General features: G+C 58.4%; 10 protein-coding genes across 16 annotated transcripts in view; 5 read left to right on the forward strand and 5 right to left on the reverse strand.

Annotated features, from left to right (window-relative positions):
• The first annotated feature begins 5,236 nt into the window (after nt 1-5,236).
• On the forward strand, nt 5,237-10,593 carry LOC122152543 (mRNA decay activator protein ZFP36L2-like). The gene has a single exon (XM_042785066.1). The coding sequence runs from the start codon at nt 5,237-5,239 to the stop codon at nt 6,197-6,199; it is 963 nt and encodes a 320-aa protein (XP_042641000.1). The 3' UTR covers nt 6,200-10,593.
• Nucleotides 10,594-11,844: 1,251 nt separating this feature from the next.
• Nucleotides 11,845-18,054, reverse strand: LOC104359201 (ras-related protein Rab-11A). Of its 2 annotated transcripts, none has more exons than XM_032988193.2 (5): nt 17,949-18,054; nt 14,062-14,257; nt 13,793-13,986; nt 13,624-13,704; nt 11,845-13,396 (listed from the first exon to the last, which is right to left on the reverse strand). In XM_032988193.2, exons 1-5 carry the CDS (start codon nt 17,986-17,988, stop codon nt 13,257-13,259), a joined length of 651 nt encoding a protein of 216 aa, XP_032844084.1. In that variant the 5' UTR covers nt 17,989-18,054; the 3' UTR covers nt 11,845-13,256. The 2 variants fall into 2 exon arrangements, with proteins under 2 accessions (XP_032844084.1, XP_032844085.1); XM_032988194.2 differs by having other exon boundaries at nt 14,062-14,192; nt 17,949-18,046.
• Nucleotides 18,055-18,692: 638 nt separating this feature from the next.
• RAB25 (RAB25, member RAS oncogene family) lies at nt 18,693-22,435 on the reverse strand. The gene is made up of 5 exons (XM_032988196.2): nt 22,067-22,435; nt 20,928-21,123; nt 20,598-20,791; nt 20,355-20,435; nt 18,693-19,553 (listed from the first exon to the last, which is right to left on the reverse strand). The coding sequence occupies exons 1-5, from the start codon at nt 22,104-22,106 to the stop codon at nt 19,423-19,425; spliced, it is 642 nt and encodes a 213-aa protein (XP_032844087.1). The 5' UTR covers nt 22,107-22,435; the 3' UTR covers nt 18,693-19,422.
• Nucleotides 22,436-22,828: 393 nt separating this feature from the next.
• LAMTOR2 (late endosomal/lysosomal adaptor, MAPK and MTOR activator 2) lies at nt 22,829-26,892 on the reverse strand. The gene is made up of 4 exons (XM_042785081.1): nt 26,735-26,892; nt 23,563-23,725; nt 23,339-23,428; nt 22,829-23,073 (listed from the first exon to the last, which is right to left on the reverse strand). Exons 1-4 carry the CDS (start codon nt 26,800-26,802, stop codon nt 23,017-23,019), a joined length of 378 nt encoding a protein of 125 aa, XP_042641015.1. The 5' UTR covers nt 26,803-26,892; the 3' UTR covers nt 22,829-23,016.
• Nucleotides 26,893-27,814: 922 nt separating this feature from the next.
• On the forward strand, nt 27,815-40,060 carry UBQLN4 (ubiquilin 4). 2 transcript variants are annotated; one of them, XM_042785001.1, is made up of 11 exons: nt 27,815-27,998; nt 30,001-30,152; nt 32,653-32,858; nt 33,196-33,458; nt 34,724-34,882; nt 35,590-35,815; nt 36,188-36,327; nt 36,777-36,860; nt 37,469-37,584; nt 38,189-38,366; nt 38,828-40,060. In XM_042785001.1, the coding sequence occupies exons 1-11, from the start codon at nt 27,849-27,851 to the stop codon at nt 38,978-38,980; spliced, it is 1,827 nt and encodes a 608-aa protein (XP_042640935.1). In that variant the 5' UTR covers nt 27,815-27,848; the 3' UTR covers nt 38,981-40,060. The 2 variants fall into 2 exon arrangements, with proteins under 2 accessions (XP_042640935.1, XP_042640936.1); XM_042785002.1 differs by lacking the exon at nt 36,777-36,860.
• A 5,620-nt stretch (nt 40,061-45,680) lies between these two features.
• GPATCH4 (G-patch domain containing 4) lies at nt 45,681-48,200 on the forward strand. Its single transcript, XM_042785065.1, has 8 exons — nt 45,681-45,791; nt 46,091-46,164; nt 46,279-46,371; nt 46,569-46,676; nt 46,870-46,970; nt 47,100-47,150; nt 47,251-47,590; nt 47,675-48,200. Exons 1-8 carry the CDS (start codon nt 45,725-45,727, stop codon nt 47,867-47,869), a joined length of 1,029 nt encoding a protein of 342 aa, XP_042640999.1. The 5' UTR covers nt 45,681-45,724; the 3' UTR covers nt 47,870-48,200.
• NAXE (NAD(P)HX epimerase) lies at nt 48,162-50,094 on the reverse strand. Of its 2 annotated transcripts, XM_042785071.1 has the most exons (6): nt 49,881-50,092; nt 49,473-49,581; nt 49,260-49,370; nt 48,982-49,095; nt 48,751-48,898; nt 48,162-48,668 (listed from the first exon to the last, which is right to left on the reverse strand). In XM_042785071.1, exons 1-6 carry the CDS (start codon nt 50,051-50,053, stop codon nt 48,466-48,468), a joined length of 858 nt encoding a protein of 285 aa, XP_042641005.1. In that variant the 5' UTR covers nt 50,054-50,092; the 3' UTR covers nt 48,162-48,465. The 2 variants fall into 2 exon arrangements, with proteins under 2 accessions (XP_042641005.1, XP_042641006.1); XM_042785072.1 differs by lacking the exon at nt 49,260-49,370 and having other exon boundaries at nt 49,881-50,094.
• Nucleotides 50,095-51,429: 1,335 nt separating this feature from the next.
• On the reverse strand, nt 51,430-53,549 carry TTC24 (tetratricopeptide repeat domain 24). The gene is made up of 7 exons (XM_042784901.1): nt 52,802-53,549; nt 52,510-52,722; nt 52,305-52,433; nt 52,015-52,136; nt 51,774-51,893; nt 51,558-51,629; nt 51,430-51,462 (listed from the first exon to the last, which is right to left on the reverse strand). The coding sequence occupies exons 1-7, from the start codon at nt 53,547-53,549 to the stop codon at nt 51,430-51,432; spliced, it is 1,437 nt and encodes a 478-aa protein (XP_042640835.1).
• A 1,905-nt stretch (nt 53,550-55,454) lies between these two features.
• Nucleotides 55,455-69,256, forward strand: IQGAP3 (IQ motif containing GTPase activating protein 3). Its single transcript, XM_042784943.1, has 38 exons — nt 55,455-55,513; nt 56,038-56,125; nt 56,516-56,672; nt 56,974-57,051; nt 57,261-57,337; nt 57,517-57,584; nt 57,843-57,956; nt 58,279-58,457; nt 58,779-58,866; nt 59,216-59,379; nt 59,561-59,648; nt 59,810-59,973; nt 60,083-60,243; nt 60,458-60,582; nt 60,772-60,935; nt 61,101-61,191; nt 61,294-61,461; nt 61,582-61,724; nt 61,811-61,981; nt 62,258-62,341; nt 62,617-62,688; nt 63,237-63,306; nt 63,661-63,869; nt 64,118-64,270; nt 64,384-64,547; nt 64,711-64,935; nt 65,022-65,162; nt 65,671-65,755; nt 66,050-66,282; nt 66,374-66,506; nt 66,803-66,905; nt 67,063-67,207; nt 67,367-67,454; nt 67,724-67,936; nt 68,080-68,246; nt 68,402-68,503; nt 68,804-68,912; nt 69,143-69,256. The coding sequence occupies exons 1-38, from the start codon at nt 55,489-55,491 to the stop codon at nt 69,254-69,256; spliced, it is 4,923 nt and encodes a 1,640-aa protein (XP_042640877.1). The 5' UTR covers nt 55,455-55,488.
• Nucleotides 69,257-91,701: 22,445 nt separating this feature from the next.
• The window catches only part of MEF2D (myocyte enhancer factor 2D), a 76,165-nt gene continuing 34,540 nt past the window's right edge, over nt 91,702-133,326 (forward strand). For all 4 annotated transcript variants that reach the window (XM_042785003.1, XM_042785004.1, XM_042785005.1 and 1 more), the window contains exons 1-2: nt 91,702-91,820; nt 117,698-117,767. The gene's annotated coding sequence lies outside the window, so the exon portion shown is untranslated. The remainder of the gene's footprint in view (nt 91,821-117,697; nt 117,768-133,326) is intronic.

Raw genomic sequence — 133,326 nt, forward strand, 5'->3', positions numbered from 1 at the left:
GCAATGAGCCCATACAAAACCAACATGCATCCCAACAGAAAGCAAAAAAAACCCCGAGTTTATATATATAATTTTGTTGTCGTCGTTTTTAAACTGGACCAAAACTTTTGTTACCCAAAACCAAGTGGGGGAAAAAAAAGAAGAAAAAGTATTTCTTTATGGACCAAAACCTCTTCAGCTGTCCTTTACCTGGATCTTCCTGAGGTTGGCCACTTTTATATATTATATTTTTTTCAGAACAAAACAAAAAAAAATTGCCTTGTTGAACATCCTTTAATCATTTCAAGACTCCTGGTTTTGTTAAATCAGATACTTTTTAAACCATTGGGAAGTGGGAGAGGATGGGCTTCGAATCTGGCTTCTGTGCCAATGCACACAAGATGCAAGCCAGCATCTTAACATCATCAGGTTTGTTCAACCAGTCTCTGGATGCCAAAATGCTGTGATGGTAAAGATGTGTGTTGGATTAACCTATCAAGTACCAGTATACCTATCTATAAATATATATGTATATATATATATAGGCACTTAACTCATCAAGCACCTATATATATATATATGTGTATATAAAATGATATATATATATAATTTTTCTCCCACCACCACCGCTTCCCCGTTTCCTTACCCCTCAACTTCTGCTCACAGATCCTGGACCCTGATTTAGAACTGAACCAACAAGTTTCACAACTTGGCAGAGACAGTTCTACAGCAGAAAAAAAACAAAAAAAAAAAAACACAAAAAAAAAAAAAACAAAAAACAAAAACACAAAAAAAATAAAAATCGCCTGAGATTTTTTTTTCCCTTCAGTTACAGGAGACTTTATTTTCATCGTAATAATGTTCCTGGGAACATCCCCTCTTCTGCTCAGTTTGCTGCCGCTTGCTCCCGGTTGCTGCCTCCACCCCGGTATGGTCTGCTCGAGCCATCCTTGGTCACCGGAGGAGAGGCTGAGCTTGCCACTCTCGGGGCAGGCTGCTCTGGTGCTCTGCGTCGATAAAGATCCACTTTCGATCTTCAGATATCGGGTGGAGGGGCGTGAAATGATGTGCCTCCACCATTTTGCATCAACGGTAAAATATTACGTAGGGGCAAGAGGTAGATGGAGGGGTGGACGACGTTCCTAGGCTCTGCTGATGTTTTGGAAGAAGGAAAAAAAAAAGAAAAAGAAAAAAAAAAAAAAAAAAAAAAAAAAAGAAAAATTGCTGTGCTAAAGGGACACTGTCAGGTTGAATTTGTACTCACCTCCTCCCCAAAGCTTTAAGAAATCTCCGGCCGTTTGGTTCTCCCGGCCCTGTGGTGTGCACGGCCGTTTGCACCGGGCGCGGGTCGGGATGCGAGCGCTTCCCCGGGGGACGGTGCCGCGTTTTGGACCCGCCGGTGTGGGAGCCGGGGGGCGATGGGGGGCCGGGGGTGCTGGCCAGCCCTGCTCCGGCCAGACTCCCAGAGCCTCCACGGCCCGGTGCTGTCCCAGGGCACAGATATAAAAGCCATCCCCCACCCCGCGCCGTGGAAGCGTGGCCTCAGCAAAGGCTTCAGAGCCCCGGCCAGCTCTGGCCACGTCCTTTTTAAAACTGGCCCAGTTCTCGTTCAAAATCTGGCTTCGGTTTGGTCCCAGTAAAAAGAAGGGGAGGGAGAGGGGGAACATCTCTGTTCTCCGGGCAGTAAGCTCTCGCCTCCCCACGCGCACCACCTCGTCATGTCCCGTCCCCCCCACCCCAGGGTTGTATTTTAACCGTTCTTTGTGCAAAATTCTCCCGCTGATGTCGAGAGAGTGGCTGGGGCAAGAGCTGGGGGGGTGGGGGCGGGTGGGCGGGGGGAGGGGGGGGGGCATCCAACCACCCTTCAAAGGGGCGTTCGGAAATGTTCGTGTTGGTAACGGAGGGGATTTAGCTGGAAACTGCAACGGCAAATGCTTCCCTGGCCGAGTCCCCCGGGGCCGATATGTTAGTTGAGTGACTAGTCGTTCTTGGCTGAGTGAAGTCTGTTCGTGGTAATGTGAGCAAGTTTTTGATCAATGTCTTTATTTGATGCCAGGTTGTGAAGAGGTGGGTGGGAGCGGGGAGGGGGGAAGGAGACACCCGTGTCGGGGACCTGGGGTGGGGGGGACCTATTCTAGCACTGACCCTAGGGAGTGGGGAGGGGGGAAGGTAAGGGGGGCTCTTGTCTGCTCCTTTTATCTCCTCCCTTACCTTAACAAGCGAAAACGATGTAAAAGCCTCCTGCATGCTGAAAAATGTTAGAGAAAAAAAAAAAACCTTTCTTTTTAAAAAAAAAAAAAAAAGGAAAAAAAAAAAAAAAAAAAAGGAATAATGACCCAAACAAACGTCCATGCTTGCTGATCGGAACCGGAGAGGGGCTGTCCGTCTGTCCAGGCAGCAGCGCGTCTGCCCCTCTCTGCAGACGAGGTTCCTACTCAAGTCTCCAAGTTGGCCTTTAATAAAATCTTCAGTTCCAATAACCTTTATATATATATATATATACATATATATATACATATACATATATATTAAAAGAAAGCTTGATGTAGCAGTTCTAGTTTAAAATGAATAGAAGTATTTCGGCCCCTGTTTTATTTTGATTTCTCCTTTTCCCCTGCTTTCCCCCATACCCCCATCAACTCCATATTTTGATGTAGCAACTTTGGAAGAAAGAAAAACAGGCGCTGTAAACGCACCGAGAGCTACCTCTGGCCCGAGGGGGGGGCTGCATGGGGGGCTCGGGCAGTGCAGGAGAGCTGCGGCCCCCGCTGCTCCCCAGCCCTGGGGGGCACCCGGAGAGGGGCAGTCCCGGGCCCTGCCTGTTAGCATCCTAGGGGAGCCCGGTTGCGGGGCTTAAACAACAAATTTGCATAACTTTTTTTTTTTTTTCTCTCTTTTTAAATATATGTATATATATAAAAATCTTAAAAAAAAAAAAAAATAAAATAAAAACAAAAAACAAGAAAAATGCCCATGACCTTAACTATTTGCTCTGACTTGTATCTTCCTTGATAGGTGACTAAAAATGGCTTGTTGGTCTAATTCACCAGCAATAACGTTAACTAAAGACAGACCCCTCCTCCCTGCACCCTGCCCCTCTCTGCAGCAAGGTCCGAGCGGGGTTCCCTGCGCACGGGTGGGCTTTCCCCCGTCCCTCCCGCCCCGCGGGGACGCCTTTTGGTGACCCACCTTGCGATAGGAGCAGCAGCAGTGGAAACCAGCTAAGCTAAACCTCCTTGCTAGTTCAGCCACCCCAAACATCCCCCCCCCCAAGGGCTGTGTGAGATAACCCGTTTCGGGGTGCTAAATGGATGTGGGGCACCCTACTTGCACCCGGGGGAGGAGGGAGGCACGTGGTGATGGGACCCGGCACATGAAGCCGGGTCTCGCCGAGCTGCGCCGCTCTCCCTCCCTCTGGTTTAGGAGCAGCAAAACCTTTGCAGGGAGCCTGGTCTTCAAGACCTCCCCTCCGCCCAGCCCCATCCTTCAAATCACACCGAAGCAGGGGATGGGGGGCGGTGGGGGGCCTTAATTTTGCAGCTGGGGAGCAGCCCAACAAAATCGGGTGGGCTCCCGGCAGCGCTGAGCACGGCACGTGCATCCGTGCTGGCAGGATGGGACCGCTGCGAACGGGCGCTGCTGGTTTCCCCGCCGGGCCGGGCAGGGGAGCGGGTTGTCCCCGAGTGTTTCGGTCTGGTGGAGCCGGGGTGGGGACCCAGCTGTGACTTGCCATGCCCGGGGAGGGGTGCCGGCGGTGGGGTTCCCTCCTGCTGCGGGGGGCTGAGCTGCGTCGGGGTGCTTTTGCGAGGCCGGCGGCGCAGCCTCCGAGGGCGCGAGCGGTGGGACGGAGGGCAGGTCCCCAAAAAACCCAGGCGGGGCTCGGAGTGTAGCTGTGTTGGAAGGTGCTGAGCCGTTAGCAGGAGGCTTCCAGGCCCAGGCAGGATCAGACCCGTGGCGTTGGGGGGGACACACACACACACACAGAGCGGACCTGGCGAATGGGACTGACTTGGTTGGCAGACGCGGCGGTTGAGCGCGCCGCTGGGATTTACGCACGTGCTTCGCCAAACCGCAGACGACTCGGGCGCTTGCTGGATCCGAGGAGAGCGGGGGCTCCGGTGCTTCTTTGCTCAGTTTGGGACTCATCCTGCAACCTTGCCTGGTGGACGTGACCTCCCGGGCAGAGCCGAGGGGGTGCGAGGGCTGTGGGAGCGGGGGGCTCCCCGGTCCTGGCACAGCGGGGAGATGTGACCAGGGAGAGGACGAGTGGCAGCGGGGTGCTCGGCGGGGGGAGTTTCGGGGTGGTGCCTGCACTGTGTCCCCCGAAACCTGCTGCGTCTTTGGGTGGTGTTTGCAAAGCTGCCGCGGCGGGGACAGGGGCTCCTGGAGAAGGGATTGTGTGGGGGAGAGGGTGACAAAACGTAACAAAGGGAAACGGCGGGATAAAGTAATGTCATGCTGTGATGTCATCCTCATCGACATAAATTATATAGAGAATAGTATGTATTATAATACATAACAAAAGAAAAAAAAAGAACCAAAATTGGATTTATATTTAATGAGGAGATACTATAAAAATATCTTGTCCTAGCTCCCATTTGCAAAAGTATTTTTCAGCTGGAGGGATATCTATTATTTTTTTCTCTTTTCTTTCTTTCTTAAAAAAAAAATAATCTCCATACATACAAAGGCTCAGACTGTTAATATTGTGAACCTCTTAAATCAAAATGATCCAACCTGTTTATTTGGTATTTGAAGGGTTTATTTTGATGCATTTACTGGTGTTTTTTAAAGAGAGAGAGAGGAGGGAAAAAAAGACTAAGATTTTAAAATTAGAACATTTCTTTATAATTTAATATTCTATTTTAATAAATGCATTTATTACATGTAAATGTAGCAAGGAACTGGGCTAATAAAAATACTTTTTATTAGGTAATTTATTATAAGAAAAAAGGATATTTTATTTTATGATAAAGTGATCCTTAAAAGTTTAGAAGGTTTAGAATATATGTAGGTTAAAAAATACATTTGTATCCAGAGTATTGCTTAAAAAGTGTTTTTAATATATGTTTCCTTTTTTGTGTGTGCGTGTGTGTATGTAAAAGGTGATAGTTATGGTGCAGATAGCCCTTTCCAGAAATAAGAAATTAACACAGTTGGATGTATTTAAAAAAAAAAAAAAAAAAAAAAAAAAAAAAAAAAAAAGAAGAAGAAAAAAGGTAATTAAAAACCAGAGACATAGAAGAGAAAAACCACTATGAATCAAAGCCCGTGCGGTCGTGTCGAAGCCCCCGTCCTGTGGTTGCTCTGTTTAGCAAATCCCTCTGCAAGGGGTCGAGGTCTGAGCGGGCTGAAGCATCTGTGCAGGATCAGGCCCTGGCTGCGCAACCCCCCACCCCGGGCTGGCGGCGGGGGGGGGGGGGCCCAGGGCAGGCGCTGGGCGATGCGGGTTTGCTCCCGCCCTGGTTTCTTGCGGGAAGGGCAGCTTTGGGAAGCAAACCCGGCGTTCCTTCACCCCGTCGCCCTCCTCCTGCTCTGCAGCCCTACAGCGAGCCCCCCGGCCTGGCCCCGGGGGGAACGGGCGCAGAGTTTTGCCGTCGTCGAGTCGGCGGGCGGTGGGGTGTCCCAGAGCCCTGTGTACCGCTGCTCCTTGTCCCAGGCGAGAGGGTTTACGGTCCTTCCCGCGGCCCTGACGGGAAGGACAGACAGCCAGTTCCAGCCCGGACCTCCCCGGGGCTGCTCTGCGAGCAGGGTAGGGGGGGTTCTTGCCGTCCGTTGCCTCTCTCAAGGCTTTGGCTCCCTTTCATTCCCGAGCGGGCTGCAAGGCCACGAGTGTTTTGTCCCAGCGTTCAGGCCAGGCCTGACCTCGCCAACATCCCCCCCCACACCCCCCCACACCCCCCCACACCCTCCACGTCGTCCTTTTTGGACCCAAGGGCTGGTGCAGGAGCGGTGCCCCCTCCGACAGCGGCTTTGGGCTCGTACCCGGTGCTCCGAGCAGCCGGGGGGATGCGCCAGCTCGTGCAGAGCCCCCGGCCAGCTTCGACCCATCCAACATCGGGCAATGGTACCCTTTCTGCTCCCCCCACACCCCACACCCCCCCTTTCCCCCCGAGCCAGCGTGGGCATGTCTCGTGCACCCCGCGAGGACAGCCTGGAGCGAGTGGCGTGCCCCCTTTTTAGCCAGGGAGGCACTGAGCTTGCAAAGCACGTGCTTTAATCCAGGAAAGCACTTAAGCATGCGCTTAGCTTCAGCCACATCCCTGAGTGTTTTGCTGGATCTCAGCCCAAGGAGCTGCTTTGCAGATGGGCTGAGCAGCCTCAACCTCCCCGTGGGCTGGGGAGCACGGGGGGGATGGGGGGTCCCCGTACCCCCACCGCGAAGCCAACCCTTGTCCCGCTCCCCTTCCCAAAGCAGCGGGAAGGTGGGGGATGCTTCTGCTCTGTTGCCTTTCAAAGAAGCATTTTAAAATAAGATTTTTTTTTGTTGTTGTTGTTGTTTGTTTGTTTGTTTTTAACCAAAAAGGAGAAGAAAAAAAAAAAAAAAAAAAAAAAAAAGAAAAGTTTGAGTTGATGGGTATTAAGAAAAAGTTAATAATAATAAACATTCAAATTTATTTCATATAATCCTAGAGTAAAGATTAAAATAAAATTAACTAGTTCAAATAGTAGATGCTATCCATATTGTTTAATCTATAGTAGATCCAAGTGATCCCAGACAGAGCAGAATGTAAAATAAACTTGTAAACAAGATCAGCTATCATTTTTAACTTCCCCAGAAATTCCATCTTTTTTTGGTACTATTTTTCTGAAGCAAACAAATAAACGAACGAAAGCCTAACAAAATAACAGACCACCGACTGGTACCTTCTGTCAATCAAAGTCCTGAAGTTATTTTTATAGAGGGGAAAAAAAAAAAAAATGGGATCTAATAATATGTATTTTTTTAAAAAGATGCGTTTGGGTTTTTATGTTGCTTTTTTAATAAAACTATAAAAGATTTGGCTAGTCACTGAACAAAATAAGAAAGTTTTAGGCCATTATTTTTGCCTTATTCTGACCTCCAGCCTTGGGCTTGGCGCATGAAATTTCAGAAAAAGAAACGTTAAAAGTTACTTTTCTTGTGCTGTTCTTGCTTTTTGAACTCCTCCAAGCACCGAAGGTGTTGGAAGGTCCCGGTGGTGGGCGGGTGGGACCGTTCCTGGGTGGGAAGGCGAAGGAAAGAAAAATTGGATGAACTCCCCTCTGTAACGTGACGGACAGAGCTCGAAGGCAGCGAGGTGCTGGTGCGAAGGCACGGGGCTCTCCTGGCGTGGCCGCTGCGGGGCCGTGAATTAGGCTTTCTGCCCTCGGAGCCGGGCAGTAGACACAAGACATTAGGGTTGGTTTGTTCCCCCCCTTTTTTTTTTTTCTTTTTTTTCCTCTTTTTTTTTTTTTTTTTTGTTTTATCTTTTGTTGGTTATATCTCGACCCAGTGAGGAAGCATTGCACCAGGGAGACGATGTGCGCCTTTGGGATGAGCTCGCTTGTTCAGCAGCTGGCATCTTTCGGGATGCCAGATTTGGCTTGTTGGGTGTTTTGGTTTTTTTTTTTTTTCCTGTGCCAGATGCTCCCTTAAGGGAGCTGTTGCTCAGCCTCAAATCATCGGGTTCGAGCGCTGGAGCTGCGGGTGAAACGTTTGCAGAAAGCGCTTTGCTTCCCGACAGCCGGCCCCGCGCCGTCCTGCTCTCGGGAGGGTGACAGCCTTGGCGACCGCCTGGTTTTCGGCTCCGAAAGCGAAGGGAGGAGGCTGGAGGTTGCTCTGCGTCGGGCTCTGTGACAAGACGCCCGAGTCCTGGCCGCGCCCGGAGCCGGGAGCGAACGGCTCCCCGGACCGGCGTGCGGGTGGAAAGGCTGGACGGCGGGTCCGTTCGCGCGGCGGGGAGCTTTTCTGCCGACGGCAGATGCGCTTGGGACGGTTCGGGGCAGGATTCGCCCCACGCACCCGGCCAGCTGGTTAAACCCTGGTCCTTAACGTTTCAAGAGCCAGGCCAGCGCTTTTCTCCAGAGCGTCGGCGACTGCTTTTCGCTGCACCAAAATCACCGTTTACGCGATAGAACTCGAAAACAAATGACCTAGCGTCAACTCCGTTATTATTAGAGAAGCAGAGTGTTGCAAAGAAAACACTCTTGAAAGGTGGTTACCTCTGGGTTTAGCTTTTGCTCCTATCCTCTGTGTCGTGGCTCGGCCGTCGCAAACCCAGGGGGGTCCTGCAGTTCAGGAGCATCCACAAGGATCCCAAAGCCTTCGAGAAACGCAGCGGCTGCCCCTCGTCGCTCCCTCGCCCGCGGACGGCACGCCTGCTTCTGGGGTGGGACGAGGCAGCCGCTTACCAGCATTCATTCAGCAAAGCCATGCAATAGGTTAGGACAGGAAGCGAAGACAGTTCTCATTCGGTTTCTGCGTATAGCACTGTGAATCAGAGATCACTCCACGGGACTCTCCCCGGCACGCCCCGGGGGGGTGGTTTCGGAAAGCAGGGCACGACGGCTCCCGCGCTTTCGGAGGGGTTCGTGCTTGGTGGAATCAAGCGCCTGGTCCTTCTCTGCAGGGGCGGCAAGGCGGCCTGTTTGCTCTTTCATTTTTGTTTTACCTCATTTTTTGGTTTTGATACTTGAAGAAGAGTCAGTGATTGACGTTGTACAGTGATGCCCTGGACTGGAGAGTGGATGCACTTTATAGTAACTTGTATACTGATAGTGGGGTCCCATCCTGCCTCTGCCGAGCCCGCAGTGAGGTTTCCTTGGTGTCAGCACCGGCAGGAGCAGAGCCAGGATGGGCTGGTTCTTCCGAAAACCTTTCTAGGATGTTAGGGAGCAATCTCTGTATTTTACTGTGGGTTCTCACATACTGTAGAAATTCGAAGTCACGTTCTGCTGTCAGTTGACCCGGTGGAAAATTCAGCCATAACTGCGCTGGGCTGACTTCAGTTTTGCCTGTGCCGTGATGGCTGGAGGTGGTGCAGGTTGGGCAGCTCCTGCTTTTACTCCCGTGTAACTCCCCCGTTTCAACGGGGTTACTCTACTGGAATCTGAAGTCGCTTCAGCCCTGGCAGGATGTGGTGTTACCGCTGGATCCACTCCAGCGTCGCTTCGGGGCTGCTAACAGAGCAAATTGAAAGTCACCCCCAGTAAAGTGACACTAATGTAAAATCTGGAGTTGTTCCACTGGTGTTTGTGCAGGAATAAAAAAAAAATGAAGTCACCCTCCAACGGTGGCACCAGTGTACCAGGCAGCTGATGGCAGAATGTGTTTTCTGGTCTTGCGATGATGCTTTTGAAACAACTTGCAGAGAAACAGAGCGGCAAGACAGAGCAGCGCTTCGTGGCCGCGGAGATCTTCTCTCAGCTCCCAGGAGCTGGGATGGAGACACGGTCGCAGGCTGCTTTGCTTGTCTGTGAAACCATCAAACCATCAGCACTTTTTTTTTTTTTTTCCCCTTATGGATTCTGTTCAAGATAATCTTTGAAAAAGGGGATAAAAAAAAAAAAAAAAAAAAAAAAAAAAGATCAGGGACCAGATCCTGTTTTGCAATTGAGGATTTGCTCCCGGGTTAAACGCAGTGTTAAGCAAACACGAAAGGCGGTGGGCGTGAGTGCTGATGAAGCCCAAACTAGCAGGTCTGTTTGAGCCACAGCCGCTGCGGAGCCCACTCACGCTGCCGTGCCGTGGAGCCCAGGCTGATCCCAGCCCCAGGCGAGCCAGGGAAATCCCCAGGGATGCCCAGAGCAGCCCCTGGGCACCATCGGGAGCCTTTGGGGCTGCAGAGTGTTTTCTCTGGCTCTGCCCCGGTATCAAAGAGATCCAGGCTCCGAGTTGCTGCCGTTGGGACTCTAGCAAAGCAGCTCTGGTGGGATTTCCCATGTAAGACACGAGCTAAAACAAAACCCAAGCCTCTGGGGACCATCAGCAGCCGATCTCGGTGATACCCACGCAGCAGCCGTGGCTTCCAGGGGAGCGCAGCCCTCCGCCAGCCCTTCATGGCTTTTGCTTGACCAGTACCATGTTAGCTTTCTCTCATCCTCGCTCAGAAACGCTGTACAAGTTTGTGTGTATCCGCTTTCCCCCGGATCCGGGTGCTATCACACAGTCCTACTCCACGGTACTACCAACCTCGCGCTGAGCCAGCCAGCCACAGAGTTGCCCGGTGTTAGCCTGGCCGTCCTGACTGTGTGGCCCTTCCATTTAAAGTCCATTCCCTATTATGTTGTGTTTGATTTTTTTTTTTTTTTTTTTCTCTTTTCTTTTAACGTCATAGGAAACCTGTAGTCGGGATTGTTACTATTGGAAACCGATCACATGTTCCATCCAGGTATTTTCATCTCTCTGGCATTACGCAAAAATAAAGGCCTGAGAGAGAGATATAAACGAACATAGAAGTAGAGTTAGGCTCGTTGTCTGAGTTTTGAGGCATATAGTATAAGGGGAGAAGGAAAAAAATTAAAATAAAATAAAAAATTAAAATAATGATGTTGCACAACTTGTAGAAAACAAAGAAGGGAAAGGGTTAATGTATTAAATGTGCTAAATTACATTAAGAACTTAATTTTATTAAAGTATTATTACTTAAGAAACCTGGTGTCTGCTCTTGGTTTCTGTCTGTTCACGCTTTAGGAAGGGGTCTGGGAGTTGTTGGGAATGGGGCCCCTGGCTGGGCTGAGCTCCAGGGGCAGCGGGGCCTTAACCTCCTTTGAACACCCCTCACAGGTCTCTCACGCCTTTATCAACGCTTCTCGGGGTTAATTAGAGCAAAGGAGTTTCATTTGCGAGACCATCAGCTCCCCTGCACCAGCTGCTGTCCCCAGTCCCGGTGGCAGCGAGGTCCCACGTCCACGAGCTCTGTGTGCAAACCCCTGTCTTGTTTCACCCTCCCCGCTCCTTTCATCCCAGCAGAAATCATACAAAAACCGGAAAACCTGGAGCAAAACGGAGCTGCCGAGCCCGACAGTGTCTCCATGAGCTCATCATTCCGTGTGTCCGTGCTAGGGCCCGGCTGGATGGCAGGTCTGACGGCGGCGAGCCCCGAGGGATGCTTGGTTCAAGCCCTGTCCCTTTGCGGAGCCGGGGGGGCAGCAGCCTTCCCCCCCCCCCCCCTTCCCCGTACAGTCCCGGCGCCGGGGCTGACATCACCTCTTGGCACCTCGTTTCGGTGCGGGCAGATGGTGGTGCGGGAGGGGGGTGGCACTTGGCAGCTCTCCGGCTGGTTTGCATCACGCCGTGCCTCTCCCGGGCGGTGTGGGCACGGGGCAGAGTCCGGCCGGGGTGGGGTGGGGGGGGTGGGAATGACTGTCACTCACCTGGGGACAGCGTCTGGCCATGGTCAGGCACAAGAGGTGGCCCAGGGATGGGTCTGGCCAGCTCAGGGGTGAGGTTGCCTTTTGGGTAAGAGCGGTGCCGGAACGCGGGGACACGCTGCACCGGGATGGCTGGAGCCAAGGCTGAGCTGCTGCCAGGGCCGGGAGCGGCTGCGCTGGCGGTTGGGGAACAAAAAGGGGCAACCTCAACCCAATTGGGGCTGGCACCCCCACGGCACAGCCATCCCCGTGCCCGGTTCACGCACCCCCACCCTCCCGCTGTGTTGCAGCTGCAGGATCCAACCTGCCCCTCCGAGCCTGAATTTCAAGCTCTCCCCTCCAGCCTCCCAGCGAGACACCCCCTTGCCCGGGTCCCACCTTCCTCCCTGCCCTTCCTCCTCTTCGCCTCTCCTCACCCCCTTCATCGCATGGGGATGCTGCCCGGCCGCGCCATGCCCACGCGGGCAGAGGCGTGGGGCCGGAGCTGGCAGAGCTCCCGGCCTCAAGGAAGGACCCTGGCAGAGAGAGAAAGAGCCTCCAGCAGCAACTTTATTTGGGGATTTTGCCCAAATTCCCGTTTCATCTGGTAAATCGCTTCCCAGGGCGAGACGCTGGCACAGCTCCTGCCAGCGCAGCCGAGTGAGATGGGGTGACCGGGGGCACCACGGAGAGACAGAAACACCCCACCCCACCCCACAAAAAAAAAAAAAAAAAAAAAAAAACACAAAACAAAACCCAAACCCATGCTGTGGTGTGGGGAAACGCTCCCAGCACTGGGGTTAATGGGGACAGGCTCTCCCGGGAAGGCCACCGCAGTGCCTGCGCCCCTCTTGATTGACACCTGTCAATCACCCTCTGACAGCGGCACTGGGCTCAGCCCAGCCTGTCCCAGCAGGTTGGGCGCTGTCCCCCAGGGCAGGGGAACGGGGCCACTGTCACCCTGTAAGCGCAGCAGACGCTCCATCTAGTGGCAGCCGCGCCCCCACGCCGCGGCCACGCTGTCACCAGCCACGGGTGGCGAAACACACGAGTGGCTCCTCGCATCCCAGAGCCCAGGGGACCCCCGTGCTGGCACCGGCCGCCACAGAAGGAGGTGGGCGCAGAGACTGGGTGCCCACCCTCAGCACCCCATCCCTGCCCTCACACTCACCCCACCAAAGCCCCAGGACCCCTTTGTCCCCTCCTCGGGGGTCCCCCAAAGGACACGTGTGTCGTCCCCCCCCCCAGTCCCCCTGAGCTGGGGCACCAGTGCGAGAGGTGCAGCTTTTCCCTTTGCTGGGTCTGTGCCGTGGGGACGCCTCAAGGGGCTCACGGCGTGAAAAACGGGGTCCTTCCAGGCATGAGCAGGGAGTCACACACCCCCCCCCGCACACCACAGCGGGGTGTCCCCAGCAGCACCCCGAGGCACACCCAGCCCTTGGTGCCGACGGGGCAAGGCTGGGTGCAACCGGCTGCGTTCCTGCTCGCTTCGCCAGGCAAGAGAAGGGTGCACCCCCCGTCCCCTTCCCCACCCCTGCCCTGAAGGGCTGCACCCAAGGGTGCTGCAGAAACGGTGCTAAACAAGGGAGTCACAATGTCTGGGCTTGTTCAGTGCCACCCTGAGTCACCCCACGACTCTGCCTTCAGGGCTAGAGGAAGCAGGGACACAAGGGGATGGCATGTCCCAAACCCTGGGGAGACAGGGGAGAGACCCTGATGCTTTTTTTCCTCCACACCCACCCCCCAATATTTGTTTAGGTCCTACACAAACGCAGGGAGCGCGGCACGCAGGCAGCGTGATGGTTCACACAGGAGCAGCCGTGCAGAAGCAGCCACCAGCCCACCCTGTTCCAGGGGGGCTGCAGCGGGCAGCAGTAGAGGGTGAGAAACATGGTGCCACCCTGTGCTGGGGTGGTGTTGGGGCAGGGGGTGGGGGGGTCAGGGTGGGGGGCACCCCAGGGGGCTCAGATGTTCTGGCAGCAGGGCGCCTGCCTGCCCTCCTGCTGCGTGGGCAGCACCCGGATGGGCTCGATGGTCGTGCTGGGGCCGAACTCTGACTCCGGCTGCCCCGTGATCTGCCTCTGCGACACGATGCGGTAGATCTCTGCCAGCAGAGAGAGAAGGAAAAAAAAAAAAAACAACAACAACTTTAAGTATATATTTCAGCGGGGGACTGGCCCCTTCCCCAAAACACACAGCTCAAATGCCCACATCTTCCCATCCAGGGGAGCAGGATCCCACCCCAGAAGGTACAGCCAGAGTCCCCAGCAGGGACACGATGTCTGAACCCATCCCCGTGTCCCCTCCCCAATTTTCCTGGTTGCCCCTTACCCGAGAGGATGTTGTGGAAAGCCGTCTCCACGTTGGTGGAGTCCAGAGCAGAAGTCTCAAGGAAGGACAGCCCGTTCTTCTCTGCAAGGACAGGGCGAGCTCAAGGAGGGTGCCGTGAGCTGCAGCTGCCCCGGGAGGGGGACAGGACGGGGCAGGGTGGGGGAGATACCTGCAAAGCTCCTGGCTTCATCAGTGGGCACGGCCCGCAGGTGCCGCAGGTCGCTCTTGTTGCCCACCAGCATGATGACGATGTTGGCATCGGCGTGGTCCTGCAGCTCCTTGAGCCAGCGCTCGGCGTTTTCGTACGTCAGGTACTTGGCAATGTCGTAGACGAGCAGAGCTCCCACCGCCCCCCGGTAGTACCTGGGGGACAGAGCGGGGACAGGGTCACGGCAGGGCTCCGGGCGAGGGACACGGGTGGGGAATAAGGAAACTCACGCTGAGGTGATGGCCCGGTACCGCTCCTGCCCGGCCGTGTCCCAGATCTGAGCCTTCACGGTCTTGTTGTCCACCTGGATGCTCCTCGTGGCAAACTCCACCCCGATGGTGCTCTTGCTCTCCAGGTTGAACTCATTGCGGGTAAAGCGTGAGAGCAGGTTGCTCTTCCCCACCCCAGAGTCCCCGATGAGCACAACTGGGGGGGGCAGGGGTACAAGCACAGCATCAGCTCCCATCCCGGACACCCAGCAAAGGCATTTGCATCCTGCAGTGCCGACCAGCCCAGTAAACCCCACAGCCCAGTCCGGCAGGGATGGGGGATCTCCCCATTGCCCCCACCTCCGTTTCATCCAGGGAGAAGCTGCTGGGTAAGGGGGCTGCGACTGCGAAGCTGCGCTCGGGGAGCAGGACCAGCAGCCTCCCTTCCTCCCAGAAGCATCGCAGCCACCAGTAATTACCCCTCAAGAACATTCCTGCCATCGCCTGGAAGTTGCCAGGGGTTTCCCTCCCAGCACCAGGAAGGTGCCACGTGCACCTACGTACACAAAACGGGCGGAAAACCAGAGAAAGGACCTGTGCCTAGGCAGCCAGGCCAGAGAGGCCAAGCAGAGCTGCATCTCTTATTCCCAGCTCAAGCTCCAACCCTGAGGGCACACAGGAGGACTTAAAGACATGGTCTGAAAGGAAACATCCTCATCATCCTCCTCCTCCTCCTCCTCTGCTGCTACTGCTCCAGCCCTTGAGCCAGGAAGTCCCTGGGTGTGGGTTAGTTAAGTGCATTTTCTCCCTGTCCCAGATCTGGCTGGTTCCTGTAAAACCTGGTGCAACAGGCTCTGGGGAGGCTTTATCACACAGCTCCCCTATCAAGTTTGTTGAGTTTATGACGCAACAGGTTTTGATTTTCTCTTTTTTTTTTTTTTCCTTTTCTTTTTTAAATTCCCCTGCTGTGGATTCTGTTCGTTCTCCGGGTGCGCTCAAACACAGCTCGCTTCACTTCGCCCACCCTCAGGGGACCAAGCCTGGGGGACACTTCTCCTTGCCAAGATCAGACGACATCAGGGCTGAGATCCCAACAATCCAGTGACCACCCCGGGGAGAACGCTGGAGCAGCAACACCGGCAAGGAACCGCCGGGCACGTCAGATCGCTGCAAAGCGCGCCGGAGGATTCGCCTGGGTTTTGCAGCAAGACCCGTCCACACTCAGCAGCCACCTCCCTCCAAGGATGTTGCTCCGTGCCCTGGATAACCCGCTCCCCATCAGCTCCAGCTCACGGGGACTCGGCTGCTTTGCGTGGGTTGGGCTGCAAAGCCTCCAACAACGTAGCCACCCCCTTGCCAAAACCCTCGTTGCAGGGCAGCCAGCAACCAGCATTGCTCCACGAAGCCCAAGGGCGTGCGGAGCAGCTCGCTGCGATCACCGGAGCCTCGCTGGCCATCGCCGCGCCAGGGCGGCCGGCAGCGGAGGGTGGGGTGTCTCCTCCGCGCAGCGTTGAAGCTGCTGCCTGCTACGTGGGTGCCTGGGATGGCCATGACAGCCTGGGCTACCCTGGACAAACCGGTAGAAAAATGCAGGCCAGGTTCGTTAACGCTCACCGAGCCTTGCTGCTTTGATCTGGGCTTGGTTTTTAAATCAACGGGAAGTTGCTACTTCCCCCGGCTCAACCGCTGCATCCCCTATCCCGGCCGTGCTGTGCTCCTGCTGCCTCCAGCCCCACGCACCTCCGTGGCTCGGGGACAGGAGGGCAGCACACCCGATGTCTGCAAGAGCCCTGGCTGCCAGGAGACGGCACTAAGCACAGCCAGGGGAAACTGAGGCACGAGCATGCCAGGCTGCATCACCCCTGCAGCTAGCAAGAAAAAAAAAAATTATTGGTATGGCAAAGCCTTAGGAAACCAGGCTGGGGGAGGGAGGAAGGAGCAGAGGCAGCCCGTGCTGGGCATGTGCTGAGCTTGCAGAGCCCCCCACGGCCGTGGCATGCTTCTCGCACGCCCGTGGGCTTTGCACTGCACCAGGGAGGGGGTTGGATGGGGCAGGGATCCAGCAGCCTCCGTGGCACCTTGCTGCAGAGGGGTTACGTGCTCAGCCCCATCCCCCTGAGCTGGAAGGGCAAGAGGGACTCGAGCAGCATCCTCCACCCCACGCACAACAGCATTTGACACACTCAGCTCTTGATGCCTCTGAACATGCAGCATGAGCTGTTGAGAGCATCCTGTGAGCACTGGTGAAACATCCTTGACACATCACGTCCCAGCCCAGAGGTGGGGATGGAAACAGCCTGGAGCTCTCCACAGGGTCCCTGATGAAGGGTCCAAGGAGCAGCCATGCCCAGGGCCATTTCTCCTCTATCCCGAGCCCCTCCAGCAGCATCAAGGGCCTTCCTGCGAGCACAGCTGGAATTTGCATCGTGCTTTGCAACAGGAGAAGGCGGCTGGTGCTCCCATCTCGGTGGAAATCAGGATGACGTTGCCTCGAGCAGTGACCATCTCCCATTTCTCAGGGGGAGAAAAAACTGGTCTCAGCAGAGCCATCTAACCCCAGAGAATGCTGGCCCAGCTCTGTGCCCCTAAACACTGCGTCTCCCTTGGGCTTTGCTCCTGCTTCAGGAGGGGTGAGCAGACCTTGCGTTCAAAACTGAGTTCTCTTATTTTTTTAAGGACTCCAGAGACTGAGGAGGGGAATGCAGAGCCCAGTGCCGAGCTGTTCTCAGCACCGGCTCCTGTAGGATCACAGGGAAGGGACGGGCACCACAGGAGGACATCGTGCCGGGGCCATCTCAGAGCTGTGCTGCTGGCACGACACTGGGCAAGAAGCAAAACACACACCAGGCAGAGGAGCTCTTGCCCAGGCACCTCGCTCTGAGGCATCACCCAGCTCCGGCTGTATCAGAGTTTCCCCCTCTCCTGGTCCCAGAATAACTCCAGGGAGGAGGATTTTCCTGGGCAGGGGCCAGGGGAGGTGCGCAAGGAGCTGGGGGCTACGGTCATGTCGGTGGCTGGAATTACTCGGGGCCTTTCAGGCAGGGCTGCACGGGGAGGCTGACTCACGGCCAGCCGTCGGGTGATCTCACTCCCCGGCTTTTATTGCTCGGGAGGTTGTGACGTTGCCAAGCTGTCCCCTCGCTTCCCCCATCACCCGCCCCAGCCACGGCACGGCGGCCGGCGCAAGGTGGAGAGCTGCTAAGGGCGGGGAGACGGCGGCTCGGATGGGGATGCTCCACGGGGGTGCTGGGTTCCGACGGCCAGGAAAACCAACGTTGCACCTCCAAGGGCCCAACCCTGTCCCCCCTTGCACACCAGAGAGGTCACGCCGTGACGGACAACCCCGGAGCTCTGGATCCTTCCCCTTAACAAGCAGCGCAGCTTTTCCGCTGCGGATTGCTCGCTGCTCCTCCCACCCCCGACGTGCAGAGGGGAGCACCCAAACCCCCTTGGAGGGGGTCAGGGGCCAGCACGGGCCCCACGGTGCCACACAGAGCAGCTTTCCTCACCACCCCTGCCTCCTCAGCCTGCCCCCACGGGCAGGGCCACCCCTCCCCTGGCTGCTACACCCAGGTGGGGGCTCCCAGCTCTTCCCACAGCAGTAACGAGCGGCTTTAATTAGCACTAGGGCCTCAACCAGCCACCTGCACCCAGCAACCACAGACCACGGCAACATTTCAGCCTCTACCCTGAGGACCCAGCAGCACCCACACCCCCCTGCCACCCCTCTGCCCAGCACAGGAGAGCCCCCCCAGCACCTTCCCAGCACCGGGAGCTGCGTGTTGTACCCCAGTACAACCCCAAGCCCCGGCTCCCAGCTCCATCCCGAGGGTGCTGCACCACCCACGGCAGGCTGAGACTGAGCACAGCTCATCGCAGGCATGGCCAGAGCAGCACAGCAGACCCACCTTTGAAGAGATAATCATACTCATCATCCTTGCCCCGCATCTCGTCCAGCACCACAGCCCCACTCCTGCTGAGCCAACGGGGATTTCCGGGTCTTATCCAGCCCTGGCAGAGGCTGTCCCCTGCACACCCATTGGCGGTCACAGCCCTTCCTCCTCCACACCCATTGGCGGCCAGGGCTGTCCGTCACCGCCCAGGTGTGCTTACCTGGGCCAGGTAAAGGGGGGGGGGGGGGGGGGGGCAGGTATGTGGGTGTTCCCATGGGAGAGGGCTCTGCACCCTGCTCAGCCCCGCCGTGTTCCCCCGAGGGCTCTGGGGCGCCCTGATTCGGGGTGTCCTCACGCAAAGCGCCGTGTGGCAGCGGGGCGAGGGCCGCCGTGCACGTGTGCCACCGGTGGTGACAGCCCTGCCCACGCAGAACCCGCGGACACCAAGTGGGAGGCTGGGCCGGCACGTCTTTGCACGGGCGGGTGCCCAGAGCTGGAGCAAGACACGGAGAATCCAGCGGCAATTCTCCCATTTCCGAGGGGTTTCAGAGAACAGGCTGAGGCCACGGATAAACTGCCAGCCACCCTCTATAAACCATGGGGGGGTGTGGGGATGGGAACGGCTGTGTGGGGAGGGGGTGCAGGGGGACCGTGGCATCGGGCCGGGCTGCTTGGGTGGCCACGCTCTCCGGCATGTCATGGGGAGTGGGCACCAGGGGATGGGACCACGAACACGCAGGAATTCCAGCTCAGCAAGCCTGCGTTTTGCAAGTCCTTTAATGATTGTGTCACCGTTGCACTGGACACGGAGCTGCTCCCGGGGCCCCTTGGCACCGGGATCTGCACCAAACCCCGTCCCACCGTGCAGACAGGAGGGACCTTTGCTTGTCCCACGCCTGGGATGGGGTCGGAGGTGTGCCAAGGGCCGAGCGCTGCCACTTTGTTCCTTAGGGCTTGGGACAACCCCAGAGCTGGCCCCAGTGGGGACAGAGGCCTGCGGGGACAGCCCCAGCCCCAATGCGTGGCACAGGGTGGTCCCACGGGAGCAACCCCAGGGCCAGATTCCAACGGAGAGGGTCCTGTTGTCAGCACGGTCCCGGCCAGAACCTCCTGGCTCCTTCCCCAGCCGTGCCTCGGGGGTATCTCCGTCCTCTGCACCGCGGGGCTGGAGGGGCTGGGAGGTCCTTGCGTGAAGGCGGTGATGCTAATCAGGGCCCGGCATAAATGAAGCAGATAGAGAAGAGCTCCCAGCGCCGGTGCTTCTCACCGTTTATGGCAGAATTTGGCCACTGTCCGGGCTGCTGGTCCCCACTGCGCCAGGACGGGGGGTGGCACCGCAGACTGGGTGACATTGCAGACTGGGTGACACCAGCCTGCGCCGGTGGCCAGATGAGTCTGCATGGTGGCAGACCCAGCTCTGTGCCACTGGCGAGTCCTGGGACTGTGGGGGGGGGGGTCCCTGGGGGGCTTCCCAGGGTGCCTGGCCAGCTCAGAGGGCCACGCAGCATGGGCGCTTCTCCGTCTGCGCCGGGGCCGTGCTCTCCGGGCTCTCGCTGGCAAGCGACACCGTGTTGCTTTGGCTGCTCTTCTGCTTCTGTTTCTGCACTTTGTGGAAGATCTCTGCAAAACAAGAGGCGCCGGCGGGGTCTGTGTGTCAGCCAAGGGCCCCCCGGAGAAGCAGGGACAGTTTTGAGCCTGCAAGCCCCCATTGCTGGCCCTCTGGCCCACTGCTTGCCACGCCGGTGGCTCTCCTTCCCCTCCACGCAGCAAAGGGGACGAGGTGAGGGGTGACAGGGGAGCAGCTCCCCCCAAGTCGCATCCCTGCGGTGCCTGGGGAACACCCTGCGCTTAGGCAATTTCCTCTTGCCCAACCTGGGATTAGTGCTTCACCCCGTGCCGGGGCTGGCAGCTCGCCGGGCCAGGCTGGCTCGGCACGGCGCGGCACAACGCGGCACAACAACGCGGCACAACGCGGCACACCTCGCTTTGTGCTCCTGCCCCGATGCTGCTGGCTGCCACTCCTGGAGAGGTGCTCCTGCCCGAGCATCACCCCTCTCCAGGAGGTCCCCCCAGGTCCTGGCACCCGGTTTGGCAGGGTGCTGGAGACGTTGAGTCAGGAGCCCAGGACAACAGGAAGGGGGACTGGGGATTACAGGGGGAGAAGGAGCCCCCGGGGTTTTGGGGATGCCCAGGGCTGTGAGAACAAAGCCATGGGGTGCGGAGAACGAAACGCCCAGCACAAAAGGCCGGAAACCAAACCATCCAGAAAGACAACACCGAAACCAGCCCCAAAGAGCTCACGTGGAGTAGGGCAGAGGAAAGACACGCTGCAACTCTGCCCAGCCCTGCATCCCCCAGCAAAGGACCCCGCGATGCCCCGGACCCCGGGACCCCGCTGCACCCCGGCGATGGTGCATGTACCCTTCAGGATGGTCTCAAACGCCTGCTCGACGTTGGTGGAATCCAGTGCTGAGGTCTCGACAAACAGCAGCCCGTTGTTGTCTGCAATGAGAGGAGTCCCCCAAGACGATGCAGACCCCGGCAAGGGTACGGGCTCCGTTTTGGAGCCCCTTCAGAGATGTTCAGGTGCCCGCACTGGTGCGGGTGCCTGCTATCAGGGAGGTTCCCAAGCCCCCAGCCCCATGGCAGGGTGCCAGCCTGTACCTGCAAACATTTTCGCCTCCTCCATGGGCACCTCCCGAGCCTGCGCGAGGTCGGTTTTGTTCCCCACCAGCATGACGACGATGCTGGCCTCGGCGTGGTCATACAGCTCCTTCAGCCAGCGGTCCACCACATCGTACGTCTGGTGCTTGGTGATGTCAAAGACGACCAGGGCACCCACAGCCCCCCGGTAATACCTATGGGAGAACCCCACCATCACCCCACACTCTGGACAGCCCCCCCCCCCAGCATCCTCACCCGTGGGGCTCAACTACAAAGGCATCACCAGCCAGGTCCCAGGGGCCGCCCTGATTTTGGGCATCCCGTCCTTACGCAGAGGTGATGGCGCGGTAGCGCTCCAGCCCAGCCGTGTCCCAGATCTGAGCCTTCACCACGGCGTCTCCCACCAGGATGGTGCGGGTGGAGAACTCCACGCCGATGGTGGTGCGACTGTCGTGGTTGAACTCGTTGCGGGTGAAGCGGGACAGCAGGTTGGTTTTGCCCACCCCGGACTCCCCGATCAGGACGACTGTGGAAAGAAGGGAGAAAGCCCACTGGAGCTGTCGCGGAGGGGAGAGGGCTGCTCCAAGGTGCTTCACAGTAATTCAAATAACCCTTGCTGACCTGAGCCAGACCTGTGGGCACGGGGTGCCCAGGCATCCCCCCCTCTGCCTGATGACCCCAGACCTGGGCACAGAGGCCGGGCAGGCGTGTGGGTGTAGCACCCAGCGCTGTCACTCCTTTGGCAAACGGGGGTCCCGTCCCCGCGTCACGAGCTCTCAGCCCCTCGAGTGCGGCTGAGCCACTTCTGCTGAGCCCACCCGTGTTCCCTGTCTGCTGGCGTGGCCCCAGCGCTGTTTTATGGTGGGGGGGGGAACACATGGCTACCAGGCTCTGGGCAGCAGGAGCAGGGTGAGGACGCTGGCAAGCCCCAGGTCGCCCAAAACTGGTGGCACCCTGGAGCCTGTCCATCTCCCATGGGGAGCACCAGGGTCCAAGGGGGCTCCGGCTGGTAGCACCCGGCCGAGACGCAGCACACCGGAGCCTCGTGCCTGCGGAACTCAAGCCGGGGGGCACGACGCCGTGTCCCTGTCTCTCTCCAGCCCAGGTTTGACCCCTGCGTCCTTCTGTGTGTGCCACCGCGCAGGTCACCGCAGCAGAAGGACTTTTAAACGGCATTTTAATCTCACACGCTCAGCCCCAGCCGTCTCAGCCCCCACCGCGCGGCAGCAACTCGCCCCGCGTCCCACACGAGCAGCTTTGGGGTGGTTGTGGGTCTCCCCAACCCCCTGACCCCTCGCAGCTCCCGCCACACTTCAGAGCTGCCGGGACGATCAGCAACATCCCATTTTGGGACATGGCAGCTCGGGGCGGGGAGGGAAGGCACCTCAATTCCCTCCCTGCAGCTCCCGTCCTCCCGCTCCATCCCTTTTGGGGAGGGGGGGGGGGTTCGCATCGAGCCCAGGACTCACCCTTGAAGACGAAGTTATAATCTTCCTCGGCGCTGCCCATGTCGCCCCGGCTGCTGCCGCTCGGTTTCCTCCTTCCCGCTGCAAAGCCTCGAGCAGAGGGTGCAGGGCGGGCCGGGCTCCGAGAGGCGCCGAGGGAGGAGATGGAGGGGGCAAAGTTTCCTCTGTCAGGGAGCGCGGGGGGGGTCTGGGGGAGCCAGCGGGGTCTGGGGGATCGAGGGGGGGGGTTTGGGGGAGCGACGGCAAGGCCAGCCGGGGTTGGCGGTGCAGCACGGCCGGTTGACTCAAGGGGTGGGACTGGGTGTCGCAGCGCAGGTTGGGCAGGTAGTGTCACCCCTGGGACCGTGACGGGGCGGCCAGAGGAGGAGCCGGGGCCTGATCCTGGCTGCTGGGGCCGGCTGGCAGCGCGGGGAGGGCTGGGGCAGCGGGGCCAGATCCGGAGCCCCCCCAGCTCAGCTCCCGGTGTGAACGCGTTGCCTCGCCTCTGCTGCCATCGTGTGAAAGCCGGGGAAACCGGGGAAGGGAAGGATCCTCCCCCCGCTGAGCCCTGCTACCCCAGTGCAGCCGGGCAGGGGTGCAAGGTTGGGGCTCAGCGCTGTTGCACCCACCCCCTCTTGACACAAGCCCCTGTTCTGTTTTTCCCCCATCGCTACAGGCACCCCCAAAGCACTGCCCGGGGCACCCCCAGCCCAGCCGGGTGTGCGTTACCACCCCCCCCCCCCCAGCTCCTCCTTTTATTCACAAGAAACTCAAAAGGACACAACCATCAGACACACTTTTATTCCCCACCACCACTTTTTTGCTCCCCCCATCCTATTTTTAAAGGCCACACCAAAGCAGAACCAAGCTCCGGGAGGCCCATGGGGGCTGCTCACCCCCCACCCATGCCGGTGACAGTGTCGAAGCAAACAGCTTTTGCACGGTGGCACCTCTGAGCTCCTCCGCTACGGTGGTCAGGATGCGGCCACTTGCGTGAGTGGCTCCTCCAGGTACTGGACCAGCGCCTGCGCCTGCGAGCAGAGAGCGGCGTGAGAGATGCCGAGGCGGATTTTGCAACCTGCGTGTGCTTATTTTAATTTTTATTTCATTTTAGAGCCTTAAAAAGGTGCGGGGCGTGGCGCCTGGGCTGGCACGGGGGACAGAGGAGCCTCTGCAAGGAGGAAAGAGGCGTCCCAGGCATGGCAGCTCCCATCCTCATCCTCCTCAACAGCTCTTTCCCACCCCACTGTGGGGACGCAGCCCCGCAGGCCCCCCCCCCCCCCCCATCTGCATTACCTTGGCCTTCAGCATCCCAAATCCGACCGTTTCCTTCGCATACATGCAGAGCAGCAGGTTTGCCACCCGTGTGATGGCCACTCGCCCCTCCTGCCCAGAAAGAAACAGCACCCATCGCACCCTCAGCTTGGCAGGGACCGCTGGCAGGGTGCTGGGGGACCCCCAGGGCCACGGTGGGTGCCCGGGAGCCCAGGGAGGGGAGGGCAGCCCCCAGTGCCACATACCATGCAGTCCATGAGGATGAATTTGAGGTTGTCCTCATTGAATGCTTGGTGCCCGTTCTTGTCGTAGGCCACCCAGATGTTGCTGGCGATGGCCGCGGTGACCCTGGCATCGGTGTCCCCGTAGCCCGAGTAGGCGAGCAAAGACCCCTCATTGTTCAGGAGCCTGGAAATAAGACGGGGGAGCAAATTGGTGCCTCTAAACGCAGGGGGGGGACCAGACCCCATTGCAGTGCTGGGGGGCAGAGCAACCCCCCCAGCCCAGCACTTCTCCCAGGACACCTCAGGTTTGCAGGGGGATTTTGGCAGGGGGTGGGGGGCTCCAAAGCCAGGAAGCTCTGGGGTGGCCCCAGTCCTGAGCAGGAAAGTAGTGGGTCTGCGGTGGCTGTGCCTGGTGGGCAAGCACCATGCATGTTGTCCCTGGCACCGTGCACTGTGCGTGGCCTCAGCACCATGCACCATGTAGTGTGCACAGAGCATGTCCACGGCATCGTGCATGGTCCTGGCACTGTGCACCATGTAGTGTGCACCATTCATGTCTGTGGCACCATGCATGGAGCATGGCCCCAGCACCGTGCACGTCCCTGGCACCGTGCACAGTGCATGGTCCTGGCACCATGCACCATTTAGTGTGCACGCTGCATGGCCCCAGCACCATACATGTCTCTGGTACCATGTATGAGCCTGGCACCATGCACAGTGCATAATCCTGGCACTGTGCACCATGGCCCCAGCACTGGGCATGTCCCTGGCACTGTGCACAGTGCATGGCCACAGCACCATGCACCATGTAGTGTGCACAGAGCATGTCCACGGCATCGTGCATGGTCCTGGCACCATGTACAGTGCATGGTCTTGGCACCGTGCACGTCCCCGGCACTGTGCACCATTTAGCGTGCACAGTGCATGGCCTGGATATTGTGTATGTCCCCAGCACTGTGCACCATTTAGTGTGCACTGTGCATGGCCCCAGAACCATGCATGTCCCCGGCAGTGGGCACAGTGAATAATCCTGGCACCGTGCACCATACAGTGTGCACAAGGCATGGCCCTGATACTGTGCACCCTGCATGGCCTTGGCACTTTTCACCATTTAGTGTGCACAGAGCATGGCCCCAGCACCATGCATGAACCTGGCACCGTGCACAGTGCATAATCCTGGCACCATGCACCATGCACAGCACATGGGCCCAGCACTGTCCATGGCCCCAGCACCGTGCACTGCTCCCATTCCCAGCTCCATGCATCGCCCAGCACCTTGCACAGCCCCAACACGGTGCTTAGTGCATAATCCTGGCAACCTGCACCATGTAGCGTGCACAAAGCATGTCCACGGCACTGTGCATGGCTCTGGCACCATGTAGAGTCCATGGTCCTGGAACTGTGCACCATGCAGTGTGCACAGTACATGGTCCTGGCACCATGCACTTCTGTGGCACTGTGCACCATGTAGTGTGCATAGTCCATGACCCTGATACTGTGTATGTCCCCAGCACTGTGCACTATTTAGTGTGCACTGTGTGTGGCCCCAGCACCGTGAATGTCCCTGGCACCGTGCACCATTTAGTGTGCACAGAGCATGGCCTCAGCACCGTGCATGGCCCCGGCAGCATGCACAGTGCATAATCCTGGCACCCTGCACCATGTAGTGTGCACAAAGCACGTCCACGGCACTGTGCATGGCTCTGGCACCATGTAGAGTGCATGGTCCTGGAACTGTGCACCATGCAGTGTGCACAGTACGTGGTCCTGGCACCATGCACGTCCGTGGCACTGTGCACCATGTAGTGTAGATAGTGCATGACCCTGATACTGTGTACGTCCCCAGCACCGTGCACCGTTTAGTGTGCACAGAGCATGGCCTCAGCACCGTGCACGTCCCCGGCAGCATGCACAGCGCATAATCCTGGCACCGTGCACTGTGCATGGTCCCAGCACCGTGCACCATGTAGTGTGCACAAGGCATGGCCCTGGCACGGCGCACCCTGCATGGCCTTGGCACCGTGCACCATTTAGTGCGCACAGAGCATGGCCTCAGCACCGTGCATGTCCCCAGCAGCATGCACAGTGCATAATCCTGGCACCATGCACTGTGCATGGCCCCAGCACCGTGCACCATGTAGTGTGCACAAGGCATGGCCCTGGCACGGTGCACCCTGCATGGCCTTGGCACCGTGCACCATTTAGTGCGCACAGAGCATGGCCTCAGCACCATGCATGTCCCCAGCAGCATGCACAGCGCATAATCCTGGCACCGTGCACTGTGCATGGCCCCAGCACCGTGCACCATGTAGTGTGCACAAGGCATGGCCCTGGCACGGCGCACCCTGCATGGCCTTGGCACCGTACACCATTTAGTGCGCACAGAGCATGGCCTCAGCACCGTGCATGTCCCCAGCAGCATGCACAGCGCATAATCCTGGCACCGTGCACTGTGCATGGCCCCAGCACCGTGCACCATGTAGTGTGCACAAGGCATGGCCCTGGCACGGCGCACCCTGCACGGCCTTGGCACCGTGCACCATTTAGTGCGCACAGAGCATGGCCCCAGCACCGTGCATGGCCCTGGCACCGTGCACAGTGCATGAACCTGGCGCTGTGCACCATGTAGCGTGCACAGCGCGTGGGCACCGTGCATGGCCCTGGCACCGTGCACAGTGCATGAACCTGGCGCTGTGCACCATGTAGCGTGCACAGCGCGTGGCCCCAGCACCGTGCACCATGTAGTGTGCACAAGGCATGGCCCTGGCACGGCGCACCCTGCATGGCCTTGGCACCGTGCACCATTTAGTGCGCACAGAGCATGGCCCCAGCACCGTGCATGACCCTGGCACCGTGCACAGTGCATGAACCTGGCGCTGTGCACCATGTAGCGTGCACAGCGCGTGGCCCCAGCACCGCGCACGGCCCCGGCGCTGTGCACTGCACCCAGTCCTGGCTCCATGCGTCACCCAGCACCGTGCACGGCCCCAGCACCCTGCCTGCCCCTTGCAGGGCCCCGCACGCCCCCACCCCCCGGGGGGGGACATTTCCGGGGCAGGACAAAAAAAGCATTTCCTCGCAGGAATATCGCCCTGCGTGGAGTGGGAGGGTGCCAGCTGGCCCGGCAGCCCCCAGCACACGGGTGGGCGAAGCCGCCCCCTCGCCCCCGGCCCCCCCCCCGACCCCTACTCACAGGGTGCTCTGGACCCCGCCGGTGTTGGCCTGGCTCAGCACCTGCGTCAGGGCTTTGGGGCGCAGCATGGCCGCGGCCGCCCCGCTCCGGGCCCTGCGATGGCGGGGAAGGATGGAGCAGGCCTCCTCCGTCAGCGGGGGCCATGCTCAGCCCGGAGCAGGCTGGGACTTGTAGTCCCCGTCCCAGGGACGCCATGTGTCCTTCCTGAGGGTGGCGTGTCCCCCCCCCCCCCCCCCCAGGGCCACCCATGGGTGCTGCCCCAGCACCCAGCTCAGGGTGCCGCAGGGTTCACTCACCCGAGGGGTGCAAGGGGAAGGAAAACCCGCCCGGGGTGGGGGGGGAGTGCTGGGGTCAGCCGGGCACCCCCCAAACACTGCCCTTGGCACCCGGCTCTGGATCGGGCCCAGCAAAAAAGGCCGCGGCAGGGCAGCAGGAGGCTTGTTGCCCACGTGGAGCCCCAAATAAAGGCGGGGAGGGGGGGGGTCTGCTCCCCACCGGGGTGCCCAGCAAAAAAAAAAAAAAAAAGAAAAAAGTAAAAAAAAAGAGTGGCTTTTGCAAAGGGAGGGGGTACGCATGGTGGAGCTGGGTAAGGGGATGGGTGCAGGATGGATCCAGCTAACCAAGGGGGGCCAGGCTGCAGCTGGCTAATTAGGGTGCAGCATGGATCTGGGTGATGAGGGGGGGGCTGCAGGCTGGATCTGGCTAATGAGGGTGGGGGGTGTGTGTGTGTGTGCAGCTAACCAGGGGGGTGCAGGCTGCAGCAGGCTAATAAGAGGGGGTGCAGACTGAACCCAGCTAAGGAAGGGGTGCAAGATGGACATGGCTAACGAGGGGGAGTTGCAGGCCTAATACGGCTAATGAGGGGCTCTCGCTAGACCCCTGGGGATGCTGGGCGGACGGGCAGCACTGCGGACAGCCCCCCGCAACTTCACCGCCCCCCCCCCGCCCTTATAACGCTCCTGCCCCTTTAAGGCCCCCGCGGCGCCGCATCGCCCCGCCGAGCCGCTAGGGGGCGGTAGGGGCCGCGCCGGGGCCCGCGGCGCCGCTCTCTGCGCGGCGGCGCGCGGCGCCTTTCTCTGGTGGCGGCCTCGGGCTGGCGGGGCGGGCGGCGAAGATGGCGGAGCCGAGCGGCGGCGGGCCCGGCCCCGGCGGGGAGGGCGAGGCGGGGCTGGGCGGCCCCGGCGGAGCTCTCATCCGCGTCACGGTGAAGACCCCCAAGGACAAGGAGGAGATCGTCATCGCGGACGGCGCCTCCGTGCGCGAGGTGGGGGCGGGGGCGGGCCTGGGGGGTGTGGAGGGACGAGGGGGGCCGGGGGGAGCTGAGTTGGGGGTGAGGGGCTGAGGGGAGCAGGGGGGGCCCGGCTCTGGGGGAGTGACGGGCTGGGAAGCCGAGTGCGGGGGCTTTTTTGGGGAGGGACCCGGCTTTGGGGAAGGGGGGAGGACTTTTGAGGGGGAGTGAGGGAGCCGGGGGGCCCTGAGAAGTGGGGGGGAACGTGGGTTTGGGTTGGAGGTGAGGGCGAGAGGGACTTGGAGGACTTTGGGAGACCTAGCTCCGTGGAGGGGGAGCTTGGAGGGGCACCCCTGGCCTTTGGGGCCTTGTGGGAGCCAGGCTTGGAGGGAGCTGGGGGAACTGGGCGAGGGCGGGGGTTGAGTGGGGACTTGACACTAGGGATGGTGACAGTCACGGAGATGGTTCGGGGGGGGGGGGGCACGGTAATTGATGTGGGAAGGGTTGTGGGTGTCGAAAACAGGACGTTTTGGGGGGCGTGTGAGGGGCTCAGAGCGGCTTTGTGGGGAAGGGAGCTTTGGGGCGGATGGTGGCTGTGGGGAGAGGGGTGTGAAGGCGCGGGGTGGGGGTCTGGGGCCTCAGGCTGTGCGGGGAGTGGGAGGGAAAGGTGTTCCTGGAGCGGTTGGTATGGGCAGGGTGATGCGATGGGGAGAAGCGGCTTTGGGGGCAGAGCGGGATGAGCGTGTATGGGGAGGCAGGTGGGTGTTGTGGGGTGGGTCTGGACACGGGGAGGCAAATCCCTCGGGCGAGAGGAGTGGGGCTGGGCAAACCTTTGGGGAGAAGACTGGATGAAGCGGAGGAAAGGGAACGTCAGCCCGTGTGTGGGCTGGGCGGGTTTGCTCCTGCGAGGGAGCTTCTCAGGGTACGGTGGCACGGGGCGAGCGGGAGGGGGCTGGAATTTGCAAGGACTGGCTCAGGCACTGTCAAAATGGCTGTGCCCGCTGGAACAAGGTGTCATCGGCACAGCTTTTGGCTTCTTGGCTCGCTGCGAGCTTTGAACTGGGGTGAAGGATCTGGCGGAGATCTCTGGGGAGCAGAGTGGTAGGGTGGGCAGGGACTGTGGGAAGTGTGGCCCTCTTGCTGCTTCCCAATCACCTCCTGAGAGCCTGTTGGTATTAAGCGGGATGTTAAGTAACAGCTTTGTGCAGAGGAGGGCATGAAGCTTTGCAGCCAGGATGACCCGGGGCTCTGGGCTGTGCTCTCCTGGGCATTGTTTTTGAGGGTTCTGGTGCAAAGGCTGCAAGCTCTTCTGAGACAGGTGTGTGCTTCTCTTTTCCTTCTGGCTTTTCCCTCTGAATTTCCTATAGTTTGTGGCTTCCAAATGCAAGGATTTTTTTTCCTCACAAATCAACTTGGGAATGCCCTGGCTGGGCTAGCAGTGACAGTCTTATTGGCAGGTGTTAATCCCACCCCATCCCACAGTAAAGAAGAGGTGTCTGTGTTGTGTGGCGTGGCATGCTCCTAGGGAATTCAGTTGCAGAAATAGGAGTTGGAGAAGACCTAGTTTATTTCCATTGGCTGATAAAGGATTGTTCCCTTTTCCATAGAGCTCTGTCCTGTATTAAATCAGAGTTGGGCTTTCCTTAGGAAAAAAAAAATCAAATGAGCAGAGACAAAAACAGTTCAGTCATTCAGAGGATAAATGGTGTATTTGGATTAGACCTAAGAGACACACTTGATTTTGCTTTGGAAGCCGTCAGCTCTTCTTGAGGTAATTGCTCTATTCTTTCTGAAATTTACTCCACATTTTGTAAGAGTAGAGCTTGTCTTTGGTTTTGTTTTTTTTTTTTTCTTAACACCTCAGACATCCTCAGCAACTGATGACTGAATTGGTACCTGCATGGGCTCCTTTTGGCTGAGGTACTGAAGGATTATCGGTTCCTTATGCTGTTTCCATAGTGGATATGATATCTGGAGTATTAGCTTTAAATTTCTGGTCTTGATCCTTTGCCTGAAATACATTTTGTTTGTTTTTCAGTTCAAAGAAGAGATTTCCAGGCGGTTTAAAGCCAAACAGGATCAGCTGGTTCTGATCTTTGCTGGGAAGATCCTGAAGGATGGAGATACGTTGAATCAACATGGGATCAAAGATGGGCTGACTGTGCATTTGGTCATTAAGACTCCGCAGAAGTAAGAAACTGTTTTGTCTTGGGGGACTGAGGGGTAAATGGATGATGCGAATAAACAGTGGTGGAGCATTTCTGCCCTGTCGGGGACCGAAGCAGAGTACTTGTGTGAGGCCTGAGCGCTGCTGTTGGGGTGTGTGTGGGTCTGGCAGCCGTGATCTGGCGGGAGAACTCTCCCAGGATCTCTCCCTGCCATGCCTTTGCCATGCAGCTGTGGGCTTTATCACTCAGCCTGTCTTTTCCCTAGGTTACACAGCTGTGTAAGTTTGTGACAAGTACCTGAGGGGGTTGACTCTTCTTTATCACAACTCGTGTATGTGGCTTTATGTATTTTTGGGCTCTTGTAGTTTAGTAATCTTGAAAGAACCCATTGGAACTTGATACTAGTACTAACAAAGATAAGTTGCTGTTAACAGAAATTACTTTCCCAATGAGTTTGTGTTGAAGTTGGAAGCAATATCCAGTTTTTCTTTCGCTTCCTATCACATATTCTACTCTTAGCCTTTGCTGACACTCTCAGGTGCCACGGGAGGCACGCCGCGCATGCAGAGCACTGTCTGTAGGACAGAACAGTGTTTCTGTGCGGTACCTATAGGCATGTCTGCTTGGACAGGAGCAGACAGGGGGGGTCCTCAGTCACGGTGGGAATGTGCAGAGCCTCGGGCTGTATGACCACACGGTGTGGTTGTTTGCTCGAGCACAGTACTGTGGGTACACCCTGTGGTAGCTCCCAGTTGGGACACGGCTCACTTGTGTCCGTCTGCACTGTGTAGCTTGGGCTGAGAAAGGGACGCAGGATTGACCACAGGGTCCTGTGGGATTTGGCTTTTCCCAGTGCTGTCCAGCGGGGTGGTGGGCACGGAAGGCTCTGGGGAACAGTTGCTGTTCTTCAGGTGCAGCCACATCTTGTTGATCTTCGCAATCATTTCCTGGACTCCCTGCTGCAGTCTGATGGGGCTCCTGGTGAACTAACGGGGCTGCGTCTCTTTGTGCAGTTCTGCTGTCCCCCGGGAGAGCTGCCTTACTGGCTTAGTCAAGATTAGCGCGCTTTTTATTTTCCCCCTCTTTTCTTACAAAGACAAGCGTGTGTATTGTCAGCTTCTGCAGGAGGCCTCCCTCTGGATTCTGCATCTCCAGGTAGTCTGATAGTCTGATGCTGTTTACCACTGTCTCCACAGCAAACTGCAGTACTTGTGAACAGTTTCAAAGGGTAAACAAGAGAGCTGTCCTGGGTTGCTCATTTTTTGTCCTGCTAATAATCATAAATAAGTGCTTGCTGAAGACATTACAGCCTCTTCCTGTGTTGAGAGAAACCAAGTGACCTTTCTCCAGCTTCCTCCTTCCTTTTTTGTTCAGCTTCCTATTTGCATTGTTTCCCCGCTCTCTGCCTCCCTCTTAGTGGCTGCTGGTTTTCAGCAGCTGTCAGGTGAGTCTGTAAAGTGGACGGGGACCTTCAGGTTTGATTTTTAAAGTCCTAGAATAAGAGTGAAAAAGGAAAGGCAGAGAAAGGAATCATTCTTGGTTTGGAAAAAATAAATTAATAAATCATTGTTCTTATTTACTTGTCTGTGGCATAATAGCATTATTTGAGGCAAGTAAAGTGAATTTTGTGGTTTAATTTCATGTGAAAGCTCTTCAGCACTAGTCCAGGACTCACTGTCATGACTGCAGATGCTTCAGAGAATCTTTAAATGTTCCCTTTCATATACCTGTAAAAATCCTGAGGAGAAACTGTGATTACAAGGTACTAGCTTGTGTTGGTTTAATCAATAAAGCTGATGTCCAGCATCTGCTACACTGTGGCTTATGGCACACCATGTGCACGTGTGTATTAAGAGAAACTCTAGTCAACTTTTGTTTGGATGGAGAAGCCTTGCATGCAAGGTGCAGCCAGTGGCAGAGATGTGATTGTAGCCAAGCTGGCCAGAAACATTCTGCAGCTTCATGGGACAGATGCTAGCTGCCTTGTGCCTCAGTTTCCTTATCTGTAGATTAATGCTGATTCTTACTTTTGCCCTCAGGAGCACTGATAGGAATATTCAGTGCATGGGAAGATTTGCAGAAAAGCAGATTCTTGCTTACCCCATGCACTAGCCCTGCTGTAACCTCCTGTGGTTTCTGTGGGAGCAGCAGGAGGATTTTCCTGTTTGGAGCAAACTCATTGCTCAAGGATATAGCTGAGGTAAATAGTTCAGTGTGATTCAAAGAAGATGCAACTCGGGGTAAGACCAGTCAAGCCACTTCGTGTGGGCCAGGATAAAATGTCAGGGGCTGTTATGCATCAGGATGGGAGGCTGATTCCAGCAGATGGACGGCATCTGGGAGCACGGCTGTGCACCCGGGCAGGCGGGAATGGAAGCAGCCAGGGCTGGTGGCTGTGAGGACAACAGGCGCGAAGGGAGGCTCGGTTGGCGTGGGGTGCACTGACCTGTGTCCCCCGCAGAGGACTCTGCTCAGTGTTCCTGAATCTCGGGAGTTTAATGCTGCCTTTTGTTTCTTTGCAGGGTCCAAGATTCAACATCTGCCGCTTCTGCCCCCACTGCTGCTTCTGCCCCCACTGCAACCCCTTCTTCTCCCTCTGCCCCGTCTCAGCCTTCCACATCCAGCAGCGCCGCTCCTGACGCCGGGAGCGGCAGCAGACGGAGCAGTGGGTCAGGGACCATGGGAGGTCCTGGAGACGGAGGCCCTAATAGTGCTACATCCATCCTGTGTAAGTGATGGCTGTGAGAAGGTGTGACACAAAAGAATTTCCTAGGATTAGACCATGGAGTTGGGGTTCTTGACTCCCAAAGTTCTGTCTGCTTGCTGTAGGCTTTGCATGAGTCGCTTCCACCGGTGTACCTCAGTTTCCCTGCTCAGGATAATGCCAAAGCCCTTAGTGAAGCTTGTGCAGGGGGTGTCGTCCCTCAGAGCTGGTCGCCGTAGGGGGATGTAGGATACCCCTAGATTAGTGTGGGTGCAGTTCAGCTGATGCGCTTGTCCTCTTTTTGCAGCTGCCGACAGTTACTGACTCACACCTCTCTCCCCATGTGTTGTTCCCTCTCCAGCTGGCTTTGGCGGCATCACTGGGCTGGGCAACCTTGGGATGGGCTCTGCCAACTTCATGGAGCTCCAGCAGCAGATGCAGCGGCAGCTGATGTCCAACCCAGAGATGCTTTCTCAGATCATGGAGAATCCCTTGGTGCAGAACATGATGTCTAACCCTGACCTCATGAGACAGATGATCATGGCCAATCCCCAGATGCAGCAGCTCATGGAGCGAAATCCAGAGATAAGCCACATGCTGAATAACCCGGAGCTCATGAGGCAGGTGAGTCAGCACGCCAGGGCCTGTTTAAAGCATGTTCAAGAGCATCTTTGTGGACCAGCTTCCGTGTCTGCTCTCCAAAGGGAGTGTGTGAATGCCAGATCAGTGATTTTAGAGATCTCTTCCTTCCTGCTGTAAGCTCCCTACAAACAGATGGTGGTCTTGAGTTATGTGAATACTGATTACTCAGCCCACATACTTGCAACTCTTATCTCCCTTTCAGGGCTATTAAATCCATCCTGTGTGGGGCAAAAAAGGATGCTGGGTTCATCCTAATGTGCTGCATAAAAGGCTACTGTGTTCTGATTCAGGAATGGGAGTAAAAGCAGTCATGGGGAAGTGAAGCTGCTGCAAAAGCTTTTTGTTTCTCTCTGTTTCTCTTGATAGATTAAGTATAGACTTATCTACAGCAGAGCTGTACAGTCAGTATTTTACTACCTGTATCAGCGGAGAGCACTAGTGGTAGGCCGGGATCCTAGAGGTCTCGATTTCTGTACAATCCCAGAACAGAGAGGACCCATGCCCTAGAGGACTGGTTATCTGGAAGACCAAACGTTTGTCGGAAGGGAAGCATAAGGGATGAGTGAGAGCCTGAGTGTTAGACAGCTCTTGACAGGACTCTGCTGTTCCCCCAGGAAGACTTGTCAGGAGGTCTTTTTGGGTAGTTGCTGGATGAGCCTAGTTTCCATCTGCTTCTCAGTTATCTGTCTTTCAACTGCGTCGGTCACACATGAAATTCCAGAGCTGCAGAACTAAATTGTGAACGATCCGTACTTAAGCAGCTACTCAAATGAGATCTGAGTGTTCCTTGCGCAGGGGAGACCCATCGGAAGTTTGGAGAGTGTGAATTTCCTGGTTTTCTTGAAATGGGAAGGATCCAGTCTCTTCCACCTTCTCAGTTTTTGAATGCAGTCCATCTACTTTGAGTGGGAACATATGGGTGTTAAATGTTTGGATGTCCTGATCCTGCTTAGAAACAAAACAATCTCATCCAGCTGAATTGAGGTTGAGAAGGAAGAGAGCTGAGCAAGGATGGGAGGAGCCAGGATCCCTGGGCTCTCTTTGCTTGGATAAATGATCTCTCTGCTCTCTGGCTGTGAAACGGGTTTAATTATACTCTTTCTTCTGGGAGCCGAGACTTAACTCTTTCAGTGCTTGGCTGGTAGATCATCAGAATATCCCTGGGCTGCTAACCAGTCTCTTGATCCACTCCTCTCTTCCGTGGTGCACATGGGCCTGAGCTTTCCACATTTTCCTCCTTCTCCCAGACAATGGAGTTGGCTCGTAACCCTGCCATGATGCAGGAGATGATGCGGAACCAGGACCGAGCTTTGAGTAACCTCGAGAGCATTCCAGGAGGATACAACGCCCTGCGCCGGATGTACACGGACATCCAGGAGCCCATGTTTAGTGCAGCCAGGGAGCAGGTATTGGCTGCATTCCTGTAAGTGGGGTGTAATGTGCTTGAGCATGGGAAAGGGGTCTTTCCCTGACCCCTGTGCTAACGGGGCAGCCTTCCCAAAGCCTGGCTCTTCATCCCCTCCCACTCTAGGTGATGAATGCAGCCACTAGCAAGGAGAACGTTGTGCAGTGCCTGTCACCTGCTTCTGTTGCAGGGTTTGGTGTATCTGAGCAGGGACCTGCCCTCGCTCCTTTGGTCTCCGAGCAGGCTGGATGCCAGCCATCGCTGATGTGAAGGCCCCATAGCTTCGTTAGCACAGCCCTTTGCTCTCAGCCCGGCTTACTGTATTAGCTCAAGCCTGACGCCTTTGGATTGGAGCTGGCTGAGATCCAGCTGGCTTGAAGCACAGGAGGAGTGAGCGCAGGTCTGTCTGCAAAAGGCTGTGCAGACATACTCCAGTCTAGCATTACCTACTGGTATGTCCGGGTGCTGATTTTACATGGATGTTTTGAAGCCCTGCATTTGGGAGCCAAATCTAGGGCTGTGGCCACTTCTTGAGCCTGATCTTTTTCTGAGCAAGGTGTGTTTGTGGATTTCACATTTCTCAGGAGGCAAATTATGGCATGTATTTAGGAAATTCTGTTCCCTAGCTCGTACAGTGGTGGGGTTAGTCCAACGTTCTCTGCTAGGGCTAACTGATTACAGCTATTTATTTTTTTTCTTTTTCCCTAGTTTGGCAACAATCCTTTCTCTTCCTTGACGGGGAATTCTGATAGCTCAAGCTCTCAGCCTTTGCGGACGGAGAACAGGGAGCCGTTACCGAACCCCTGGAGCCCCACACCCCCTGCTTCCCAGAGCCAGGCACCCAGCAGTGAAGGGAGCACTGGCTCGGCAACCACCCAAAGCACACCGACTGTATCCAACCCCTTTGGGCTGAATGCTGCCAGCATTGGGGCTGGTACGTAAGCGTGAGAGGAACCAGAGGGTGCTACTGACAGAACAGGTCACCCAGGCTTCCTCGGAGGGTGGTTCCCTCTGGCATTTGAGTGCCTGTCCGTGGCTGCTCTTCAGATGAATGATTCTAGCCCAGCTGCAAGCACAAATGGGTTATTTCTGGTGTGCCCATCAGAGGGTTTCTTTGGGAACTGATGTCCCTGCACCCCTCAAGAGCACAGGAGAGTGGCAAGCGAAGAATTACCGCAGCCATATTCACCGTTGGCCAGGGGATGAAGTAAAGGCATTGCTGTTCTATGTCATGTCGTATTTCAGGCATTGCCGCGGTGCTCAGGCTTGTAAGGGATTTTCCTTTGTCTTCTCTTCCCTTTCCCAGGCATGTTTAACAGCCCAGAGATGCAAGGACTCCTGCAGCAGATTTCTGAAAATCCTCAGCTGATGCAGAACATGATCTCTGCCCCTTACATGAGGAGCATGATGCAAACTCTTGCCCAGAACCCGGACTTTGCAGCACAGGTAAAAGTGTTGCAGTTGTCTTTTATTGTCAGACAGGCCATGAGCACAATGCTTGTGAGACCAGCCTGCTTCTGTAGTCGGAGCAGCTCCTCTTGCAGAAACCGGAGAGCTGAGTGAATATAGGCAGTGTTGTTGTATTTCTCGATAGCTTGAAGGCAGCCACAGTACTGAACCCTGTGTCTTAGCAGAGCCCCTAACAAAATAGGTGGCTTTCAGAGGGACCTGGGCATGGCCCTTCTCTTTGCCTGTGACCAAGTGGCCCCTGTTCAACACTGCTGCCAGGGATTGAGCTGACCTGTTTCAGTCCCCATTAGCAGGGGAACATGTTGAAAGCCCAGGGAGGGAGTCAGGGGCACGAATGACTTGTTCATCATGGCTTAGTTGCGTAGGGTTTAACAGCCAGTGGCAGCAACCCTCTGACCCTACCTACGTGTGCTGTCTCTTGCTAGATCATGGTAAATGTCCCCCTCTTTGCTGGGAATCCACAGCTTCAAGAACAGCTCCGCCTTCAGCTCCCTGTCTTCCTGCAGCAGGTAAAGGCCCCTGTCTGGCCCTGTGCTGCTCTCAGCCCCTCGGCTCCAGAGCTTTTCCATCCTCTGTAGGAAAGGGAGGATCTCGGCTGCTTAGTCAAGTGGACTAGGAAGCATGTGGGCTTGGGTGGTTTGGGCTGTGAAAGAAAGGGGTTTGTACAGGGGCAAAAGAAAGGAAGAGCTTGTTTAGACAAGGCAATCTAAATTACCTAAAGGTGGACTTATTAGAGTAGTTAAACTACATAAAACCCCTCTGTAACAGTCTCACTGTAATGAGTTTACAAAAATTAAAACAGCTAATTGTGCTAGAGCAGCTGGTTCGCTCAGGTAAATCAAATAAAATCACTTTCATTCCAAAGGCATGTGCCCCCAGTTCTAATCTGATTCACCTAGTTCATTTAGGAAATTTGATCTAAACTCTGTGAGTATCTCTGGATGAGCCCTGCAGTCTGGAGACTTGAAGGAGGAACCAGACTCACAGGTTTGCTCTGGCTGCAGGGCGAGAGGCGCAGCTCTGTGCTGATTGTTGTTCAGATTTAAAGCTGGTGGATCTCTGGCTGCCAAAGCTCTCGCTGTTTGGTACCGCTGTGTCTTTTTGCCTTTGTTCCCAGATGCAGAACCCAGACTCCCTCTCCATTCTCACCAACCCCCGCGCCATGCAGGCGCTCCTCCAGATCCAGCAGGGACTCCAGACGCTGCAAACGGAGGCCCCAGGACTAGTGCCAAGGTAATAAGCGCTTTAGAGCGGGCTTCTGCAGGCAGAGCTGACATGCTTGGTACCAGCAGGCAGACTAGTTGTTGATTCATTGAGATCTGCTTAGGGCACTCTGTCACAGGGACTTTGTGTGTGTGTGTGCCTGCAGGCCTCTGTGAGCTCCAGCTAATTAGCACTTTCTGCTTGTGTGTACTTCTCACGGGGAAGTCCTTGACCCTTTCTTTTTGGAGAAAAGGTTTGGAAACCGTTTGTTCCCTCCTCCATCTTTTGTTTGCCATAGTCAGTACTGGCTGAACTGAAGATTATCTCTGGGGAGCAGCACGAGATGCACAGCCACGGGGTTGGGTGGGTACGCTGGGACAGACTGGTCTGCTGGCAGCCCCGTTCTCTCTGGCAGCGTGGGTCACGTTCAGTCTCTGCTGTTCCCTTCAGGCCCGCGCCTCTGTTAGGAGCGCTTACTCCCAGCATCATGTGTGACCGGGATACAAAAGCAGCTGCTTTAATTTACATAGCTGTCCTGTAGCATGGGCCTGGCAGAGCCTGCTGGTTACCGTGCTGCTGGGGGACACCCAGAAGTGCCACCCTGCCTCTGAGCACACCCTGCCTTCCTCCGCAGCCTCGGCTCCTTCGGCATGCCTCGAATGCCCCCGTCCTCTACAGGAGGAAGCACAATCCCGGAGAACCCCGTTCCCTCCGCTTCGACGCCGGCCAGTGCCTCTCCAGCTGGGGGTGGTAACCCCCAACAGCAGCTCATGCAGCAGATGATCCAGCTGCTGGCCGGAGGAACCTCTCAAGTATGTAACACCCAGCTGCATGCCGATACGTTTCTGGGGAGGGACGTCTCCAGGGTGAGCTAGCGGTTGTCCCAGTCCCGCCCCGCTCTAGGGATGTGGTTCCCAACAGGTTTCTCTCGGCTGTGGTGCTTTATGCCAAGTTTGGTGTCTCAGGCTGGTTAGTTGTTTGGGGTGTAGTAACCCTTTGCAGAGGTTTGGAGCTAAGAGTGCCCGGGATCCTCCTCGCAGCGCTGCTGTTGCCGTAGGCGCGGAACTTGGACTAACTGTGTGCGGTGTGGCTGCTGTGCCACAGCCCGTGGCAATGTGGGGAGGTGGGTAACACCGAGGAACGAGCCCGGAGTATTTTGCTACGCCTAAAGCTGAGCTCAGGGTCCTTGCTCAGCCGTCGTCGCTGGCCCAGCCCATATTGGATGTTGATCTCTGCTGTCTGACTCTGAGGTCTTTGTCCTTTCCCTCTGCAGGCGCAGAGTCCTGAAGTGCGATTCCAACAGCAGCTGGAGCAGCTGAACGCCATGGGCTTCATTAATCGTGAGGCCAACCTCCAGGCGCTTATTGCCACTGGTGGAGACATCAATGCAGCTATTGAGAGACTGCTGGGCTCCCAGCCTTCCTAAACTCTTGTCATGCTGCCCCACAGACGTCAGCACATGCATCCATACACATGCACAGGGGGATCTTTCAGGAACGCCCACCATCATTTTCATATCTGACAGCTGTCCATGTATTTAAAACAAAAAGATACAGCTTAACCCCTGACCTTCCTACTAAGTTAAGATTTCATGTTGAAATGCTCTTTAACTGGCTTGTATGTGGATTCCAGTTCTCATCGTGGCCACAGAGACTTCAGATGTGTATTTTTTCCTAAATATGCCCTCTGTCTCAGACACTCTTCTCTCTCTCTCTAGATGGTAGAGGCGATACTTCTAGTTACTTACCTGAATGATTGTGTTTTGAGTAGCTTGATTTTAACTGTACATGATTCCCTCCCCTAGCCCTCCTTTCAGGCAAATATTTAAAACTTGAGCCAATTTGGGTTTTGGTTATTTCTCCCAGCATCTTATTGAGAATGGATCAAAAAAAAAAAAAAAAAAAATTTGAAATGACCTGGAAATTTCTAATGTCATTTGTCTTAATGTACCATTGGATGAACTGAGCCTGTGTCCCTTGCACACAGGTGCCTCTGATCTCCTGGTAGAGGGTTAATGTGCATGAAAACTACATTTGAAGTGTGGCCTCTTTACACTCTTGGGATGGTGTAAAGGAGCCTAGATGCCTTCAGGGATCAGGCTTGCTGTTCTTGAACTTGAGTTGAAAGTGCCGTGCAGAAGAACGTGTTTGAAAGGTGTGTTTCTGCCCAAGCAATTTAGTTCTCGCGCAGTGGTGTCAGGGGTTTGTTGACTCTTGTGCTCAGTAGGCTCATTTCTGAAAATGTAAAAACAAGGAAATTGAAAAATAAGTTAACGATCTTTTTGCTTCACTGGAAAATGTTGAAGTTCACGTTCTTTCCAGTTTAGATCCATCCTCCATTCCCTCCTCTACCCCCCCATTTTGGTGTGTTTGAATGTTACAACTCTCCAAGAAACTCCCCAAGGACCAGCAGGGTGATACTTTCCCAAGAGCCTCCATGGCTGTGTAATTTGCATACCATTTTTATCAAAGAAAAATAAATGCGCACAACCATCTGTCTCCCTGCACTCCATGTATCTTCCTTGACTGCCACACCTAAGCCGCTTGAGTTCCCCTAGTTCCTTGGGGTTCATCTGTCTCGTCCCCCGTGCTTACCTCTTGCAGATGGTGTGGGGTGTCGTGCAACCACCCCACCTGGCCGGGCTGCCTTCTCTCTTGTGGCAGGAAACCTTTTTGATGCTTAACTGCTGCCGAAGGCTTGCCCAAACTCTGGCCCTAAACGTGCCGGTTTGGACGCTTCCTTTGAATTAGGACAAGCTAACAGCTACTTGGTAGTTCGGCCGTATTTGGATAACCCGATCCACGGGATGCAAGAAGCCAGTGGGTCCTTCTGCTGAGCCCAGAGGTGTCCCCGGGGGGGAGCCCTGGGCAGTTCTGTGCACCGTGGATTTTACCCCTGCTTTTCTGTAGGAAGCACAAAGCTTGCTGTTAGCTGGGTGTTAGTTTTGGGGGCGTTTTTTAAGTTTCTTTTGATAGAGGAGGATTGAGCAGTGAGAGGGAATGGGAAACGGCTGCTTTCTTGTATACCTGTAAAACCTGCTGCACCCAGCTCGCTTTAGAGTTGGAGATGGGATCTATCAGTATCGTGTGTTGCTGGATAGTGTAGGTGGAGCAGGGGTTGCTTGAGAAAACATGGGAGTGCATGCAGGATGGAAATGCTCCTGCCTTTGTGTATGTGCATCACAACGAGCCTGGAGTTTTTTAGATGAGGATTGAGAAAGCCTAGCTTTAATCTCTTGGAGGCTGTGCACATACATGTGGATTTCTTTTTGCAACCTCTCCTCAAATATAAAAGGAGGTTGCAGAGATGTGTAAGGATGGGTATTGAGGTACCTGACTGGGCTGGCAGGGCTGAGCTCTTTCCTAATGTTGCTAATTGGCCCCTTTGCAGCTAAAAATAGGCTTCTAAAAAGGCCTGTACGGTCCTTTGTGATCTCTTAGATTCGGCGGCTTGTCCTTTGCCTGCGCTAAGGTCTGTTTATCTGCAGAGGCTCTGTCCCCATGCAAGCCAGCTCTTGCAAAGAATGCATTTGTGGGAGGATGGGGTAACCGGGCAAGTAAGAGGGAGCAGAGGAGGTGACTGGAAGGGGAGGTGGTGCTGCTGGGTGGAGGCGAGCGGAGATGGACCCCCCCCCCTCTTCGCGAGAAGGCAGCGCTCTGCGTTTGAACCTCTTTGAAAAGCAAAACTAGTCCCCAACCCTGTTGTTTCTGGCTGGGCAGAAACAGTCCTTCCAGCTCCCTCCTCGGCGTTAGGGAGATGTGCTGATGTGGTGTAAATCACAGCGACGCGAGGGATCTGTGTGTGCGAGGGGAGCTGGTGTGCTGCTTGCTGGCAGGACAGGAGCTTCTGGCTTGTCCCTCTGCTTTTGACAGGGACTTGGAGGGGCGGGGGGTGGATCCAGTGAGCCCAAAGCAGTGAGCCTGTGGACAGGGGGGCTCCTGCCAGGCCGTGGCTGCCATCGCTGTCTCGGCTGGGACTGGCGAGGTGAAGCAGAGTTGGTGATGCTTCAGCCTCGCTGAGCTGCACGGAGGCTGGCAGTACCTGTGTGGTGGAGGGATCCTGCTGGCAGCGTAGGCAGACTGCTCTGAATTATTGAGGAGAATTAACGTGCTGCTCGTAGAAGTTCTTGCTAGGATAATTTTTCCTAAGCTGGGGTCCTGCTTTTCCAGAGAGGGCTCTGGACCATGGTGAGTGCGTGGAAGCCGTTCTCCAAGGCTTCCCGTAGAAGAGGGGGGATAACGATTGTCTTCTGTCTGGGGGAGAAGCGAGGAAGGTGAAATGTTGAGTCTTCACAGGCCACTCAGTCCTTGGTGTCTCTCTGCTCTTTTAATCAGGAAAACATATTTCTCCTGTCTCTCCACACCGCAGCATCCGCTCTTATGTCAGTTTGAGATCATTCCTCACCTGCTGCCAGCCCACCAGCCAAGGTGCTAAAATAAAGATAACAGGGCAGCCTGCTATCTCGGCTTGCAGCCCCTGTTTGCATCTGATGTTCATCTACCAGCTCTCCAGCTTCCCCCAGGCAATTTGGCAAAGCTGCCACCCTCCCGCTCTCCTCCTTGCTGCTCCAGAGGGGCTTTGTCGTGCTGGTGGGGAGCAGCCGGATGGATTTGTGGCTCTGGCTTTGGGGCCGAAGCCGTGCGGAGGGGAGCAGCCTCGGGGAAATGCTCTGTGCTGGTGCAGCTTTCACCAACCCCTCATCCCTTACAGGAATTATTTTCCCCCGAGGTTGCATCTCTCCAATGGGCTTTGCAAGCCCTTCCCTGTAGCTGCTGTAACTGGTGCTCTGGTTCTCCTTATTCCTCGGGGAGCGGAAAAGCAGCATGATCTGCCCGTGCCCACGCGCTGGGATGGAGTGCTGAGCTCAGAGCTCTGTCCTGCACCTGCCTGGGGAGTCTCTGGCCTCAGCCCAGTGGGAGCAGCAGCGTTTCCCCCCTTCTCAAAATTGGAGGGGGGGTCTGTAAAGGTTGGGAGGGCAGGGCCTGGGGAGGAAGGGGCCACGGCACGGGAGCCCGGAGGTGTGATGGATGTGGCTGCTCCAGCCCTGGGTTATCCGCCGGGGATTCGGGTCTCACCTTTGGTCGGCCCAGGCTTGGGAGGAGACGGCGGCTTTGAAGGCTGGTGAGAAGGGAGCTTTTTAGTGAAACCTTAATCCCCTCCGGAGAGCTTTCCCTAATCCTCAGTAATGTGCTGTTCAAAAGGCCTCTTTCAAAGGAACAATTGCACTTTTGCTGTTGTATCTCTCCTTCCCCGAGGAATTGCCCAAAGGTGTTCCTTGCTGACTGTTTCCTCTCATTTTTCTCTGATAAATAGAATTAATTCCCTTAAAATATAATGGAAGGAGCAATTTCCTCAGCGGGTAGTGCCGAATCTGGCTGATTGATTTGGAGAGATTTCTGCTGTCAAGGATGTATTTTCACTTTATTCTTCCCCCCTCCCTGGAGGAGAACCGCAGCCTTTTCCCCTAATAACCAAATGTAACACTTCCAACGCTGAAATCAAACCTCTTAAGTGTGGAGGAGGGAGATATTGCAGGAAATGAGCATCAAAATTTCTTTCAAGAAACAATTTTTTTATTACTAAGGTCCCTAGCCATGACATGGGCTGTTTCCTGTGGCCACGGCCCTGATTTTGGGGGTGCAAGTTCAAACCAACTCTGTTAATAACTTCTGAATGTGCTGCAAGAGGGGGTCAGCAGGGAAGTCTCTCAGGATTAGGTCATGGGGTGGGATAGTTTGGAAAAAATGTGTATGTCTATATTTATATATACACCCACATATACATACTTCTCTGTATATTGAACTACTGCAGCACCTTTGCTCAGCCACGGGAGCCCTAAGGAAGGGCTAGAATGCTCCTCGGCCTCTCTGCTCAATTCTGCAGCATTTCAGGGCAGAAAACCATGATTTAGAGAGTGGTTGGGACACTGCCAGCTCGCTCGGCTGCCTGCCAGCAGGACGTGAACCTGGCACATTCAGGTCCATATTCACATCGCTCTGACTTAGTTTATTTTTAATTTCTCCAGCAAGTTGATACCTTGCTCCCTGCCGGTCCGGTGCTGGCCACGTTCCACCGGGGTTTGCATTCCCAGCTCGCAGGGTCGGCTGTGCTGGTGCCCACTGGCGTGGAGTCTGTGCCCACGGCAGGCTGGAGACTGGGATTTGTTGTTTGCTCCCCTTGCCACTGGAAACAAGAAAATGACCAGTCTTCCAGCCTGCCCCAGGGCTGAAGGGTGTGCGGTGGTGTTGGTGACATAAAGGACAGTGGTTGTGCCTGATGTGTGTGTCCCCCAGTGCCAGTGATGGGTTTGAGCCCCAGTTCGGCCCTGATCTCCTGGTGGGGAGCCTGGACTGACAGAGAAGCTTCTCCCACTGCTCTGGGAAGGGCGTCTGCTTTTGGGAGATTTTGTGGCGCTGGGATGCTCAGCCCTGCCCTGCTCGGGTTTTCCTGAGTGTCCTGGTGGGAATATCCCCGTCCTCGCTGCCTCAGTTTCCCTGAGACACATCTGGGGTGCGGCTGTTGTGAGAGTGCTCCTCTACGAAGGTTATTGCTGCTTTTTTTTAATCCTCACAGAGAGAGTGGTGAAATATGGAGCAATCAAGGCTGCTGCCCTACAGACTCCAAGCTGCTGCGGTCTCTTGGCTTGGCAGGACCGCGGAGAAACACCCCCCCCGCTACCCCTGTGCACCCCAGTGCCCTTCTCAAGGGGAGCGGGAGGAAAAGGCGGCAGGCGCTGGGACGCTGGGGCTGGGTGGGAAAAGCAAAGTGCAAGGAGGTGCGGTGGCAATGCTTAGGGGGCTGGAGCAGGGGAGGGGGACATCCCTCTAACCCCCCCCCCCCCAAACCACACCAGCAAAATGCTGCTGCTGTGTGCAACCGCTGGAGTGCAAAGCTGGTGCCTGCGACGTCTGCAGGCACAGGCCGGTGCGCGGCACATGGACGCCACGTGCACCCCGGTGCGCGGCACCCGTGCCCCTCGCACGCCGCCCACCCAATGCAACGGCCTCCCATGCACGTACCCTGCACCCCCCCAATCACCTGGGGGCTGGGTGCCCGTCCTCCCCACCCACTCTCTCCTTAGGCGGCGTGAGCGGAGCAAGGGTGCGCAGGGGTTTTGGGGGCCGGTCCTGCGCGGTGCGAGGAGTCGAAGCATTTGCACGGGGAGCCTTCCCCCCCCTCCCCGGGGTCACCTCCTGCTTTGGGAAGCGTGGCTGGAGCAGAGGGGGACACGGGGGGTGTGACCCAAGGGAAGGTCTCCAGCCGTGCGGCATCGCTCGGGGCAGACCCCCACACGCAGCGGGGTGGAGTGGGGTGTCCCCAGCTCTGCTGGAGCACCCAAGCCCAGGGTGCTGGTGGCTGCCAGCACCTGCAGTTGGCAGCTTTGGCGAAGGGATGGAGCCAGGAGGGACAAGGCCGCGGCGTGGCCCCGCTGCCGGGGTTCGGGGGACCCCCAGGGCCCGGCTGGTGGGGGGCAACGGGGCCACAGCACCGGCTCAGGATGTGGCCCCTTCCCTTGTGCCCGGCCCTGGTGGAAAGCGAACAGCCCCCCCCGCCGGCTGCTGGGGCTGAGTGCTGGCACCGTGCTGTCTGCTGGGGCTTCCCAGCCGGCCACGCGTGTCTGCATGTGCACACGTGGGTGAGCACACACCCCCTCAGCATGCGTGTAGCACGTATGCGTACATGTGTAAAACGCCGGGTGTGTACGTAACGCACGGTAAGCCGCGTGTCAGCGCGTTCTCGTGGCACACCCACGGCGGGGGTGTGTGCGTGTGTGTACATGCAACGTTCAGCCCGTGGGTGCGCGCACGCGTGAGCCCGGCCGCGCGTGGAGGTACGAGTGTCAGCGTGTGGACCCGCATGTTTTTGGGTGGCTGGAGGTTGGGGGGGAAGTGGGGTGGGGTGTGTGGGTGGGTGCGTCCCCGCGCGCGTGCGCGTGTCGACGTGCCGCCGTGTCCGCCTGTCCGTGCACGGCCCCACGCGAGGGCGCGTTCTCGCCCACCCCGCCTGCGCATGCGCGGAGTGTCGTGTTCCCCCCCGGTCACCCTCCGACTGCGCCTGCGCATATCATTCTCTTCCTTCCCCTGGCGCATGCGCAGTCGGCACTGCCTGCCGGGCAGCGGCGGCGTGGAGCGGGGGGGGGGGGGGCGGTGGCTGACGGGACCCCCCCGCCATGAGCGCCCCGGACCCCGGGATGCGGTTTGCGGAGAGTCAGCTGCAGCGGCACGGCTGGCGGCGAGGTGGGGCCCGCCCTGGGCTTCCCCACCCCCCCACCCCCGGTGGTCCCCGGCCCACCCCCCCCCCGGTCCCTGTCCCACTCTCCCCCGCTCTCCCGGTGCGATCCCCCGCCGCCCCCCCCCCCCAGCTTCCCGGAGGAGCAGGGCTCGGCCTCGCAGCCTTCCCCCCCTCTCCCCGACACTTGGGATTCTCCCGGTGGGAACCCCCCGTGGCCTCCCCCGGGTGGGGGGGGGGGGGGGGGGGGGGGAAGTGTGTGCGTGTGTGTGTCGCTGCGGCGGGTGACCGGTGGCCTTGTCCCTAGGGCGGGGGCTGGGGAAGCGGGAGGACGGCATCGCCGAGGCCATCCGGGTGAAGGTCAAGTGTGACACGGCGGGGGTGAGTGCAGCCCCCACACCCGGTGTGTGTGGGGGGGTCCCGTCCCGTCACCCACCCCCCCCCCACCACCACCACCACCTGCGGCCGTTTCAGTGGCTCCTCTGCACCCCCCAGGTGGGACACGACGCGGCGGAGCCCTTCTCCTTCCACTGGTGGGACCACGTCTTCAACAAGGCGGCTGCCAACATCGCTGTGGAGGCTGGGCAGGTGGGAGGGCTGGGGGGGTGACACACACCCTGGTGGGGCTGGGATGGGGTGGAAGACGATGGGGGGGGGGCTTTGCAGTCCTCTGTACCCCTCCAGCACCTCGCAGCGGGGACCATGGTGGCAGAGAGGTGCTGCTGGAAGGGATGAAGCCCCTCGGACCAAACGCTCCCGAGCCTTTTGCATCCCTCTCCCTCCAGGATGGCGTCTCCATGAAGACCCTGTCCGAGCAGGGCGTCAGGATCAGCAATAAGAAGCCCCGCGCGGCCGGCGGCACCGGCAGCATGCTCTACGGCCGCTTCGTGAAGGTAACCGACCCTGGGGGAGCAGCCGGCATCTCTGCAAAGGCTGCTGTGAACTCGGCACCCCGCCACACACCTCCCTTTGCAGCACAGCCTCTCCAGCCCATCGCTGCTATATCCCCCAGCACTCCCCCCGCCACCCCCCTCCTCTTTTTCTTGTCCCCTTTTCTCCCGGCCCCTCTGCCTCTCCCCGCTGCAGGCAGCCACGCTCACGGCACGCGGGGAGGAGTCCACAAAGCTGCCCGCCGGCTCGGAGAGCAGCGAGGAGGAGGAGAAGCTGGACCTCTCTTCAGCCAGGAGGCAAGGCTGGGGCAGCGGTGCACGTCCTGTCCCCACGACGCAGCAGTGGGGAGGGACGAGGGCTGCAAGGACCGTGCTCCCCCCTCATGTTGATGCTGGGGGGTGACACGTCCTGTCTCCGTCCCGCAGGCTGACGGACGAGGAGCTGATGCGAGTGTGCGGGGGCCGCACGGCACACAAGTAAGTGGCTGGGCTTCCCCCCTCCTGGCAGGGGCTTCCGAGCAGGCTGGGCTGGGGGGCACGTTCCCTGCCAGACCCCGGCTGCCCGCAATCGTTGCAGGGGTGCCCGTCACGGCCTGACCATGAGCGCCAAGCTGGCACGCCTGGAGGAGCAGGAGCGAGCCTTCCTGGCCACGTACCGACACAAGGACCGGCAGCGTGAGCCCCCGGAGAGCAGCCCCCCAGCAGAGAGGCAGGAAAAAAAGAAGAAAAAAAGGAAACAGTCCAGAGACAGAGTTGATCCCAAGATGCTGCAGAGTCAGGAGCCAAGCGGAGAAGGGGAGGTCTTGAAGAAGAAGCGGGAGCCAAGTGGAGAAGAGGAGGTGGCAGGAGAGGAGGAGAAGGCTGCAAAGAGGAGGAAGAAGAAGAAGAAGGAGGAGGACAAAGAAGAGCCAGTTGAGATGGAGAAGAAGAAGGAGGAGGACAAAGAAGAGCCAGTTGAGATGGAGAAGAAGAGGAAGAAGGACAAAGAAGAGCCAGTTGAGACGGAGAAGAGGAAGAAGAATAACGAGGACAAAGAAGAGCCAGTCGAGATGGAGAAGAAGAAGAAGAAGAAGAAAAAGGACAAAGAAGAGCTAACTGAGACAGAGGTACCTCTACAAGACACAGATGGGCCAGACCAGGCTGGGCACAGCCCCAGGAAGAAGAAGAAGAAGAAGAGGAGGAGGGAACCATCATGAGCAAGGGCCAAGGCTGCCATGCTGCGCAGCTGCCCCTACCAGCTGGCTGTGAGGGTCCTGATGCTGCCTGCTGGCACTGATGGGTGCCCGAGGGTGCTCTGGGCTCTCCCCAGGTGGAGCCCGGCACTGTGGCCCGGCTGCGTGTCCACTGCGGGAGGCTGCTGGGCTGGGACTGGTTGGTCTGGAGCTGGATGGAGCTTTATTTCACTCCTCCTGTCAGGGGTGACCCCAGTTTCCACCAGGCCCTGGGGCAGGGACACAAAGGGACAGACCCCCACAGAGCATTGAAATATTTTTTCAAGGGCACAAATAAATCTTTATTGCAATGAAACTATCCTGAAGTGCAAGACATGCGGCAGACCCCGGGATCCCAGATCGTGTCTGTACTTCCCTCGAAGCACTCAGACCAGGTCCCAAGTTCCTGCGGGCTTTGGTCTGCACTGAACTTCGATCCTGCTGGCAGAGCTGGGTAGGATGGAGCCCAGCGAGGTGCTGACCATCCTCCTCGCAGAGGGCTGTGGCTTTGGCAGAATTAGGCCCTGATCTCCTATGCTGAATCCTAGCCCAGCGCCCCAAACCCCTGCTGAGCCCCAGCCCTAGTTCAGCTGCAGGACGCAGTCTGTCTCGGGGTATGGTGGCAGGTTTAAAGTGTATTTCTTTTGGAGCGCGGCCGGCACAAACCTGCCCCCGAGGAAGTGGTAGCGGCCAGTGAAATGCGCTGCTGCCTTCTTGGGTGCCGTGAGCGAGATGAGCATGTCGGGCTGGAGACCATCCGCCTTCCCTTTCTCCACGTCCCAGCCTGAAACAAGTCCCGAGGCCGGGCTGGAGCCGGGAGGACCCCGGCCGAGCACCGTCCTCCCGTGAGTCCGGCCTTTACTCACCCGAGGGGATGTCGATGCTGGCGATGGGCACCGTGATGCGCTCCAGGGTGCTGAGGATGCTGCCGAAGGGCTCCCGCACCGCTCCCTGGAAGCTGAACCCGAAAATGGCATCCACCACCAGGCCGTAGAGCTCGTCGATGAGCGCAGCCTGCGGCGGGGAAGGTGGCGGGTGAAAAAAACAGCCCCGAGGAAGGAGGACGGCTGCTCCCTGGCTGAGGGGCTGCTCCTCACCTCTCCCGGGAATTCAGGGAGGAAGGGGATATCCATCTTCTGGCACTGGGTGGTCAAACCTTCAAACAGGGGCTTGTTGGGGCGCTTGGGGTAATACACGGTTGGTTCGTAGCCCTGCAAAAGCGGGAGGGACCTGGACAGTGCTGTGGCGCCAGGAGCAGCCAGAGGAGTGGGAACCCCAACGCCTGCGGGTATGGGGGGTGCATGGGGGGCAGGCAACACCCCACCACCACCCTTGCGGGGGGTGGAGTGTGTGGCCGCTCGCACAAGAGACTCACAAACATTTTCAGGTGCCGGGCGCAGACCAAGCCGTCGCCACCGTTGTTGCCCGGCCCACACACGACCAGCACGGCGGGCTGGCTAGTGGTGAAGGAGCTGGGGGGGTAAGCCTGGTGTGGGACAGGAGGTGTAGGGTTACGCCGGGGAAGTGGGGCCACGCCGTGGGGCCCGGATTCCACACCCCCCCCCCTACACCACCACCTTGTGCCCACCTTGGCGATGGCGGTGGCGCAGCTCAGCCCCGCCAGCTCCATCAGCTGGTCCACGCTGAATTTATACTCTGTGAAGAGCTCCTGGTCGATGGCCTGTGCCTCCTCCTGCCTGGGGGGGGGGGAGGGCACCCCCGGGGGTCATGAAACTCGGCCGGCCCGTCGGGGCCAGCTGTGACCCCTTCAGCTGTGGAGTGAGGGGTGGGGGGACAGGATCCAGCTCCCCACGCTGAAACACCCCCCCCCGTGCACCTCTGCACCCCCATGCATCCTGCCCGACACCTCAGCGCCTTGTTACCCCCTACCCCCACCCCCCCTTCCCTGCACCCCCCAAATATCCCCCGTTCCCTCCACCGCTCTCCGGACACCCGTGCAATTTTTGACACCCCCCCTTCCCCTCCGCAGCCATACCCGAGGAAGCGGAGCCCCCCCGCGCTGGGCCGGTGCATGGCGCGGCGGGGGCGGCACCGGTCCCGCTCCCAGCTCCGGTCCCAGCTCCAGCCCCGGTTCCAGCAGCGCCCGCCCACGCGTGTCCCCGCCGCCACCAGTAACCCCAGTCCCAGCAGCGCCCTCGGCCCCGGCATTGGGTGGGTCACGGAGCTCGGCACGGAGCAGGCGCGGGGGCCGCCCCGGGGCGGGGCGCCCATCCCCGTGGTTGCGGGGCGGCGCCGGGCTCGGAGCCCGCGGTCCCTCGGTACCCACCCACCACCCCACCCGCGCCCTTCCCCCGGCCCCAGCACGGAAAGGAGAACGGCAAAGCAGCGGTTTCAAAACCGTGTTGGCTCAAGCACCGTGAACGCGGACACGCGGGATGCGATAGCGGCACCCCCCCCCCCCCCCCCCGACACACACACATCCCCCACGCTGCGTGGGAAGCGGCCATCTTCCCCGTGTCCTTCACCGTCACACGAGGCTGCAGATGAGGGACAGCACCCTGGTCCCCGTGCGTGGGTCGCGGCTCCAGCAGCCGGTGGCGTCAGCGGCGGGGCTGGGGGGGGGGCAGCGAGGCCACCGAGGTGTTACGGGGTGCGGGGGGCACCCGGTGGGGTGCAGAATAGAGGGGGGGTATGAGGGGGGGGGGTGGGATTTCATAGATGCTTGAACCCACCCTCAGATCCGCCGCCCCACCTATAGCAGGTTGGTTACAAGGTGCCAAAACCCCAAACCCCTCTAATTTGGGGCTTGGGGACATGGTCATTGGGGTGACCCAAGCCCTGCTGGGGGCAGGGGGGGGGTCTCCATCCCTGAACCCTCCCCTCAGAGGACACCTTGCTCGCTTCTCCAGTGTGTCACCTACCGCTCCGGGGACCTCAGCCGGAGGGGCTGGCGGTCACGACGCCCTGCGAAACGCAGCGTGAGAACCGGCAGCCCTCGGCTCGCCGGGGAAGCGAAGCTCCGGTGCTGTTTGGTACTTACACGGCGCGGTGGTGGTCGGGTTACTGGGAGCAAAGCAGAGACGGCTCGTGGAGGTGAGGGAAATCATCTGTGTGACAAACTCCCCTATCGCATCGTCACCGAACCCTCCCCGGTATCTTTTAAAATTCGTGGATTTTCACCTTTAACCACAAGAAGTCCCCACGGCAATGCCGCTCGCTACGTTACATTTGCTGCTGCTTCAAGGGTATTTGGGTGCAAGGAGCTGTATTGGGGTGCCTCCCCCTCGCCCACCCACCTGTTAACGTGGGGACGACTGCGACACCCTGGAGCTGCGCTGGGACCATCCTCATCCTCCCCAGACGTGTCCAGGCGGCCACGTGGGTCACGGCGCTCCGGTGCGGGGCCATCAGTCAGGGCTGCTCCTCTGCCTCCGGGGAGGAAGGGCAAATAGGCAGGATTCCGGTACCAGACCCTGCCGAAGCCTTGGCTCGGGCAGAAATCAGCTGTGTGGCTCAATCAAGGTGTCTGGATTTTAATTTGCACCCTCTTACCTGAATGCCCAGGACGTGCTCCTGGCACAGGCTCATTCCCACGCTGGGCTTTCCCCGCAAAGGAACTGGGGTCAAAGGGAGGAAGATTTACCTCATGGGTGATACTGGGAACTCACCCACGGAAGAAGGAGCGACATGATGGCAGGTTCCCTACTCACACCTTGCTCCCCCGGAGCCGTGCCCCGCTGGCGTGGGGCAGCGTGGAGCAAAACCACAGCTGGCCAGCGTCCTGCTGGGAAGGAGGGACGGTCCGGGGTTTACACACGCGTGTCCCTCTGCCCAGCAAACCCTGGTGCCTCTCCCCACCAACCCCCACTTGGGGTGTCAGCCCCCAGCACCCTGATCTGCCCCCCCACGTCCCTGGGGTGATGCTCACAGGGGCTGGGGCGGGCACCCGGCCCCCGCCGCGGGCGAGGCGGCCGTGGAGGCAGAGCTGGTGCTGGATGGCGTCGGTGAGCTTGTGCACAACCCTCTCGCGGGCAGCTCTGGGGGTGTCCTGTGGAGGAGAGAACCCGCGTGGGCTGGGCCGAGTGGGTCTGGGAGTGGGTCTGCCCTAGGCACCCTCCCCATGATGCACGGGAGGGTCCGGCCTCGGGGATTTCCCCGGTGTGCCTTACCTGGCAGTGGGAAAGCAAAGTCAGGGCCTCCTTGTAGTGCCCGATGGCTTTCCGGGGGTGTCCCAGGTGGAAGCAGGCTGCTCCCAGCCCCTCGCACGCTTGCCACTGCCCCTGCACGTCCCCTGCGAGGCGAAGGGCAGCATCAGCGCTGGCCCAGCGCATCGCAGCCGAGGTCCCAGGGAGGGAGCATCACTGACTCCCTTTGGATCCCACGTGCACCCCGGCTCGACTCTGCTCAGCATCCAGAGAACCCCCAGCGCCGGGAGGATTTATCTGGGCCCCCCCCTTACCCGAGTCCCGGAAGGCTTGCAGGGCATGCAGGTAGTTTTCTGCGGCACCCTCGTGGTTCCCGAGCCGGCTGCAGGCGTACGCCAGGTTCCCAAAGCACTGCCCCTGCGCCCTCCGGTTCCCTAGAGCGCCTGGAATTTGGAAACACGGGGCTGCATCCCCAGCTAGCACACCCGGCAAAGAGCGAGAGACACCGGTGCGACCTACCGTGCAGCGCCGCCGCTCGCCGGTGCCAGCCCAGGGCCGTGCCGAAGCTGCGCAGGGCGTTGTGGGCAGCACCCAGGTTCTGCAGCAGCGCAGCCTCCCCGCGCCCGGCCGGCTCGCCGCTGCGGAGAGCGAGAGCCCGCTCGAAGTTCTCAGCAGCCAGGGAGAAGATGCGGAGCTGGGAGTAGCCGAGGCCGATGTCATTGTAGAGTTTCCCTGCGGGGCCGAGAGGAAAAGCCGGGTGCGGGCGCCGCTCCCGAGGGCACCGGGAGGCCGGGGTGCGGCGCGGCGTTACCTCGCAGGGCTGGGTCGGGGATGCTCTCGCAGAGCGAGCGGCACCGGGCGAGGACCCCCGCGATCTCCGCCGCCCTGAACTGTCGGCTCTGCAGCATGGAGCCGCTCGCCCGGCTCAGGGCCACCGCGGCAGCCTCGGGGCTCGCCGCCGCCGTGTAGGTCCGTGCCGCGTCCAAGAAGCACCGCGCGGCTCGCGCCGGCTCCCGCATCCCCAGGTAGCAGCAGCCCATCTGCACGCGGGTCCCCGCTCGGCTGCCAGCCTGCGCCGCGCCGTCGTGGCCGACGGCTTTGCCAAAATACTCCAAAGCCTTCGGAAAATCCCGGAGCCCTTCGTGAACCGCCCCAATGCTGAAATAAAGATCATCCGCGTGCTCCTCGCTCTCCCCCTCTGAGGGATGGGAGCGAAGGAGGAACTCGAGGCCCTTTTTGGGCTTCCCAGTCTCCACGTAGGCAGCCCCCAGGTTGAAGGCACAAGCCCTGCGGAGCTGGGGGCTCGCTGTGCCCCCGGAGAGGAAAAAAGCCTTCCTGAAGGACCCCACCGCCTCTCGCACGTCCCCCAGCGCCAGCGCCCGGTGTCCGGCTCGCGTGAGCCCCTCGATCTCAGCCTCCCGCCCCCCTGCCTTGTCCCCTCGCTCCTGAGCATCTTCTTTGGGCTTTTCCTTCCCTTTCTTGCGGCTCTTCTTCCTGGCCGGGGGGGCTGCGGGGACCGCGGGCTGTGCTCCCGGATTAGCAGCCTCCTCTGAAGCCATGAGCAGGGGGAGCGATCTGCCTGCAAGAGAGAAAGATGCAGCGGGCAGCCTGAGCCAGCACAGTCCTGGGATTTCTTAAAACGAGCAGCATGATTTTATATTATTTAAAAAAAAAAAAAAAAAAATTAGAAAAGTCTTGTAGCTGGTTTGGTGCTAAAATTTCAGGGAGGAAAAAAGCCTTTCCATGGAGGACCCCAGCCCAGCTTCTGCACTGGGTGCCTGTCCCCCGCAAAGCTTTGTGGCTGCCAGGCAGGAGAGGGGGGGGTCACTGGGGGGGGAGTGGGGGGAAGCTGCAGCAGGGGGTGGGTGTTCCCGGGGTGTCTTGGGAGGCAGAATAACCAGTTGCATGCACTTACTGTTTGCTCTTGAGGTGCAAACGGTGTCGAGGGCGTGGAGGGGAGGGACAGGGCATCACCACCGCTTGCAGCCGCTTCGCTGCTGCGACCCACCGCTCTCCGGACGGGGACAGAGGGTGACCAAAGGGCCTCCGAGTCCCACCGGGGCTGGGCTGCCTGGAAAGCCACCCGAAGCCGGTCACAGCCCCCCCCGGGTGACGGACGCCGGTGCCCGGGACCTGGCGCTGGAGCACAGATGGATTCTGAGCGCCAGGAAAGCGTCGGGGTCGTGCGTGACACGCACAAACCGGGACAAAGCCAGGTCCCCTCCTGGGGAGGGCACGTTCCGCAATGGCCCCGGGGGGCTCCGGTTTCATCTCCGTCACCGGCGCGGTGTACAGTGCCATGGCAACTCGGTTCAGGCGCGCCGGTGTGAACCGCGGGATGGACGGCACAACCGGTCCCGGCTTGTTTAATGGGGGGGCACGCTCGTGGTTTGGAGCGGTTTGATGTATGGGCACGGTGCAGCGAGGGTGAAGGGCACCCCGGGGCCGCCCCCCACATCCTGGGGTCCCCCAGCAGCCCCCGCCCATCCCAACCCGGGTGGGCAGAGCGCGGTGTGGGCCGGGGGTGCCCTGCTGACAGCCGGGTGGGTGCTCCCGGTGTGTGTAGATCCTGATCCCCCCCTGCACCCCCGGTGTGTGTCACCCCCTGCACCCCCAGTTTGCCCCCATACCCTGGTGTGTGCCACCCCCTGCACCCCTGATCCCCCTTTTCACCCCAGTGTGTGCCCACCCCCTGCAACCCCTGCACCCCGGTGTGTGCCACCTCTGCACCCCTGATCCCCCCCCTGCACCCCTGATCTCTCCCACACACCCTGGTGCCTGCCACCCCCTGCACCCCCGATCACCCCCTGCACCCCAGTGCATACCCACCCTCTGCAACCCCTGCACCCCAATGTGTGCCACCCCCTGCACCCCTGATCACCCCCCCCCCGCACTCTAGTGTGTGCCACCCCCTGCACCCCAGTGCATATACACTCCCTGCATCCCATAATGTGCCCACACCCTGCACGCCCGATCTCCCCCCGCACCCTGGTGTGAACCACCCCGGCACCCCCATTTCCCTCCGCACCCCGGTGCATACCCACCCCTTTCACCCCTAATCCCCCCACGCACCCCAGTGCGTGCCACCCCCCTGCACCCCCAAACTCCTCCCACATCCCGGTGTGTGCCACCCCCTGCACCCCTGATCCTCCCCCGCACCCCGGCGCACACCCACCCCCTGCACCCCCCCGCACCCCGGTATGTGCCACCCCCCGCACCCCCTCGAACACCCCCGCACCCCAGTGTGTGCCACCCCTGTACCCACCGCGCCCCGCTGTGTGCCACCACTGCACCCCAAAACTCCCCCCGCACCCCGGTGCATACCCACTCCCCGAACCCCGGTGTGTGCCAGGCCACCCCACTGGTCCCGGGGCTCCCCCACCCCGCGCACAGCGCCCCCCCCCCCGGTACCGGACTACATCTCCCAGCGGCCCTTGCGCGGCGTCACGTGGGCGGCGGGAGATTCAAATCGCGGGTGGGGCCGCCGCGGCCGCAGCCATGGAGGGAGCGGGGTCGGTGCGATGTGAGTGGCCGGGGCGGGGGGGGAACAGGCGGGTCTGGGGGTGCGAGGGGTGCGGCGGGGGTTGGAGTTCAGGTGGGGAGGGGGACAGCGGTCGGACACCGGGAGCCTGGGTACGGGCTGGAGGGGATGTGTTTTGGGGGGGTGCTGGTGGGTGCCCCCCAGCAGTCGTGGGTGTTCCCAGCACCAGCGGTATGAGAGCACCCCGAAACTGCACCTGTGCCCCCCTCCCCGCCCCGGGGGCACCCTTTTTTCTTTGGGGGAAAAAAAGGAGATGGAAACGTTCCTCCAACCGCCAGACGAGCCTGGGGGGGGGGGTGTGGGGGTGTGTGTGTCACGATCGCTGCCAGGTCTCAGCGCGGTGCCACCCACGCGAGGGCTGGGGGAGGCGCGGGTTGGCTGCTGTGCTGAAAACCTGCCTCTCCTTTGCCAAAGCTTAATTTGGGTGGCGATGGGTGCTTAAAACACCCCCCACGCCCCCCCCCCGGGGTAGCGGGGTTTGACGGCGGGTCCCTGTCACCACCCAGGCGAGCGCCTCACCGCAGACGAGATGGACGAGCGGAGGAGGCAGAACGTCGCCTACCAGTACCTGTGTCACTTGGAGGAAGCCAAACGGTGGGGCTGGACCTGGGGGGGGGCGCACTCGAGCTCAAATTTGGGGGGCAAAAGGAGTGTGGGGGGGTGGGGGTGGAGCTGCAAGGCATAATGCTGCAAAATCCTGCCTGCTCCTGGGGCTTTCTGGCTTTCAAAGGTGGACTTTGGGGTTGTTTTTTTTTTTTTTTTTTGGGGGGGGGGGGGCACTCAGCCACGCTGCTGCACCCAAACTGAAACCCACCACCTGTCTGCTAAAGCCTGCAGTAAAGGGGTGGGGGCCGACCTCTCCCTGCCACGGGGTGGGGGGGTTTATGGGGATGAAGCGGGGGGGTGTCTCCTTTGGGTGCTGCTTTTCCTGTCTGGGTGGGGGGTACTGGGGGTCTGCGATGCGCCCCGTTTCTGCCCTGCCAGCTGGATGGAGGCCTGCCTGAGCGAGGAGCTGCCCCCCCCCACGGAGCTGGAAGAGAGCCTGCGCAACGGGGTCATACTGGCCAAGCTGGGCCACTGCTTTGCCCCCGCCGTGGTCCCTCTGAAGAAGATTTATGACCGTGAGCAGATGCGGTACAAGGTAGGACTGTGGGGCATGAACCTTGGGGTGTACCCCAAAATTTGCAGGAGCCTTTCCTTTGCTGGTGAATACAAAGTGAGGGGGGGCACACACACATACTGATTGCAGTCGTTAAGGGACAACTTAATAGACCTCAGCTGCAAACGGGGTCTCTGAGCTGTGCTGTCCCCGTGGGGGGGTGTGTGTGTGTCACAGGCTTTGCTTCCGTCTCTAACCTTATGGCTGAGTGGGTTTGAGGGAGAGGGGGACCCCAGGGATGGGAGAAAGTGGAGTTCAGCCTGATTCTGGCTTCTTCTTCCAGGCAGCCGGGCTTCACTTTCGGCACACGGATAACATCAACTACTGGCGCGATGCCATGAGCCACGTGGGGCTTCCCTCGGTAACGTGTGCCCGTGTCCCCCTCCCCGAGCCAAGGGACACGCTGGCCTTTGCCATTGTGGCATCACGCCACCGGCTCGGCTCGTTGAGGGGAGGGCTGGTGTTGTAGGGGACAGAGATGAAACCTCCCCCCCTGCCCTTGGACACCTCCTCCCCATGGTCCCCTCTCAGTGCCATCTCCTCCTGAGCTCTTTCTCATCTGGTTGGCAGATCTTCCACCCGGAGACCACCGACATCTATGACAAGAAGAACATGCCCCGGGTGGTCTACTGCATCCACGCGCTCAGGTGGGTGTCCCTGGCCTGGCCCAGGGGCCAGAGCTGTTGTCATGGGTCGTGTCTGCGCTCGCGAGCCCTTTGGTGGCATCACCCCCAGGGCTGGGGTGACAGCCTCGGGTGTTGCAGAAGCGTTGAGAGGGAGAAACAAGGGACTTGCATGGTCACCGTGCGTCTGCTTCGTCTTTCAGCTTGTACCTCTTCAAGCTGGGGCTGGCTCCTCAGATCCAGGACTTGTATGGGAAAGTGGATTTCACGGGTACGGCACCGCACGGGGGAACCTGGGCCAGGGATGAGGGTTTGCCAACGATGCTCTTGCATCTCTGTGGTGGGGAGGGGATGTGGGGAATGAAGACCTTGGCCAAGCTTTCCCAAAGCTGCCTCGGTGATGCTTACCCCAGTGTGAGTGTTTCCTGCACCCCTCTGGTTTGGCTGGGGGGCTCCACTGGCTGCCCCCGCTCCTGTGCTGGACCACAGCACTGGCGCTGAGCGGTGATGCCTCTGTGCTCTGCTCCAGAGGAGGAGATCAACAACATGAAGAAGGAGCTGGAGAAGTACGGCCTGCAGCTGCCTGCCTTCAGCAAGATCGGGGGCATTTTGGCCAACGAGCTCTCTGGGGACGAAGCAGCAGGTAAGGGGTGCCTGTGGGGGGAGCAGTGCTGTGTATCAGCCCGTAGCAGGATCTCTGCTCAGCCCCTAAATGTTAAATCTGGGGCCAGCAAACTGAAAGATGCTCCCCTTCCGACCCGGACATGGGTGGAAGGGCTGGCACAGCACCCGAGGTTTTGCATTAGCTGGGCTTGTTGGAGAGATACTGAGACTTCCCGGGCCCCTGGAGAAGTTGGGGTTCCCGCAATCGTGCGTGGGGTGGCTTGTCCCGCGGGATGTAGCGGGGGGTCGGGGGTGTCCCTCCGTGCCCTGTCTCACCTGCCTGCTTCCCACTTCGCCTCCAGTCCATGCCGCGGTGCTGGCCATCAACGAAGCGGTGGATCGGGGGGTGGTGGCCCAGACGATGGGGGCTCTCCGCAACCCCAGCGCGATGCTCCTCGACCTGCGTGAGGGGCTGGCGGGCGCCTACCAGGAGATGCTCCACCGGGCGAAGCTGGAGAAGGGGAGCAATGCCAGGAACAGGGTGAGGACAGCACGGTGGGGGGGGGGTCCAGGGGGGTTGGGAGAGGAGCAGCTCCATCACTGATGTGCTGGTGAGGGCTTCCAGCTGGAGGGGTCCCTCTCAGTCAGATGCTGTCCCCATGCTTGGTGGGTAAAACGCAGCCTGGGAGCTCTTGTTGCTGATCAGAAAATGGGAGGGGGAAATGATTTCTCTTTGGGGGCTGGTTGACCCAGGGTTTGGGGTTGGGAAATGAGCCCAGGCATCTGCGGAGGATCCCCCCCCACCCCTGCATTGTTGGGGTGCGCTTGGGTGGAAAGCTAAGAGTGGAGAGTCCTTCTCCAGTACCTGCAGGTGATCCCTGAGGGAGAGGACATCTACGACTGGTGCCTGACCCAGGCTGAAATCCAAGGAAACATCAACAAAGTGAATGGTGAGCAGAGTTTTGGCCTCTGTCTTGGGGGAGAGGGTCTTCAGAGCTTGCTGGTGGGACTGTGGTACCCCAGGCTGGGGGGAGAGGCTGCTCAGGGTGGGGGGGCAGAGTAGGAAGGAGCTGTTTGCTCAGGCCAGCTTCAGACCCAGCAGGGAGCAGGGCTGGGGGGGCAGATTAGGAAGGAGCTGTTTGCTCAGGCCAGCTTCAGACCCAGCAGGGAGCAGGGCTGGGTGTGCATTTCCAAGGAGAAATTAAAATTACTGCTGTGCAGGCTTTGACTGTAGCTCCCTTTGCTCCCTGGAGCTGCTGGATGATTTACCTGCTTTCCTCCGGGTATAAACTCTCCTAGTGCACGGAGCTCTGGAGGAGGTGGACGATGCCCTGGAGAGACAGGACGTGCCGGCGCTGCACCGTGCGCTGCAGGACCCTGTCCTGGCCCTGCGCCGCTTCCAGCGGGACAACCTTGACCTCTACTTGGAGCAGCTCAGCACGGACAGGGAGCAGAAGGCGCTGGTAGGAGCCTGTGGGCGTGGGGGGCCTGTGCTGGGGTGGCACCCAGGGCTGCAGTGGTCCCCAGGAGGAGAGGGGTTACCCCCTGGGTCAGGAGCTTTTTGCAAGGGGGCTGAGCGGGGCTGCTCTGTCAGCACAAGCAGGATCTGGTATGAGGCCAGAAACCTCTTTCTGCCCGCTGCAGGAGCTGGGCTACGTGGACCTGCTGGAGCAGGAGGAGGTGGAGGCAGGGATCCTCGCGGCCAACAAGAAGGGCGAGGAGGAGCGAGCCAGTGAGTGACTGAAGTGGCTGTTTGCAGCAGGTTTTGCTGCTCGCTCCATCCCCTGGAGCTGGTGGCCCTGCCGCCAGCCTGGCCAAATTCCCCCAGGGGAGACGGGGCACAGCCACCTCCGGTAACCCACCCGGGCCAGCTCACCCCGGTCTCTCCCTCAGTGCTGCAGGCTGTCGGCCGGATCAACGCGGCCATCCGCCGAGGGATGCCGGCCGAAACATTGGAAGTGCTGCTGGACCCTGCGGCGCAGCTGCCTGACGTGTACCCCCTCGCTGCCCCCCTGTACCAGTGCCAGCTGGCCCTGCTGCAGCGCCAGCACCCAGGGGTGAGCTCCCCCGGGAGGTCCCGTAGGCTGTGGGGTGCTTCCCTTGTGCCTGGGGGGGCTGGAGGATGGGGTATGGGGGGGGATCAGTGTCTCTGCCTGCCCCATGCAGGGCGAGCTGGTGCAGGAGGAGCTATTTGTGGCTGTGGAGATGCTTTCGGCCGTGGCGCTGGTTAACCAAGCCTTGGATGCCGGAGACCCCGACGGGCTCTGGAGCAGCCTGGTCAGCCCTGCCCTGGGCCTCTCGGGTGTCGAGGACGCAAATGCGCAGCGGTGAGGAGATGGTCTCTGTGTTTGGGGGTGGTGGTGTGGAGCAATCCCTTGGGAGGGGACGGTCAGGGGGCCTGGGGTTTGCATGGGCTTATTTCAGCAGCCTCCCTGCCCTATGTTTTATCTTTTCCCCTTCGAAAAGCCAGGTAGCTGGCTCTGGCAGGCACTGTTCCTGCTTTAAAACGCACTGAGCTGTTGCCCTGTATCTCTCCTGCAGGTATTTTGAGAATTTACTGCGGCTGAAGGGCCAATCTAGGGAAGCAGGAGCTGAGTTCCTGAGCTGGAATGACATTCAGGACAGCGTGAACGGCACCAATTCATCAGTGCAAGATGAAAACGACCGTGAGTCCTGCCCACGTGGGGTTGGGTCGTGCAGGAGGATCTGCAAACCTCCCAGGAGAGGGGGTTGCACTGGGACCCTAACCCTAAGGAGACACTGGAGAACCTTGTGCTACCCTGGGCTGTGACTCCGTTGGGCACCTGGAGGGTTGGAGGAGCTGAGCTGTGTGTTTTGTTTCCCCCCCTTTGCAGGCGTCCTCGCTGTCCGGCTGATCAACGAGGCGCTGGTGCAGGCGGACCCCGAGAAGACGCTGGCGACGTTGCTGCTGCCGGCAGCCGCCCTGCCCGACGTCGCCCTCCCCACCGCTCGGCGCTACCACGATGTCCTGGCACGGGCACGAAGGCTGAAAGCCCAGGTTGGGTGGCATCTCCACCCCCCCCCCCCCCCCACTGCAGCAGCACAGCACCCCGCAAAGCAGAAAGGCGCTCAAGGGTCTTGGTGTAATGCAAGACCAGCATGGCTGAAGCTCTCAAGGGCGGGCTCCCCACCTCGCTAGACCCCATCTCCCCCCATCTTGCAGGCCACGGAGGATGATGGAGCTGTGCTTTGGTGGGAAGAGATCCAGGAAGGGGTCTGCAGGGCCAACCAGGACACGGTGGCAGCCAGGAGGAGTGAGTGCTCTCCCCAGCGTGGGTGCCTGCTGGCCAAGGGGGCTGCTGCAAGGGGGAGGTGAGAAAGGGAGGGGCTCACATGAACCCCCTCCGCTCCCACAGTGGCTCTGGGCACCGCCGCCATCAACCAGGCCATCAAGGAGGGGAAGGTGACCCAGACCCTGCGGGTGCTGCACAACCCCGACGTGGCCCTGCGCGGCGTGGTCGGCGCCTGCGCCGCGGCTTACCAGGAGCAGCTCGCGGCTCTGATGGCCACCAAGAGACAAGCAGGTAAAAGCTTTGGGGGCTGCAAAAACTTCCCCCCCGCCCCCGTAGGAGCTTGGGGTGGGGGTGTGCACCCCTGCCCCAGCCATTCGGAGAGGGGCAGCACCTCTCCGTCTCGGTGTACAGGGAGCGGGAAGCCGTGCTGGATTCGGCACAGGCTGCCGGATGGTGCCGAGTTCTACCTGAGCTTGCAGACCTTCGAGGGCAGCTGGCAGCCCCCACGCGACGGCGGTTTCAACACCACGCACCTGAGCCGGGAGGAGATCCAGGTACGGGGAGGAGGGGGTTTGGTGGGCGCTGGGGGCGTCGCTGGGGCTGAGCTGGTGCTTTGTGTCCGTCCCCCCCCCTCCCACAGTCGGTCGTCACCCGAGTGACCGCGGCGCATGACCGGGAGCGCCTGTGGGCGTCCAACGTCGCCTTCGTGGTGAGGCTGCAGGCTCGGCTGCGGGGCTTCCTCGCCCGTCGGGAGCTGGCGGCACGGCGGCACGTCCTGCGGGAGCAGCGGCCGGCTGCCATCAGGATCCAGGTGAAGTAGCCAGAATTCCATCCCAACTCTGCACGAGGAGGGGGGGATGCAAACCACAAGTGGCTGCTCGCAGCATCCTCCAGCAGCGCCGGGTGCTTGCTGCTCGGCACGTTTAATAGCCAGGACTCGCCCAAGGTACCGCAGAGGGTGGTACGGGGCTGTTCTCGCAGCTTTGGGAGCTGCTTCCTCTCCTCTCCCGTGTTGTGTTATCCTCTCTTGGACCTCGCAGAAGCCTTGCATGCATCTCGGTAGCTGGTTGTCTTTTCTCATGCTCAGGCTTGTTGGAGAGGGTACAAGCAGCGCAGAGCTTACCTGGAGAGGCTGCGCTACCTTCAAGCCAATGCAGATGCTGCTGTAAAGGTTTGGAAGACTCTTCCTTCACCCTCTGTTCCCGCACCGGGTATCACCGCCCTCTTGTTTAGCAACGAACGTGGTGTCTCCCCCCTGCCCAGTAAAGAGGCAGCCGGGGGAGTGGAATATGGCAACTGGACCAGGGCAGGGCTGGGAGGCATGAGGGGAGTTCAGGTCGGGGGGAGAATGTCTCGCATAAATCCCCAACGTTTTCCCCTTTTCCACCCACTCGCTCGGGTCGAGTGAGTCCTTCCAGTATCCAACTGCTGGAACATCTCTCCCAGATCCAGGCAGGCGTGAGGATGTGGCAGGCTCGGAGAAAGTACCAGGAGAGGCTGCGCTACTTCAGGCAGAATGTGAGTGATGGGATGGGGAGTAAAACGGCTCCTGGGAGCGTGTCACTGTCTGGGGGGGGACAATCCTGAGCATGGGATTGGACCCCTGCCCACAAGTGCTTGTGGCACAGCTGGAGGAAGAAATTGGTGCATCCTTGCACAGGCACAGGTGGGAAGGAAAAGGTGTCTGGTGGGTCTGGAAGCCAAACTATCAGGCTCTGTAAAGTGTAAGGGGAGAAAAAGCACTCTGGTTCTTTCAAAAAACCAACAAGGACTTGAAGATGCTCATTAAAGGGGAAGGAAATTTTGGGGAAAAGAGCGTGTTGGCTGTGGGAAGCAAAGCTGTACCTCCGGAGTTGCTGCAGCATGTGAGATACAGCAAGTGGAGGGGCAATGACCACTAAGGAAAAAGAAATCCTGAAATCCCTCCGGGATCCTCATCCTGGGCATTGGCAGATTCCCAGCGGTGGGAGCAGGCAGCCGGATGCCCGGCCAGCTCTCCTCCACTCCCCACGTGTTTCAGGGATGCTGTGGGGAAACATCCTCCACCCCGTTGTTTGTCTTGGCAGATTAAAGCTGTAATTAAAATCCAGGCTTTTGTGCGAGCTAACAAGGCCCGTGGGGATTACAGGATGCTGGGTAAGTGCCTGCTCGTCTCTGCTCTGAAGTGGTTATAATTAATTGGGAAGGGGACTCTGCCTCCTCCCTCGTTGGCCCCGTGCGGTGGGGAGGCAGGGGCGGGCTGGCCACCAGTGTCCCTGGGGCAAGCATGAGAGTGGCAGAGGTTTGGTGGCCCCTCGGCATCGGCTAGCTTGCCCTCTGCTCCCAAAGGCTTCCCAGGGAGGTGCCGTCTTGTCCTCTGTCCTGGTGTTGCAAGAGGATGCTTTTTTTGAGGAGGAGGATGGGGTTTCTTGGCGAGATTCTGAGGGTCCACACTGGGGGTGGCTGCTCAGTCCTCCCTGTGAGTTTTCATGGTGGTGCCGTGCCTTGCAGTCCACGCCAGGAACCCACCGCTGAGCATCGTCCGGCGCTTCATCCACTTGCTGGAGCAGAGCCAGCATGACTTCTGGGAGGAGTCGGAGGTGCTGCGGCTGCAGGAGGAGGTGGTGAAGAGGATCCGTGCCAATCGGCAGCTGGAGAGCGACCTGGACCTCATGGACATCAAGATTGGGCTGCTGGTCAAGAACAGGATCACGCTGCAGGTGAGGAGCACGGTGGTGGGGGAGGACCTCGGCCACCTCGTGTCTCTGCCACAGGACTCAAGCCAGTTCAGAGCTTGTCCTTCCCTTCTTGGCTTCGCAGCTTGAACTCTCTGCTTTGCTTTTAACGTGGTTGAAGGGGTTGGGGAGCATTGAGGTGCCTCTGGCTCCCTTTCCCCAGAAACTGGGCTGAACGCCGGAGCTTGCCGGCAGTTCCCAACGCTTCTCTCTCCTCACCTGTGCGGCTCCAGGAGGTGGTCTCCCACTGCAAGAAGCTGACCAAGAAGAACAAGGAGCAGCTCTCGGAGATGATGTCCATAGACAAGCAGAAAGGGCTCAAGTCACTCAGCAAGGAGAAGCGGCAGAAGCTGGAGGCCTACCAGCACCTCTTCTACCTGCTGCAGGTGGGGCTGGTGGGGCTTTGTGTCCACCACAGCTGGAGGAGCAGCGTGGGGACCCTGGCCCCCTGCCACCCCCCAGTACTTGGAGGTTAGCTTGGTGTTCTTCATCCCTGCAGACACAGCCTGTGTACTTGGCCAGGCTGATCTTCCAGATGCCCCAGAACAAGTCCACCAAGTTCATGGAGTCGGTGATCTTTACCCTTTACAACTACGCCTCCAACCCACGGGAGGCTTACCTGCTGCTCCAGCTCTTCAAAGCAGCGCTGCAGGAGGAGATCAGGTGGGTGGCTGCGGGCGCCCTGGTTTGGGGACAGGTCTGGGAAAAGTCTGGACTTAAGGGTATGGCTTTGGCTGCAGTTATCTCCTGGCTGCTGCCTCCTGTGTTGGGGAACACGCATGCTGGTCCATTCCCTTCATCCCATCCGTCCTGTCTGTCTCCCCAGGTCCAAGGTGGACCACGTCCACGATATCCTGACGGGGAACGCCACGGTGATCCGGCTGGTGGTCAGCTTCTACCGTAACGCCCATGGGCAGAACGCCCTGCGGCAGATCCTGGGTGGCCCCGTGCAGGAGGTCCTGCAGGACAAGACCCTCAGCATCCGCACCAACCCCGTGGACATCTACAAGGCGTGGATCAACCAGACCGAGTCGCAGAGCGGGCAGAAAAGGTCAGGCCCCCGGGCAAGAAGTCTTAGCCTGGCTGCAGGGTGATGGATGTTGGGATGGTGATGGGGACCTTGTCTTCCATCCACAGCAAGCTCCCGTACGAGGTCAGCCCTGAGCAGGCTCTCAGCCACCCCGAGGTCCAAAGGCGGCTGGATATTTCTATCCGCAACCTCCTCGCGATGACGGACAAGTTCGTCTCTGCCATCACCTCTTCTGTAGACAAGATCCCGTATGTATCTCGAGGGTTTGTGTGCACATCCCCACAGCACTGTCGGCTTGAAGGTAGCTTCAGCAAGGCCTTAGAAAGGGAGGTGGGGTGATGAGGGGCTTCCTGCCCCGCTACCCACTGCAGGACTCAGTTATTGCACCGTCAACAAGGAAAAATCCAAATATCAATGGGTACTACTGCTTCTGCTCCTCTAGCAATGCCCCAGTGGGCTGGCTCATCTTGCCACTCCAGTTCTGAGCACTTTACTACTACTGGTGTTAAGGTGTCTGCAAAGAAGAAATTGAGCTTTTGTGGTAATCTCAGAGGATGAAGGTTTCCTCCAGGGGTGTCTGGGCTGGAAGCAGGGTAGGAGAGGGAGCTGAGGGATGCTGCAGCCAACCAGCCTCTCCTATGGGCTTCTCCATCACCCCGAGCCTGAGGCTTGTTGCTGTTTGGATGATGGGTAGTTGGGAATGAGCAGGGTGGCTGAGCCTGGTGCTGCCCTGCCTGCTGACGGACCTCTCTTCAGCTATGGGATGCGCTACGTGGCCAAAATCCTGAGGACCTCGTTGGCTGAGAAATTCCCCACGGCATTGGCAGAGGAGATCGACAAGGTACCCCGGGGCTGGGGGGGGTGTCTGCGTGGCTTGGCGGGGTTCAGCTGTGTGTGCATGTGGAGGGCCAGTATCCTTCCACAGAAGATCAAGTCTTCTTAACTTAAAAAACCCTTCAAGTCAATAATTTCCTCGAGCCACTAAGGGAATGCCAGCGGTGGGCAGTTCTCCGAGCTGCCGTTCCCTCCGGGAGGGTCCCACCAGGCAGTGAAGAGCCTTCCCTTCTGAGCTACCACCCCTTGGGGGGCCACCGACTCGCGTGCTCCCCAACACCCAGCCTGTCTCGTGCCCTAGATTGTGGGGAACCTGCTCTACTACCGCTTCATGAACCCAGCGGTGGTGGCCCCCGACGGCTTCGACATCGTGGACATCTCGGCCGGGGTGACCCTGCATCCCGACCACCGCCGCAACCTGGGCTCCGTTGCCAAAGTGCTGCAGCACGCGGCCGCCCGCAAGGCCTTCGACGGCGAGAACGCGCACCTCTGCGGGGTGAACCAGTACCTGGAGGAGACCCACAGCAAGTTCAGGTGGGGGCACCAGGGTGGCGCCGGGCTGGGAGGGCGGTTACGAGCTGGTGGCAGGGTTTTTGGGGCTGACCAAAAAGGTCCTTCTCTGCAGGAGGTTCATCGCGGCTGCCTGCTGCGTCCCCGAGCCAGAAGAGAGGTTTAACGTAGACGAGTACTCTGAGATGGTGGCGGTGGCCAAGCCGGTCATCTACATCACCGTGGGGGAGCTCATCAACACCCACAAGGTGAAGGCACAAAAATCATCCACAAACAAGCAGTATCCTTTTCTGCTCCCCAACCCCTGGGTTTTCTGCTGTCTCATCCCGCTTCGCTGTATCCCGCCACTAGCACATCTCCTCCTGGCCTTTTTTTTTTTTTGCCCCTTTTTAGGCAAGGATTCTGCAGGTTCTCTGCTGCTTGACCTTCCCTGAACCTCATAACTTTGCAGTCCTCTCTCAAGTGCTTCGTTCCTGACCAGCCTTCACTCCCTGTTTCTTTGCATCCCCTTTTGCCACTGACTCTCCTCCCTTGCACCATCCAGCTCCTGCTCGAGCACCAGGACTCCATCGCGCCGCACCACGGAGACCCCCTGCACGAGCTCCTGGAAGATCTGGACGAGATTCCTACAGTCCAGTCCCTTGTTGGTAGGTAGAACTCTGGGGCCCAGCACCCATCCTGGCAGGGGGAGGATGGGCACGGGTGATGCTTTTCTTGCATGAAGCTCTAGCTGGATTGCTTTGGGCACGGGGAAGCCAGCCCTCCTGAGCCCAGTGTGGCTACCTGGGCTCTCTGCCCTTGCAGGGGAGAATGTTCCCAGCCCAGCAGACAGCAGTGCTGAGCAGGCGCTCTCCCAGCTCAGCAAAATGGAGATCTCCCTCACCCTCACCGGCAAGCTGGTGCTGGAAGCCAGCAGCGAGGAGAGCGATGCGAGGAGCTTGCTGCTGAGGTGAGGATGGGCTCTGCGGGCTTCGGGGGAGCTTGCCGGGGGCTGGGATGCTCAAGGAGGGCAAGAAAACCTTAGGAGCCAACTAAATAATGTCCTGTTCTGGTGGAGGGAGGGTGATGGACTGGAGCTGGATGCCTGACCTCTCCCTCTGGTCTCTAGCACCAAGCAGATGCTGGTGGACGTGATCCAGTCCCAGCCAGGAGATTCCCTCCCGGAGATCCTGTGGACGCTGGCCTCTGAGAGCGAGGTGGGATGCATGAGGCTGCTGCTGGGGATGAGCTAAAAAATTTCCTGGGGTAACGGCAAACAAGCCATTGGCAAAAATCTGCCCTGCTCCTCTCAAAGGCTTGGCTCTTACCACTCCCAACAGTGGCTGGGCTCCGTTTTTCAGAGAAAGCATGTGTTTTGGGCCAGGAGAGGCTTGTAACAAAGTGTGTGCCTGTGAGAGGGGTTTGATTGCTCTATCTCATGTCCTGTCCCAGCCATGGGCCAGGCTCATTCCTTTCTCATCCCTAGGAAGCCTCCCACGACCATCTCCTGCACAGACGAGCGCTGCGGGATGCCCAGACCCCTGCCAAGCTGAAACGCAACCGCTCCCTGGCTGCAAACAGCCAGCTCTCCATGGAGGAGAAGAAGCGCAAGATCATCCGCAACCTGCGGCGTTTGGAGAGCCTGGAGCTCGTGGACTCTGCCCATCAGTACCAGGAGCTCATCACCGAGCTGGCCAAGGTGTGCTTGGGGGAGCTTGAGCCAGGAGGTCACCTCTAAACCCACCTGAGGTTCTGCTCCGGTGCCTCAAAGCTCAAAATGAGTTAAAATTGTTGTTTGTTTGTTTGTTTGTTTTTTTTTTTGTATGGCTTCATTTCCCCCAGGACATCTGCAACCAGAGGCGTTACCGGCAGCACCGCAAAGGGGAGCTCCTGAAGCTGAGACAAACCCTGCAGGCCCTCAACGCCAAGACCTTGTTTTACGAGGAGCAAATTGATTATTACAATCAGTACATCAAGACCTGCCTTGACAACCTGGCGGTCAGCAACAAGTATGTCCCCTTACCAAAAAAAAAAAACCCCAATAATTATCAACTTAGAAAAAAAAAAAAAAATATATTTATCTGGATGGTGTGAGTGTTGGGGGGGTCCAGGAGTTGCATGTGGCTGGAGACCAGCTCTGAGTGCGTGGTCCCTTCTCTTCAAGGGTCAGTGGGAAGAACAAGAAGCTGCAGCCGCTGCGCTATACGGCGGCCCGGCTGTTCGAGAAGGGGGTGCTGCTGGAGATCGAGGACTTGCCGCTCAGCCAGTACGTACCCCCTGGTCTGTGTGGGATGAGCTACTGCAGCACAAAGCTGGGGCAGGTAGAGGAAAATAGCCCGGGAGGAGGGTGCAGGTAGGCCCACCCCTGTGTCCCCCTCCCCCAAGGATGGGGTGAGTTGTTTTGGGTATTACCAGGAGAACATGGGATGGTTGGTATTTGGAAGAGGGTGGGGGGGGTTTTGGGGCTGTGGGTCTGGCCTCGGGTGTGCTGGGGGGGGGTTGTGCTGGGGGGGTGGACCCAGCTGTGAAGCCCCTTTTTTAGTAGTGAGCACCTCCCTCCCTTCAGGTTCAGGAATGTCATTTTTGACATCATCCCCTGCGAGGAGGCGGGTGGGTTCCAGGTGAAAGCCAAATTCATGGGGATCGACATGGAGCGGTTCCAGCTGCACTACCAGGTGGGGAGCCCATCCTGGGGGGGTGGGTGGGTGGTGTCCCCATGCCTGGCTGATTTGGGGGGAGACTGGGAGCCCTGCCCTGAGCTGGGGACAGCCTCGCCGTGCATCTCCCCGCCGCGTGTCCTGTTGCAAACCCAGCTCCGTGCTGGCTCCCCTCTCCCCTGGGGGGCTGCGGGGGGGGGGGGACAGCCCCCTCCCTGGGCTGGCAGTGACGGTCACCTCTCCCACAGGACCTGCTGCAGCTGCAATACGAGGGCGTCGCGGTCTTGAAGATGTTTGATAAGGCCAAGGTCAATGTCAACCTGCTCATTTTCCTCCTCAACAAGAAGTTCTTTAAGAAGTAACGGGGAGGGGGGGGTGGGGGAGGGCTACGGGGGGTGGGGGTGGGGGCTGAGGGTGATGCAAACCTGCCAAAGAAAAACCTTGGGAGCGATGGTCCTGGGGCAGCACATCCCCGTGGCGGGGGAAAGCTGCTGCTTGCAAAAGGAAGCACCCGGCTGGGGAGAGCCCTGGCCCTGGGCAACCCCAAATCAGTGTTGGGAGCCCCCGGCTCTGCGGCTTGTAGCGGCGTGAGCCCAGACCCGGCCCTCCCCACAGGAAGGATGCGGCTGCCCCAGCTTTTGTAGCGTGCATAGCTTTTAAAAGTCTAGTTTTTGTGGGTGTTTTGGCTGTTTAGTTCCTGTGTTGCTAACAGCTGGCTGCTCAAGGACACTATGGATTTCTGGACACTACATGTGTTTTTAGTGATGAAATAAAGGTATTTTAATATATATATTTTTTTTTTTTTTTTCCCCTCCCACTGAATATGGGGAAATGTCAGATTTAGGCTTTATAGGGGGGTAGGGAGAGAGGGAGGATATAGAGGCAATAGCTGCTTGTCAAAACAGCCATGGGCTGTTTTTTAGTAAATCAAGGTGCAATAGGAGAATATTGTTTTTTCACTGCCCGCTCTTTAGCCAGGCTGGGGGTAGAAATAGGGGAGGATGGTGACCCAGAGCTACTGCTGTCTTTGGGCTGTTTTGGGGGACCGGAGCAGGGACCTCTCCCCTCCTCTGGACCACACTGATGTTGAGCAACCCCCAGCCCACGTCTCAGCCAGGATCGTGGCTGCTCTGCCCCCTGTTGATTTGCTCCGGTGCTTAATTAGTTTTAAAGGGTGGCATAATGACCAAGTATGGCCATGGCTGCTTTTAAAGCACTTTCTCCTCTCTAAGCTCTTTCCCTGGCCTTTTCTACATGATGGGAAAGGAGCTGATAACAATCCCAAACCTCCGGTACTGCAAAAGAGGTTTTTAGGGGGACGTGAATTAGAATCTCCATCGCTGCATCAGTAACTGCCTGAGCACCTTTGGGTGGCTCAATGGTACCCTGATCTATCAGCATCCAGGGCGTCTGTCTTGTCTTTGGAAAGTGATGTTTGTTTGTGAGGTTTTTATGTATTTTTTTTTTTCTTTCCCTTCTGTCACATAAAAGCTGCAACCAGTGCTTACCCCTACAGCGTGTGTGTATTGCATCCCAACTGTGCTGCCTTTGCTCATTTACTCTAAATAAATATGTATAAGAAAATACTGAATTGCTCTGGGTGATTATTTTTCCTGAAACCAGCTTTGTGCTCCTCACTTGCTTCTCCTTTCACTTAGGGGGTGTTTCCTACAGCTCCCTGTCCCCACAGCAAGGCGCTGGGAGTCATTGCCCTGTTAGCAGGCACCGGCTCCCTTGAAGCCGCGCTGAGTCAGACGCTGAGGCACCGACTCAGCTCTTGCACGGGGAATTTAGGCCACTTTCAGACACACTTAGTTCTTAAATAAATACTATGATTACATCTCATAAAGACTATGATTATATCTCTAAAGGAATGAATTGGGATCGAGCTGCAGCACTCTTCCTGTTTTAAAATAGGACCAGGCTGTGGTTAACCTGTTGGGTGCTGCACCATCAGCAGGGACACGATCCCTGGCAGTTGCTGGTGCGTAGTTACACATTATCACATTTTTTTTTTTTTCTTCTGGTTACCTTTTTTTTTTTTTCTTCTTCCTTGCTTTCAGGGGAAGAGGAAGGTGGTGTTTCTCTGGCTGTGCCGGTGCGCTTTGTTTGCCACCAGCCACCACCTACAGCAGCTGTTGGCTTTGCAGGAACAGCATTTGACCCCCTGAAACCATTTATTGGTGATGTTTTGGGCGTGGAGGGGGAGCCTGATGGAAAAGGCTCTGCTTAATGAGAGTAATCCTCAGCTCTTCATTAAGCACATGCCTTACATCAGCCTCAAGCAGGCTGGAGGAGACCCGGCGCTGCTGTGGAAAAAGTGATTTTTTTTTTTTTTTTTGGCTCCTGGAAAGCTGTGCAGTGGCCAGCCACGACTCAGAAACGGAGCGCTGGCTCTTGCCTCCCACCCACGCCTTTTGAAGGGGAGGTTGGGGGGGAAAAATCAGCCCTGGAAGTGCCGAAGGAGGCCCGTTGGCTCGCTTGGGCTGAGCGATTTCCCAAGGCAGCTCCACTAGATGTCATTGCAAGCCGGGGGAAAGCGCTGTGGCCGGTGGGAGCCCAGGCACCGGCTGTGGGTGCTGTGCCGTGTCGCACACACTGGGTGCCCTGAGCACCCCGTAGCAGGGTGGGTACCAGCCGCCTCCCGCTGCCGGGGTCCTGGATGTGACCACCCATCAAACGCGGTGTGGTGGGGCCCGGGATGGAGAGGGGGATTGCTCACACCGACCCCAAGGCGTGCAGTCCAGGGGAGACTGAGGCACGCAGGGGAAGGGGATTTGGCTTTGGCCTCTCCTCTGCCCTCTGGGCTTTTCCCCAGGGCACTGAGCTTGCTGGGGGCTACGTGACGCTTGCCCAGGCTGGGACAGTCAACACGGAAAGGAGACAGGGTGGAAAGTCAGGTCCTGCCCCAACCTGTTGCTAAAACCATCTTGAAAGGGATTATTTGGGGATGGGGAGAAAGGGAGAGGTTGGGGCTTCCCCTGAGGCTCATATTTCCCCATATCCAGCTCCAGCAGCCCCCCTGGGCCTGGGGCCACATGCATCGTGCCTGCAGCGGGACCCCAGGCCTGTCCCCTCGCACCCGGCTGCGATCCGGCATCGCTGGCTCTGCGGAGGAGCTGGCGGCTGTGCCGGGGGGTGCTGGCAAAGGCACCACGTCCCCAGCTGCCACGCAGCCCCTTTAGCAACACCGGTCCCGCTTCCTCCAGCCCCGCTCCCTCTCCCTCGTTACTTATTGCCATAACTGCTTCCAGGAGCATAAACGAGCTGCCAGATGGGTGATTTTTGATAAAAAAGAGGAAAAAAGGGCACGAGAGAGGGTTAACATAAGTATGCATATAAGTATATGCATGTGTATATAGGTGTGTGTAAGAAAGAGAGTAAAATGGTGTGGGGTATGGGGTATGTGTTAAGTATTTCACATCTTATCAGACTGGCTCTCAGGGCATCAGATACAACCCCTGCCACCTGTGGCACTCAGCATTTGCAGGAGTTAAGGAGATTGGAGGCAGCTGCCAAGTGTAATCAGTGGGGATCGGTGCCACCAGACCCACCCTGGAGCTGCTTCCCTGATTTGGGGTGGGAAAGGGGCTGCTGGGTCTGGGATTTCCCAGATTTTGGTGAGGGTGAGGTGAGAGAGGATGGAGGGGTGCAGGAGGATTCATGGCTGAGCTCGCTGGCTTGGGAGCATCCCCTGTCTACTCCAGTATGCCCACAGGCACCCCCCAAACCGTTGAAAAGTTAAATTGGGCTCAGAAAGCTGCTTCTGAGAGTCCTGATCCCTCCAGCTCGGGGGCTGCTGGGCCTGGCAGAGCGGGTTTGGTGCTGGGTGGGCTGGTTTGAAGGCAGCTCTCCCGGAGAGCCGCTCTCCCCCGGCGTCACGTGCCGCGGCGAGCGCTGCTAATCCCGGTTTGAAAGCCCGCGCCCCACGCTGCGCCCGCTAATCCCCTTCGCTAACGCGGCGGCGGGGCTCGGGCTGCGGCGCTGCCTCGGCGAGCCCTGGGGTGTCCGTGCGCCCTCCACGGGGGCCGTGTCTGCATCTTCTGCCTCCTCCTGGGGCAGCCTTAAGGATGCTCGGGTGCTCCCTGCCCTGTGCAAGAGGGTGCTGAGCCCCAGACCTCACACACACCCCCCCCCCCCCCCCCCCCCCCCAAAACACACTTGGATAGAGGCTGATGTAAAAGTCAGCAGGACTGGGCCATACTGGGTGCATCCCAGCCCCGAGGTCAAGCCATCCCAACGCCCCGGCAAAGCACCGCGGCTGCCCAGGAGGAGGGATTCACCTTATTTAGCCAACCTGGCTTCGGCACAGCCCCCGTTACTCAGCACCCGAAGACCTCGCCTGCAGCACCGAGGAGGTAGGTGAGCGCTCGAGCCTGCCCGTGTCCGACTCGGGGTTCAAGCGTGGGTTTGCTGGGCTCCTCCCCAGAAGCAGCCGCCTTCCCAGCAGCGCCGGGGGCTTTGCAAAGCGGCTCCTGCTGGGATGGCGCAGGCTTCGGGCGCTTAAGAATAATATTGTTGTTCCCTTCCGATGGTAGCAGCTTCCTCGTGGGAGAGGGGAAAAAGCACAAACCGAACTGGGGAGAAAATAAGAGGGGAATGTTTGCCGACTGTCTGCTGTGTGTTGTTGCTGTTTGTTGTGTTTCTGCCGTTGCTTTGGCAACCCTGAGAAGACATGCCAGGCTGTAGCATCGCGGGTACCAAGCGCTCTGCAGCGAGGAGCCGGGGCTCAGCTCGGCAGGGCCAAGCTGCTGGCCCGGTAGCAGCCATGAGTTGGGGGCTTTGGGGAAGGGGGATTTCTGGGATGACATTTGCATCCAGCTCAGCTGTTTCCCCCCTGGGTGAGCCTGGGACGGGCGCTTGCTTTGCACCCCTGGGCCGTGGCATCTTCCGAGAGGGACACGAGATGTGCAGAGAAACGTGGCTTAAAGGTCTGATGCTTTATACTCACCCACGAGGGAAAGCAGCCAGCATGGCTGTTCACTGGGATGCCTGGGGAATATCTGGGCTTATCCCCTTCCTTCTTGTCTGGAAAAAAAGGGGAAAAGAGGAGTGTTGTGGCGGGGTGGCTGCTGCTGTGCAGCACGGTGCACAGCTCGCCTGAGGGGCTGTGAGAGCACGGGGTGATGCTGCCTGTGGGTCCAGGCCGGGCATCATTCCTCTTCTATCAGCGCACCAAACCGTGGCCTAATGCAGGCAGGGGTAATCTGCTTTTCCAGCTCCTGTAGCTTCGTCTCCCCCTTGCAGGCTGGGCAGCCCCGGGGTGGAGGTGGCTGCTGCCTGGGTGGGCAGCGAGGGATGGAGCCAGGCTCCCGAGGGGTGGGTTGGGGTTGGGGTGCCCAAGGCAGAGGATCATGGCCGAGGAGGGGAGAGGGGCCAAGAGCAGGCTCGGGGAGGATGGCAATGCTCCCGGGAGCCCCTCGCTCCCTCCCGCAGCCCCCGGAGCTGCGAGAGCTGACATCCATCAGAGCCCGAGCAGTGTGTGCCCTGCGGCATCCCCAGGGCAGAGCAATCAGGGGGTGGGTGAAGACTTTACCCCTGGGGACCAGGAACCACTTCGTGCAGCCAAAGGAACACCAGAGATGTGTGTTAACTCTTTGGGGGCTGCAGCAGGAGAACCGAGCTCCTTGAGAATGTGGGCACGGACCTCCCGGAGCCTGCAGACCCCAGTGCTTTGGTAGTTATCCCTGCAAGCCAAAGGTTTGGGGGCTCTGTTTCTTTCCATCCCACTCTGCACAAGAAGTGTCAGCACAGAAAGGTTGCAGCCTGTCGCTGGTTAAAAGTGCCAATTTAATTAAATGATTTAATTGCCGCATCTCCAAATGGCACTTGTTTTAACTGAGAGGAGAGGCCTGATGAGGAATCCTGCCCTGAACTGGAAGCTGACTCATTCTCCTCCCAGTCCCCGGGTCAGCGCTGGATTGCAAATAAACACACCAAATTCCCACTGCTCGGTTCTGGGAATGTGCTCCTGGCCCGGGCAGAGGGCAGGGACCCGGGAAGGGGCTGGGTATCCGCCTGCCTCCCGCTGCATCCTCCCACCCGAGGAGCTGGGGGGGCTTTGGTGGCACCTGGAACCATCTCCATGGGGTGGAATAAAAACCCGGGGGACTGTGGCAGGGGGGAAACACCACTTTGCCCTGATGAGGGTCTCGAAATTCCCAAAGTGCAGAGATTCCCTGCCCTGTTGCCTTTTCCAAATGGAGAGAGCAAGGCTCAGGCCCCAGCCCTCTTGCATCCCCGCTGGAGCTACCAGGGGAGACCCAATCCCTGTTTCCTTTGCTTCCAGCCCTGTGTATCCCCATCCCCTCCTCGGTGCGTGTTTTCCATCACAGCATCTGTGGGCGCAGCTTCAGCCCAAGCCCAGGACTCAGGAGCAAGGAAAAGTGAAACAAAAAACGGACGGAGCTGGGACTTGAAGCCACATCCGAATCCCCGGGTGGGGGGCAGTGCTTTCCGCCCCACAAAACTCCCTGCGTGGGGCTGAGCAGAAACGGGAGCCAGCCGTGAGTCACCCTGCGAGGCAGGAGAGACCTTGTGCCGCTGAGCCAGCGTGGGCTGGGGGCTGCGGCCCTGCCAGCCACGGGAAGGGGAAGCTTTTGCTCAGCACGGATGCTCCAGGGGAAAGAATGAGCTCTGGGGTGGCTGGAGGGGACTGGAGCAACAGGCACGAGGTCAGGGAAGGTGCAGGGTCTGCCCCGTCTCTGAGGAGAGAGTGCGAGGGCGCGCTGGAGCAGGGAGCCAGGATTTGGGCACTCCTGGCCCCTCCACCCGACCCCCCTGGGCCGCCTGTCCTGGGGCTCGTTCTCCTTCTGTGAACTCCAGGGGCACAAAAAGAAATAAAAATCTGCCCCTCTACTCTGTTCCTGCCACCCTGTCCCCAGCCTTGGGATCCTTCCAGGCTGACGCTCGTGAATGTTTTCCCCTGTCAACTTCTTTCGCTTGAATCAGCGGACGTGACTCACCAGGAGGAAAGAAAGAGCTCGGGCGAGCTGCGGGGAGGCGACACTGGGTCCCCTTGGGTACAAGGGCCGAGGCAGCCGAACACCACGGGGGTGAGGAGGCAAATTCTGGGCCGCCATTCACCTCTGTCCCATCACTGTCCCCTCCCTGTGCCCAGCCCAGTGGGTGCAGCAGAGTGGGAACTGGTTGAGCCGGTGCACCCCGTCCTGGCGGAGAGGGGAGATTCCTCTGGCGGGGTGGGGGGGGGGTGTGATCCTTGGGGGGCTGCAAGACACGCCTGCGCCTTCACCACTGGGGTGGCCCGTCGCACCCCGAGGGGACCAGGTCCTGGGGATGTGTGTCACCCTCCCCAGGGGACCGTCAGGCGGGAGGAGCAGGCAGAAACCCAACCACGGCAGGTTTGTGCTTTGCTGGGAGGGGGAAGATGGAGAAAATCCCTCCGTGGTGGGTTTGCTCCTCCTGGCACTGGGTTAGGGGAGCAGCCGAGCAAGGGTGCCAAATCTTGGCTGGATTAGTTAAAGAGATCAAGCAGCCAAGGGATTAGGGAGTCAAGAGAGCCGAACACCTGCGGGGGGGAAAAAAAAACCTATGGAGGAGGATCTGCCGAAGCTCTGGAGAGAGGTGTGCAAGGCCTGAGCTTTGGAGTGATTAGATAAGTGAATCAGGGCCTCGGAGCGATTAGAGAAAGAAATCAGGTTTTACACCAATTAGGTAAAGTCCCCAAGTGATTAGATACAGTGGTGGCTGCAAAGAAAGGTCTCCCAGCGGTCCTTGGTACAGATAGGGCTGAGAATTGATTAAAGGAGCATCAGAGTCTGAGAGCAATTTGATAAGAAAACAAAACAGTGGATCAATTAGCCTGGGAAAGAGGACGAGGCTGGGCGATAACGAAAATAGGGAAGCGGAGCTGGAAAAACCAACCCCTCCAGCCCCTACCATGGGGCTGGAGGAGCCGCAGGGAAGGGATGGGAGGGGAGGAAAACGGTCCCAGATGGATCCTCCAAGGGCTCTGAGGACCTGAGGCACTGGGCTGAGTTTAATGGGCTATTTCAGCTTGACATTAGCACAGGTAAATTCACAGCCTGGCCTAAAAATTAGTTTACTGTTGGCTGTGGCTGGTGTGAGCCCTGCGCAACTTATCGTGGGACGTGGGGAAGCATCTCCGGGCTGCTGCTGCTCCTCTGACCAAGGAGGTCTTGCTTCTCCGAGCAAGAGAAGCAGCAAGTTTTTCATTTCAGAGAATTTATTTTTTTAAAGCAGGTTTTGCTCTGGGCTCACACCGTCACACACCTGGAGCAAGTTTATTCACTGGAAACACAGTTATACCGGGGTAACTCAGACCCGAGTCCCGTCCCAGATGCTCTGGGAGCTTTCAGATACGGGTGCCAGACGAGCAAGCAATTAAGTAACTCAACGGAGCCTTGAAATAATTAGACTAAGGAACACAGCTCCGGCAGATGAGTTTAGTGAAGAAATGGGAGTGTTGGAGAGACAGAGATGAGAAGGGTGATCAGGTCTCGGCACAATTATCTAGAGAAAGTCTGCTCCAGACTGATTAGTGGAAGGGAAAAGAGCTTTCCAGGCAATTAGGTGAGGGAAATCAACTCTGGGCAGGAAGAAAATAGACTATGGAAGAGATTGGGGTGGGAGATAGTGAGTTATCTCGGCTCCCGAGTTAGACAAGGGAGCTCGATAAGGGCTTTCTGATGCGGAGGCAGAAATGGGGATTAGGGGGGATTAGGGAGCAGAGGTGGGTGTGCAGCGGGCGCCCGGCGCTGGCAGGGAGAGGCTGGGGAGGGAGGTGGCGGGTTCCCCCCGGGCTTGAACAGGGGAAACCAAGCCCTGAACCTGGGGAGCGGGGGGAGCAAAATCCTGGGATTAAGGCTAATGCAAAAAAATGGGGGTCCTGGCCGCAGTGAGGGAGCAGTCGGGATAGCCATGGGTTGGAGAGGGGGGAGGGAGTCGGGCGCTATTTCCAACCCATCCCGTGGCAAAACGCTCCCTTCATCTGCGCAATGGGATTAGCCCCGCGCGCCCAGAGATGTTAAGAGCCTGCAGGTACTTTCTGCACGAGTGTTTTTGACTTTAGGGCAGGGGGAGAGCATGGGGCGAGCTGCCCCAGGGGGTGCACCCCATGGCGCCCAGCGGTCCCCCGGCCGAGCCAACGGGAGCACACGGACGGTCGTGCGGAACGGGGTACCCCCGGCAGCAAGCTTTACCCCGGGTTTTGGGGCGCTGAGCCACCGTGAGAGAGGTAACAACGGTCGGCCGCAGCCCAAGGTCGCGTCGCAGGTCAGCGGCAGCTGCAGCTCAAAAGGGCCGAATCCTTTGGGAAAGGATGCATTTGCTATTTGATTAGCCTTGACTGCTGCTGGAGCAGATTTTGCTGGTCTTTTCCTCTCTGAAGCTGGCCCTGGCTTGAATTTGCAGGGTTCCATGAGGCCAGGCTCCTGGTGCTTTTTTTTTTTTTTTTTTTTTTTTTTTTTCCCCTTCATTGCTTTTTTTTTTTTTTTTATATTCTTGCACACAAAAAAGGAAAGCGGAGGGAGGGAGCACAGCATCACCCAAGGCACATGATGCTGACTCTGGTGCTGCTGGAAGGGGAAGCTGTGGTTTGGCTGCTGGGTCATATTTTGGCCTCTGGAAATGACCCTCTTGGAAAGATAAGCACTGTCTTGCCAGGCTGGGTCAGGGGGCTTGCGGAGCCCCCCCCCCGGGAGAGGCGGCAGCGTCGGTGGCTGGCGGGGGGGAGCGAGGGAACCGTGAGCAGTGATCCAGGGCGATGCTCAGCATCCTCGCAGCGATGGGGCTCAGCCCCAGCTGCTCAGTTTGCACCGGCCCGCAGGGAAACCGGCTTTTCCCCGCCACAAACCATCCAGCCCCGATGGCAATGGGCTGGAAAACAAACCCCGAGTTAACCCAAGAACCCTTACAGGTCAGGGAGATATTTAAAATTTTAAAATTAATTCTTTAAATTTTAATTTACTTTTTTTTTTTTTTTTTTTTCCCCCTCCTGATTTGCACTTGTGAGGTTTTGCTGCAGCTCCCGGCAGCAGATTGCGAGTGATGGAGAGCAGAGCCAGGGCCAGTCGGGGAAGGTCTCCTGGACACTCGTCCCTCCTGGGCGACACAGTCCTGATTTTAACAGCAGGAGGGAGGCTCTGACATATCTCTGTCACCCTTTGGCCTCTCTGCTGAGCTCGCCAGGATGAGCCTGGTTTCTGTGGGGTGACAGAATTATCTGGGACACAAGTAGAGCCAGGCTCCACTCTGGTCCCTGTTTTTTTGCTGGCGGTGGATATCCTCAGGAGATAATGAGGCAAATTGTCCCCCTGGGACTCCACGTACTTCACCTCCCATCAATGGGATGGAAACGGGGCTTTATGGTATGTTAGAACCCTGCAAAGCCCTGAGAGAGGCGTGCGGATCCCTCCCTCGGGGGCCAGAGGGTGCATCCTCCTCCCAATTATGAGATGCTGCTTTTGTTCAAACCCTAATGTGAATTTCACTGTTTTCATTATTTTTTTTTTTATTTCCCAACCCCCCTCCCCCCCCCCCCCCCCCTTTTCCAATTCAGATGAAAAAGGTATTTGGGGAAAATAGAAATATTTAGACAGTTCCCTGACAGGCAGTAGAGCTGGAAGGGTTCTGAAAGATCTTCTGCGGTGTGGCATCGTGCACGTGCGTGCTTATGAAACCTCAACACAAAGAGTTGGGCTCGGGGACGCGTGTGCCCTCAGCAGCCGTGCCCCGACCCCCATCACGAGCCCCAAAGGGTGGGATGTTGGTGCTCACCCCGATGGGTCTTTCCTCCTTCCAGCAGCTGAGCAGAAAGTTGCCTTCAAAAACTAGATAAGAAAATGGGTTTGAGCTGGTTTTGGGGAGGGTTTTGGAATATGTATGTATATATATGTGTATAAAAAAGCCTACAAATGTCGTATATATATATGTAATATGTAAAAACCACATTTGTCACATATATAAAAATATATATTTCACTTTACATTGTGCATCTGTCAGGGCTGGCAAGGGAGTTGGTGTTTGTGGTTCATACCAGCCACCCATTTTCCCATGTGCAGGGCTCGGCTGGACGTCTGGGTGAAAACAGAGGTTGGGCCATTTGTACCTTGAAAGGGCCAGGGAAAAAGCCCATCTGCAGCCCTGTGATGCTGCAGGGACCTTGGGGACATCAGTGAGGGCTGCTGGGGACAGAGCTACACTCCTCTGTGCCGACAGCCCCGGGATGGGCCCAGACCTCCTTTCCCAGGAGGCAGAGAAATCCCCAGCCCTGAAACTTGCCTTCCCCACCCCATTTTTCTCCCGCTCACACCCTCTGGTTTTGGTCTCGGGGAGATGTCAGCTGCAGAGAAAAGCTGGCCGTGTTGCCCCGAGCGGAGAGCGGCCACCGCACCCTGCGCTGGGGAGGGGACGGGTCCCATCCTGCACCCCACTCCCCTCGTCCCAGCCGCTCAGGCTTCACCCCATCGCTTTGCCTAATTCCGGAGCCTCCCTCCGCACCCCGGCGGGGGCTTCACCTTCCCTGGGAGCCAGCCCTTGATCCTGCGGGCTGGGTCCCCTCTGCGTCAGCTCCCCGGACACGGATGCCACATGCATGGTGGCTCTGTGCAGGACCACTCACATGGGGCTGCTGAGCGGCAGCCTGGGGAGCGAGAGGGGCTGGAGACCCTTTTGCTTGGGCTTAGAAAGAGAAGTTCAAAGCCCACGTGCCTGGAGACCGTGCAAAGGCATTTTCCTGCTCCGAATTTCAGTGAGGTTTTTTGCAGACGTGCTCAGTTGCCCCCTCCCTCCCCACCCTTTTCTAGCGCGTTGCTGGGGCGGGGGAAATAAATGTATTTAAAGAGTTTTATGGCTGCAGAAATCTCTGCTGCTCTGCATTACATGCGGCCTCCAAACTACCGGGGTGGGGAGATGCCGGGGCAGGGCTGTGGCAGTGGGATGGGACATCCCAGTCCCCGGCCCCAGCCCCTGGCTGGTGGGAAGAGCGAGGCAGGGCAAGGTGTTCCCAAACCACCTGCAAACCACCCCGTTGTCCTCCTGTCCCTTCGGGAGGGGACCCAAAGGTGGGGTTTTGCCCCATGGGCACGTCTGCTCTGCCTTGGCCACGCTTGGTCTGGGTGGACCCCCTGCTGCGGGGTGGGGGGGGGCTGGAGACCCGGACAGACCCCCGGGGAGCCAGGAAGGATGGAAAGGGGAGGCAGTGCGACCGTGGGATGGGGGGCTGTGAGTCGGCCAACTTCCCTGTTAACGGTTTCGGGCTCACGCAGAGCACGTGTGTCCTTGGGCAGCGCAGACGTCGGGGGTGTCGAGGCAGTTTTGCTCCCCAGGGTCAGGGCGGCAGCGACAGGGAAGGGATGCACTGGTGGTTTTCCCAGCTGCCAGCGCTGGTTTTTTTTTGGGGGGGGGGTTTGGAGAGCGGCGCGGGGGCAGCGGGCTGGTGGGAGCACTGGGGCTCGCTGCCCCTTCCCGCAGCCCCCACATGCATCCCGGCTCCATCGTTAGCCTGACCCCTGATTACACTCCGCAGGCTCTGCATCGCTGCCGTTGCCCGGGCAACGTGTCGTCGCCACAGCAACCGTGACAACCTTATGTTCATTAATTTAAAAAGGTTCACAGTGTAACAAATGAAATAGTTATAAGCTTGTCAGGGTGTTAAGGAGCAGGGGCTGACAACTCGCCCCCCCCCCCCCACTGCCTGCGCCTGTCGGAGCAGCCCAGCCCAGCTCCAGCCCCTGGAGCAGCTCTGCCTTGGGATGCCATCCCAGGCCCTCCAGCCTGGCTTCATCACACCTCCCTTAATTGCAGCAATTAGTTTGGGCCACTTTTCGGAGCACCCTGGCAGTGCGGCATCCCTTGGTGACCTCCCTGGGGAGAGGCAGACCTGGTGCACGACCAGGAGCTGGATGCAGGCAGGGGGTGTGTGTGCGTGTGTCTATGGCAGAGGGGGGTGGTTTTGTGGGGTTTGGACCAAAGGTTCTCCTTGTGTTGGGGTGTCCAAACTGCGGCGTGGCCAGTGCTTGATACAGAGTTGGGGTTACCCCACTGTCCTTCCCCGGAGCGAGCGTGGGGTCTCTTGCAGAGGATAATTATTTTCATGCAACCTGTAGCACCTTAGTATTTGCACCATTAAAATTAATATCTTTATCTTTGTAGCCAATATGGTTGAGAGAGGGAGGATGAACAGGCCAAATACATGACTGTATATATATATATCTTGTTTCCTTAGGAAACGTGGACAGCATCATAGATACCCTGAGCAGGCCATATCCTCAGATGGTGGAAGTTAATCCCGGCTGGCTGAGCCCAGCAGCTGGGGTAAATCAATGTTTTCCTTTAAGTTCCTGGGCCAGGTTGCTGACAGGTACAAATAGGTGTTGCAAAAATGAAGATAAAAAAGCCATGGCAGTCGATGCCAGTTGAGTCTCTGGCTCTTACTTCATTATGTATTATTTTGCTGAAATCTCAGCAGACTTCAAGTTGACCATAACCCTTTAATCTCAAATAAAGGCCATCCTCTGTTTGGCTTTTTGTAAGTGGAAACATGAAAGGAACCGGTTTAAAAAAAAAATCTCCTGCCATTGCGATTCCACTCGGCGAGCTGAGAATAAGGTCACTTTTCAGCGAGAAAAGTGGCCGTTTTAGTTAAAAATAAAAATGGTGAATTCTGGGCCACATCCATTCCTGGTGGAAGCTGGCGCCACGTTTGCACTGGTTTTTGTTAGCTGGGACCCAGCGTTTCCTGACTCCAACATGGTCTCTTGTGCTGGCAAAGTGTCACCCCGAGGACCAGATTTTGCCCCAGTTTCAGCCCCTGCGCCGCTTTCCTCGCGCGCGGGAGGCGGTTATCGCTGCAGTGATGGCAGAGGGGGATGCTCACCCACTGGTTTCAAAGCCCAAACCCGCTCCCCCACGACCATCCCCGCAGGCAAATGGAGCACAGGCAGGAGCTGGTGTCGGAGGATTTGTGAGGAGAAGGGGGATGGCAGCCCCTACATCCCTGCTCTCTGCCCGGCACTCCAGGGCTGAGCAGCCTCCGCCGGCAGCAGCGGGAAGAGAAACCTGGTGAGCACCCGCGGGTGCTCGTCTCCTTGCCTTCAAGAGATCCTTCAAAATCTTTCTCAATAATTAAACAAGCAAGGCCTAAAAATAGCACCGAGATCTACTATATGTGGCAGGATAATTTAAGGGGAGAGCAGGGAACAAAATGTCCTCTGTGTCCCAATCTCCCCCCGCCCTGACGACTCGGTGGGCGCCGGTTAGGCACGGGGAGGCTGCCGGGTTTTCGGGAGCAAGGGGCTGGTGGTGGGTGGTTGGGGTGGCCTCCAAAGCAGCCGGATTTAGGGAAATTTTGCTCCCTGGAAGAGGCTCTTTGGCAGCTTTTGATGTCATGATGGGTTTTGGAAGGGCACCGCAGCCTCAGCTGGGGGGTCCCAGTCTGCAGCGAGGAAGGGACCCATTTGGGCACCCTTCTTCTCCACTGTGGGCATTGGCAGAAGGCACCTCAGATCTACCCCAAAATAAGCTGGTGGCACAGCCGACCACCCAGCCCGTGGTTCAGATGCTGTCGTGAACGACAGCCCAGGAATAGCATCCCCAGATGAGGCAGTATGAGCCTTAAATACCCTCTCTCCCGAGTCCTTGCTTATCTTCAAAGCTCTCCAGCACAAAAGCAGGTCTGCGGTGGAGCAGATAAGCCCATCGCTGGGAAGGTGAAGGTGCTGCTTGAGCTTCTGCTCGTGGGAAAGAGCTGCAAGGGGGGCCCTGGGCTGGGGAGGGCTCTGCCCTTGGGGTGCAGGGGCTCAGGATCGGGCCCGTGCCATGCTGTCTGTTTGAGGGGGGGGCGGTTTTGTGCTTCTCTGTCCCGTGGAGAGAAGCAAAACGGGACTCGGTGTCAGCAGTCCCGGGGCACAGGGATGTGAAACTGGGCTGCAAGTGCCGCTCAGAGTGTCAGTAATTATTCCGGCTGTGAGATGGCAGGGTTAGCCGGGATGGCGCGCCGCGAGCTTGTGGCAAGCTCTTCGTGCAGCGTGAAGGAGCCCACGGGGAAAGGGAGCAGGGCTGGACCCCGTGGGAGCACTGGGATGTCTGGAAAGAGCAGAAGGGGAAGGGATTAGGAACGGATAGCAGCCCCGGGGGCGGGGGGGAGAGAGGCAGCCAGCGTTGCTGCCTCTCGGTCCCTGTTTGGGGCACCCCAGGACCTGCCCCCCTCCCCAGATGGGGTTCCCGGCCTGGCCTCCTAAAACTCCCTCGCAGCGAAAGGCAAACAGCTCAGCCGCGCGTTGCATAACCGGGAAAAAAGGCGTCCTCCAGAGCCGAGTGGCTGCCGGCCAACGTTTGGCATTAAAGTGGAGCAGAGGATACCGGGAGGGGAGCGCGGATTAGGTGGGGAGGAGACGGGATCAAGTGAGCAGCAGCCAGGGCAGCCTGGCCGCTGCCTTGCGGGGGGTCAAGCTCCTGAAGGTCCACGGCTGGGGAGTTGCTCGTGATGCAAAGCACTGTGGCACGCAGCCGAATCCGAACACCCCCCCCACCACCACCACCCTGCACCTCCTGGCCGCCCCGAGGCTCGGCGGTGCTGAGATGGGTCCAACCCACGGCTGGGAGGCTGCTTTGACTCACGGGTGATAAGGACCTCACCCAGGAGAGGTTTTTTTTTTTTTTGTGTGTGTGTGTGTATGTGCACTGGGCTCAGTTTGTGCAGGTTTAACTGGCTGGGCCATGGGGAAGGCGCTGGGCCCTTTCATTAGGGCCAGGCGTGCGTGCGGGATTTGCAGCTAAGCGTCTCAAGGAGGGTTGCAGGAGGGGAATGGAGATTGTCATGTAGAGCAAAGAGGTCCTGGCTGCAGAAACCCAGATCTTCGCTTTCTCCAGGCTGTGGAGCATGGAGCTGCTCTGGATCTCGCGCTCTGATTCAGCAAGACGTTTAGGCTTGTAACTTTTGGGAGTTCCTTGAAATTGGGCTGCTCCCAATCAGCAGCTACTCCTACACATGGAGGATATGCACTTGCTTGGGGAGCCTGCTGAAGCTCTACCCTGCCGGCTGCTGCAGCCGCTGTGTGCACCAGAAAAGGGAGAAGAAAAAGATCTAGTTAATTTGAAATTGCAAGATGCTCCGCAGTGTTTTTCCTCTGAGCTAGACGTTTTCACAGCCTTGGTTAGCTGATAAACTGCATGCTGGGCTTAACCCTCAGGGGTGCTAAAAGACACCTCCCTTGCTGATAAAACCCCCTGCAGCGGGAGCTGGGGGATGCTCTGCTGTGCCTGCTCTGCCCCGCGTACTGCTGCTGTCCTGGTTGGGAACCTCCAAAGCCAAGTTGCCACCAGCTTGGGCTGAGCTAAACCCAGGATGGGTTTGCTGCCTGGAGAAGCTTTCGGATGTTTCCCATCAGAGTTTGGCCCCGGCGGTTACCCCAAGGAGCAGCAGCCGTGGTGTGCAGAGCCCACGCGGTGCCATACTGCTGGGGTGGCAGGGGGGGGCTGGCAAATGATCCTGACCAGTGGCCGAGCCTGAGGCGATCTCCAGGCTGGTCCAAACCTCCAGCCAGGCCAGGTAGCCCGGCTCAGGGTGGGGGTCACCCTCCCCTTGCCTTGGTTCCCCAATCAGAGATGATGAGAACGAGCTGTTCCCGTGGCCGGCCCGGTGCTGGCCTCGGGGACACCCACACAGGGCTGCCGCTGCCTGGCCCCCGCGGAGGGGTGGCCCTGACTCAGTTCCTCTCTCGGCCGCAGACGGTCTGTGGGACTTTGGGCAGGACGCTGAGGGTGGCTGCTTTCTGCAACTTGCTGCTTTCTTTTTTTTTTTTCTTTTTATTTTTTTAATTTTTTTTTTTATTTCCCTCCCCCCCGCCTCCCCCCTTCTCTCGTAGTGGCTCCTGTTCGAGGGCTTGCCGCAATGGTTCCCACTCACCCATCTGCCTGCCTTTGAAAGCAGAGCATTTCACAGGGCTGGCTGCGAGCAGGGACCAGGGGGTTCTCGGGGGGTGGGGAGAAGGTTCGGGGCTGCGAGTTTGTGCCCTGGGAAAGTGCCTGGGGAGCTGAAGGGCAGCATCTTTGTATCAAAATCAGGATGAGAGCCAGGAATCGCTGTCCCCCCAAGAGCTTTGCGGTGCCAGCGCCGGTGGCACGCTGCCCGGGCTTCCCAGCCTTGGGTCGAGGATCAGGGCGAATCCCGTTTTAAGGCAAAAGGTTATGGGCGGGAAGGAAACAATCATAAAGCAAACACCACGGCGTTCTCCAACCGCACATGGTTTTGGCACAATAAATAGAAGGGAAGGGACAAAAATAACCCCCAGGGTTGCAGTGTGGACACAGAGAGGAAGCAGGGCTGTTTTGGGGCCGGGGGGGGGGGGGGGGGTTGCTCTCCCAACCCACCCTGTATCGCTGAGTCACGGGTAAGTTGGTGTCCTGCAGTGCTGCAGCTGTAAGACAATATCCAGGAGCAGAAATGATGAATGAGCATCAGGGAAGGCACCTGAGCCCTTGCAAAACTCGCTGCACCCCACACCCTTGCAGAGGGCTGGCGCTTTCCCAGAGTGCAAACCCTGTTCTCAGCCCTTAGGACCCAGCCAGGCTGCACCTTCCTTTGGGCACAGGCAAAACCCAGATGTAAAGGCACAAGGACTGGCCCGGGGCCTGGCAGCCGGGAAAAACCACCAGGAATCTGGCTTTAGGTTTTGGAGCCGGGTCTGCGAGCTTGCACGTCTAATGCGAGCTGCCTTCCCTGGCCGCCAGCGCTTCTGGTCCACATTTGGGGTGGGTTTGGAGAGCGGCGGGGAGGAAGGGAGGATGCAGGCACGGACCTGGAAGCGAAATGTTTTCACGCTCCCATGCAAGCCTTGCTACGGGAGAGGGAAAAAAAAAAACAAAAAAAACAAACAAAAAACCAAACCAAACCTCGTCTCACCCCAACCTGCACTGCTTCCCCCCCCCGCTCCAGCATCATCATGGGAAACACCTCCCAGCTGCACCAGGACCTCGGTGCAATTTGGGCGGGAGGGGTTAGATGGGGTGGGGGGGCAGCATCCCCCCGCAGGGTTCCGGACCCCCCCTGCCCCGCGCGGCCCCGGTGCTGGGGCGCGCAGCTGGAGCCCTCGCAGGGCCCTGCCGCTTTAAACCTGCCTCTCCCACGTGCTGTCTGGTTGTGCTGGAGACGGTGACGCAGGCAGGACGTCAATGGACGCTGTGGGAGAATTTAGACTTGGAGAGGAAAGGAGGGGGGGGGGGCAGGGAGGAAGGGCCCGTTTGCAGGGAGCAGGGGGCCGCGGGGCCGGTGGGGGGTGCACAGCCGGGGCAGGAGGGACCCAGCACCCAGCTTTGCGGGGTTCCCCCCGGGAGCATCGCCAGAGGCTTCGCTCCCTGAAACGATTCCCCTACCACCACACGTCATGTGTCCCCCCCCCCCCCCCCAAATGCTGGGGCCTCTGCCAGCTGCGAGGGCAAATAATCCGCCTCCAGCGTGCCCGTGCTGGGGTGGGGGGTGGTGGTGGGGCCACGTGAAGGCGATGCTTCCTCCTCGCCTGCATGGCTACCCCCCCCTCTCCCCCCCCCCCCCGACTTGTCACCCCGCACGTGTGCCACCCCCGTCCTCCCCACGGGTTGGGTGCGCAGCGAGTGTGCCAGCCTCTGCGCTGCACCGTGCCCTGGGCACGGCACCTCGTGGGTGCCACGGGGACGGCAGGGACCCGGGTTTGGGGGGGGGGGGGGTCACCAGGGCTGGCCCCCCCGCTCGGGGCCGCAGAGCCTGGCTTGACCCCGCGTGCGCATCTCGCTGCACAGCTCCAGCTCCTCTCCCCTGGCGGTGTTTGCTCCCCCCAGCCCCAAAAGCAGGCTGTGCCACAGCCCAGAGCACCCATGGGGTCAGGGTCCAGCTAATTTGGGGCTGGCAGGAGACCCACATCCATCCCCCCGCCCCGCTTTAAGCTCTGCAGCATCCCAAGAGCGCCGGCATTGCCGGGTGATGAGCTGGCGGCGGCACTTCCACACCAGCCAGCGACGAGACAAACCACAGACTTTGATTCCTCACCACATCGGACTCCTATCTTTTTAAAAGCCAAACCAGTCTCCCCAAAACCAGTGTGGGAGCTTTGCTCCTGCCCGGCGCGGAGGGAGGAACGGTGGCAGAGAGAAACCAAAATCGCGGCGAGGAGGGTAGAGATGCTGCTCCACGGCATGGGACGCTGCTCTTGGCCTCTTGGCTTTGAAACCAGCCCTCAACCGGCTCCTCGCCCGTCCTCCCTAAGCTCCACGCAGGAAAGGAGCAAATATTTTTCCCACTTTAGGTTTTTGGGTGTCTTGTTTTTTTTTTTAATAGCCTGAGGGTGTAGGTGGCTGCATATCTTGGAAGACCCAGGAGTCCTGCCTCCTACCCATTGGCATAGGGCAAGGGAAAGCAATTTCCACTGTCAAGAGGCTGCGTACCAGCTGTACGAAGCCATCAGCCTGGTGTGGGAAGGGAGTTACTCAGCATTTGGTTCCCAAGAGAAAAAAAAAAAAAAAAAATACAGCTCAAACTGACTTTCCAAAATACTTTGAGGTTCATAGTAATGTTCTCGTCTTCGTCTCATAAATATCCTGGGTTGGATCCTTCCCTTGTTTCCACCCCATAGCTCACAGAGAGGCACTGGAGCTCGGCTGCTGCACATTATTATGACTATTTTTATTTTTTATTTCTTTGGATACATGATCTCAGTTGATTGGAAAACAAACGCCAGAGAATCCTTGAGGAGAGACTGCAAACAGCTCTTGGTGAGATGACTAATCCCATCTCTATCTAAACCAACAGGGTGCTAAAAATAGCCCCTATTTCTAACAATAAATATAATAAAATAACTTAACTGACAACAAACAGCCCCAAAAAGCCAAACACACTGAAAAGTCCACTAGAAATATGTATCATGATGGGGGAAAGAGCCAGGAAGAAACTGTGTCACTGAGTCAGAGGGGTGACGGCGGCGGAGGTGCCTGTGCCACTGGTGATGCTCGGGTTGGATCCGGCCTCTCCGTTGAATGCATCTTACCTCTTGCCCTAACAATTTGTGTTTTGTCTTAATTTATCCCAGATTAATGCGGGGAGAGGTGCAAGGGCCGCACTCCAGCGTGGGGTCCACGCACCAGCCCCCAAGCAAGCCCATCCCGGGGTGGCCGGCTGCGGCAGTGCCACCATCCCACCCCCGAGCATCCGCTGACGCCCCCCCGAGCCCCAAATCACGAAATCACGACCCCCCCTTTCCCCAGCTCCGGGCTGCAGGTCCGCTTGCCCCCCCCCCCCCCCCCCCCCCGCCCCTGGGCTTTCCCTGCAGCGTTTGCTCCCTGCCCGCCAGCCTTCCCGAGCCGTGCGCTCGCCACACACCTCGGATAATTTGCCGCCTACTTTCCACGCACCGGGAGCCTCCTCCCACACCCAGCGCGTTGCAAAACGTCCCCCTCGGCTGAGTCACCGGCATCGGGGAACCTCTTCCTGCCCTCCCGGCCCGGGACGGGGCTCAAGGAAGAGCTGGACATGATGAACAGCCCCAACGGGAGCACACCCCAGCCCCAGCCTCCCAGGCCTTTGGGGAGAGAATTGGTTTTTTTGGGTTTGTGCAGCACCTCGTGCCGTGGCGGAGGCCAGAGCAGGGGGACCGCGTGCCGCTGAGAGATGGGTGATGGTTAATGGTTACAGGCATGGTCTTGGTAAAGACGCAATGCCTGGCTCTGCTCCCTCACCCCCAGCAGCTCCCCTGCGGCTGTTTTTGTGCTCCAGGGACGCTGGGAGCACCTGTATTCTCAGTGCTCCAGCTGGATGCGACCCAACGGGGCTGGGATGTCCTTGTCACCGGTCCTCAGCCCTCCTGTACTGGGACAGCGGCCTTGTCCATGACGCAGCCATCACTCAGCATCCCTGTCCTCTGGGGCATCAGAGTCCCGCCGGACTCGTGCCGCACGTGTGGGGAGGTGGGCTGCATGTCCCCTGGTCGTGGACACCCATGGAACATCTCCCGTGGAAGCTCCAACCCCTGGCACGAGCGTGCTTCCACCGGGCGCAGTCCCACGCCAGCTGGATTTTTATTTTCACTGCTTTCTGTGGCACGTGGGAGCCACATGGCACTTCTCCGGCCAGCGCATGGCGGCGAGAGAACTCATCCAGTGGGAGAACCAGCACGGCCATGCCCCTCGGTGCAGACCCTTCCAACCACCGGCCCCCTCTGCATCCCCAGCCCCGAGGCTGCTGGCGGGTGGGGGCAAGACGGCGACAGCACGAGGTCCCCAACCCCCCCTAAAAAAAATCGAGAGTCCTGCCCCAACCAACCCTGGCGTGGAACGAGCGCCGCAGTGGGAGCCACGGTTCGACAGGTTGGATTTCTTGAGGGTAACCACAGAGCAATTTCTCCAGGTTGAAGCTCCAGGAGGAGCTGGAGGAGAGGGAACATAATGCCCCGGCTTGAAGCTGGGCCCGGGCGTTGCAGCCCTGCAGCCGAGGAGCGCAGGAAACCGCCGGGGGCTTGGCCGCGTGTTCCCAGCCCCGAGGATTTGGTGTTGAACTGGGACCTTTTGGCGCCTCTGAGCACCAGATCCAGCATCCCCGCTGTGGAACGGGCCCTTTCACCGGGGGAAGGGGTCAGTAACGTGCCCCAGTGGGGCTTTTAGGGACACGTGCCAAGGCTGACCCCCGGGGTTTGAGGCTGGGACGGTGACACTCGCACCCCACCAGCCTCACTCCCCTGGGTCTTGTCCCAACCCCCCCCCCCCAAAACAGCAGCTTTCCCTGCCATCACCCCAGGGGGTGGCTGCTCCGGCCATGGGTGCGGGCTGCACACGGGGGTTTGAGGGACCCCTCCCCACACACCTCCCCATCGCTGGGAAGCACTGCCATGAGTGGGGCCGTGCCAGAACCCCGCGGGTGGTGGGGTCGTGCAACTTCACCCCACTCCTCAACTGTGCCCTCAGCAACCCCCAGCCCCTGCTCTGCATCCCCCCCCCCACCTCCTCCTCAGCCCTTGCTCTATCCGCCCCCAGCCCTGGCTCTGACCCCCTCCTTGGCCTCTGGATCTGCCCCCCCAGCCCCGGCTTTGCACCCCCCAGTTCCATACCTGTCCCCCATCGGTCCCGTCTCTGCCCCTGCCCCCATCCCCGTCCCCCCGTCCCCCCGTCCCCTGGACCTGCCCCCTCCCACCAGCCCTGTCTCTGCCCCCCCCAGCCCCGTCTCTGCCCCCCCGGCCCCCTCCGCCCCCCGTCTCTTACTCCCTGGTCCCGGCTCTGCCCCACCCGCCCCCCGTCTCTTCCCCCCCGGTCCCCCGTCTCTTCCCCCTCCGGTCCCGGCTCTGCCCTCCCGGCCCCCGTCTCTTCCCCCCCGGTCCCCCGTCTCTTCCACCCCCGGTCCCGGCTCTGCCCCCCCCGCCCCCCGTCTCTTCCCCCCCGGTCCCGGCTCTGCCCCCCCCGTCCCCCGTCTCTTCCCCGCCCGCCCCCCGGCTCTGCCCCCCCGGCCCCCGTCTCTTCCCCCTCCGGTCCCGGCTCTGCCCCCCCCGCCCCCCGGCTCTTCCCCCCCCGTCCCCCGGCTCTGCCCCCCCAGCCCCCCGTCTCTTCCCCGCCCGCCCCCCGGCTCTTCCCCCCCGGTCCCCCGTCTCTTCCCCCCCGGTCCCGGCTCTGCCCCCCTCGTCCCCCGTCTCTTTTCCCCCCGCCCCCCGGCTCTGCCCCCCCCGCCCCCCGTCTCTTACCCCCCAGTCCCGGCTCTGCCCCCCCGTCTCTTCCCCCCCCCCCGCCCCCCCCCCTGCCCCCCCGGCCCCGGCTCTGCCCCCGGCCCCGCTCCGCTTCCTCCGCGCCGCCGCGGCCATTGGCTGCCCGCGCCGCCGCCCGCGCCCTGCGCCGCGCCGCGTCCTGACGCTGGGCTGGGCCGGCCCCGGCGATGGTCGCTCCCCGCCGGCTCCGCCGCAGCCCCGGGAGGCGGCTGGGCTCCGCGCCGCGGTAGAGGTGGGTCCCCGTCCTTCCCTCGCGCTTTTACTCATTTATTTATTCTTAACGTTGCCTTCTTAGGTTTTTTTTTTTTTTTAAATTATTATTTTTTTAATTCCTTCCTCCCCCCCCCCCTTATTTTTTATATTTTTAACCTCTTTGCGATTCTGGCGTTACTTCCGAGAACGGCGATCCCCCGCCCTGCCCCGGGCCGTACCGCCCGCGTTTAACCGGGCGAAAAGCTCCGTCTATGTGTGTTTGGTAGGAGCGGGAGGGGGGGGGGGGGGGGGCTCCTTTCCTTCCCCCATCCCCCCCCCAACCCCCCCCCCCCCCCTCCGGCTCTGCGCGGTGCCGCCCCGAGGCGGCGGGGATGGGCGGCGGAGCGCGGCCGGAGCGCGGAGCGCGCAGCCGGCGGGGGCGGAGAGCACATCCTTCCCCCCCGCCACCCCCCCTTCCACCCCCCCCCCCCCCCCGCCACCCCCCCTTCCACCCCCCCCCCCCCCCGCCGCCGCCGCTTCAAAACAAACCGTCACCAAAATGGTGCAGAGGTGAAGGAGGGAGAGGGAGGAAGGGGAAGAAGTGTCGCCTCGGCCTGGGCGCTGCGGGGGACAGGTGAGAGGGGGGCGGGATGGGGAGGGGGGGGGGATGTGGGTGCAGGGGTGCGAGGCAAGGGGATGGGTCCCTCTGCCCGGTGGGTGCTGCTGATGGGGTGGGGGAGAGGCACTGGGGGGTGTGTGTGCGTGTGTGTGTGTGCGCGCTCGCCCTGCTTTGGGGCAGTGCTGGAGGGGTTTGTACCCCCATGGTGACAGTCCCCAAGCCCAACCGGGGTGGCCTTGTGGGACCGAGGGAGAAGTGGGGCCAAGCAACATTCGGGGAGGGGGGGGATGCCCTCCCCGGTGGGGCTCAGGGTGATGCTAAGGGTGCTGGGGTGGGTGGGGGGGAAGCAGCTGGTGGAGGGGCCGCCAGCAAAGCTCGGGGTGCTGGTGAAGGAGTGTGGGGGGGGGGGGGGCTGTGTTTTTTTGATTGGCAATAGCAGCTTTCGGAGAGCCGGCGGTAAATCGAGTCCTGGAGCTTCAATGACTTGGCCGGGTGCCGGCTCTGGAGCTGACAGCCGTGATTGTTTGTTCCTCCGGGGCCGGTGGCAGCGGTGGGGGCACAACGCCGCGGCTGCCATTTGACAGCGACCGGAGCGAGGGGCCGGGGGGGGGGGGCAAAGCCCCCGGTACCGCCACCGCGGCCTCCCCGGGACATTGAGCGTTTCCTCGGCTTGGCGGTACGAGGGGCCACGCGATGCCGGGGGAGCGATGCGGGGGACAGGGCATTGGGGTGCTGTTCAGCATCTGTAGCGCCTGTTTGCCAGTGGCTTATCTCCTTCCCAACAGCTCGCCCCCTTGGCTTTGTTGCTGGCTTTTTTTATTTTTTTTTATTTTTTTTTTATTTTTTTTTTTTTTATTTATTCCCTCCCCCTCGTGCACACCCAGCGAGGCACACACGTGTGCGCGCACACTCTGCTCTTCCCTCCGCACCCTGGGAGCCCTGTGGCACCCCGTGGCTCTGCACGGCCACAAGCTGGGGTGTCTGTGTTCCACACCCCCCCCCCCCCCCCGACCTCATCCTCCTGCGCTTTTGGGAGCTGCCATACATTTTTGGCTGGTGACACCCCCCACCACCTGCAGGCAGGGGTCTGGGCAGGGAGGCAGATGCCGGTAAGTGGAGCACAGCTGGTGTGAATTCCCCCTGTGCCTCCTCCCAGGGCAAAGCTTTGGCACAGCACCTCTGCCTGCCTGCCCCCCGCCTCCCCCCCGCACCCAGCGCCGGGGAAGGCCTGATCCTGCCCCTCCAAAGCCTTTTCTCCTGTGGTGCGTGGCCCCACGTGGATTTTCAGGCTGGTTTTGCTCTGCCAAGGTGGTTGCTCTTAAACCACTGTCCCAGTACGGCCAGCCCAAAACCTCACTGGGGACAGGGCTGGGCTGGACTCGGCGTGACGGGCTGTGGATTTTGAGTGTAGGTAAGGTTTATTCTGGGTGTTTTCTTTCCTTCCCTCAGCCGATTCGGTGCTGGTGGCCCCAGCGTGGGATGTGCTGGGGCTGCCCGTGTCCCTTGGGAGCTCAAAGCGAGCTGCCTGCCTGGCCCTCAGGATTGCTGCCCGTGGGCTCCTGAAGGTCATGGACCTCTGGATGGGCCTTGTGGCTTCTCCATTCCTCATTTCCCCCCCCCCCCCCCCCCCCCCTTCCCCCTTGTCCTTCAGCCTCTGCAGTTGTCGTGGCTTTGCCAGGCTGAGGCATCCGCACTCGTGCTCGGCTCGGAGCAGGTGGCCGGTGTCCCCGGAGCGGCGGGGGCCGCTGCTCGGGTTTCGCCGGCGCTGCCAGCGCGGTGGAAAAGCCGCGGCAGGGGTTTAACCGGCTTGTGTTGAAGGTCTGCTGGCTCTGTGCTTCCACTCCTGCCCCGGCTCCCCCCCCACCCCCCCCACCCCAGCACGAACGGACTCGGGGGCTCCTTGTGCCTGCCGGGCACATCCCCACCAGTGCTTGGTCCTTTTGGGGGGCTCCAGGGACCTTGGGAAGCGCCAGCTTTGTCAGTGGGTGACCTTGGGCAAGTCCCTTTGCTTCCCCACGCTTCGGTGTTGCTCTCAGGAGAGGGGTGGTGTTTAATGTGTTTATTCCCACCCCCCCCCCCCTCCCCTTGCTGGTGTGGGGCTCTTGGCTCCGCTTGGGAAGTGCAACCGCGGAGATGGAAAGGGCTGTTGCTATTTTATCCCGTCCCCGAGCGGGCAGGGTGGAGGCACGGACGGTGCTGGAGTCACCCGGGGTGGATTTTTCCCAGGCTGCCAAGTGAAACAAGTGGGGTCTGATTCTCATTTAACGCCGCAGCCCTTTACTGCGACTCTGGCAACGTAAAGGAGCCTAAATATGGTCATAAACCACATCCACTTCGAGGTTCGTCCGTGCTGCCAGGGCAGCCTGACGGCGGCTTTGTGCGAAGGAGAACAAAGCCGAAAGGGTCGGATGAAAAGTCCGGCAGTGGGACCCAGCTACCGTGGTGGTGGCACGGGCTGGGAGCTGCCCGGCAGCGGGGTGCCGGTGCTGGTGCAGGCCGTGGCTCGTGGAGGAAGGATGAAGGCGAAGGTGGTGGTGGTGGTGGTGGTGGGGTGATGCCACCCAGCTCATCCCGAAGCACCTAGGAGCACTTTGATGAGAAGGGGAGGGCCCAGTTACAGGCTCTGCCACTGTGACCCTGGGCGAGTCATTTAAACCTTAAAAGCATCAGTGGTGAGGGGCAGAAATTGTTTTTCTCTCTCTTTTTTTTTTTTTTTTTTTTTAATCAAGCCAGAGTGCTTCCCAGGGTCAGGTTGGTGATGCTTGGAGTGTGCTGGGAGGGGACCTGCCCCGGGGATGCTGCGTGGCCTCCCCCCACCCTGCGGCCATGGGGTTGCAGGGCCACGAGCGTTTTGCAGCGGCTCGGTTGGGAACGGAGGGAAAAGAGGGAGCGGGATGTGTCGCTGGCATGACCCCCCCCCCCCCCCCCCCCCCCCCCTTTTTCCAGGCCGCTGCCGCCCCGCTGGGTGCCCCTGGCAGCCCAGTGCTGGCGGCGCCGCCGCGCAGAAGCCGCGGCGGTGCCCGAGGCTTGGGAAGTGAGCAGGCAGCATCCCGTTAAATCCCGTTAATACCCGGGAGCACACGCGGAGGTGGCCCGAGCGGGGCCGTGGCGAGCGAGCGGGGGCTGCCGTGTCGATGCCGTGCCGGACTTCCCCATCTGCAACCGGAGCTAAAAATACCCCCTCTGCCTCGCCCCGTCGCCGTCCCATCTGTTCGGAGGGCGAGCTCCTCGGGCCGGGGACTCTTTCTTATTTTTATGGCTATTTTGGCAGTTCCTAGAGGCTGAGCCGGCCGGAGTTCAGAGGTGACTCTATTGCAAATGACAGTCCTGCCCCCGGGAAGGTACGGCTCTGCCGCTGAGCCAGCCGCGGTGAGCAAAAAGCAAGTGAGTCAGAGCAGGGGCAGGGAGGAGGAGGAGGAGGAGGAAGGTTGGGGAGGGAGAGGAGGTGTTGAAAGCTGTGGCCGTGCCGGGTGCCGCGGGGTGGGAGCCGGGTCCCCCCGGCCACACTCGCCCTCCCTGTGACAGCAGGGCTATGGGATACATCAGCCCCTCGCCTCCCCGAGACGGTATTTATTACTTTACCATCCAATACGCCTCTCCGGGTTTGTTTTTTTTTTTTTTTTTTAATTTTTTCTTTCCTTTCTTCAGCTAATTAGAGGAGCTTTCAATAAAAAGCTGAAATTTGTTAATCATTTTATTTGATCAGAGCTTAGGCAGTGCCGGAAGACCTCTAGGTTTTTCCCTCTGCCTTGTTTGAGCAGCAGTTTGCTTTTGCTTTCAAGATGGATCTAGCCGTCTGCCTGCCAGCAGCTCTACCTCCACAGATCTGTCGCTTTTCATCTTGCACTCCAGTTTGGTTTGCTTGTGGTTTTTCTTTAATTTTTCCTTTCCTCTCGCTCCTGGTGTCTCCCTGCTGTAGCTCCCCAGTGCTTGAAAAACGGACAAGAGCTTGCATCCTTTAAAAAATTGGGGGGGGAAAAAAAAAAGAAAGCGCCCACGTGGAGCGAGGACTTGATAAATACATGGGGAATCATTTTGGAGCTATTTATTTTGGGGGGGGGGTGGGCTGTATGTTTGCCTTCTCTTAAATGGTGGCTAAAAAGGTGTGGGGGGAGAGGGGCTTCTGAGCTGCATGAGGAGAGTTTTTTGGGGAAGCTCGGCCCGTTTTCATGTGGTTTGCGCTGAGAATGGGGGGATGCAGCAGCTGCTCCTCAGTTCCCCGGGTGCTCTTGCCCGAGCTATAGGTGAACTTCTTCCCCTATATAAAAGCAGGATGGTAGGTATGGATGAGACGAGGTGCATGTGATGGTGTCGGGGCTCCTCGCTGCCAGGGTCGGTGTCACCTGGAGGGGTATGGTCGCGGCGAGATGCCCTGGTTATGGTTGAGCACTGGGATGCCGGGGTCCATTCCCGGTGCTGGGTGCTGCCGTGGTGCCCAATGGGGCTTTTAACAGCCCCGGCCTGGCAAAAGCAAAAAAAAAATCATCAAGAGAAGCGCTGGGGGTAGGTGCCTTGGTGTGCGCGGTGAGGATGAGCTGGTAGGGCAGGGTGATGCCCACGCCGGGATGTGTCAGGCTCCGGCCACCACCCAGGAGCCACCGCGGTGTCCCCTCCCGAAGCAGCCGGACCGGACCGCGCCGGGGCCGCACGTCTCGCTCCGTGCCGAGCAGGACACGTATTATTTCACAACGTGCAATTAAGCCGTTGGTTTTCCTGGAGCCGGCGCGCGGCCGTGCCTGGTGGCTGCGGGTGGAGGGGCTGAGCGGCACCCGGGTCCCCGACCCTCCGCGCTTTGGTTGCTCGGCGCTAATTGTAATCCAGAAGCGGGGAGATGAGTCCTTGCCATCCGCGCTGACACTGCCCCGACGCCCGGGTCTGGCCGGTGCAACCGTCTCAAGGTCAAAGCCGTGCTGTGCTGTGGTGTTGCTGGGCTGCTGCTGGGCATGAGCCGGCGCGGGGTTGAAGCGCTCCCACCTCCTGCCTTGAGTCAGTGTTGGTTTGGGGTTGGAAAGGTGATAATTAAACGACCTATTTCTGGGCAGGGAGGAAGAGGAGGAGGGCGAGGAATCGTTTCTCTTTCCAGAACTTCAAAAAAAGCTTCCAGCAAGCGTCCGGAGCAAACCCAAAACCGCTTCCAGGAGGAGGTGCCTCCGATCGCCTCCCAGCCAGGGTGCTCGGGGCTCGGGTGGGGGTCTGGGTGCCGTGGGGAAGGGTGACCTCCTGCTGCAGCACTGCTGCTGCATCGGCCTTTTTTTCGGAAGGAGGTAAAGCAAAACTGCGGCTCCTGTTTTTTTTTTTTTTTTTTTTTAACCAGCTCAAAAAAATAGTAAAGAGATTTGGGAGGCAATGCTTGCCCCCAGGGCTGCGTCCCTGACCCGAGCCCATCCTGGGGTCACCTCTTGTAGGGAGGGCAGCAAAGAGGATTCCTCCTCCTCCTCCTGCAACAGGGGGGGATTATTTGTAGCGCCTGCAAGGCCAGATCCTGCACCCCGTGGCAGGGTGCTGGGGGCTCTCGGCAGGGTGTTACCTGCCCAGGAAGATGCAGTGGAGCTTGCGGGGTGGAAGATGTTATTGATGGATATAAGCAGTGGTTATAAATAGCCCTGGTTGAAAGTTTTCATCTTCCTTTTTAAATGAAAGTGCCTTTTGGAACAATGTGACTTTTCTCCATCCTTTTGGAAAGCATCTTTTTTTTTTTTTTTTTCTGATTTTGAAGATGAAACTTTTTTTTTTTTTGAAAAAAGAGAATTTTTCCTTTCCAATTATTGGAAGACTTCAGGGAAAAATTGCTAAGCGCCACAGAAACAAATACCCAGGAACACATCCCATGTTGTGCAGGTGGGGAAAATATGTGGGGTCAGATGTGCTTGGTTTGATTTTCTTCAAAAAAGAAATTGAGAATGGAAAATGTTCACAGCACCAGTGAGAGTTTTTTATCAAAGCGGTCAAAATTTTGGGGGCTGAAAAAACAGGGCTTGCTTAAAACCTGGTGCATCGAGCTTAAAAAAGACAAGTTAAATAAATTAAATACATTGGACAGAGGACTTCTGTTTAGTAAAAAACTGGCAATGTTTCTGGGTTTCTGTCTGGAATTTTTTGGTTGTAAAACCTGAAATTCTCCCCCACCCCAGGCAGTAACCTTGAGACATGGTGCTGTAGCAGGAGTTTCCACTGACAGGGAAGAAGAAAAAAAAAAAAAAAAAATGTGGACGAGTTATTTTGACCACCCAGACGTCTTTTTTTCATGTGGGCAGTCACTGGGACTGTCCTACCCCGCAGCCCCAGGCCGCGGTGGCCAGCGCTGAGAGCATCTTCTCTGGGGAGCAGGAGATAAACCAGTGGGATTAGGGGCTGCGGTGGGGAACGGCCAGGATCGGGCTCCAGGCATGGGTGCTCCTGCTCTGTGGTGGCCTCCATGGGAGAGCTCAGGCCTGCAAAGAAACGAGTGGGTTTTTTTTACCACTCTTGAGCTGGTCTGGAGGCAGAGAAGGGCTGCGTGTTTGCCTAACCGTAGGTGGGGTCTGAGCTGTCAGGCGTTTCCTAAATATCGTGATAAATGGCCCCGTGGAGCTGGTACCTGCAGGCTTCCCGCCGGTGCGCGAGCCAGCGTTCAGCCTTGGGGGGGAACAACCCGCCTTGTCCCAGCGTGAGCGGCTGGGGACACGACTGTCCCCGGGGGGGTGCGGCGTCCTGCGGCACCCGCGGCATCTCTGGGCTCAGCGTCGCTTTGGGAGGGGACCCTGGTGCTGCTCGGCTGGTCGGGGGGGTGGCAGGTCGAAAAACCTGCAGCCGGTTAAAATCCCGGCGTTGCCGGAGCCTGGCTCTGCCAGCCGGCTCCCCTCTCCCTGCCAGGCAGCACGGGGGGAATTTTTGCGCTTTAAAATTCTGCCGAAGGGAGCTTTGACTTTAGCTCTGCCGCTGGGCGTGCAGTGCTCGGGCCGGCTGAGAACTTGCTGGAATAAACCATGGGGGAAAGCAAAGCGTTTGTGTGCGGCGCCGAGCGTCTCCTCCGGTGCTCACACCACTGGGGAGGTCGTGGTGGAGGCGAGGAGGTGCCTCCGGACACGGTTATCCTGGGGGATAAACCACATTTTTCCCAGGAGATGTGGCTCTGCCCTTAAGAAAAACCTGCGATAGCTGCAAATTAATTTGGATAACTGGGAACTGGGGTGGAAGGGTTGGGCGGAGGCAGGGCTTGCTCGGACGTGGGCTCGGGGCAGTTTTTTGTCTGGTATTCTGGTGAGGAGCGGCGCTTGCGATCGCGTGGATGGCGTGTGCGTGCCAGGCTCTCCTCCGAGGGCATGGACTGGTGTTTGGGGGGTCTTGGGGGCTCCTGGAAGGGCTCAGGGTTGCGGGGTTGGGGTGCAGCAGGAGCCAGGCTGCTCTCCAACCTCTTCTCTTGGGTGATGCTTTCCCACAGAGCTCGGTGCGCCGCTGGCCATCTCGCTCGGCGCGGTTTCTGGGGACTCGACGCCCCATCCCCTGGGTTTGAAGCACAGGGATCCATCCCAGATCCGTCCCCAACCTTCCCTGACTCGGCACGGCCGTCCTTCCCACGCGCCGGCAACGAGCCGCCGGGAAAACTAGCACCTCTCGACTCGCTCGTTCAAAAATATCCCCGTCCCCGCGCGGATGCTGCTGCCAAGATGGGGAGCGGAGCCGGCGCTACCTCTTTGCAGAAATCTGTCGCCTCGCTCGGCGGTGGGGAGGTTGGGAGCCGCGGAGCGCCGAGCCCCATCGCTTTCTAAAATAGAAGCAGAACAAATGGTTGGAGCAGGATGCTGGTGGCGAAGGCAGCCAAGCCTCTTCCCGCGGCAGCTGGTGGCTGGTATGCTGCTTCTTGCTCCCTCCATCATTCCTCTCCCCAGAGCTGGCGTTTTATTGCAGGGGGAGAGGCGAGCATCTGTCTTTTGGGACGGCGTTGGGCACACCGGTGCTTTTCGGGCTTCGGTGTGATCCCCCGTTGGGTTTTGGTACGGTTCGGCTTTAATCGAGCTGTGGGGGCGGCGGGGCAAAAAGCGGGGTTTCGGTAGCGGCAGCGCGGTGCCGCGGCGGTGTGCGCCGGTGCAAGAGAAAGGAGGGGACGGGGAGTTGGGTGGTGCCGGTTTGCGAAGGGACTTTGTCCCAAAACAATGACGTAGGTGCCGGGTTGAGCCCCGGGCACGGCGCGGTGGCAGGTGCCGACCCGGCGTGTCGGCTGGGTGAGCGTGGAGCTGCCGTATCTACAGCCCGTTCCTGGGGACGGGGACGGGGGACGGGGGGGTCCTGGCGAGGTGCTGGGTGCTCCCGGGGTCCCCAGGTGTCGTGGGAGCCGCATTTGGGCTGAGCTCTCCCTCCCCGAAAGGAGCCTGGCCGGGGAAAGGCTCACGGAAAGGCTCCTCGCCGCCCCGCTCCCAGGGGACCCCCGCTCCCAGGGGACACGAAGCCGCGTGTCCTCGCCCCGGCCGGCCGCTGGCACCCAGGAGGGGAAACGCTGAGATCGGCTCTGGTTGCAAATCAAGAGAGTTTGGAAAAAACCTGTTAATTGCCCTCTGGTCTTTGAGGTTTAAGGCCAGACGCGAGCGTGTGCTTTAGCAAGCAGAATTTCACGCCTGCCTCTGGGCCGGAGAGGGCTGCTCCAGCTGGACGAGATGGAAGTGGGAAGGTCGGGGAGAGGCTTCCCGTAAGGGAAGATGTTCTTGCCTCGTCCTTTCCAGCGGAGAGGACCAGCCACCGCGAGCTCAGCATCCGCTCGGGTGACCTTCAGCGCCTTCTGCTTGGCGAGGGAGGAAGGCTGCTTTGCATGCCTTCTCCCCACGATGCTACACATGTACCAAGCAAACGGGGTCTTTTTTGTTATGCAAATGCCGCTTTGTTTTTAGCTTCTCAAAGATAAATACCTTTGAGGCTAAATATGGAGCTCGGGGCACTGCTAAAAGCAACCCCGGCGGTTCGAGGGCTGACAGGTTGGACGCTAAAGCTGGTGGTTTGGGGGTTTGGCTTCCCTTTGGGGACTGAAACAAAATGCTCTGAATTTTTATTTTTTTCCCTGAGGTTACACAAGCTTTTTTGCACTGAGGAGCGTTGCGAGCCCCGATGTGGGGGCCCCATGGCCGCCGTGCAGCACCTGCTGCCCCGCGCTTGGATTTCCCATTTTTGCAATGATGTGCTGTGATTTTTTTTTTTTTTTTTTAAATTTTTTTTCCAAGCATTTATGGGCTTGGGAGACCCAGCATCACACCACCCTCCAAGGATCCCCACTTTGAGCTGCCTTTCTGAGTTGTGTCCCTGCTCCGTGGCTCCGGCACGGGATCGACGGTGATTTCCATGTGCCTCCCGATGCCGGCCACCCGGGTTTTGCCGTCGGGTTCTTTCTCACACCTCGCAGAGAAGCCGAGGGGTGCAGGTTGCACGGCTGGAGCGGCGCTGGACGCTGTGCCAGGTGCCGTGCACCGGACCGAAGCGCCTTTTTCTCACCTCCCGTGCTGGAAGGGCGCGTGGGCGAGCGTGGCGTGGGGCGAGGCGTCCCCCGGGGTTTTCTGGCTTCCTTTGGGACCCCGTGAGCCCGCTGGCAGCCCGTCTCCCTCGTGGTGGGAGGTCACGGGCTGTTGGGCTGTGTTTAGGCAAAGGTGTTTGTGTTACGATTTTATTTTTATTTGTGCATCTCTCGGAAATTTTTCGTCACGGCGGGTGCCGGTTCAGTGCCTGGTGATGGGGTGGAAGGGGCGTGGTGGGGGATGGAGACGTGGCTGAAACTGGTTTAGCTTCTGCTCGTGCGATTTTTCCTATTTCTGTGCTGCAAGAGAGCTTGAGGATCCTGGGATTTGGGGAGGGGGTGGGGGGCTGAAGCCCTCAGGGGTCTGCCTCGGGTCCTGGTTCATCCCTCCTGTAGTGTCACAGGTCACTTTCCAGCCTGAAGACTCGCTGACAGGGGCTTTTTGGGGCTGACCCCTGAGAGTGTGACACAAAGAGCACCCCGAGGTATCTCGTGGCCTTGCAAAACCACGGAGCAGTGGTGGGTGTTTTTCCCGTCGGGACGCGGACAGGAGCGCGGGGACTCCTGCATCCCGTTGGTGATGGGATGCCGCTGGGACCTGCTGTGGGCAAAGCAAGGTGGAAAGGAAAGGTGGTGGAAAATAAAGGTAAAAAAGGGCTGGGCAGCTCTTTCAGAGCTGCTGCTTTGCAAAGTTGGTTGGTTTTGCCACCGGCTGCGTGCTGAGCTGTGGTGGGGCAGAGCTAAGGCCGTCCCGAAATGGGGTGTTCCTGCTCAGGGCCACCCCAGGTACTGCAAGGGCTGCCTGGGAGCTTAGGGCTTGTCACTTTGGGTGACTTTGGGCGTCAGGGTGGCAGTCTGCACCCTCCAAAACTCGGCGGGGTCTGGAGCATCCGCGCCCGAGGAAGCTGCTGCCCAAATGATGCCCAAAAGCAGGTACCCTGACCCAGGGGCAGGGGCACCTCTTCAGCTGTGGGTCAACCCCCCCCCCCCCCTCCTCCAGCATCTGTTCAAGGTGCCACCCTGGTTGTTTCTTTATTTTTTTATTCTTTTTTTTTTTTTTTTCCCCCCCTAAATACATTACCAGTGCAGCTCGTCCATATTTCAACCACCTTCTCCCTCCTGTTCTCGCGCTGAAGTCTATAATGCTGAAATTATAGCATCACCCTCGTCGCCATGGCAACATGCAGGGATGTATTTAAAAAAAAAAAAAAAAAAAAAAAGGACCAGAAGCCCTCCAAGGATTATGACTTCAGTGAGGGATCAGGCCGGAGGGGAATCTGGGTCACGGCTGGAGCAGGCTTTTCTTCCAGCTTGTCTTTGGTAATTCCCCTTACTGTGACCTGGGGGACGCGTCAGGGCAGGGCAGAGCTGCTGTTAGCACCCGTGGGTGCTCCCAGTGGTGGGTCCATCTGCCCTGGTGGGTGCTGTGCTCCCTGCGGAGGAGATGGCTCAGCACCTGTGTGCACCCCAGGGAAGGACATCCTCTGCGAGCTCGGTATTCCCACCCCAAATCCAGGCTTTTTAACCAAAACTCATCTGTTCCAGAGCATGCGGTGCCTGCAGGAATGCCAGAGCCACGCTCCCCGTCCCCCCCCTGGTTTGTGCATTGCAAGTTTTCTCTCTCATCCCCCAAAATAAACAGGACTCTTTTTTTCTAAATTTTTTTTTTCTCCTCTTCATTTTTTTTTTTTTTTTTCCTCCCTTTTTCCACACCCCCAGAGCCGCTGTTGCTGGTGGCAGGGAGCCCAGACTCCGTAGGAACTCAGAAATGCTGCAGATCCAAGCCCCGGCTGCCCTCTCGGTTTCGCAATCCTTTGGAGTGGGGGAGAGAGAAGGAATAAAATGGGAGGGGATTTTTTTTTTTTTTTTCTTTTTTCTTTATTAGAGATTTATAGACTTTCCCACCAGTAGGGACAAGGAGCCGGAGCCGAGCAGCCAATTTTCTACAGTAAGTTTCCAACACTGCTCCTCTCCGGCCTCTGTGAAACCCTCTGCGGCCTCGCCTACGGTGGGTTGGGTTGGTTTAATTTTTGGAAAACCATCGGCGATGCTGGCGGGGGGGGGGGGGCGAGGGGGGGGCGGTGGCGCTTCTCCGTGTGCCGGCATCTCCCATGGCCGCGGCAGTGGGTTAGGTGATGCTAATGGCTGGGAGGAATCAGCTCAGGTGGGGTTTTTTTTTTGAGCTCTCAAAGCCTTTTTTCTACCTGTTTTTTGGTTGCCTGCAAACCCTTTGGCTTGGACCTCGCAGCGATGCCGCGGCCATCGCTCGCGGCTGCGCTCCCTCCGGCTCGCCGGGCTCGGCCGCTGCCGGGGAGCCTTCGCTGCCGCCTTCATCTCCCTCTGCCGTTCGACGTCTTGTGGGGTTTGTGGTCCATTTATTTTTAGGTAATTGCAGTGTCCGGGCTCTGAAATCGCCGGTCGGTAACGCGCAGCCGGACAAGGGAGTTTTTTGTTTGCGAGTGTATTTTAAGCGGCTCGTTTTTTACAGGCGAGAGCCACCGGTGAGCTCCTCGTGCCGGCGTGGAGGGATCCGGCCGATGCCATCGCCGGCTTCTGTCCCCACAGATGCCACGTTACCTGTACCCGGTGCTGTGCACGGGGCAGGGTGCAAGGGTTTGGCTCCCCAGCCCCGCTCCGCACCCTCGCGCAGGATCCGGCCCTCCGCCAGCGCTCCTGCAGCGGGGAAAAATCCTCCCTCCCAGAGCTGTGAGATCTGAGTCCTGGCAGCTCTGGTCCCAATGTCCAGTGATTAATGGGATTAAATTGGTGCCCCTAGTGAGGTTTTTTTTTTTTTTTTTTTTTTTTCTTTATTTTGCATCTGGTTTTCTCAAGACTTTTTAAGCGGCGGGGGGGCCGGGGCCACATCGCGCTGAGATCTGATTAGATAAGGGAGAGCTGCCTGTGAACAAAATTCCTACCGGATAATTATTTATACCTCCATGTGCGTCACTAGTAAACATCTGGATCCGCTCCAAACATCTTCATTTGATTTGTTTTGTAGTCTCTCAACAGGGATGTTTGTCAGATCCCCTCCCCGCCTCCCTTTCGTCGCGTGGCTTTGGGCAACGTGGTTGAGATTAGGGGTGGGCTTTGAGCTGTCGCCCCTCTGCCTGTCGGATGAGCCCGTCCCTGCCTGCTCCTCACCAGCCTCACTTGCCCATTTGCCCCCGGGCATTACCAGTCTTGGGACTATTTTAACAAATTCCCAGCTCCTGGATACCCGTGATGGGGCGAGGGTCACGTTGTCCTTTCTTGGGAGGAGAAAGTTTCTGGTGTTTGTGGTTGCAGGAAAAATACGAGTGGCCAGAAAAACCCAAAAAGCAATCCCAGATGTGTTGCTTTCTATTTTAAAACATCACCGTTTGATTTGGGGGCGAACCAGACTCCTGACCTTTCGGAGCTCGTGGGGCTGGCAGTCACGCCGAGCTCTTTGAGGCCAGGGCTGACTTCTTGCTCTGTTTGTGTAGAGCCAAGAAATTAATATTAATAACTTTCCCTGAATGAGAGTTGAGTACCTGCTTCCCTGGGGCTCCTTGGAAGGCTCCGGCTCAGGCGGATAACATCAACAGTCATTATGAACGGGACTAAGAGCATCGCTCCCTGCGCTGCACGCAGCTGGGATGCAGATGGGGAAGGACTGGTGTGGGAGGGGAGAGATGAAGGAAGCCTCTGGCTCGCTTTTAAAGTGTCTCGGGCAGGGCTTTCAGGCGCCATGAGCGATTTTTTTTTTTTTTTTAATTTTTTTTTTTTTTTTTTTTTTTGGTGTGTGTTCCCCCCATCCTTTCTGCAGCCCTGGCCCCTCTTTCTTTGCATGACTGCAGTGGAAAAACCATCCCGAGTTGCTGGAGCTGGCGACGGATGCCAGCTCCCTTTGCGTTGGCAGGGCCTGAAATCTGGGGTCTCACCTCTGCTGGGCTCTCAAAAAAAAAAAAAAAAAAAAAGTTTCAGTGCTGCACCCAGCCTTAATCTCTTTAAACTGTATTTTGCTAATCCTTCATTAGGATCTCATTGTGAGCTTGTTATCCCGTTAGGGCTTAGAGCCGCGCGTGGCGGCATCGCCTGCCGAGCCGGGGCGGGAAGGGGCTGTGTCGTCCCCGCCAGTGCCACGTGCTCCGCTGGGACGTGCTGGTGGCACTGGGTGTCGTGGCGAGCTGGGCTCCACGCCGCGGTGCTGGCTGCTCGAAGGGGAGTGGGTGACAGCGGGTGCTGGGTGCCTGCGGTCCCGGTGTTTTCGGTGAGCACCGGCGGGGACGCTGTGTCTGTTTATCTTCCCTTCCATCGCTGGATGTGCCCATCTGGGGTGCCGGTGCCGGGGATGGAAAGGGGGGTGCGGTGTAAAATAGAGCTGGTTTTTTTTTTTGTTTTTTTTTTTTTTTTTGTTTTTTTTGTTTGCACTGAGGCTAGGCCTTGCTTAGCGTTTCTGAGTGCCCGCGCTGCAGCGGACCCGCGTGCCAAGGGCGAGGTTTTAGCCGAGGTTATCCGGCGAGCTCCGGGGAGGTGACCCTGAACGGCATGCCGGGAGGAGGGCGAGCTCGGTGCGTGCAGAACCCCCTTCCCGCTGCCTCGGGAGCCTTAAAAAGGGCATCGGTCGGACCCGGCGGGCGGCGGGCAGATTCCTTCCCTTAGCGAGCGGCCGCTTTCCCGCTGGGAGGCTGGAGCTGGTGTCCTGCTGCTCCGTGCCGCCGGCTCCCCCGGCCTGGCACCTCCAAGCTCCCCTGGGCAGCACCCAGCTTTGGCAGGGACCTTCTCGGGGCGACTGGGTGATGGCAACAGCTCTGCAGCACCCAGGGGCTCAGGATACCTGCAAGCCGCGGTTTTGGAAGCTGCTTTGGAGGAGGAGGAGAGCGGAACCTCGCCCGAGTCTAAAGCCAAAGAGGTGGAAAGTCCGTCTTGCTGGATAATTGAGCGGGGCTGAGCCCGCTTGCCTTGCAGGCTGCGATCTGCAAGATAGCAGGAGATGGTCTGCAGAGCGATTGCAAAAAAGCAAAACAAAAACCGCACACCCACACATTCCCACACGCGCAGGCAAACAAGGAAGCGAGCATACAGGGGGGATAAGCGAGCAGCCAGAGTTGAGACTCAATTTTATTTGGTGGAAAATGAAAACCGCTGCGGCAAGCGAGAGGGTTCCTGGCTTTTTTTCCCCCCCCTCAAAATAAAATTTAGGTGGGATTTTTATCTTCCCTGGTTTTTGTTCTGTGTAGAAATGTGGCTCTGAGGAGAAGTTTGGTGGCTAAAATATTGCTGCCTGGTTTAGTGCTTTCCTGTCCAGCTTCCTACTTGCTGGAAGGTCTCGCAGGCACCTAAGTTAACGTGTCCTCGTCCGCTTCTACGTGCCAGATACAGCGGGGTCGGGAGAAGGGAGGTGACTCCTCTGACATTGCCCAGTGAACGAAAATGAACCGGGCTCTAAAACTGCACTTGGCTTGCTTGAGAGCGTTTGCCGGAGTTTAAAGTTTAATGCACATTTATTTTGCCTTCAGGTTGCGGAGCGTCTCTGCAAGTCCTGCTTTTTGGCAGCTGCCGGGCGCGGTGAGGGGGCTCGTGGCATCTCTTGGCTGGAGGGGATGGGGTCTCCGCAGGGAACCCGAAATGCTTAGGTTCCTGATGTAGGACTGAGCGGCTTTGGTTCTTGCTGCATTTATTTCGGCAGCCAACGCGGTGCTTGTGCTGGTGCTCAGCCTGCGCCGGAGCGGCGGTGGGTCCCGCTCCCCCCCCGGGGAGGGGGGCTTCCCTTCTGCACCAGAGCACCTAGGAATCGGGCATGAGCCGTGGTTTTTACACTGGCTTTTATCCTTCCAGAAAAGGGGAATAGTGACATCCAGGAGCGCCGGGTCCCTGGGTTTCACAGCCCTTTGGGCTGCTCCCACCATGGGCTCGGCGGGGGCCGTGCCGCCCCGCTCCCCGCCGCTGGGAAGGTAGAGCTTTTCCAAACGCCTCTCTCCCCTTTTCCTGTGCCTATAATTAGCCCTGGCTCCCCGCCACCATATACTGTATGATCCTGGAAAGAGGTCATGGCTTTGCTGAAATTCTTGGGAACAGAGCTGCCTTTGCAGCTGGGAAAGCAGTGCAATTTCCAAGCAGATAAGAAATAGGGCAAATGCAACTCTTTTTCCCTGCTGTAATTTATGGGCTCTGGGCATGGCATCCGACAGCCTCCTCCCTGCTCCGGCTCTCCTCTTGCTCGGGGGAACGGATGAGTCTGTCTGGATTGGCAAAGGGGTTCCCACCGGCTCCAGGGACGCTGCCCGGGGGGTGGGGGGGTGGGGGGGGTGAGGAGAGCCCCTTCTTCTCCCGGCTCTTGTTTTTCCCTCCTGCTCTGTCCCATCCAAGGGCTTGCCCAGGGCTGGAGAAGGAGACAAACCCCATTCCTGAGCGTTTGGGGGTCCTTTCCACTTCTAAAACTTCTCATTTTTGTGAATTTCCTGGGAGCGGATTTCCCCTTGCAATAGGAAAAGCATCATCTCAGTGATCTTAAAGGACTTTTCCAACCTAAACGATTCTGTGATTCCATGATCTCCAGCCAGGTGAGGAATAGGACCCCGCTTTTCTCCCACAAAGGGGCAAAGCAAACGGGAGCAGAGGGGTCTGCTGGGCTTGGGGAGGGTTTTCCTGCCCCTGAACCCTCCTGTGCAAACAGTTGAAAAAACTCAAAGTGAAAAGAATGTTTTTAAAATAGAAAACTCCCCTCTTCTTAAAAGAGAGACAGCAATACAGCAAAATCCCCTGTTAAGAAGTTTCCCAAAGCACTGCTATTGTTTCTCTACCACTGTACAGTAATTCTGAGCAAAAGTCAGGATAAATACAACCAAAAAGGACAGGAATAAAGAGCAAGGGCTCAAGTTGCCATCCTGGCAGGGACTCTGCACGTGCTCTGTCCCCCCGGCAGTATCCCACCGCTGAGCTGATCTTCCCTTTCCAATGGAGAGATTAGCTAAAAAAAATCACGAGATTAAAAAGCAAAACACTTTCCATTTGTTTTAATTGGCTTGTAGGCCAGAGAGCTGCTTCTCCTCCCTCCCTTTTAAATCTGAACGCTGTGATTTTCGCTTTAAATTACAGGACTGTGGGACTGGGGTTTTGAGGGGAAAAAGCACTGAGGGTGCTGAGGTCCACGATGCTGCTGCCAGGTCCCCTTTTGCAGCACCAAGAGTTTTTCCAGTGATTGCAAGACTTGATAAACCCCTTTTTTTTTTTTTTTCACGTTTGCCAGTGCTGGCGTGTTCATACTGGGGGTTGCGTTTGGGATTTGGGATTTTTCCAAGGGTCAACAAGGCGGATCTGTCAGAGGGAGGTGCTGGGAGGTGATGCTTGCACCAGCCACTGAGATTTTGTTGCCCCGCAGGGGACCGAGTCATTTGGGGAGCGGCAGGGCAGTTTCCTACGGATTCGTGCCGCTCGGTTGACTGCTTAACCAAATTACAGAGAGATCTTCTTTTTTTCTGTTAGGTGCCTATAAAATCCCCCTTCTGCTTTCCCCTCACAGTGGCGTACGTGGGGGGTGGTGTAGGAGTTGCTGATGACGGCACCGAATGTGCAAGTGTTTCTCTGCACCTCGCCGGAGAGAAATATTTTAATCTTTTTTTTTTTTTTTTTTTAATTTTTCCCCCCCAAAAAAAAAAAAAAAAAGTGGATCTGAAGTTTGGGAAGTAGGCGCCCTCCCCACAGAGATTCGCCGAGGATGCAAGGGATTTTTGGGCTTGAATGTGTAGATTTGGGTAACCCCAGGGCTGATTTTATTCTCTGGTTCGGGGTTTTCCCCCGCTGGGTTTTGGGAGGCTGCTGAGCAGCAGAGGCTCGCTCCGTCGGGATGTGGCTCCTGCTTTTCCAGATGCAACCCTGGCTTTGTGGCTGGTGCAGAGCTGTGCTCAGCTGCCGGATCAGTGCTTTGCCTTTTGGCCCATAGAGTTCGCACGAGGGATTGGGGTTTGCATGAGGGGTTGGGGGCAACCCCCTTTTTTTTTTTTTTGCTTTTTGGGGAGGAGCAGCCCTGGTTCCTGATCGGGTCGCGGCCGCGCTGGCTGGTTTTTCAACCCCTTGCAGGGGTTTCATCTGGAAGTGATGGTGGGTGCTGGTGCCAGTGGCTGTCACTGGTGGGCTGGATACTGGGCGAGCGAGGCGAGGAGGGGGTTGTTGAAAGGTGCTGGGTGCCTGGGAGGTGGCAGCAGCCCTGCCCATGGCCAGCTTAGCTCAGGACACACAGGAGGGTCTGTAGCACAACCCCGAATTAAATGCACATCTCCCAGGCGTCCCGCGTTTGACCACAAAGCCATCTCTGCTCCTCACAAGGAGGGCCTTTTTCTTTCTTCTTTGCAAGTTACTTTTATAAGCAGGTTTAAAAAAAGCTCTTGGCTTCCAGCTATGAAGCTGGGCTGAGATTTTCCGGCATGGTGACAGTCCCCGGTCCCCGGGTTGGGGGACAGCAGTGAGGGACATGTGGAGGTTTGCGTGGTGCCTTGTCCTAGTTAGTCCCCACCTCTTCCATCTGCATCTGCAATTGTGTTTGCACGGGGTTTTGGGGGGCTGGTCGACAGCCCCTCTCCCCTTCCCCAGCCCACCCCAGGAAGGCCTTGTGTCACCTAATTGCAGCTGGGAGGTGACTTAGGACCTTCAGCTCTTTGTCGGAGAAGGGTTGACGGATGGGCTGGAGGTTTTGGACTTGGGTGAACGTGTTTGTTTGGTTTCCATGGGGAGAGGATGGGGCTGAGCTGCCGGTGGCAGCCCGAGCTGCCCGGGGAGGCTGCGGCAATGCAAAACGTCCCCCGGAGCCAGCGGCTGCTGACTCGGCCGACAGCCAGAGCACGGCGGTGAGGGGCCTGGGCTTTGCTCTTAATTACGATGATTTTCTGCCATCGTCCCTCTCACCGGCGCTGGCACGCAGCCCCATCTCATCACACCTCACCCGCTGGCCTTGGGAGTTTGGAGCTGCCTCGCAGAGCCGGGGCTGGGGCTGCGCACCCAGCCCAGCCGGATTCCTGGGCTTGGGGAGGGGGGGGGGGGGCACGTGCTGCATCACCCTGGGTGAACTCCTTCGGGGACCTGCCCGAGGTAGGGTTGTTCCTAAATAGCGGGGTGAGAGGAGCTTTGTTCCTGCCGGGCACACACGCGGGAACTCCCGGTGCCACCCGTGAGCTTTTTGCACAGATCCACGTCGTTGCTCTAAACAGGCCTGGTGGCCGGGCGGGCGCGGATGCATTGGGACGGGGTCCCTTCCACAGCACACCCCCGGCCCTGCTGCCCTCGCAGGCACCGGCGCGTGTTGAAGAACCAAACTCGGGGTTGATTTTCCTCCGGCTCCGCTCTGGTCATCCGCGGGCGGTTGCGTCGGTCGGCGGCCGTCGGTGATAATTTGCCGGTGTGTTCTGTCGGTGTGCGCGCCGGTGGGATTTGCATCCCCCTCGGCGCCTCGCGTGGGGTTTTACGTGGATGTGGAGCGGCTGCAAAGGCAGTGGCAGAGGATCCGTCCCCACCGTGTGACAGAAAGGAGAGGGTGGCTTGAAAGATAAGTGGGAATCAGATGGGTGGTGTTTGGGGAGAGCCGGCAGCAGACAAGGAGGGGTTGGTGGGGCAGTCAGTAGGGCTTAAGGGGAGTCTGGGGGGCAAAATGGCTGATAGTGCCTCCTCTGCTTTACCTCTGCCTTGGAAATGCTGGCAGGAGCTGGAATTGCAAATCTGGAATAGCTGTTACGGCTCCTGTAAAGCCTCCTGCACCCCAGGAGCAGCACTGGGGTTTTTCATGCGATGCCTGGGTGGGTACCGGGGGACGTGAGCAGGGTGGGGGCACTCGCGGCCCCTCTTGGCACCTCTGGGATGGATCTGCATGCGCTCAGGCTGCCACGAAGTTGGGCAAAATTAATTAAGGAGTGCAATCAGCAGCTGCTCCGATCAAACGTGGCAGTGGCCGGTTGTACCCGTACCTGTTCCTGTACCCATTGCCCAGCTCAGCTGCCCAGTGCCCGGCACAGCACCTGCAGAGCTGCTGCCATCTCTCTGGGCGAGGGCACAGAGGCGTGTTGCTGGGTTAACTGGTGCCACTGGGCCCCGGGGCCAGTGCCAGCAGGTGGCAATGTGGCCCGAAGCATTTGCTTCCGTCACTGGGGCGAAGGCAAGGGTTGGGTGCTTGGGGTATGGGGCACCCACGTCTTGGGATCCCTGAGCTCTCATGGGAGCCCCTGCGATGTCCTCGGGTGTTTTGGGGTTGGTTTAGGCTTGGGGTCCTCCTGGGGCTGGTGGGTGAGCAGGATGGGACAAGGAGGGAGGCGAGGGGCTCGCTGAGGGGTGGTAATAGGGGTTTGGGCTGGGGCTGGGGGGGGGGGGGGAAGGTTTGTTTCTCCAGCTCTGCTGTTTCTGCCCCTCTCTGTGCCTCAGTTTCCCTGCTCTGGGAGGAGCCGGCGGTGCTGCGAGGCAGTAGGACCCCCATGTGCGGGCAGTCGTGGTCCTGCTGACCGGCACGTGGGGACGTCCTGCGGCAGTGTCAGCCCGAGACCCACAAACCGGAGCCTGCCCAGGTGTAGGCACCCGCTCGCCGGGGTATCTCTGCTCCTGCCAGATGTGCTGGGTGCAAGGAGACGGGTGGGTGGCCCAGCTGTGCAGCGAGGGCAGAAGCAGGGTGTGGGTGCTGCGAGCCAGAGGGAGACCCCCTGCACCCGTCCCTCCTCCCGCGCTTCCCCCAGTCCCCCCGCCGTCCCTCGGTCACCGGCGTGGCACGGTGCGTGGCTTTGCTCCGAAACCCATGCCAGCCCCCAGCCCTCCTGCACCCCCCGGCCGCCCCCGCCCACCCGCGTCCATACAGCTGGAGGTTTCGGTTCTGCATCTCCGCCGCCCAAGGGGGAACTTAGCCGGCGAGAGCGAAACTCGGTGGCTCCAACGGTCACATGCGTGCACTGCCTGCCCGCCCCCCCCCCCCCGCCCTCCCCCCCCCAGCACCCCTCCGTGTCCCCCAAGTCCTGGCAGGGCTGGTGGCCGCTGTTGCAACACCTGTGGCAAGTGTCTGTGCCACACTTGGCCGCCGTGACCTTTCCTGGAGCACGGCTCCGTGGGGATGGAGAGCGACCAGGGGCTGGGTTTTGGGCAGGGGACCCGTGCTGGGACCCTCTGAGGGGGGCAAAGCCTCTGCCAGGTGACCTGGAGGAGCAGGGAAGTGACACCCACCCCCCCCCCCACCTCAATTCCCACCTTGCCTCGGGCTGGGGGCACTTTCAACCCAGCCCCTGTGCTGGTGATGGGGGAGCACCGGTGGCAGTCGCACCTTTCACACGGTGTGGACGTGTGTCCTCGGCACGGCTGGCTTGTGCCATCGCTCTTGTGCCATCCCTGCACCAGCATGCCGGGCAGCCCAGCATCTCGTGCTGCTGGAGGTGGATTTATCCCCGCGCAGCTCCCTCCTCACCTTCCTCCCATCCCCTTTTCTGCAGCCCGTGCTGGCGGTGCGGGATCTGGCACAGTGGGTGGGTGGGAGCCACGGTTTCTCACTGTGTTTAAGCACCAGCCTGTCCTGCCTGGACTGGGACCTCTCCCATTTTGTCCCTTCCCACCTCTTGGTGGGAAGCCAGAGGAAACCCAAATGTAAAAGACTCATCAGGACTAATTAAGCCCTGGGGTTATTCCCCATGGCTGGTGCAAACTGGAGGCCAGACCATGGCTGAGATGCCTTAGTTTTGTGGGCTGGAGAAATGGAGAAAGTCCTTTTTTTTTGTTTGTTTGGTTTTTTTTTTGTTTTCCTGCGCTAATACTGGAGGTGATCCTTGCTGTTGCCTGGACCCCCCGAGACCAGCGTGGCAGAGCCCTGAGAACTGGGGCCACCCTGGTTTGAGGTGGGGGTCCACAAGCGCCTGGCAGAGAAGCGGCGAGCCGGGTTGGGAGCCCGGGGAGGGGAAGTTTGGGTTTGGTATCCAAATGTTTGCGGCCCCGAGCCCGTTGCTAGAGGAAACATGAAAAAAGGGGAAGGAGAGATTGCGGTCGGCTGCTCTTCCCCTCCACAATCTGCGCCTCCCTCTTGGCCCCTTGGGCTCCGCTTCGGCCCGGAGGAGCCCCACCACAGACGAATTCTCCCCTCCATCTCCCTTTCCCCCCAAGACTTTCCCCCGTGTGCTCGGATGTCCCCGTGGCAGTGGCCGTGCGGGATACCCCGGGGCCACCGGCACCCCAAGCAGAGCCAGCGGCAGCGAGGTTTTCCTTCGCCAAGGTAACCAGCCGAGCTCACGCCGGCAGCTTAATTGGCTGGTGATTGATCTCATAACAGGGCTGGGAGCTCGTTTGAGTGATTTAGCATCTTCCAGCCTTCTGCGCGTGGAGAGGATGTGTTTTGCCTGAGACCCTTCCTCCCCCAGCTCAAGGGAATTATTTATTTGCACGTATTACATGTATATATGATGTATCCAGGGATATATATATATTAAAAAAAATATATTTTAAAATATATATATCCAGGGATATATATATATATAAAAACTATATATATGGGGTTATATATATTTGGGGGGATATATATGTATGAGGGTATATATATTTGGGTGTTTAAATATATATATGTATGGGAATATATATATATTTTTGGGGGTATTAGCAAAGGTTGGCTGTGGCACAGGGGCTGCTGAGCAGATATCCAGGGAAGTCATGGGGAATGGTCTCTGCACATCCTCTGGGATCCTTCCAGGCAGGCTGGAGCAGCTCCACCAGCCACCCACTGCCTTTGCAGAGCAGGTTGCACCAGCCCGACTACATCAGTTAAAAAAGAGGGGGTCCCAGGAGTTCCCCCCCCCCCCCCCAACATCAGGGAGGCTGTCCTGCTGCTTTTGGGGCAGATCCCACCTGGAGGCGATTTGGTTTGTTGCTGGGCAAAACCAAAGCTTTGGTTTTCAAACAGGAACAATTTTATCGTCTGCTCAGCATTTCTGTTTGAAAGCTGGACAAAAAGATTGTCTTCTCTTTCCCCCTTTTCCTCCCCTCCTTTTTTTCACTTAGAAAGGGGAATTCACTTGGTTTTGCTGCCTCCAACCCTCCCCTATGTGATTTGTTCTTCCCCAGCTTATAAAATAACGGAGTATTTTGAAAACACGACACTGTTCCCCTTTTCTGGGCAGTATTTCTCTCTATTAAAACAAAAAGGTTTTGAATGCAGGCGGTGCCGCGGGGATGAGACCTGGGGACTGCAGAGGGTCCCTTGGGGCTGCCGGTGGCACAGCCCGGTCCCGGTCTCACTGTGCCACGGTGGGTCAGACAGTGACATTTCGAAATACCCCAGAATCCGGAGTTTCTGGCAGCTGTGGCAACAGCACTGGCGGGTGGGGGCTTTGCTGCTTTGCACCGGCTTGAAATGCTGCAAAATAGGGACTGGGGGGGGGGGGTTTACTGGTGCTGGTACCACCGGGTCCAAAGGGCAGCGGCTTCGGCAAGGTTGGCCGGGGCATGAGGCAGCCCTGGAGCCGTGGGGCTGGAGAGGATCAGACCCTTGGGCGCACGTTTGTGTGCGCTGTGGTCTCCAGACTGTCCCCCGGGAGCTGATCTGGAGCCGGGTGATGTTGGGGTACGACCCTACGCTGCGTGGGGATCAGGCCCTTGCAGGGGAGCATGTGGTGCCCTAAGACCCATCCTGACCCTCCCAGGGTTTCCCACCTTGCTGCGACGAGGGGGCAAGCTGGTGGCTCGGCAAAGGTGTTGCTTGTATTGTCGCAACCTGGGGACCACGGCACCGCCGTGGCCTGCGTGGAGTCGGATGTTGTCCGAAAGTCAGAACAGCCCAGTCAGCTCCGGGAGCTGGGGGTGTCTGGAATCACCAGCCACGGATATTTTAGCTGTCGGTTCCAGGGTCTGTGGGAGCGGTGCCTGGCGTGGCTGTGCCGTGGTGGGGACGTGGACTGGCACCGCTGGCACGCGGCTCTGGGTCCGGGTGGGACGCGAGTGGGGACCCCACAGCCCACAGGGATGCTCCCAGCTCGTCTACTGGTGTCCCCCACTGAGGAGGGGCGACTCCGTGTACAATCACCTGAGGTCTTGCTTGGCCGTGTGCCCCGCCGTTGCATCCCCATGGGATGAGAGAGCTGGCCCTGACCCCCCCCCGGGGCAGGTGGGGGTTCGGGAGCCTGTCGAGAAGCGTTTTGCATTAAACACCGGGGGTGGCATCTGTGGCACCCATGGTGCCAGGGCGGGCCCACTCACGCTAATGTCTCCATCCCTCGGAGCTGACCCCGGCCCCGTTCCCTGCGGGTAACACCTGGGTTTATGCTGGTGACAGCCCGGCGGGTCTCGGTGTGGTGGTGGGGGGCTCGTTTGCAGAGCAGCAAACCCCAAAAGTTGGCAGCTAAGATAAGGCAGGGTGGAAGCACCAGGTAACACCATCCCTCATCCTGGCTGCGAGCGTGGCACTTGCAAGGTGACACGTCTTCTGTGGGTGTCCTTGTCCCTATGCGGGACACCCTTTTTTGTTAAGGGAAATAGGAGGGTGGTCCTGGGTGGGGGGCAACAGGTTGGTCTGGGCGTTAACGGGTGCAATTGGGGCGGTGGCTGGAGCCCCCCCCCCCCCATCCTTGTCGCCGCTGCTCTCCCTTCGTGGAGGTGATGGAGCCAGGCTTGTCCGTCTGTCCCGATGCTGGGGAACCCTGTGGCCGGTCCATCCGCAGGACCCCAGCCCGCACGGCACGAGGTTGGGTGCTCTTGGGAGGCTGGAAAGCTGCTTGGACCCCGGCTGTTTCGGGGTGTCGTCTCCGCGTGGCTCCTCGGGGGCGAGGGGTAGGTGAAGCCCCAACCCGAGCCACGCGCTCCTCGCTCCGGCTTTGTTCAGGCTGAATTTTGTAATGTCAGGAAATGAGCTGGCTGTGGGAGGGGAGGCAGCGGGGAGAGGAAGGCTGGTTTTGTGGTTGAAGCGGAGGATGAGGACGCCGGAAAGCCAAGCACAATTCCTCGCTCTGTTGCAGGCGGCGGGGGGGGTGAGGCTGCAGCTCGGCTTCGGGAGCGGGAGCTCGCGGCGCGGTCGGAGAGCTGGGTGCCGGCCTCCGTGCCTCAGTTTCCCTTGCGTTCAGCGGGAAAAGCCGCCATTCCTCTCACTCGTGGGAGCGCGCCGTGAGGGGACAGGCTCTGCGTGGGGGGTGGCACTGTCTCGCGCCAGACCGTGACAACCACCGGTAGATGAATGACCAGCACGAGGCTGGCTGAGACCGCGGTGCTTTGCCTCGTGGATCGCCTCCCGTCTTCGAGGGGCGAGTAAGATGAATTTAGCAGCCACGCTTCCTCCTGGGCCGCGGCGTTTTGTGCTCGGCGAGGGCCGCTTTGGCTGCGCTCCCCGGCAGAAAGCATCCGAGCGCGCAGGTCGGTGCTTTTCCCCGCGGGGAGCACGTAAGGGGTCTTCACAGAAATTCCCTTGAAATCTTCAACTGCCAGGCTGGATCTTGTCTCTCGTTAATGATAATTTTTGGTTTATGATTTGTTCCATTCCCGAGCTCTTTTTTGGTTTTTCCCTCTGGTCGCTTCATACCTGTCCCTCCTGTTCCTTTTCCCCTCTTTTGTGGTCCCGCAGGTTCCTGTATCCCATCCCCACCTTTGGGCACACGGATGCTCTTTGCGCTTCGTGGCGTTGGGGCTTTTGGTTCCTTGCAGGAGCCTGGCAAGGTCCCGCTTGGCTTCCGCAGCCCTGGCAGCAACGCTCAGGATCAGGGTGGTGCAGGGGGTAGGGGGGAACCCTCCAGCTCCCGTCCCCTCACCCAGGGCCGCTGCGGGGGGGTGTCTGGAAGCCCCTCACTGTCCCCCCTGACTGGATGGGGTGTGCGGGGAGCCCTGTCCTTGCCTCCGTGTCCCCTCAGACTGATGGCTGCTCGTTTTTTCTTTGCAGTTTGATTGAGGAGCGGTGGCCGCAGCTCATCCTCTGCCAGGAGCGGAAGATGCTGGAGTCTGCGTAGCAGGTAGGGGAGGAAATCCCAACTTTTGGGCTCTCGCTGCCCTTGAGTTCGCTTGCCAGGGGCCGTGCATCTCCCCCGCTCCAGGCTGGGGGCGAGGAGGGGGCCCCCCACGGAGTTCCCCCCAGCTGGGTGCAGCTCAGACTCCCAAATTGGTGCAGGATCTGACCCTACAGTGGCAGGAGGAGCAGCGGGTTGTGGTGCTGGCAGGGAGGCAGGGACCACCCCCACCCCCCCCCAACCCTGGCTGCGCACCCCTCTCTTGCTGCAGGCGTGGGGAGGGGGGGGGGTCCCAGTGAGCAGAACCAGGCGGCAGAGTCCCCAAACTGGCACGGGGCAGGGAGGTGACACCTGGTCGAGGTCCTGCAGCCCGGCAGGCAGCCCCGCACCCAACGGTGGGTGCCTTTGTGATTCTCCAGCATCCGTCTTCCCCTTCGCTTTGTCGTCTGGCGCCGCTCTACTGGGTCCCAGCCACGGCCACGACACTGGCTGGGGGGCTCTGTGGGTTTCTTTCTTGGCAAATCGGGGGTGTCAGCGCAAAAGAGGGTTTTACCTCACTAGTTTCTCCCTGCGTGGATGATACTTGTGGCCAAACCCACTATTACTTTGTCCCTTGTGTTCCCCAGAAATAAGGTGCTGGTGGGGGAGGGCCCCGTGTCCAGGTTTTCTCCCTTCTTGACCTTCTTTGCCTGTTTATTGCTGTTACAGTAAATGTTTGCATCTCCCTTGTCTGCAATGAGGTTGTGGTAGAGACGATGCCACGGACCCGTTTTATGAGGGCTCTATGGTTTTGTGTAATGTATCTTCTGTACCTGATATTGAAATCAATAAAAGGAAAGATTTTAAAAATAATCTGACCCCAGCTCCTGAAAGGAGGGGACTCTGTCGTCGCTGCTTAGTGAGCAGTTTTGCTGAGTTGAGATGGCTTTTTAGTGCCGGAGAGGAGGCAGGTAATTTATTTGGAGGCTTGGTGCTGGGAGATGGGGATAGCATTCGCCGTTTCCTCCGCAAGGTCAGGACCAAGGGCTTCCTCTTGCCATGCTGATAGAAACCAAGAGCAGCTCCACAGGCTTGTGTCAGGGTGGAAGTGGTGGAAGGGCCCCGCTGTAGCTCAGCGAGGCTCGGTTTGTGCCGGCGGTGGGTCGTGGCGTGCCGGAGGAGAGCGGGGCCAGGGGGGCTCAGCCGGGTCCATCCTGCTGCGGTTCTGCGAGTGCCACGTGCTGGTATGGGCCCGGCTCCGGGCACAAAGAAATACCAGCCCAGAGGCACGCTTTTTAGGGCGGTGAATAATGAAATGGAGTAGAGGAACGATGGGAGTGGAGAGCAGGACCCTCCCCAGCTCCGGAGCGTCGCAGTCCCGCTGCACCACGCGTGTCCCATCCCCCTGGCCCCGGATGCTGGTGGGCGGCGGCAGGATCCCTCTGTAATTACACGTGTTCTCCCCCAAATTGCTGCTTGCTGCTGGAGACGGGATGCTCAGCTCCGCCGACTCCCCGCTGACCAGTTGCGACAGCTCCTTAATCTTTAGGCTCACACAAAATTCTGATTTTTTTCGGGTCAGCAGTGTCCTCCCGCAAAGCCCCATGCTGCTGCCGGTGCCGGCACAGAGTTTTGAGCAGGGGAGGAGCAGCTCAGCGATTCCTGCAGCTGCATAATTGCTCGCTCCAAGGAGCGGTGCATTAAGTTGTGCAGCTTGGGGAGGAGGATTTCGATAAAGCATCCCAGGGGACTGCTTTGAAACTCGTCCCCTTCGCTCCGCGAGCGACGGGAGCTGAGCAATTAGAAGAGCAATATCGACCCTGCCGCGGAAGCGTGCGACGACCAGCACCGGGCGATTGAATCCCGACCGAGCCCCATCCTTGCGTCCTGCAACGTGCAGCATCGCTGCCCGCGATCAATAGGCATTTTGTTTTCCTGAGGCCAGCCCCATTTGAGGCACACCAGGAAAACCTCTCTCTCCCCAAGCGCATCTGCTGCAGAAAACTCTTCTAGGGCCTGCGACCTTAATTGAATCGACTCTTTCATGTCCTGAAGACGGCCGTATCATCTCACTGCAGCCATGCTCAGTAAACCACGTGGCCGTTACCGCATGCACAAGTGGCAGGGGCTGCTTTTCTCTCGATGAGATTTTGCAGCCCAGCCTGCTTTTCTCTCGATGAGATTTTGCAGCCCAGCCTGCTTTTCTCTCGATGAGATTTTGCAGCCCAGCCTGCTTTTCTCTCGGTGAGATTTTGCAGCCCAAGGCTGATTTCCAGCTGCTTGGGAAGAGCCCTTGGGTCACCGGGTCTGCCCCTCAGCTGCCTAAGGCCTTGCATCATGATCTTTTGGAGGTTTAATGCTGGTGGAGACCAGAGTTTGCAGCTCCTGGGCTCCCACCACGTTCCAGGCGCGAGCGTGCCGCTTCGCCCGGCACCGAGCTGTTTGTGTCCGACAGGATTCTCCCTTTTTCCTGGGAGAGCTTGTAAAAACCAGCTGGCGGGCTCACCAAAAATCCCACTTCATGCCCCTTTCCAACTTTGGGAGCGGTGGGATCCTGGGTTTGGTAAAGCGATGGTTTCCTGCTGCCCGGGCGGCTGCTGAAACGCGATCGTGCTGCTGGAGGTCACCTTTTAACTCCCCGCGGAGCCGGGTGGCCTTTCGTGGTCACGGCTCTGCCCTGAGCTTTGGTTTTCTGAGCTCATCCGCTATTTTGCCACCGATGGGAGGGGATAAAAAAAAAAAAAAAAAAAAAAAAAAAAAAAATTCTTCAAAGCCGTTTTCCCTTGGGGAAAAGCCAACTTGGTCAGAAATGTCTTGCGCAGAAATGTTGTCTGACCGTGCCGACCCAGCAGTGGGACTGGTCCTCCCCGGGGGTCCCGCTGCACTGTGGGGTCTGTCCCCATCCCGCTGCGTCCCCGGGTTTGGGGTGTCCCCAGGTTTGGGGTGGCGGAGGAAGCGAGCCCTGGGGGCTGCTTTCGGCAGCTGTTGGCAAGTGAGCGGCTCTGGCTGCTCCCTTCCCCCCTGCCTGCCGGCGTAACCACCTCCTCCTGCCTTCGCATCTGCCTCTGCCCTCGGGCCGCCGCGACGCGCCCCACACGGGATTTTGGGGGGGATCGGGGGCCGGCCGGTGGCCTCGGGGACGGCGGCTCCATCCCGCGTGCTTCCTCCCGGCCGCCAGCGTGCAGCAGACGTGGAGAAGGACGCAGCCACCCTGTCTCCTGTAAGTACCTCTCACTCTTTCCACTGGAGAGTTAAAATTAGCAACTTCTTTTTTTAAAACAGGCATCACTTTAAACCTTGCCAGCCCAACTGGGTTTCCTTTTATTCCCCCTCCCCCCCCCCCCCTTTTTTTCTCTTGATTTTTTTTTTTATTTTGTTGTTATTATTGAATGTATGCATGCAATTTCTCCCCCCCCCCCCCTTTTTTTTTTAAATTTTTTTTCCCCCTCTTTTCATTCTTTCCTTTTTTAAACACGGGTGACGCTGCAGTGTCAGTGTGGAGTTTGGAGCCAAATAAACAGCCCGGCACACCCCCACCCTGATCGCCTTACAGAGCCCGGTGCCGGAGCCCAGTGCCGAATTTAGAGCCCTTATCTATTGTCAGCCTCCGTGGTCGCCGCTGCTCTGCCGGGGGGGGGGGGGGGTGTTGTTTGCCCCAGACCCCCTTTTTGCTCCTGACACAGATCTTCGATGTGAGTGTGCCTCTAATTATTTTTTTCCCCCCTCTCCTTTGTGTTCGTGGTAAAGCACAAAAGTGCCCGTAAATCAGGACCCGTTGCCTTTTATCCAGGGCTGCGTGGGCAGGGAGGGAGAAGGGGGTCTGGGGGGGGGGTGGGGGGTGTGGGGAGTTCCCATGTTGGGAGGATCAGCTGCATGGAGAGAGGGGGAAACTGAGGCACGGAGCGAGGATGTGGCTCGCTGACGGCGAGTGGGTGAGCTGGGATTTCCTCCTCTTAAAATAAAACCAAATACAGACGAGGAAGGAAAACGCAGCAGGCACGGGCTCAGATGCAGGATTGGTGGCTGTGCCTGTGGGATAAAATCCAGCCCGTTGGGGAAGCTGGAAGCCACGGTTCCCCCCCGGGGCCGGGACGATGCCGGGGACCGAGGTGGGTGGAGGGTGCCGCGGCCGGAGCTCGGCTACGCGGGGCCGGGGCCGGTGGTTGGAGGTGGCCGTCCCAGCCCGGATCTGCGAAAGCAAACAGGAAGGCAAGCGGGGAGCAGCCCACCGGGGAGGTTATTTATTGTGGTTGCTCTGAGGTTGGTACCGGGGTTTTTTAACACCTTCCTGCTCGGCACCGTTTCCTTTCGGCCGGGGCTGGGTGCCTGGCGTGGGGGGAGCTTGTGGCTCACGCAGGGAGGTGACCCGGGTACCACGCACCTCTCCACCCCAGCATCTCCCTCCCGTGCCTTCTCCTCCCTTAACTATTTTAGAAATGTTTTGTTTGCTCCAGAGACCAGCGCAGCCGGTCCTGCATGGACGGACGGATGCGGTGGGGCTGGGGCTGGCGCTGGGCTGGCTCATCCTAGAAAAAACATTTTCCATCTTGATTTTTTCTTTTTTTTTTTTTCCCAAGGTTTTTTTGTGCTGTTACTGCTTTGGAGCCAGGACTGCCCAGGTCCTGCTTGGGCTTCATAATGCTGTTAATCTTAACATCCACTTCTGTGAAAACGAAGGTGCCTGTAGGAAGGAGAACGGCATCCCTCAGAATTGCTTTTAGTGTTTCCCTCCCAAGACACGCTCGTGTGCGCTGCCCTGGCTCCGGTGCTTGTAGGATGGCTTGAACACAGCTGGGGCTGGAAGATAAACTTCACTCTTTGAGTTAAACCCAACCCTTTAACCATCGCTGGGGGTGGGCGAGGCGGGTCCTCCCCTCTGCTTGACTCAGGGCACCGCGTCGCAGCGGGGTCGGCCCCGTTTGGGGACAGAGTTCGGGGCCGTGGGTCTCGTCCCCACCGCAGGGTCCCGGGTTTCTGCTTTCGAAGCTGAACGGCTGCCCGTGGTACTGCCCTGGGCAACAGCAGGAGCAAAGCCCTTTCCTTTTCCTCCTCTTGCATCTCTTGTGGGCAAACAACCAGTTTGGGCTGCTATTTATTTATATTCATTTATGTCCTCACCCTCCAGCCAAAAATTTTGACTGAAATATTTTAATTTCTAGCGGGGAACTCATGCGTTCCGAAACCCATGATTTCTCTTTATCCCCCTTTGCAAGTCTGCAGAAAAAAAAATGCCTTCTTTGTGTTTTTTTTTTCCAATATTTTCCATTTTCCGAGAGGAATCGTGACTGCTGTCTATCTGTAACACTCCTGCACTCCTCACAGCTCCCGAGCTCTCGGCTGCCCTCGGGATCTGTCTCTGCCATCCCTCTGGAAACCCGGGCTGGTACCCGCAACCAAACCCTTGGCGTCAGCCGCAGCCGCGTGCTGGCGGTGCTCCGGCGCAGCAGCCTGGAGGGTGCCAGACCCGGGGTGGAGCGGTGCTCCCGGAAAACGCCAAATTTTGGCATTTCCCGCAGTGACTGGGCATCCCCATCGCTCTCCTGAGCATCGCCACCGCAGTTTGTTGGGATGCTCGAGGTGAGCAAAATCGGCACCCCCAAAATCCAGGCCTGGCTGAAATCCTCGCCTCTCTGGCACGTGGCTTTGGGTGTAGCTGCAGGGAAGGGCTCAGCCTGTCTGGGACCCCCTCAGGGGACTCCCCCTCCCCGCCTCAATCCTCCCTGGATTGGGTTAAAAAAATGCCCTTTTAAACCAGAATAATCTTCCCTGCTATTCCTGGAGGATGCGTCCTGGGATGGGCTCTGGATGAGTCCTCCTCTCCCTGCTAGTGGGAACCATCACCCAGCAGGTCGTCGGTGCGGGCAGACCACGCCGCACACCCGGCTTGGTTTTGGTGCCCCGGCCGGTTACCGGGGAGCGGGGAGGACAGGATTTGTGCGCCTGTGTCTAGAATGTGTGTCTTGTGAGTGAGCAGCAACAGCTGAGAACCAGCTGTCCCGCTGTATTTCGGCCGCCTGACGAGCCGGGGCCGGATCCTCACCCACCCGCCTCGCTGGCTCGTGGTTTGGGAACACGGGGTGAGGATCCGGCCCCGTCCCTCGTCGGGTTTTTGCCTACGGATGCGTGTGGGTGCAAACTGCTGCTGAGCGGGGGGAGCGGGGCCGTATCTCATCCCGGCAGATGGCAAAGCCTTTGTGGCACGACAGGCATCCCCCAGTCCCAGCAGCCGCGAGTCACGCTGGGGTCAAGGGACCCTGAACTGGTTTGTGTCCCCTCCCAGCCCTGCAGCAGCTCCGGGTGCCCCGGGGTGCTGTGCCCGGGGTCCCCTGAGCGCCGGTGTCGGTGGCAGATGTGGCTGCTGATGCAACGTTATTCGGGTGCCGGCTTGGAGCCGCCGTGTTTTCAAGGCAGTGCAGGGCAAGAGGAAGTTAAAGCTGTTTTTTTCTGGGTGGCATCTCATCCCGGTTCCTCCTGCTCACTTAGAGCGGGTTCGGTTTGGGTTTGGTGGTGGCTGGACCCCGGTCTGTGCCTCTCGATGGGCTTCGGTGGCTCCTTCTCCCACAGCACTTGGGTGGGAGGTCTCGGGGACAAGGGCTTTTTCTGCTCGGTTCCTTGTGCCAGGGGCCTTGGTCTCTGATTGTTAATTGTGGTGCTGTTATAGTCCCAAGTAATTAATGCTGTTTGTGGACCTGTGTTTGCTTTATTAAAAAAGAAAAATAGCAGCGTCTGGTGGTAAGCTTCCAGCTGTTAGATGGCAGCATGCTCCGAGCGTGAGCCTGTGGCTATGGAGCAAAGTTGTTTTTTGGGGTGGAAATGGCGGAGATGTGTAAAGGATGGATGGGCAGGTCCACCTATGAGAAAAGCAGATGGCCAGGATGTTGATTTTTGTGGGTTTGTTTCTCAGTTGGAAGTGCCAGGGACTGGTCAGAGCTGTGATGGTTGAGTCTGAGCATTGGGATGGAGGCAGGAGCCTGGTCCTGCCCGTTCCTGGTGGCGGTGGCCAGATCTTTCCCACCCATCTCTCCAAGGGACTCTCTGCTGAGCTCTGCTCTGGTGTCACCCTCCTGGTATTCAGTATTGCCATATCAGAGGCAAATTAAGTTGATTTGCTTCTTATCCTCCTCCTTGTGATCAAGATGAACTGGTGACCACCATCCCCCGCCCAACGATGGGAAGCTTTTGGCTTCACCACCTTCACCAGCTCCTCCACACCCCAGACACATGCTGGACCCTGCAGCCCCTGGGGACCCCAGTGCTGCCTGCCTGGGAACTTAGGACATGTAAACCCTGCCCGAGAGCGTGGGACGGGGCAATGCAGGAGCAACATCTGCTTCTACATTGTCTTCACACCTTCAGATGTGATGGATGTGATGGCTGCTTTGGGCATGGATGCAGTTAGCAGTCAGTAGATGCAAATAAACCCAGCAGCCCCGTGACTTTTGGCATTGCTGCTATTACTCACCAGTGCTTGGGAGTGGAAAAAAAAAAAAAAGAAAAAAAAGAGGAAAAAAAAAAGAAGTGGTTTGGGGAGGCCGGTTTGGAAGATCTTGGTGGCTCAGGGGGTCGGGCTGAGCCTTTGGGAACGGTGCTGCCAGGGTTGTGGGCTGGGAGGGAGGATCAGGCTCAAGGACTGAGCTCCAGGATGGTGCTGGGGATCGCTGGCATCTCAGCAGCTCCGGCTCCCAGGCTGAGCCCGCGCGGTGCTTTGGGTGCTGGAGGGGCTGCAAGCTGTTCTCGGGTGCCCCTTCCTGGGTGGGGACGGGGTGTGTGGGGTCCCTGGCCATGTTGGGGATGGAATTTGTGCCCTGTTGTCCTTGGGCAAAAGGAAGGTGACTGCAGGATGCTCTGGGCTGGCTGGGGTGGGGGGATGCATCCCCTAACCCCATCCCATTGACACGGTCGGGAAGAGGAGTGTTTCCCCCAGAACACACTTTGTCAGGTCCCGTGGCTTTTCGTTGCACTTGAGGATGCTCCAAAGCAGTGGTTGGGTCTCACGGAGTTTCCCCTGAGTAAAACCCACCGCGGGGAGAGACTTGTCCCTTCAGCTACTGGGGGAATTCCCATCCCCTTGCATGGAGAGCCCCTAAATTCCCTGCAGGGAGGGTTTTGCCCTCCTCACGCTGCTGAGCCACCTCTGGGGACCCTGTTCCTGGGTCCCCGTGGTGGGAGCTGAAGGCAGCGGTTGTCCCCCTTTGGCGTGTTGTGTTTTGGGATTTGCAAGTCATCGATGTGCTTCCGATGACTGTAGGGAGGGTGCTGGGAGTGGGGACCTTGCTGGGCTGCACCCTCGGGATGGGGGGGGTGCCCAAGGAGATGGGGGGTGATGTTGGGGTCCAGGTGCTGGCGATGCAGGCAGCCTTGGCTGCCCCCACCCCAGGTTTGCATCTTGTCGTATTATTTCCCATTTCAGAGGAAAAAAACCCTCAAAGTGAAACATTGCTGCTGTTGTGTGCTGAGGCTTTTCCTGGGCTCAAGCCCTCCCACCCCCAGGGGGTAAAGCAGCTCTGTGGGGAGCAGGACTGGGTGGCCCCCAAAACAGTAGTCACATCCTCCCCCTCCATCCTCCCCCCTTTTCCTTCCTGTGGCCTCAGCACCAGCGAAAGTCCCCACTGTGGGTCTGGTTTGGGGTCAAGAGCTGCTTCTGCTCCCCACCAGCACAGGGATGACTTTGACAGCCTCCTGATTTACGAGCGCAGGATCCGACCCTGAATTCAGCTCTCTCTCCTTCTTGCCTTTTTTTTTTTTTTTTTTTTTTTTTTTTTAATGAGTCAACCTCTCATCTGTCATATTAAACCTCCTCATTACCAGGTATCTAAATTTTGCTCTGACAATAGTGACAGGGGAAGCTGCGATATCATTGCCACGGCGCGGGGCTACGGGGAGCTGGCAGGTGGTTATTTCATGCCCTGCAGGGAGCCGTGGGGGTGGGCGACGGAGCCGGATAATGGGCTCTCGCTTCCCTTCATTTAGAAAACTCTACTTAGTGCAGAGGGGAAAATTACCCCCGGTCTCCAGCTCTGGAGCTGGTGATGGATAGAGGACAGGAGGGAAGGGGAACAGCTTCACGTGGTCCGGCTGCTCCTCCCTGGGGATGGAGGGTGGATGTGGGGATGGAGGTGACGCAGGGCTGCCCCGTGCAAGCGGCTGGTCCCAGCTGGGAAAGGGGGTGCTGGAGCTTGTGGGGTCCCCAGCCTGGGTGTGCGCGTCCAGGGAAGCTGCTGAGCCATCCGGGAGACTGCAGGGTGACGGGTGATCCCTGCTGCGAGGATGCCACCGCCAAGGTCGCTGCTCAAGGTCACGGGGCTTTTCTGGTGGCTGCATCAGCCGTTGCAGGCCGCTGTTCCCAGGGGTGCTTTAAAGGTCGTTTTAGCGAAGGGCTGTCTGACCCCTCTGGTTTCACACCGTGCGGCGAATCGTCCCCACCGGTCCCTCCCCGCAGCATCTCCCTCCGGCAGAGAAGACCAGCAGCCACCGTGGGAAACCATGCGGCGTGACAGGCTGCAGGTCCCCACTTGTCCCGGTCCCGTGGGCTTTTCCTCCCACAGACCATGTCCTTGCCTTGGCATGGGGTGACAACAGTTCCCTGGTTGACTTTTGGCTAGCGCCGAGCGGGGCCGTGGGCTTACCGGTGTCCTTGCCAGTGGCTCCTGCCACTTGCCCCACGTCCCCTCCAGCCTCTGCTGCCTCCAGCCACGCTGGCAGCGTGGGGAAGGTCACTGGCTGTGCCCGGTGTCACCCGGCCTCTGCAGCACCCATCCCCAGCCTGGGATGTGCCCCCCGGGGTGCTGGATATGATGGCATCCCTGGCTAGACATGACATGGGATGAAACAGTGGGATTTGGGGTGCAGGGGACCAGGGCGCCTGGTTTGGGTGCTGCCACCGAGCCTCCAGTCCTTGTGCCAGCATCGGGGCTGTCACCCTTGTTTGATGGGTGTTGTCTGAGTCCACACTGGTGCAAACGGGTGCACGAGCTGCAGGGGAAGAGAAAGTCAACCCTGGTTTAATAATTTCCCCCAAATCCTTTTTTCATCCCCCTTCCTTGCAGAGGCGAATGCCAGTTCTCCAGCATCATTTAAGGGCTGTGCGTGGTTTGTTTTTTTTTTTTTTTTTTCTTTCTTCCCCAGACTCTGCCGGTCTTGGCACGGCGCGTGGTTTTGTTACAGCTCAGCAGAGCTGGCTGCGCGGTTGGCATCTGCTTTTCTCCAGAGAGCGCCTGAATCTGGGTCAGGAATATATGTGTCTTTTTCAAATTCCTCGGGGGCCTGACTGAATCCAGCCTCGCTTCTGCTCTCCTGAGCCTCCCGAGGTTTGTACCTGCAGCTGCTGGGATGGATCCTGCGCAGGCAGGAGGACCCGAGCCGCTGGTTTTGCTGCTGATCCTGGGGAAATCGGGGTGCTCCCGCAGGCGCGTCAGGTGCGTGGGAGGGATTGCAGCTCGCCGCTGGATTTGCACCTGCGGGGTGAGCAGGATTCGGCCCTGGGAGAGGGTTTGACCCACCAGGGCCCTGCAGCTGCATTTCCGAGCGGGAGGTTTTGCTCCGGAGCCGTGTTTCGGCCGCCTTCCTCTCCCCTCCCCCTGCCTGCATCTGGAGGCTCGACACAGGAACCCAGATAGCATCATCCTGAAACCAGAATAGAAGCTTTGGAGGAGACTTTAGCATGTTTGTGTGGTTTTGATCTCGGTTTGTAGATAAGGAGGTGCTAAACAATGCTAAGCTGGCGAGTTGGAGTCCTTCAGGGGTGCGTGCAGTGGGGCTGGGGAAGCGCAGGCATCTGCCCGCGGTGATGCTGAGGATGTCACCGCGCGGGTACCTGTCCCCTTTCCTGCATCCCAGTGGGGTGCTGGGGGTGCTCCTGCCCCCCATCCCGCAGCAAAGCCTGCTCGGCCCATCAGCGATTGCTCGCTGGCGAGGCGACGGCAAGCACCACGCCGGCGGCTTTGCAGGATAGGAAGAGCAACGTTAACATGAATACGCTGGATTTTAGGGAAGAAGGGTTTTTCCCCCCTCAGTGGAGGAGAAGGAAGCGGGTCCTGCAGATCTAGAAACTACCAAGAAGGAAACTAGAAGCCCTTGGTGTCAGCGTGGAGGATATGTTAAAAAAAACAGCAATTAAGTCACAAAAGGCAGGCCCGGCTGACAGAAAGGAAACAGGAAGGCAAGAACTGCAGTTAAACAGTTGGGTTCAAGAGGTGACTTGAGCTAAATCCATATCCTTAAGGGATGGAAGTCCAGCTCTGTCCGCGGGCGGGAAGCGGCTTTGTCGGTTTGTGCCGGCGCGAGACCCGGGAGCCTCAGGCTGAGGCTCGGAGCCCTCGGCTGTGCTTTGCTGTTTTAGTTGCAATTGCTTTTAAGGCTCTTTTGCAGCGGGTGGCGGGTCCGAGCTTCGCGCGGGCGCTGCCGGACCTCTCCTCCTCGCGGCAGCGCAGCCACGTCGCGCCTCCGCCCAACCGCTTTTCTTGGTAAAAGCTGCACGTTTGCAAGGCGGGGAGCGTTGCAGCAGAGCGTGGGGCTGCTCTCAGCCCCTCCGAAGCATCACTGCCACCTCCAGAGCATCACTGCTCCCTCCCTCCACCCGGCCCGTTTCCCCGCCGAGCCCCTAGCCCAGGACGGGGCGGCGAAAGGCTCGGCACGACGCGTGTAAACCACTTCCCATGGCAGGCTGAGCTCGCAGCCCGGTTTGCAGCGCAGCAGCATTTCCCCGGCGTGGGATCCCCGCCGCCGTGAGCAGAGAGACGGGACCAATCCTGCTCCTTGTAACCCCCCGTGCCCACCGGTTGGGTGCTGAAGCTCTCTTGCAATGGCTCGCCTCGCCCGGAGATGCTCCGAGATAGGAGAAGGTGTCCGTGCTGCGTGTTGTTGTGGTCGATTCTGTATGCGGACAAACCCTGAGCCCACCCCCCCCCCCCCCCCCCAAAATGTTGAGTTTGCTGGGCTGAGTTTGGTGAATTCGGTCCCGTCGGGCCGCCCTGTTCCCTGGGGGAGGATCCCTCGTCCCGCTGCGGTCAGACCTTTTGCTCTCAGCCGGCCCCTGGGCTTGATGGAGCCAAGGAAGGATAAACCCATCTTTGGGGGAGAATTCCTGCAAATCCTGGGAAAAGGATGGGTTTGTCCTGCAGAGCGGGCGCTCGGTGCCTGGGCAGAGCGGGCTGCCGGGTTGGGCTGTGCTCCTCCGTAGCTGTCATCTGCTTTTCCCCCTTCAATTTGGGACTTTTTTTGCCATTATCAGAAATCCTCCCGTTCATCTCCTCCATAAGAAGAGCTGTGTTGGTCCTTTCAGCATCTTCACAGGAGGGAGGTTTTCTTCTTTTCCCTTTTCCTTCCTTTTTTTTCCCCCAGCCTCCCACTGTCCTTTGAAGCTGCTTTTGCAGGTTTCCGTGCGGCCAAGGACGTTCCCAATACGCTGGTCCCAGTTTAGGGGATGGAGATGGGGAGAATGTCCCTCGAACTGGTGCCACGATGAACCCATCCAAATTTTGCTGTGACTTAGAACACTGGCTGCAGAAAAACCGGGTATTTCTGCACGGGCATGAGCGGATTGGGGAGCGCAGTGCCGCACGTGAGCGCAGGGGCAGCACACTGGGAAAATCAAGGCCACGCAGAGCTCAAAAGGAAAATACATTTTTGGAAAGGATGCATTTATTTGCCTTTATTTATCTTCCTAAAGCTTTTGGATTCATCTTTTTGATCTTTCCTTTGCAGCTGCACAGGCAACGTTTGGTTTATTTAAGCTGACATCGTGCTGAGAGCACAAGGCTTTACAAGGTGGGGTTTTAAGGAAGGACAGCTTAATATCATCGCCTTCGAGAGGAGTGGCCGTGTCATGGCTAACTTTAGTAAGGAGGCAACTAAAAAGGGATGCAATAAAAGTATATTAAAAATAGCAAACGGCTGTAGAAAGTGGATGTGAGACTCTAAGTGCCCCTACTCACGCAGAGAGAAATATGGGGCTATTTAGTAGAAATGGAAAAGTGACAAATTATGGAGCGGTGCAAAGAACCCTGCTGCTTGTGCCATGCCGAGGTGAAACCATTTAGAAATAGGTAAAATAGATCAGAAATATGTATAGTTGGTAAAAAATCCAGAAATATCTTGGAAGAGATATCGGCTCTCCTGCCTCCCCAGCTCTTGGAGCTGTGGATTCAGCACCCCCAAATTCCTTGTTTTGTAAAAACATCTCCCAGCTGAGATTCCTCTTTGCTTTTTCTTTCTTCCCCCATTTGCAAAATGCTAACTCTGCTCCCTCACCCGTCTCTCCAATTTAAAGCAATTTACTTGGAGCCGGGTATGAATTACTCAGCACAGAGTTAACCAGCACCTGCTTGTAGTTAATTGGCATGTGTGTTAATTGCTGTGATAGTCATACTTGTGCGAGCGCGCGAGGGGGGTGTAGGGCAGGAGGGAGGGATGTGGGCGCTAATGGGCTGCCTCCATCCCAGCGCTCCCCCCCTGCATCCCCGGGGCGATGCCGAATTTCCCCTTCCCTGATCCTTCCCGAGGTTTCCGGGTGCTGAAGAGGGATGGGGTGACTTTTTGCCGGCGCCGTTCGCTGGGTGCGGAGCCTGTGATTTGCTTTCCAGCAGGTTTGTCGGTCCCCTTGGGTGCCCTCGGGGTCCCTGCGGTTCCTCCTCGCCGAGGTGTAGTAGCCGAGATGCTCAGGTGGTTGCGTGGAGATGGTCACCATGGAGACGGGTACCACTGGGGATGGCAGCGGCGATGGGGGGGGGTGGCTGCGGGTGCCCGGGGTGACCCCGAGCCTGGCTACACCCCGTGATGTTTGAGTTGTCCCAAGCCTGGTTTAGGACGGCGTCGGGTCACATTTTGGGGTAAGCCAGTCTGCCTTACCGGGCTGCGGAGATTCTCTAGTGTCTTGGAAGGGCTGGGCTTAACCCATCCGCCGGTGTTTGTGCGCCTCGATGGGGTGTTGCGGCTTGGGGGTGTTGGTGCCTCATCCCAGCCGGGATGGGAAGGTCCCGTGGGCTCAGACGCCACGCGGGGTGGGGGTCTTCTCATCCTGCGTGCACCACGGGACGGCGTGAGCCTCGTTTCCTTGGAAAACCAGGCTAAGGAGAAAAAAAGCTGCTCTGTCAGAAGGAAGAAAAGATGATTTAATGACTGGGGATTTTATTGAACACTCAAGACCCCGAATGTTAAAAGTTATTTAGGAGTTTAACTCCTTTTAAGAGTCATGTGCTCTGGGTACTTGTCCATATATATGTTTAGGGGGCTTATATTCCACCTGATCATGGAGAAGGGTCATGGGGGATCTCGGTGCTCCAGGGTGGGCAATTAGGGAACCAGAGCAATTTGCTGGTGAAGGAAAGGGAGCTCTGGAGGCGCTCGGCTGGGTGCACGGGGTGGGGTGGGTGCTTGTGGGCTGGGTCCGAGCTGTGCCGGTGCGGTGGGCAGGAGGGAGGGAGTCTCTCCAGGTTTCTTGCACTTGCAGATGCCGCTCAGAAACTCGAGCCTGTGGTTGGACTTTCTGAAACAGCCACCTGGGCAGGAAACGTGAATATACCTGGGTTTAAAAATAGGTTGGGGGAAAAAAAAAAACCCTAACCTAAAAACAAATAAACCCACCCCAAAACCCCAACTCCAACACCGCGAACATGAAGATAAAAGGGAGGAGTTTCAAATCCCCTCTGGTGGATGAGTTCAGATGGCAGCAAACAGTGCCGTGTGTTTCTCCATCCCTCCTTTTCTTCCCATCCAAGGACTGCACTCGTGGTGGAGTGTTTTCCTTCCTGTGCAGGGGAAAAGGGATCAAGAACCTCACGCGGCCAGCTCCTTTTACCCCCACGATGACAAGAAAAAAAATGTGTTGTTAAATTGCCTTTTTCCTGTGGGGGACTTCATCCAGCGGCGCGAGCAAACCCCGAGGGTGGAACGATGGTCCCGCCGAGGACCCAGGAGTCGGGATTTGAGGAGGAACGTGGTCCGGTGGTTGAAAAAGGCGATTTGTAGCAAAACACTGGGGTTTTATTTGTGGCACAGGGAGGGGAATGTGGTTTGAATGCTGCCGCTCCCATGCAAGAAGCACTGGCTTGTGCGAAGCTCGGGGCAGGGATGAGCAGCGCCGGGATTTTCTCCTCGTCCCGACAAACATCCCATCTCTTTTTCGAACGCCGCAGAGCTTTTGGCCGCAATAGCATCCTGTGAAGAAGTCCCACAACTGAATTGTGTTAAAATATATTTCCTTTCACTTGGTTTAAATTTACTGCCTGTTGTTCTCCAGTGTTTATTGTTGCTTCTGGATAGTTCCTCTCTGGTTTGGACAGTAAATCCGCTGCCTTTTCAGAGGGTTTCTCTATCCAAGAGCTGCAGCACAAGGAAAGAATTAGCATCTTGCCCTGGGTCTGGATGTGGAGCTGTTGCTACTTCATGTTGCTGCTGGAGGTTTTGAAGATGGTGAAGGTGAATATTTTTCAGCCAGTTTAAAGAAATGGCAAGTCCGAAGGGAAAAGCTGCAAAGCAAACTTGGTGCAAAGTTCCTTCTCCACCAATTTTTCCACACACGTGCAAAATCCTCACCTTGGCCTCAGGCCTCAGGACTGTGGACTCTCTCCCACGTGGGCTCCCAGTTGTG

The sequence above is a fragment of the Tyto alba genome, unplaced genomic scaffold, assembly GCF_018691265.1.
Source record: "Tyto alba isolate M040663 unplaced genomic scaffold, T.alba_DEE_v4.0 Super-Scaffold_8, whole genome shotgun sequence".
Lineage (NCBI taxonomy): Eukaryota > Metazoa > Chordata > Aves > Strigiformes > Tytonidae > Tyto > Tyto alba.

Bases quoted from the DNA above. Each gene is read 5' to 3' on its own strand.
- TTC24 (XM_042784901.1), bottom strand. From the start codon at position 53,549: ATGGCTTCAGAGGAGGCTGCTAATCCGGGAGCACAGCCCGCGGTCCCC. The intron at 51,630-51,773 runs GTGAGCATCACC...CCTCCTTCCCAG, and splicing joins GGGTGCCCGCCCCAGCCCCT to CAGGACGCTGGCCAGCTGTG. The intron at 51,463-51,557 runs GTGTGAGTAGGG...CTTTGACCCCAG, and splicing joins CACGGCTCCGGGGGAGCAAG to TTCCTTTGCGGGGAAAGCCC.
- LAMTOR2 (XM_042785081.1), bottom strand. From the start codon at position 26,802: ATGCTGCGCCCCAAAGCCCTGACGCAGGTGCTGAGCCAGGCCAACACC. The intron at 23,726-26,734 runs GTGAGTAGGGGT...TCTTATTTCCAG, and splicing joins GGCGGGGTCCAGAGCACCCT to GCTCCTGAACAATGAGGGGT. The intron at 23,429-23,562 runs GTATGTGGCACT...CTTTCTGGGCAG, and splicing joins TCATCCTCATGGACTGCATG to GAGGGGCGAGTGGCCATCAC.
- LOC104359201 (XM_032988193.2), bottom strand. From the start codon at position 17,988: ATGCGGGGCAAGGATGATGAGTATGATTATCTCTTCAAAG. The intron at 13,987-14,061 runs GTGAGTTTCCTT...TCTGTCCCCCAG, and splicing joins TACCGGGCCATCACCTCAGC to GTACTACCGGGGGGCGGTGG. The intron at 13,397-13,623 runs GTAAGGGGCAAC...CTCTGCTGGCAG, and splicing joins TTTCCACAACATCCTCTCGG to AGATCTACCGCATCGTGTCG.
- IQGAP3 (XM_042784943.1), top strand. From the start codon at position 55,489: ATGGAGGGAGCGGGGTCGGTGCGAT. The intron at 66,283-66,373 runs GTGGGGGCACCA...CCTTCTCTGCAG, and splicing joins GAGACCCACAGCAAGTTCAG to GAGGTTCATCGCGGCTGCCT. The intron at 68,913-69,142 runs GTGGGGAGCCCA...CCTCTCCCACAG, and splicing joins GGTTCCAGCTGCACTACCAG to GACCTGCTGCAGCTGCAATA.
- UBQLN4 (XM_042785001.1), top strand. From the start codon at position 27,849: ATGGCGGAGCCGAGCGGCGGCGGGCCCGGCCCCGGCGGGGAGGGCGAG. The intron at 33,459-34,723 runs GTGAGTCAGCAC...TCCTTCTCCCAG, and splicing joins ACCCGGAGCTCATGAGGCAG to ACAATGGAGTTGGCTCGTAA. The intron at 36,328-36,776 runs GTAAAAGTGTTG...GTCTCTTGCTAG, and splicing joins ACCCGGACTTTGCAGCACAG to ATCATGGTAAATGTCCCCCT.
- GPATCH4 (XM_042785065.1), top strand. From the start codon at position 45,725: ATGAGCGCCCCGGACCCCGGGATGCGGTTTGCGGAGAGTCAGCTGCAG. The intron at 46,165-46,278 runs GTGAGTGCAGCC...TGCACCCCCCAG, and splicing joins TCAAGTGTGACACGGCGGGG to GTGGGACACGACGCGGCGGA. The intron at 46,677-46,869 runs GTAACCGACCCT...TCCCCGCTGCAG, and splicing joins TCTACGGCCGCTTCGTGAAG to GCAGCCACGCTCACGGCACG.
- LOC122152543 (XM_042785066.1), top strand. From the start codon at position 5,237: ATGAATCAAAGCCCGTGCGGTCGTGTCGAAGCCCCCGTCCTGTGGTTG.
- RAB25 (XM_032988196.2), bottom strand. From the start codon at position 22,106: ATGGGCAGCGCCGAGGAAGATTATAACTTCGTCTTCAAGG. The intron at 21,124-22,066 runs GTGAGTCCTGGG...TTCTTTCCACAG, and splicing joins TTATAACTTCGTCTTCAAGG to TCGTCCTGATCGGGGAGTCC. The intron at 20,792-20,927 runs GTAAGGACGGGA...GTTCTCCCATAG, and splicing joins TACCGCGCCATCACCTCTGC to GTATTACCGGGGGGCTGTGG.
- NAXE (XM_042785071.1), bottom strand. From the start codon at position 50,053: ATGCCGGGGCCGAGGGCGCTGCTGGGACTGGGGTTACTGGTGGCGGCG. The intron at 49,371-49,472 runs GTGGGCACAAGG...GTCCCACACCAG, and splicing joins GCGCCACCGCCATCGCCAAG to GCTTACCCCCCCAGCTCCTT. The intron at 48,899-48,981 runs GTGAGGAGCAGC...TCCCCGCCGCAG, and splicing joins TCCCTGAATTCCCGGGAGAG to GCTGCGCTCATCGACGAGCT.